Raw genomic sequence first — 132,756 nt, 5'->3', positions numbered from 1 at the left:
CATTCCAAAATATCTTGCCTTTTAGTGTATCTGTAGAATGAGTGTACAAATATTTGTTATCAACCGCTTGAAAAAGCTGCTGGTTTTTCACAGAAACTGACAAAGTGCTATGTATATACAGATGTAGCCTTAAATATTCACTTTGCCAATCATTGTCATATTAAAGATCAAATTAAGCTTACAAATAGGAAACTTTGTGTAGTGTTTTCACAATATACAAAACAAACAGAAAAGGTACAGACAGGAGTAGTTAATAGTCTCAGACAACAATTAATTGACAGGTGTCAATAAATTTTATGAACAAACATTAATAACATGTACCTGGGTAAAGTTTGTGGGAAGCATTTAGTCAGAAGGGTTTCCAAAACTCGTGTAATATGGCATTTAATAAAAAAGTAACTGTATTTATATATATTATTTCATGTCTTTCACGTCAACAGATTCATTTAAGATTTATTTTTCATATACATCACTTATTAATTGCATTATAATGTTCCTTCAAAAAAGATGTTTATTAACCAAATTTATTTGTTTTGCACATATTTTTCATTTATTAAATTGAAATATGATAATAAATTGGATGCATCCTACTGCTGGATTATTTCCCTTTACTATTTTATTTTACTGCTGAGTTATTTGTACCACATAATTAAGTTTAACAATTATTCAATATTTTTCACTGTTTGGTAAAGAGGGTATAGTAACAAACACTTATGTTTTGTTGCAAAGTAAACACTTATTCAAATGTATCTATGGTTTCGATCAAGGAAGCAGCTAAGGGGAGATAATCTGGCAGATTTTCTATAGATTTAAATGGGAAATAGGTAATCCTGCAGTCAACTGTCAGCATGGTTTTAATTGAGGAACAGTATTAAGGGGAGATAATTTGTTAGTCAATTTTGTCTGTGTGGTTTTGTGTTGACATTTTAGTGCACTTTAGTAAATTGCATGAATTGAAAATATGTTCTTGAAAATATGTCATTAATGAATCGCATTGGGTTTTATTTCCAAATGAAAGCAGTTACCTGTTGTAAGATTAAAATCTTAAATCTTGAAACATCAGTTTATGTGAATCAGATTTTCAGGGAAAGAATGAGCTGCTTGTCAATGAAATAGTGTGTCAAATTGTGAGAGAGAGGGTAATACAATCTCTCTTATATTAGATGCTCAGGTATATATAAAGACTGACACAAGCATGTATGTTGTATATATATATGGTATATGGTACATTACATATAATTATGTAAGAAAACTGAGAATGGCTGTGTATTCTGAGAGAAAAGTACAAAAAAATGTCTACAATTTGTATTGAAAACTAGCCACACATTGTAGTTAGGCGGTTATAGTCATTGATTAACAATACATATTGTCTGTAGTCATCATCACTAGCTTCAGGTATATATATATACACAAACCTCTATCTCCCAGACCTTTACTGACATTCATGTGGTAGCTTGTCTAATGAAGTTTAAAGTACCATGTACTGGGAACATATATGCATTTACTAAAATGATATTTGCATATTGATTTGGTTGGTTTTTAAGAATTTTTTCATGAATATATTTTCTGCATTGTGAGTTAGTAAACTATGTATCTGTGTGTTATTGTGATCCATAACATCCTCACCAGTATTGGTTTGGATGTCAAAGTCATCATTAAAACAATAAGTACTGCAACACCATCATTTTCTTGTTTGTTTGTTTGATGTCCTCAAAGGAAATGATATGGATAAATGATGTCCTCAAAGGAAATGATATAGATAAATGATGTCCTCAAAGAAATGATATAGATAAATGATGACCTCAAAGGAATTGATATGGATAAATGATGTCCTCAAAGGAATTGATATGAATAAATGATGTCCTCAAAGGAATTTATATGAATAAATAATGTCCTCAAAGGAATTGATATGAATAAATGATGTCCTCAAAGAAATGATATAGATAAATGATGGCCTCAAAGGAAATGATATAAATGATGTCCTCAAAGGAAATGATATGGATAAATGATGTCCTCAAAGGAATTTATATGGATAAATGATGTCGTCAAAGGAAATGATATGAATAAATGATGACCTCAAAGGAAATGATATGAATAAATGATGACCTCAAAGGAAATGATATGGATAAATGATGTCCTCAATGGAATTTATATGGATAAATGATGTCCTCAAAGGAATTTATATGGATAAATGATGTCGTCAAAGGAATTGATACGGATAGATAAATGATGTTGTCAAAGGAATTGATACGGATAAATGATGTCCTCAAAGGAATTGATATGGATAAAATTATTCATGTAAATGTCTTAAAGTGAGAAAATGTGGGATAATTTCAGAATGCTTTCCCATAGATGATATTAGAAGTGGCCCTAAAACAGAGCTTGATGTTGTATACATAAATACATTTTCATGAAATATTTTGGAATTTAGGTCACCTGTCACATGGTCTTATCCGCAGTCATGCTTTGTGCGTCTGTAAACAATTTAACATTTTCGAATTTTTCTCAAAATTCCTGATCCGATTTCAATGAAATTTTACAGAAACCATCCCTGACCTAAGATGAACCAAAATTGTGAATTATAGTCCCCACCCACTGGGACCAAAAGGGGTCAGATTGACTTTAATTTCAAAACTCTTCTTCTCAAGACTAAGATATGGTGGAATCGAATGCACTTCAAGAACGGAAACATCTTAAGGTGCTTTAACAAAATAGTGAATTTCTTGGCAATAGGATCTCATATTTTCTCCTTGGGGGAGGGGGTACTATAACTTACTAAAGTTTATACAGGAAAACTAGAGTTTTGAGCATAATTTGATTAATTTCCGTTGGAAACATTCCAAACTTGGTTAGAATTGTGAATGAAGGATGACAGCTTGATGATGTGCCAATTTTAATCCTGACTGACCCCCAGAAGCTGATGGATGGGGCCATTAGAGGTCAAATTGACTTAAATTTCAAAAATCTTCATCTGAACATCCAGATATGGTAGAATCAAACGTTCTTCATGAATGGAAGCATCTTAGGTACTTTAATTACCAAAATGAGTCTCACATTTTTTAGTCTTTACTGTAAATTTCATAGAGAAATAACATTTTTGAGCACAACTGTGGTTTTACCCCACTGGAAATAACTTTGTAAGAATTATCAGTATAGGATGACAGTTTTGATGATATGCATGTCTTGACACTGGCTTACTATATTCAGTGTCACAATTTCTGTTTCATGACACTTGATAACTATCCTTTAACCTTCATATTCAATATTACTTATCTCTTGTGATTGTCAAGGTCACAAGGCCTCTTGTTAAGAATTTTCTCCACTTCCCTATTGAGTCCCCTGCCTTTCATTCAAGGGAACAGAGATGCATGTTTAAGCCTTGTTACTCAATTGACACATCAAACTAAACTTTGACAGAATCATTCCTTCTTAAAGGATGGATTTTAAAGAATTTGCTCTCTTTCCCATATTGGGTCCTGACCTCCTTCATCACAGGACAGCAACCCGTTGTTTTTACAAAATTGAATCCAAACCACCAAAGGATGCTTTAGACCAAATTGGGACAGAATCCAGGCATTCTTAAGGATGAAAAAGGATTTTAAAGAATTTACTATCTTTCCCATTCTTGGACCTGCCCGTGAAGATTCAGTGGCCAAGATCCACAGTTTATACAAAATTGATTATCTTTAATCAAGGATGCTTCAGAAAGAAAGAATTTGTTCTTATTCCCCTTTGTTTGTACAAAATCAATTCTTCTTCACAATATGATGTTTCAGACAAAATGGGCAAAAATCCTGATTTTCCTTTTGGACCAGCACCCCAAGGGAGCATTTCCCTTTCCACAAGTATGCTTCTGACCAAATTTTTTAGCCCACCATCATCATAAGCCTACCATCTGATGGTGGTGAGCTATTCCATTTGCTCGGTGTCCGTGGTTGATGTTCTGTCTGTCTGTAAACAATTTTTGTTATCACTATTTCTTGAGAAGTACTGTATGGATCTTTCTCAGTTTGCATGTGCAGGTTCCTCTTGATCCCTAGTTTTGCCCGTTTGATTTTGGGACTGATCAGGAAAACAAAATGGCGGAAAGGCAGCCATCTTTGATTTTGACTTTGAAAGTTTGTTATCGCTATTTCTTCAGTACTACTCTATAGATCGTTCTCAAATTTCTAGTATAGGTTCCTTTAGGTGCCTTGTTGTGCCTGTTTGAGTTTGGGACTGACCACAAAGGCAGCCATCTTGAATTTTGCCTAGTACAGATTGTTATTGCTATTTCTTAAGAAGTTCTGATTGGTTATCTCTCAAATTTAATACATATCTTTCCTTTGGTTTGATTTTTGGACTGATCTGAAGAAACAAAATGGCTTCCAGGTGGCCAGTTTGGATTTGGGAGGTAAAGATTATCATCACTATTTCTGCAAAGAAATGTTCAAATGTCTTATCATTGAAAGCAAAAACAGACAAGAGAAGAGGAAAGAAGGGAAAAGATCCAACTTTCAAAGAACATATAAAGATCAAACAATGGTGGGCGCCAAGATCCCTCTGTTATCTCGTTTCAAAACGAATTTTAAAGAATTTGCTCTTTTTCCATTTATCTGCTATAACCCGTTCCACTCTATAGAGCTTAAAATTTAATGATAACACCAACAATGTAATATGTTTCTCTGAAATTTATTTTTGGTAATGCAACATCACCTGATTCATGTGTTACTGACCACAACTGAGACTGATGTACAACAGAGTCCATAAACCATGACGCAATACAGTGTAGACATCAACACATAATGGTACAAAAACCTGGGAACTTGGACCCTAGGGATAAAATATATATTGTTAATTCTATCCAACAAAGGACCTTCTGATGAACATGTTCTTGAACAGGTGAAAATTAATTTAAGGAATTTAGCAAATATAATCTAAAACAGGTGAAAAAAATAAAAGGACTTCCTCATAAATATGTTTGTGAACAGGTGAGAATATTCAATGCACCTTTTAACAAAAATGCTCTTGAACAGGTGGGAAATAATCAAAGGACCATCTAACTAACCTGGTCTTTAACAGGTGAGTTAATTGGCAAATAAAATTCCATATGGATATTTTTTAAAATGTGATTTTCATCATCCCAGCTCTAGTTTCACAAATTCATAGATTTAGAAAATTAAATGTTGCTGCTTAGATGATGAAATTTGTCAGTGACCTGAAGTTGAAGAAAGACACTAAGGTCTCTATTGTCCATGGCCACACAGCTATAAGATATAAACATCACTCTAATCATTCCAGATCTAATTCTGCTTAAAATCATTACATCAAACAATTATCACATTTTTCACTCCTTGAATACCAGTCTACTTAACTAAAAAAGTAATTCATTGCTCTCAAGAAAAAAAAGAAATAAAAATCAAGAAATAGACTAGGTGACTAGACAAATAAATATACCAGCTGAAAAAATTGATGAATGGACTAGCTGACTAAACCAGCTGACAAGACTAATGGTTGGACAAGTTTACTAGACTAATACAAGGACTAAACCAGCTGACAAGACTAATGGGTGGACAAGTTTACTGAATAATACAAGGACTAAACCAGCTGACAAGACTAATTGGTGGACAAGTTTATTAGACTAAACTGGACTAGATGACTAAACCAGCTGACAAGACTAATGGGTGGACAAGTTTACTAGACTAAACTGGACTAGCTGACTAAACCAGCTGACAAGACTAATGGCTTGACAAGTTTACTAGACTAATACAAGGACTAGCTGACTGGACTAATGAATGGACTTGGTGACTAACTAAACTGGACTAGCTGACTTTACTGAAATGCATCAGCTGACTAGAGTGAAAGGCACAAGCTGACTACAATTAAATGAACAAGCTAGCTAAAATGCACTGACTGACTAGACTCAAATAGACCAGCTGAGTGAAATGGATGAACTTACTCTACTAAAATGGACCAGCTGAATCTAGCGAAATGGACTACCTGACTCGAGTGAAGTAGACTAGCTGACTAGACTAAAATGCACTAGGGGACTAAAGTGAAATGGACTAATTGACCAGACGAAAATGCCTGAAGGGACTAGACTAAAATGCACTAACTGACTAGACTAGATGCTGAGATCAAAATAACAATTAATACACAACAAAAATATCTGATGGACAAGTCACATGACCCTGTTACCTATTTCATTTCAATCTATTTGTGCATGTGTTTTGGAAATAAAACAAAAATTTGGGGAGGGGGGCGATAATTTATTTTAATGTTTAATCAGCTAGTACATAGTAATATTGTACCTACCATACTGTCATTATGTAAATATTTCGGAACATTTTCTTCAGGTTGGTAATGTCAACAGAATAGAATTTTTTGGTTGTGCTATATAATCCTATGTACACCAAGGTCAAAAATAGTGTGATGAGATGGTAAACAAATTATAGAAATACACCAGATTTTAACAAAGTACTGTACTGCTACACTTTGTATACATATATGTAAATATTTTGTACCAAAGTTTCCATTGTAATTCATGTTTTTCTTGTGTATACATCATAACATTTTGTACAGGACATGAACTGCCAGGTACACAGTTACGTAATCATCCTCCCAGTTCTATGTCATCCTCCCAGTTCTATGTCATCATCCAAGTTCTATGTCAACATTCCAGTTCTATGTCAATATCCCAGTTCTATGTCATCCTCCCCATCATCCCAGTTCTATGTCATCATCCCAGTTCTATGTCAACATTCCAGTTCTATGTCAATATCCCAGTTCTATGTCATCCTCCCCATCATCCCAGTTCTATGTCATCATCCCAGTTCTATGTCATCCTCCCCATCATCCCAATTCTATGTCACGATCCCAGTTCTATGTCATCATCCCAGTTCTATGTCACGATCCCAGTTCTATGTCATCATCCAAGTTCTATGTCATCATCCCAGTTCTATGTCACCAACCCAGTTCTATGTCATCCTCCCCATCATCACAGTTCTTTGTCATTGTCCCAGTTTTACGTCATCACCCCAGTTCTGTGTCAACATCCCAGTTCTATGTCAACATCCCAGTTCTATGTCAGTAAAGTAATTACTTTCATTCCAAATACACGTTACCCCTTAAATCTCTACTGTAACACAACCATTTAAGTATCTATCCCAGTCCACTGATTTCAGTTCTGACAGTTGAAGTAGATAACTTGTAAACTCTCACTAAAACAAGGAACTGCAATGGACACTTTGTAGGACTCAAATTTACAACTCAATTTTAATAAACACAATGTAACAAGTGACATGGTTTTGAACCCTAAGACTGATTTTTTTATACTAAATTTTTAAAGTGATTCTCCTCTTCACTTTTAAAATTCAAAGGTTTCTAAGTATAACCTGATATTTACAATGTACTACACATACATATTGCCAATACAATACCTATTTAACATATCTATCATCACTGCACACTTTTAATTTTCAACACAATGTCACACACAGCAATAACGGATCACACAACAACAAAGCTTGTTTATTACAGCCATTCATTTGACTATGCATAGACACTTGGGTTATAAACACTGTACCATATTTATTGATCAAATTTTTAAAGCTTTTGATAAATTTAATATTTAGTTTTATATATTTTATGATTCACATTGTTAAAAATACATAGTTTTCATCTTACCCGGTTGTTACTAAATGTGTTTTTGTATCTGTACAACACCTCACTAAAAACCATGCCAAAACAGTAGAACTCTATTTACCATTGGGAAAAAAGAAGAAGGTTTTAAAAAATATGTTGTAGCATACTCTTTATTCATATATTATGATAATACATAAAACTTACGGACATATAAACAATAAAATATGAGCCAAAAACAAGGGAGATAACTGTTAGCTAACAAACAAAGAAGATTACAGCCAGCCAACAAACAAGGGAGACTACTGTTGGCCAACGAAAAGGGGAGACTACTTTTAGCCATTAAACAAGGAAGATTATTCTTAGCTAACAAACAAGAGTGAGTAGGAGATTACTGTTGGCCAACAAAGAAGGGAGATTACTATTAGCCAACAAACAAGGGAGATTACTTTTTGCCAGCAAAGAAGGGAGATTACTGTTGGCCAACAAAGAAGGGAGATTACTATTAGCCAACAAACAAGGGAGATTACTATTTGCCAACAAACAAGGGAGATTACTGTTGGCCAACAAACAAGGGAGATTACTGTTGGCCAACAAACAAGGAAGATTATTGTTAGCCAACAAACAAGGGAGATTATTGTTAGCCAATAAATTGGCAGACTTGTTATCCAACAAACAGGGGCGACTTAACTGTTAGCAATCCGACTAGGGAGACCATTGTTAGCCAATTTCACAAGGTGGACATTGGAAAACAAGTTGTAAAATATTTAGACAATTATATAACAAGAAAACGCGCGCGCGCGCGCGCGCGCGCGCGCGCGCGCGCGCGCGCGCGCGCGCGCGCGCGCGCGCGCGCGCGCGCGCGCGCGCGCGCGCGCGCGCGCGCGCGCGCGCGCGCGCGCGCGCGCGCGCGCGCGCGCGCGCGCGCGCGCGCGCGCGCGCGGCCGCGCGCGCGCGCCGCGCGCGCGCGCGCGGGCGGGCGGCGCGCGCGCGCGCGCGCGCGCGCGCGCGCGCGCGCGCGCGCGCGCGCGCGCGCGCGCGCGCGCGCGCGCGCGCGCGCGCGCGCGCGCGCGCGCGCGCGCGCGCGCGCGCGCGCGCGCGCGCGCGCGGCGGGCGGCGCGCGCGCGCGCGCGCGCGCGCGCGCGCGCGCGCGCGCGCGCGCGCGCGCGCGCGCGCCCGCGCGCGCGCGCGCGCGCGCGCGCGCGCGCGCGCGCGCGCGCGCGCGCGCGCGCGCGCGGCGGGCGGGCGCGCGCGCCGCGCGCGCGCGGGCGGGCTGGGCGCGCGCGCGCGCCGCGCCGCGCGCGCGCGCGCGCGGGCGCGCGCGCGCGCGCGCGCGCGCGCGCGCGCGCGCGCGCGCGCGCGCGCGCGCGCGCGCGCGCGCGCGCGCGCGCGCGCGCGCGCGCGCGCGCGCGCGCGCGCGCGCGCGCGCGCGCGCGCGCGCGCGCGCGCGCGCGCGCGCGCGCGCGCGCGCGCGCGCGCGCGCGCGCGCGCGCGCGCGCGCGCGCGCGCGCGCGCGCGCGCGCGCGCGCGCGCGCGCGCGCGCGCGCGCGCGCCGGCGCCGCGCGCGCGCGCGCGCGCGCGCGCGCGCGCGCGCGCGCGCGCGCGCGCGCGCGCGCGCGCGCGCGCGCGCGCGCGCGCGCGCGCGCGCGCGCGCGCGCGCGCGCGCGCGCGCGCGCGCGCGCGGGCGGGCGGGCGCGCGCGCGCGCGCGCGCGCGCGCGCGCGCGCGCGCGCGCGCGCGCGCGCGCGCGCGCGCGCGCGCGCGCGCGCGCGCGCGCGCGCGCGCGCGCGCGCGCGCGCGCGCGCGCGCGCGCGCGCGCGCGCGCGCGCGCGCGCGCGCGCGCGCGCGCGCGCGCGCATGTCAATTATTACAATCAGATGACATCAAATGCTGTAAGTTTTCAGACATACTAGTCATGTTCTGTACAATGCAATGCTGTTTTCAGTTCAAAGGTCAAGCTTATGTCAGAGGTCAAAGTTCATCCAAGTATATAATCACATGGAAATCAAATTACCTCATGTACCAGAGACCTGAAAGTATTGTCAAAGATTTAAGTACCTAATTTTGACCTAACCTGTATCTCAGGATATTTTAATAACATTACACAGGAAATCTGGAATCATTTTAATGTAAACTACCAGGTATACAACTTTCAGACATTTAATTAACATAGATGTGATACAAAATCATTGGAAATATATCTGGAAGACAGATCAGCAGGTCATGATGACATCAGTCCATCTTATAATTCCTTCCCTGTACCCATTTTTATATCTAGGCAGTACAACACCTACAGGAACAGCTCTCTAACAGAAGATGCACCTACCGGTAGTATTGCATTATAAGCAGATTTACCCCAACACTGGAATAATCCCTCAGGAATCTACAATTTATTTTTCTCTAAATGCATATTGTAATAGAAATTAAAACAAAATGACAGAGATGATCAACATTATAATAACATTCTATTGTATATCATTCTTCATGATAAATGAACTGAAAATGGTGAAACCATGAGAACAAAGTCTAAACCCGGATTTCATTTTGATAATTTTCATTTGACAAAATTTCATTTTAAAAAATTACATAAGCTGTTAGTTGTGTGAATAACATTTTCCAACATCCTTACAGTAAATGCTGTTGAAGCTAAAATGTTTGAAAGCACAGTATATTCTGTGTTAATATTTAACTATAAGTACAGCACTTTTGTGATATATATCTAAGGATACAAGTTGTAACACAAGTAAGTGTAGAATGTAAATGCTATAAGCTCTCTGTTTCTGTTCTGGATTCCTCCACATGTAACCTTGTTAAATCCTAGTAACACTATACTGCTCAGCTGGAGAGAATTTCTCGTCAGCTCAATCACTGGAACATAGTAAACCAGAAGTCACAGGTTCAAATCCTAGTGGAGACTATGAAATAGATGACGACACCTGTTACATTGGTGCCCATGTAAAGCCTCAAGGAAATTACTTAGCTTTACATTCAAAAGCATCACCGTATCTCCATGGAAACTTGAGACAAGTTACACCCGCCCCCCCCACCCCATCCCCACCGGTATGTGTTTTCTCTGCAGTGAAGGATGTAGGAAATCCTGATAGAATTAGTTACAATAAACATTTAAGCTAAAAAAAGATTTTTTATTGTAGATCTGTGCTGAGGTTCCAATCCTATCACAGACTGAAACAAATATTACGAACTCTGTTAAGATGGTAAATGCTGCTGAGAATCCTAAAGCATTCTATCAAAATATCTATGAACCAATTGTGTACCTCACTACAAAAGCCTACAACCTTATCTCAACCAGAACAATCAGATATGCCTCTATTCCTGAATTCATGACATTTTCTCCACCGTTACTTAATTAGATTTTAAAATGTTCCACATTAGTGTCTTTAAAACTTCACCATTACAAACAGCCTCAAGCTTAAATGCCAAAGTCCTGGATATGATTATACTGGATTAGGACTTTGTTTCCCGATGTCAAGGTCACCTGGCCTGCAGTGTGGATCTCTCTGGCGACAGCATGGTGTTGTATGCTTGTGTGGACCTCTCTGGAGACAGCATGGTGTTGTATGCTTGTGTGGGTCTCTCTGGCGACAGTATGGTGTTGTATGCTTGTGTGGATCTCTCTGGCAACAGCATGGTGTTGTATGCTTGTTTGGGTCTCTCTGGCGACAGCATGGTGTTGTATGCTTTTGTGGGCCTCTCTGGCGACAGCATGGTGTTGTATGCTTGTGTGGGCCTCTCTAGCGACAGCATGGTGTTGTATGCTTGTGTGGGCCTCTCTGGCGACAGCATGGTGTTGTATGCTTGTGTGGGCCTCTCTGGCAACAGCATGGTGTTGTATGCTTGTGTGTGTCTCTCTGGCGACAGCATGGTGTTGTATGCTTGTGTGTGTCTCTCTGGCGACAGCATGGTGTTGTATGCTTGTGTGGACCTCTCTGGAGACAGCATGGTGTTGTATGCTTGTGTGGGTCTCTCTGGCGACAGTATGGTGTTGTATGCTTGTGTGGATCTCTCTGGCAACAGCATGGTGTTGTATGCTTGTTTGGGTCTCTCTGGCGACAGCATGGTGTTGTATGCTTTTGTGGGCCTCTCTGGCGACAGCATGGTGTTGTATGCTTGTGTGGGCCTCTCTAGCGACAGCATGGTGTTGTATGCTTGTGTGGGCCTCTCTGGCGACAGCATGGTGTTGTATGCTTGTGTGGGCCTCTCTGGCAACAGCATGGTGTTGTATGCTTGTGTGTGTCTCTCTGGCGACAGCATGGTGTTGTATGCTTGTGTGTGTCTCTCTGGCGACAGCATGGTGTTGTATGCTTGTGTGGGTCTCTCTGGCGACAGCATGGTGTTGTATGTATGCTTGTGTGTGTCTCTCTGGCGACAGCATGGTGTTGTATGCTTGTGTGTGTCTCTCTGGCGACAGCATGGTGTTGTATGCTTGTGTGGGTCTCTCTGGCGACAGCATGGTGTTGTATGCTTGTTTGGGTCTCTCTGGCGACAGCATGGTGTTGTATGCTTGTGTGGGTCTCTCTGGATATAACATGAACCAATGACTTTTTATTCAGGAGAATGACGGGAGATGTGATGTAAATCATACAAAAGAGCTGGATTTAGATTTTCTCATTTTGATCTGTTTAGTTAACTTATCCACAATGATCTCCTTCTCAGATTGTTCTTGAATCCGTTTCTTCATCTGCGAGTCGAGCATTTCCTCCATATCAACCTGTCAACATTTCAATTTACATCAACTGTTAAATATCAAAAGCCAGAATTTTATCTTGAACAGTTCTATTTATCATTTCAAAACCAGTTATTGTAATATGACAGAACTATGAAAATATTTGAAGTGAGGAAATTACCATTATCATTGCCAGAAACATTGAAAAATCATAAATTTATCTGTCAAGTACATTCAAGGGAACTAACATTTCATTACCAATGCAAAATGATCATCCATTATGATGTTTCCTTTCTATACTACATTTTCATTTAAGAAATGTATATCTTTATTTCATAGTATCTGCCTTCAAAAGCAGTTCAGATGTTGGGTTGGGTGGGGTGGGGGGGATCACCTGCCCAACCACGTGGCTTTTCCCCAGTTACTTATTTCCTCACACAGGAAGACCCCTCACACGCTTCAATCTGGGCCAACAAGAGTGATTAATATAAGATTAAATCTTGTTTTGGAATAGTTGTAAAGTTAATAAAGTTCACATTATTAATACTACAATAATACAAGGAGACTCCAACAGCCCAACACTGAACAACAAATGACAAAGGTTGAAATATTCGCTGTATTTATCTACTTTGATAGGCAGTGCCTCATAATGTTCCTAAAACAAAGATACTAGGACATTCACTAGAGTCCTATAGTAATATTACTTATACAGCTATGCTACCATGGACCATTCCAAGAGTAATGTTATGGAGAGGCTTTGTTGGAGCCAAAAAAACTGTTGTGTTTTGATTGTTTTGGGGTAAAAGATTTCAGGAAGAAGGGAGTTGTGCAGAAATGAAGAGCTCATGTTGTCGTGCTGCGTATTTCCCTTTAGTCAGGTGAAATGATTAAATGAATCTATGATCTAGCTAGTGTGTTTAGGACAACTTTCATCACTTTCTTCCTACTATACATAGGATCTTTCTCTGTGTCTCAGCTTGGACATCCTCAGAAATAAACCCATGAGACTCTGCACTTGTTGTATGACAAGATCACAGTCTCCTGGTTTCTGATGATGCAGCTTGGGCTTCGGAGTCCTATAAATGTTTTGGACAATCAGAAATCCGAGGCAAAATATATCAGTGGCACAGGGCAATGTATGATACACAAAAATTTAAGCTTAGTAAGTAATTCATGCACACTGATAGAAGTACAGTAAGACAATACAAAGACCTTATGTAAGATGGAACATTCGTAACGGCTGAAGCAACCAATCAGATCGCTTCATTACAGACATTCATTCTCTAATGAATTTCATCAAGCAACATTTCAAAAATTAAATAAGCAATAGATAGTAAAACATACATGAAATAAATCTTCAAGTCCAGCGGAGTAGTTTCATTTTGTCAATTTGTTAAATGACATTTTAGCCTCACTTTGAAAACTGACCTGACGGGTAGGAAATTTTCAAATGTTAGCCATATTTTTCTATATTTTGGATGAATATTAGGTAGATTTACTTGTAATACATGCAAATCACAAAGCCAATAATAAATGTTTGGTTTAACATTAACCTTTGACCTAATGACTTCTGAATGTTCAGTTTCCAATATCTCCTCAGAAAATCTTTAAGATTTGACAGACATGATGATATTAACACGTCATTAGAGAAATCAACAATCTTTAGAGCACTGAGCTGTTCCATCTCTATATTTCTAGGCCTGTCTCTTGAATCTTTAAATGTTATTGCTGTACAAATAATCAGTTACATTTATAAAATCCAGATTCCTTTATTTTGTATTTGTATTTCCCCTCTGAATATCAAAGAATTGTTTACAAAATTCTTCATAATTCGTAATCTAATGAATACAAGAGGCCAAATGGCCTGCATCACTCACTTTTAATTCAATGCTTTTCATTAATATTTCACACCATCGACTTTCAAAATCTAAGTTATTTGAGGTTTTTGATAAACTTGACTCTTGTTACTTCAATACTTCTTTTCCCAAAATTTGATGACCTTCATTTCACGAACCTATCAGCCAAATTTCAGAATTCTGGACATTTTGCTTAACTGGAAAGAAGTCATTTGAAGGTTTTAACAAATTTGACCCCAGTGACCTTATTTATATGTCAATTTCATTTCTCTTTACAAATTCTGAAGGGCTCATTCCAGGTATCATCCCACGTAATATCATTAATCTAAGCCTTTTGATTATTGAGGTGTTAAATGATAGAAAAAGCTGACACAGAGTGGAGGACAGGCATGGACAAACCAGGTGTTTATTACTGTAAACATGTTAATGCTGAGAAACCTAGAATCTGCTACATGCTCATGCTTGGAGAACAAACATTGGATAAGCAGGACAAAACTGAACAAAATTCCCTGACAGCCCCTTAATAAACTGAAATCAAAGAATATAAATACTGTTACCAGGTACTCATAAAGACAAAATAGTATGACTTCTCACCCCTGCTTCCTTGCCCTGTGAAGATAAGTCATTGACAAATGATTTATTTATATATCCAAAATATCTGCATAGTCATTTATCAAAGCTAAATTTCTTTTATTTCATTAACCACTTATCTTACCTGTTGTGACAGGACCACAGATCATACCTGAAAATGGTTAAGCTGGTGTGACAGTGACACTGATCTTACCTGCCATTGGTCAAGCTGTTGTGACAGAACCAGAGTTCTTACCTGCCATTGGTCAAGCTGTTGTGACAGAACAAGAGTACTCAACTGCCATTGGTTGAATTATTGTGACAGAACTGCAAGTCTTACCTGCCATTGGTCAAGCTGTTGTGACAGAACAAGAGTTCTCACCTGCCATTGGTTGAATTATTGTGACAGAACTGCAAGTCTTACCTGCCATTGGTCAAGCTGTTGTGACAGTGCCACTTTCTGTTGAATAGTCTCCATCAGTTGACTGTTAAGACTCAGCAGGTCCAGCTTAGCTTTAGCCAATTCTATCTCCATCTTGTTTTGTCTGTAATAAGGTAATGTAAAACTGATATACACCACTTTGATCAACTGGCTCAACTCACCAAACAGACTAAACAAAGTTTTATAACCATGAACATATTACTGAAGTAGGCACCTCTGTTACTTAGCCTGACACTTAAACTACTTAACTATATCAACCTTCAGAAATATCAGTATCAATAGTACCCTAAATCTGAGACAACTTTTCAGGTCTTACTTTTCTATGGCGTCGTCCCGATCCCTTCGGGCCTGCTCAATGACCTCATCCCTGGTCATTGCACATCCTGACATGTTCTGTATCTGATCTCTCTGTGACTGTACCCGTGATATTTCATCATGCTGCATTGTCAACTATAACGTGAAGATAAGAAATTTAGTTCACTTAAAGTCAAGGTCACTACAGAAAACCACAGTCACTTTTTGTATTACATTATATATTATAATACATGATATTAACCAAAATGTTCACCTTAAAATGAGAGACTGTGTTAGTACAATACAGACTTTTTTAAGTAGAAGACATGGACTTACCTCTAGAATTGACACCTGTAGCATTACCAAGTGCAGGCAGTGGGAAAAGAAAGAAAAGTAACATCAAACATATTATACAGAAGATTACATACCGAAGATCGCAACGCTGTTATACCGAAGATCGCAACGCTGTCATACATATACTGTAAAATGGGTTTATTTCGTCACATGTAAAAAATCAGAACATCAAATTTTAGCCATGACATGTCTACATGTTTTTGCCATTGAAGAGCAGGAACTAATATTATATAACTTAACATCAATTTGTCATTTCAATATCCAATATCAACGTTAGAATAACAAAAATTTCATCCTAGGAGATGATCAGTGCCATCCCTGCCTGTTCCTATACTTGCATGATCCCTAGTCTAATTATTGCCTTAAATGAACTTTTTTGTGACATTCCACCACAGTGCTTGTCCTAGTCAGAGGAACTTAATTTCCATTTACAGTACTGTCTCAGAAATCTATTATCTGTCTCCATAATTTTTATTTTTTGCCTATCAATAATTATCAATTATCATTCAGATCTAAATCAAGAATGTGTTCTGTAACATCAAAGCAATTCACATCTTCTTTTCAATATTTCTGAAAAAATTCTTTTCGAAACTGAAATCCTCTGAGTGCTAAAATAAAAAACGAAAAAAAGGTGGAAAAAGGTGGAGTCCACAACAATAAAGAGTTTCCAGTTGCATTGGTGTCAAAGCTACATGTATAGACCTTCAGAATTTAATAAAGGACACAAACAGTTTTACCAGGCAGAACCGATACCTCGGTATAGTATATATACAGAACTACAAGGAGTACAATAGCTAGAGAGGACGATTGAGTACCTTTACCTTGTTGGTAAGCTGGCCTAGCTCCTGACTCTTAGTCTCTAGCTGCTGATCTCGCTCCTTCAACTCTGTCTTGACTCTATCAAGGTCACCTTGGGCCTCTGTGAGTTCAAACTTAAGCTCCCCGATGTGCTTCTGTAGCTCTGATAAGGAAATATCCTCCTCATCATCAGCTAAATTAGCCTGGGATGCTGCAGAGAACTGGAAAGAATACAACATTATCATTTACAGATTTCAATTGTCTTATGCCATGAAACTTTATATCAGACCAGATGTGATATCAAATTTAAAACTTGAAGGATTCTTGTACTTTATAGAAGTTTTATGATAAGATCAATTTTCTTTATATTTCCAAGGCTAGAAAATGTCTACAAGACATGAATACCCTGCTCGTAAGCATCCAGAATATGATCAGGTGTAGAATATAATGTTATGATACTATGGGGTAAATATGAACCAAATCTCTATTGAGGTTTTCAAGATATCAAATCAGACATTGAATCATCCATAAAAATGGACCTGAATACTTACCATAACTTTGCGAGGTACCATATCCTGCATTAGCTCCCGAAGGTTTTGTAAAACACCTGTTAATTTGCCCGGCTGAATTCCATCTTCTTCCAGGATAGAATTCCGATTTCGTGGGATCATCGGGCTGAAGTCGGAACACATCTGTCTAAGCTGCCGATAAGACTGGACCAGCTCCTCTTGTAGCTGTCAACAAAACCACAGATATGGAGGAATGGTACAATAATTGTTTATATGTAATACATGACAAACAGATTGAACAATACAATATTTCATACTATTATCAAAAATATAACTTTTTACATGATGGTGTTTTTTTGTTTTTCCTTTATACTAGACTTAAAAAACATTTTAACATGATCATATTCAACATATTTAAAATGGAAATATATGTTGAAGTAATAGAACATAGGGGCATTATGTATAATTCATATCAATTTATGCAGAAATTCAATAACAATTTTCACAGAAACAGACAATAAGTTAAAAACCGAAAATTTGAAAAATGAAAAAAAAAAATAGTCAGATATAACCTTGAGTATAGCCTTGAGCTGTGCATGTGTCTGTAATGATAATATATTAAAGTGTGAGAAAAAACATTTGCAAAATCCACACAAAGCATACTAAAAGAAATCACACACTGTACAGAAAAACATAAAATAACAAAAACAAATGATACACTTATATAATCCAAGCTGACAGTATCATAAATGAAGTAGAACCCAGGGCAGACCTCAGTTACACAAATGTTCCTTGGCTTTAAGAAATTTCTTCACTTAATATTGCTCATGGGAAAGCCTAACAAATGCCCCTACTTCGCTTTTCATGAAATCCCACAATGTTTTACTGATACAATATTGACATATGAATTCTTAATTCTAAGTTAGGAGGAGAGCTTATGCGGGAAATAAGTCTGAGGGAGGGGGCAAACAAATACATTCTGACTCAGAGTCAGGGGGTGAGCTTATTGCAGCACAATGAGGCAAGGGGCCTCCATTCAAATTCTCAAAGTCAAGGGACTAGGCATATTGTAGTGCTATTAGCTCAGAGCTAATTTACAAATTCTGGCTCCAGAGGAGGGTTTATTTCTGGCCAATGAAAAAGCAAGAGGAGGGTTTTTTTCTGGCCAATGAAAAAGCAAGAGGAGGGTTTTTTCTGGCCAATGGAAAAGCAAGAGGATGGTTTTTTTCTGGCCAATGGAAAAGCAAGAGGAGGGTTTATTTCTGGCCAATGAAAAAGCAAGAGGAGGGTTTATTTCTGGCCAATGAAAAAGCAAGAGGAGGGTTTATTTCTGGCCAATGAAAAAGCAAGAGGAGGGTTTATTTCTGGCCAATGAAAAAGCAAGAGGAGGGTTTATTTCTGGCCAATGAAAAAGCATTCATTCATAACTACATCAATAGATAAGAGTGAGCTTTTCACCAAATATGGGCATTGTACTAAATAAATATGATACTTTATTTAAGGGATTATCTTTAAATTGTAGTACCTCCTTCAACTTTCAATTGAATTCAGTCTATAGCCATGTCATCAGTTCAAGTAGTTTGAAAACAAAATGTACATTTTCTAAGATAACAAAACAATTAATATTACGCAGAAAATTAAAATCTACATTACCACTTTTAAACATTTTAAATTGGGAAAAACACTCGACAAACAGCAATTTGAAAACAAGACTTGACCAGATGTTTATGACAGAAATTGTCCAACCCCTGAAGAAGCATACAATTTTCTTGGACTTTTTCTAAACTGTGGGATCACAACAATATATGAAGTTTTTTCTGTATTTTCCTTCCATCTCTGTCAAAGTCAAGGTAACAAATTATTTTACAACCTAAAGTAAAACAACTATAGCAAAAGGTCAAAAGGTCAAAATAAATAAAGAGAGTAGAACAAATCATTAGAGCTATTAATATCCCAGACCTCACAATCAATATCCATTGCACATGAAGATCTCTGAAAGTGTGAGAGGAAGGCTGAGTCTGACAACATGGTGGAGCTGAGTGGTGATGAATCTGACCCATGGTAACTAACACAGACCTCTTCATCATCACACTCGAAGTCATCTTCTTCCATCATCTGCGACATTGACATCGGCCGGAGGCTACAACTGTCATCACCGTCCAACATCTAACAGAAAAAAAACATCTAAATTAAGAAAGACTGCGGGATAAAGATGCCAACAGTATTAAGCAAAATTGTAATGGAGAAAAAAGAAGATTTATCATTGTTTGGAATCTGGAAGAGAACAGAAAGAATAAAATCTATCGGTATGTGAGGTTTTATCTTACAACATATACAAGGGTTAATCTATAACACTGAGAATACTATCAATTGTGGAAAAAGGGAAATTTTGTGCCAATTTAGAGAAATGAGAAATTTCAGCCAGCCGTATAGGTCAGAATTCAAAAGAGGGAAAGAGTTGAAATATATAACATACATGAAGACTACATAAATTATCACATTGTGGAGGTTAGACTGATATTTATTTTTCGTGACATCATCATTTGAAAGCATGTGTAGTAAAAATTAAACTTATTAGCTCCAATTTAACTGTTTTTAGTATATTTTCTTGATGGGGAGTAGGTTTATATACAGTGGGGAAAAAGTAAAATTTGTCTGAATTTATTCTTGTCAAAGAACATATTACAAGCAAAATTCTGTATCTAATATCGAGAATTAATTTAATCTATACCTTCAATAACCATAAGTTGTGCAAATCAGATAGATATCTTATGAAAACACTGAACTGGAAAGTTTTGATTTGTATTACGATCTATATACCATAACAGTACCATACTGTAAATCATGTAGATTTCACAAATACTCTATTTCGCAAACATACTTGTTCAGACATATTTGCAAAAACATGATTTTGCGAACTCTGATCTAGAAATGATTTTTAATTTGCAAATGATGAGCCATTTGAGACCAGGAATCTTTAAAACTCTGATATCTGTAACTAAATCACCATAAATGCCATATTTTCGCACAAATAATCCCAAAGAATTTGAAATCATGATTGACTCTCCTCACATTTAACCCTGAAAATAAATACCCCCACACTAAATAAAAGTGATTTACAGTATTAGGTACATCTGTGTTGAGATACATCAACATTACAGGAAACACCTACCATGTTAGCTACAGGTATATGTTTGGAGGCACCTGACAGCTCCTCAAACAGAGATGTAGAATGACCATTTCCGTTAGACTGACCATTACTGTGGTGAAGTTGGCCTATTCTTGACATTTCATTAAACAAGGAGTGCGAGCCTCCCTGGTCAGCTAATTCACTGCTGAGCACCTGTCCGCGGGACAAATTCTGATTAGCCAGGTTGTGGAGCTGAGCTTCTAATTGTAAATTTGTCTCCTGAAGCTCTATCAGATCTCTCTGCTGGTGTTGTATCTGCAGTAAGAAATAGAATCAATGACTTTTCGAAAAAAATTCTTCCCAAGTCTATATGAGTAATATGATCTCATCAGGAATTTCCAATTATGTTCATACATCCCCTATCCCAGCCATATTCTGATTCATTACTGCGTTAATGCGATCTAACAGGTGCCAGGTGAACACATTTTTTCGGGGACATTTCAGTTTGAAAATGGAGAGGAAAGTATGGGACAAATATTGAAGTATTTATGCAACATTACACACCTATGTCTTATAACAAGCCCACCCATAATAAATGGTGTTCAATTTAATTACACATACCGCATGCATTTCAATGTCTTGTAATAAGACCTGAATTTGAGTAAGAAATCATGTGTAGGCACTCTAGGCTTTCTGTAATATTGTAAAAAAGTAGTGCATTATTTCTGATTTAGGTTGTACTTTCTGATTTCGTTTGTACTGATTGGGTGGCTACCTGTTGTTCCTTCTCTCTGTTCTGTTTTTCCAGAGTCATTATTTTCTCCACAGAGTCCTCATGTCGACCCTTCATGGCCTCTTTTTCTTCAGACAGTACAGCAATCCTCCTTTCCAGCTCTGCTTTCCTCTGGTTCAGTACAGTGATCTAGACAACAACAGTTTTAGTAATAACCACTGGCTTTGTGTATTGTTTACTTACATTTCTATTACACATAATTTAATATCATTAGATATGTAGGCCACACACCTGCAGAACCCTTACAGAAATATTTATACTTTTTAATTGCCAAGAATGTTTGCATGTTTGACATAAATAAATTAAATTGATCACACACCCATATCAGGGATATACCCTTCCCATGGAGAATTTAACTACCTAAACATACCAGGGATATACCTTTCCCATGGAGAATTTAACTACCTAAACATACCAGGGATATACCTTTCCCATGGAGAATTTAACTACCTAAACATACCAGGGATATACCTTTCCCATGGAGAATTTAACTGCCTAAACATACCAGGGATATACCTTTCCCATGGAGAATTTAACTACCGTAACATACCAGGGATATACCTTTCCCATGGAGAATTTAACTACCGTAACATACCAGGGATATACCTTTCCCATGGAGAATTTAACTACCTAAACATACCAGGGATATACCTTTCCCATGGAGAATTTAACTACCTAACATACCAGGGATATACCCTTCCCATGGAGAATTTAACTACCTAAACATACCAGGGATATACCCTTCCCATGGAGAATTTAACTACCGTAACATACCAGGGATATACCCTTCCCATGGAGAATTTAACTACCGTAACATACCAGGGATATACCCTTCCCATGGAGAATTTAACTACCGTAACATACCAGTGATATACCCTTCCCATGGAGAATTTAACTACCGTAACATACCAGGGATATACCCTTCCCATGGAGAATTTAACTACCTAACATACCAGGGATATACCCTTCCCATGGAGAATTTAACTACCGTAACATACCAGGGATATACCCTTCCCATGGAGAATTTAACTACTTAAACATACCAGGGATATACCCTTCCCAAGGAGAATTTAACTACCGTAACATACATATACCCTTCCCAAGGAGATATACCATAACATTATACCCTTCCCATGGAGAATTTAACTACCATAACATACCAGGGATATACCCTTCCCATGGAGAATTTAACTACCTAAACATACCAGGGATATACCTTTCCCATGGAGAATTTAACTACCTAACATACCAGGGATATACCCTTCCCATGGAGAATTTAACTACCGTAACATACCAGTGATATACCTTTCCCATGGAGAATTTAACTACCTAAACATACCAGGGATATACCTTTCCCATGGAGAATTTAACTACCTAACATACCAGGGATATACCCTTCCCATGGAGAATTTAACTACCGTAACATACCAGGGATATACCCTTCCCATGGAGAATTTAACTACTTAAACATACCAGGGATATACCCTTCCCAAGGAGAATTTAACTACCGTAACATACCAGGGATATACCCTTCCCAAGGAGAATTTAACTACCATAACATACCAGGGATATACCCTTCCCATGGAGAATTTAACTACCGTAACATACCAGGGATATACCCTTCCCAAGGAGAATTTAACTACCGTAACATACCAGGGATATACCCTTCCCATGGAGAATTTAACTACTTAAACATACCAGGGATATACCCTTCCCAAGGAGAATTTAACTACCGTAACATACCAGGGATATACCCTTCCCATGGAGAATTTAACTACCGTAACATACCAGGGATATACCCTTCCCAAGGAGAATTTAACTACCGTAACATACCAGGGATATACCCTTCCCATGGAGAATTTAACTACCGTAACATACCAGGGATATACCCTTCCCATGGAGAATTTAACTACCGTAACATACCAGGGATATACCCTTCCCATGGAGAATTTAACTACCGTAACATACCAGGGATATACCCTTCCCATGAAGAATTTAACTACCTAAACATACCAGGGATATACCCTTCCCATGGAGAATTTAACTACCGTAACATACCAGGGATATACCCTTCCCATGGAGAATTTAACTACCGTAACATACCAGGGATATACCCTTCCCATGGAGAATTTAACTACCGTAACATACCAGGGATATACCCTTCCCATGGAGAATTTAACTACCTAAACATACCAGGGATATACCCTTCCCATGGAGAATTTAACTACCTAAACATTAATATGATACATTCTGATCCCTCACATATACTCCAGAACCCATCCACTTTACACATTATTGTACAAACTAATTAGGTCATCGCTGTCCTCACCATCAGTCAAAAAAATTATATAGCAAGAGATGCGCTTCCCAATCAGTTTTATAACAATGACGTTGAGCTTCAGCCTTAAGACCTGAAAAGTTATCCTCAGAAATTGTCTGCATGAATATCACATTTGATAAAAGGACTAAAGATATCATAAAGAAACCATATGTCAATTAAATATACTAAGTAACAGTGAGTTTTGACTTTCAGACCTGAAAAACAAGCCCAACAGAGTTCTTACAATGAATAAGCAGAACACGAAGTTTGAATGAAAGCAGCCCGGCAGATTTCATGTATAGATAAACACAGAATCAACCAACAAACAAATCCACCATCAATAGTCCTGTGTTATTGCTGAACAGAAGATAAACTTAATTAAAGCTATAACTATATGTTACAAACCTCTTCCTGCAGGATTTCCAGCTGACTGAGATGAATATGCATGGATGATTTCCGCGACATGACTTGCTCGCGGAGACCCTGCACTTCTGAAGAAAGTTCATTTTCACGGAATATTGCCCGTTGAACATCTTCCTTGAGGCGTTCATTTTGGAGGGTTATATCCTTTATGATATGTGATTTCTCCTTGTCATCCGAGGTGCTCTGGAACATCTGTGACTGGAAATCATGTCGGATCTGTTCAATGTCATACTGTAGCTCCTTTATTTTGTTCTCATACTCTGCCTCTGTCTTCTCTAATTTTAAATGCAGCTCATATTTCTCTTGTTCAAGTTCCTGAAAAGACAAGAATATCAAACTTACATGTCTATATTATATTACAAATTCTAACCCTACTACATTGTATGTGTGTAAGTTCAAAAGTGATTGAGGTACGATCACTTAAGAAGACAATGTAGGCTCTGAACATTTCAGAAAAAATTCTGTGCACTTTAATCATCATTTTACATATTTGTATAACCTTATGGTTCACAAATAAGCTGATCATCTAAGGGCCTGTTACACCAAATGCCAAATTTCTTGCAAGCCAAAATTCTGAGTATCTGAGGTTGTCATTCTGAGTATCTGAGGTTGTCATAAGCAGAAATTTTTGCAGGATTTTAAGGCAAGTTTAGAACACCATTTTCAAAATCTTGATGAGTTCCAATGCTAAAAGATACAGGTTCTTAAAATTTAAGCGAGTCTCACAGGAAACTCCTCAAGTCCCAAAGGAAACTCCTGAGTCTAGGACTCAAATATCTGAGTCTCAAAAATCACTGCATTGGGTATGATAACTTGGACAAATATGGTAATCATACAGCTGTTTGTTCTAAACCAATACAATGAGCCAATTTTCTTTCGTACGTATGGTTACATGTCGGTGCCAGGATTACTTTGAGAATTCTTCTCGTAGGAATCTGGAGATCTGAGGTCTAGAGGATTATGTATTTACTTGTTAGTCTATTACTTATGTCTTACCAACAGATAGTTGATTTTATTTACAATGTTACTTTTTGTATGTTTCAGACCTCCATCATTTTGGATAATAAAGTTATCTGAAAATAGTATCGGCCTACTTATCTATGATGGAGGATTCAATCCATTGAGAGACCACTAACAACACATAACAGCAACAACTACACAAACAAGATGCCTTCAGTGAAGTGTCCAATCCCAGACTGTGACTTCGAAACAGATGACTTAGATGCTGCAATCGTTGCTGCACTTTTGACTACCCATGCGCTAGTACACACAGCAGCCTCGACTTCTGCAAGCTGTAATAAAGTGGAAAAAGTCAAACGGCCCACCATTACATCCGCTGGCACGAGTGAAGATTGGTCATACTTCCTCTCACGATGGAAAGACTACGTAGAAGCCACTAAAATAAAGGAAAAGGAACTTGTTATACAGCTTCTTGAGTGTTGCGATGAGAATCTACGGAGAGACCTCACAAGATCAGCTGGTGGCTCGCTGACGGATAAGTCTCAAGAAGATGTATTAACAGCCATCAGGATCCTAGCTGTGCGTGAAGAGAATACCATGGTAGCTCGGGTAGCACTGAACAACATGACACAAGACCATGAAGAAACTGTGCGCTCATTTGGGGCTCGACTACGCGGACAAGCAGGTGTGTGCAAGTTTTTAATACCATGCCCCAGCTGCGACAACGAAGTCAACTATACTGACGCAATCTTACGTGATGTGCTTATTCGTGGACTCAACGACTCTGAGATTCAACTTGATCTCCTTGGGGAAAGAAATCAAAACATGACACTTGAACAAACATTTCAATTCGTTGAAGCCAAAGAATCGGGTAAACGTTCTGCATCTAAACTACTTGTTTCTCAAGGAGCAGAAGCAGCTAGCAGTTCATATCGCCGCAATAAGAGTGCCGCTCGTATAGTGACTAAGAAAACTGAAAAACAAGAGACACTGTGCACCTATTGTGGAAATAAAGGTCATGGTGCCAAAGCAACGCCACAAACTCGCAAAAAAGAGTGCCCTGCATATGGTCATACATGCAACAATTGCAAGCGAATGAACCACTTTGAGTCTGTATGCAGAGGCAAACAAAATGTGACAAACACTAAGACTGAACAGGAAAGTGCTGTGTTTGATTCACTTTGCGCCGCAACCAGTCATGACAATAACTATGGTAGAAATGTTGTTCAACTTGATCATCATCTTTACAATCAGCTATCAGACACTTGGATTCGCCAGCCGTCACAGCCTCAGCCTTTTATGCATGTGACTGCTCGTGTTGACCCTAAAGACTATGACCACTTCGGCATTGACCCAAAGATCATACCGAAACCAAAGACAGCTACCATCACCGCCATGGCTGACACAGGTTGCCAAAGCTGCCTAGCCGGCATTAAGGTGCTACATCGGCTTGGCATCTCAGAGAAACATTTGATCCCAGTGACTATGAAGATGCATGCTGCTAACAACGTCAGCATAAGAATCCTTGGGGCAGTCATCCTCCGCATATCTGGCAAAGGAACGAGAGGTGAAACTTATGAAGCTCCCCAAATTGTGTACGTTACCAATAACTCTGACAAAGTGTTTCTTAGTAGAGAAGCGTGTGCATCACTTGGCATGATAACACCGAACTTTCCAACTATTGGTGAAGCACGTAACATCAACAACGAAAGTATAGAGACCATCAGCGAATCTGTGTCCTCCCCAAGTACACAAGATGATTATGCACACCACGGTTCACAATCGACATCTTCTGTGGATTCTACAACCACATTACGTATAGACAGTGACGACTGCAAGTGTCCTAAACGCGAAACACCACTGCCTGCACCATCGGTTCTGCCGTTCCCAGCAACCGAAGCGAACCGGGAGAAACTGCAACAGTACTTACTAGACTGGTACAAATCCAGCACCTTCAATACATGTCAGCACCAACCACTTCCGCACATGTCAGGCCCACCGATGCGGCTCATGGTGGACCCTGACGCCACACCTGTTGCTCATCATACACCAGTCCCAGTACCATTACACTGGCAGGATGAAGTGAAGGCAGGCTTAGATCAAGATGTTCGACTCGGCGTTATTGAGCCTGTTCCGGTCGGGGAACCAGTTACATGGTGTCATCGTATGGTCGTCTGTGCAAAGAAGAATGGCAAACCGCGACGGACAGTAGACTTTCAGGCACTAAATGTTCATGCAGTGAGGGAAACTCACCACACACAATCCCCATTTCATCAAGCTCGCTCTGTTCCACGTCACACTAAAAAGACTGTCTTCGATGCCTGGAATGGGTACCATAGTGTGCCTATCCGTGAAGAGGACAAGCACTTGACCACCTTCATCACACCATGGGGCAGATACAGATATAAGACAGCGCCTCAAGGATACATAGCCTCCGGAGATGGATATACACGCCGCTTTGACGAAATTGTATCTGACATTCCTGACAAAACAAAGTGTATAGATGATGCTCTTCTTTGGTCGGACAGTATCCAGCAAAGTTTCTTTCAATCGTGCAATTGGCTAGAAACCTGTGGAAAAAATGGTATCATTCTGAACCCTGACAAATTTGTGTTTGCAAAAGATACTGTTCAGTTTGCTGGCTTTGAAATTACTCGTGACAGTGTGCGACCATGCAGCCGTTATCTTGAAGCAATTCTGGACTTCCCTTCACCTAAGAACATAACTGATATGAGATCTTGGTTCGGCCTTGTAAATCAAGTGTCATATGCATTCAGCATGACTGACAGGATGCAAGCATTCAGACAACTGCTCAAACCTGGAACTCCATTTTGCTGGGATGACACTCTAGAGCGTCTTTTTCAAGAATCAAAAGCAGTTATTATCAGTGAAATAGAACACGGCGTCCAGATATTTGACAAGAATAAACCAACTTGTCTTGCCACAGATTGGTCAAAGAATGGCATAGGATATTGGCTTTTCCAAAAACATTGCAATTGCTCCAAAACCGTGCCATTCTGTTGCCGAGACGGATGGAAAATAACTCTTGTTGGGAGCAGGTTCACTAGCGCCACCGAATCCAGATATGCCCCCGTAGAAGGCGAAGCACTTGCGGTTGCTGATGCTTTAGAAAAAGCGAGATACTTTGTTCTCGGATGTGACAAGCTAATCATCGCTGTGGATCACAAGCCCTTAATCAAACTTTTTGGTGACAGATCACTAGAAGATATTCCTAATTCAAGACTTCGTAACCTAAAAGAGAAAACTCTACGTTACAAATTCACAATGTTACACGTGCCCGGCGCCAAACATCGAGCTGCTGATACCGTTTCTCGTCACCCAGTTGGGAAATCTGATAGCATGGTTTTAATCGATGATATTGCTTCTGTTCATATCTGCAACAAGAATGAGGCGCAACATACCATCCAAACACATAATCACAAAATCGCAGATGACACACTGGAAATCCCATTGAAAAGTAGCGAAGCTATCTTCTACTCGACAGCATTGTCATCAGTCACCTCACTTCAGTGTATAACCTGGGATAGAATAAGGACTGCCACAACAAGCGACGAGTACATGTTCCAGCTCGTACAGATGATTGAAAGTGGCATCCCAGAAACACGAAACGATCTTCCAGTTCCCCTGAGAGAATATCATCAGTTCCGTAACAACCTCTCCACTATCGATGGAGTCATCATATATAAGGACAGAATAGTGATACCACCTTCATTGAGAACAGACGTGCTGACAGCGCTACACTCAGCCCACCAAGGCACTTCATCCATGATGTCAAGAGCAGAAACATCTGTGTTTTGGCCCGGCATATGCAACGACATCACCAAGCTTAGAAACTCATGCAACCATTGCAACAGAAATGCCCCATCCCAACCCAGCGCCCCGCCAACTCCATCTGTCTACCCCTTATATCCATTTCAGTGTGTTTGTGCCGACTTTTTCCACTACAAAGGCGGCAATTACCTGGTGATTGTAGACAGATACTCAAATTGGCCAATTGTTGAAAGGGCACAAGATGGCGCATCTGGCCTTGTTGATTGCTTACGCCGCACATTCGTCACATTTGGAATACCAGATGAACTGTCTTCTGATGGCGGCCCGGAATTTACAGCTTCAACAACCAGAGATTTCCTAAAAACATGGGGTGTGCACCACAGGCTTTCTTCTGTAGCCTTTCCTCATAGCAATTGTAGAGCAGAAGTTGGCGTGAAGACTGTGAAGCGCATGATCACAAACAACACTGGTCCAAATGGTGAATTGGACACAGACTCCTTCCAGCGTGCAGTGCTGCAATACCGTAACACTCCAGACAGGGATACGAAATTATCGCCAGCAATGTGTGTTTTTGGGCGGGCCATTCGAGACTTCATCCCAATCTTACCAGGCCGCTATAAGCCACACGAGACATGGAGTGATACGCTTACCCTGAGAGAAGAGGCTTTACGTATCAGACACATGAAGACCGCCGAACGCTTAGCTGAACATACGAAGCGTCTGCTGCCACTAAAAGTTGGAGACCTCGTCAGGATTCAAAACCAAACTGGACCATATCCGAGAAAATGGGATAAAACCGGAACTGTTATAGAGGTTCACCAATATGACCAATACGTCGTACGTATCGACGGGTCGGGCAGAATCACGCTTCGCAATCGAAAGTTTCTACGCAAGTATACACCTGTGTATTCTCCCCCTGAAAAGCAATCCATAGAGCAGGACTTGAAACATTACTTCAAAAGGGACATTCCAAACTTTACACCACCGACGAGCGGAACTCCAGTGGTCCCGGCAAATCCTTTGAAGCCCAGTCTGGACATCAATCCACAAGGGATCAGTAAGCGTGCACCAGCTTCACAAGATCTGAGTAACAGTCCACCTCCTGTGCAGGATAGGACGTCTCATACAGTCCAATCTAAACCGCAAACACCCTTGGCATTGGACGGATCCCCACAAATGGTTAATTCGTCTCCCTCTCCAGCATCGCCCAGGCTACCCCCGTCACCACATCCTCCAACTACCTCACCTGCAACACCAGTCACACCCAGGAGGATCGTGACAAACAGACCAGAGCAACTATCCGTTGACCTTACCCCAAGACGTCCTAATCGACAACGACAAGAGCCAAAATGGCTTAGTGATTATGAGCATTAAATGGGGCAGAATAATCCCCGAACTGGAGGGTAGTCTGCCCAATGACAGTTCTACTTTTCTACTTTTTAATTAATGTACAAATAGTACCTTATCATTTTAATTTCATTTTCTTTGTATGTTACATTTACTGTTAATTGATACATAATTTGATCTCACAATGTAATAACAGTGTTAAGGCATATCACATTTTCAGTGACAATGAACAGTAATAGACTTATTCCATCCATATTTCCCACAAGGACAAAAACATTAAATCAGTCATTTAAAATACTTATAAATGACTCGGGGAGGGATAGAGGATTATGTATTTACTTGTTAGTCTATTACTTATGTCTTACCAACAGATAGTTGATTTTATTTACAATGTTACTTTTTGTATGTTTCAGACCTCCATCATTTTGGATAATAAAGTTATCTGAAAATAGTATCGGCCTACTTATCTACTTATATTTCAATACAATGCAAATATGTACCAGGCAAGTGTAGTTACACTCTGAAAAAAACCGAAGTCATTTAATATGTTACATTCCTGAATCATGCCCTCATCCTCCAAAATTAAAAAAAAATCCCATAAAATTACCTCTTTGAGCTGTTTTCATAGGAAAGGAGACATTATTTACATTTTGATGTTACAGCAATATCTATTCATTATAAAACATTTATATTTCAATCATGTCGTATAAGTAGATACAAGTTCAGTACCCCCTTACATATCTGAACTTGTGTAGATTGTAGTTTTCAGAAAATCATCACACTTCACATCAATTCCAGAATTACCATGCCATACCTAGGTAGTAATTCAACCTCTGCTGTTTATCATAAATTTACACAGAGTCTATCATGTTGAAACTTGTCCTGATCCAAATATCCTAACGATATCATTTTTATTTGATGGACGGCATCTTTATGTGTACAGCAATTGGCAGCTGATTTGAAAACATTAAATTCTGAATTTCAAGGCTCCCCCTCTATCTGGGAAAGAATTCGGGGTAGGGATCTGGTGTTTGAGATTTGATGTTTGAGATTTGGTGTTTCAGATTTGATGTTTCAGATTTGATGTTTGAGATTTGGAGTTTGAGATTTGGTGTTTGAGATTTGATGTTTGAGATTTGGAGTTTGAGATTTGGTGTTTGAGATTTGATGTTTGAGATTTGGTGTTTGAGATTTGGTGTTTGAGATTTGGTGTTTGAGATTTGGAGTTTGAGATTTGGAGTTTGTGATTTTGTGTTTGAGATCTGGTGTTTGAGATTTGATGTTTGAGATTTGGAGTTTGTGATTTGGTGTTTGAGATTTGGTGTTTGAGATTTGATGTTTGAGATTTGGAGTTTGTGATTTGGTGTTTGAGATTTGGTGTTTGAGATTTGGTGTTTGAGATTTGTGTTTGAGATTTGAGATTTGTTTGTGATTTGTGTGTTTGAGATCTGGTGTTTGAGATTTGATGTTTGAGATTTTGAGTTTGAGATTTGGTGTTTGAGATTTGTTGTTTGAGATTTGATGTTTGAGATTTGGAGTTTGTGATTTGGTGTTTGAGATTTGGTGTTTGAGATTTGGTGTTTGAGATTTGGAGTTTGTGATTTGATGTTTGAGATTTGGTGTTTGAGATTTGATGTTTGAGATTTGGAGTTTGTGATTTGGTGTTTGAGATTTGGTGTTTGAGATTTGGTGTTTGAGATTTGGAGTTTGTGATTTGATGTTTGAGATTTGGTGTTTGAGATTTGGTGTTTGAGATTTGGAGTTTGTGATTTGGTGTTTGAGATTTGGTGTTTGAGATTTGGTGTTTGAGATTTGGAGTTTGTGATTTGATGTTTCAGATTTGATGTTTGAGATTTGGAGTTTGAGATTTGATGTTTGAGATTTGGTGTTTCAGATTTGGAGTTTGAGATTTGGTGTTTGTGATTTTGAGTTTGTGATTTTGAGTTTGAGATTTTGGGGGAATGCCCAGTGATATAATTATTACCTGACTGCAGTCTGTAGACCACTCTATTTCTGTTGTCCCTATTAACAACTTTAATTGTACTACAGACTCCAGCTTATACATGTTCATGCTTTTTTACATATGTTTTCTATTATATTGTACCATAACATCCTGTTATGAGCTTAGAAAGCTTATATATACTCTGACATCTCAGTAAGGGGTGGGCTTATTACATGTCATATATACTCAACATCACAGTCTGGGGGTGGGCTTATTACAGGACATCTATATATATATATACTCTGACATCTCAGGCTGGGGGTGGGCTTATTACAGGACATCTATATATATATATATACTCTGACATCTCAGGCTGGGGGTGGGCTTATTACAGGACATCTATATATATATATACTCTGACATCTCAAGCTGGGGGTGGGCTTATTACAGGACATCTATATATATATATACTCTGACATCTCAGGCTGGGGGTGGGCTTATTACACGATGTATATACTTTGACTTCATAGTCAGGGGTAGGCTTGTTACAAGATATATATACTCGGCATCACAGTCTAGGGGTGGGCTTATTACAGGACATATATATATATATACTCTGACATCTCAGTCTGGGGATGGGCTTATAACAGAATAATGAAATTGTATTTGGTCTTACATTATCATTGTTATCTTGGTGGTGGGAAAGTTTATGTGAGGGCTTACTGGACAAAGGTTTATAGCCAAACATCAACAGTATTTTTACATTAACATTATTTCTGCTTGTACTCCTTTGTTGTAATCCTGTCATTCGTTTGGATATTCTCCATTCTGGAGTCCCCATCTGTGTTATTGTCAACCAAGTTCAACAAAGGACTAACGCTGCTAAAACCACATGACTCAGGCATAATGATTCATCAGTCATTATCTTTCTCATGTAATGGTGTTATAGTATTTCATTAGACACATAGTTTAAATCAATGATTTTAAAATTACCATAGAAATTATGCTAAATATTGAATTATCAAATTTCACGGCTGCTAAGTCAGTTACTCTGACTTCTGTACAAATTGATGCTGTTTTCACAACTTTTTGTATTTGGTGTAAAAACATTTGACATTAGTTTTCAAAAACCTTATAGTTTTTCTTTTCATATTTTGAATTCTAAATATTTTAAATAATAAATTTAACTTTAAAGTTATATGTAATTAAATAATTTCTGAATGAAATACATAGACACACAATACTGGGTTTTCATTCAATAAATCTTCATATGAAATTGACAATTAAGATTTATAATAAACACTTCTATACCACAATATTTTCAACATCTGTTTTAATTCTCTAATTATTTGTTCTATTTTTAATGTACATGAACTCCCCATTACAAAGTATTTGTTTGTATGTATATATAGACTAAGAACAAAATATTTCCTTTTTACCAATCACATGGTGAGTCTGGTGACATGATTTATAACAGAAAGCAAACGACACATATGTAATTATACCTCTAATTTTTTGGAGTACTCCTCAATTAATAGTTCATTTTTCCTCTCTAGCTCAGCGTTTTTCTCCAATAAGGCTTTCCCTAACTCCGCCGCAAGGGTGAGATCCCTTTCTTTCTGAGCCAGCTGTGTGTAGACATCATCTTCGGTAGGGGTGCTGGGATTGTCATCCTCCTCCCGGTCACCCATCGTCTGGGCAAGGCTGTAATAGTCGTCTATATCAAACTGACCGTGGGGTGAGGACGGGGATGACCCCCCACATTCCAAGCGACAAGCACACATACGGAGTCTGGGCGATATAACGATTCTGTTCTAGCACTACCAATCGCCATATCTTGAAATGATGTCATTTCGGTCCACAGCATATCATTAATAAATAATTCCGTCTGCCTATGGCACCGTACACAGCGTAAATGGATACTGAATCAATCAACATATGATTATGAAGAACATCATGGCATATTCCTATTTCATCAGCCTTTACTCAGGAAAAGCGGATATCACCAAAACATTGTGACGTGTTAACTGGCACAGATGAAGTTTTACTATTAAAATCGCTGCGTATTGTACACAAAGCACGCGCGCGTTACCTGTACTTGCACACCTGTGTGTGTATCATGACAGAGGGGAGGTAACTACTGAATGTCGTCTGCTACCATAACTTGTCATCTCATTATCACCGTGTCGTATCGACAATTGACCTGTCATTTAATTCCATTTGTAGAATTTGATGGAGCGACGTTAGGTAACTACTTCATTAGTAAACATAATATGTTCAGGTCTAATGATTACTGGTTAGCATACATACAGGTAAACCGAAAACGATTTCTACATTTCTAATTTCATGTTTTAACATGTATATATAAAATGGTTATAGACTTGTTTTGTGCACAACAAACTAAATACTACCACGCATTAGGATTTAAGAATATAGATCTAAACCATTTCTGTAAGGGACGATCTAAACCTTTTCTGTAAGGGACGATCTAAACCTTTTCTGTAAGGGACGAATCAATCCAGACATAGACTTGTGATTGTTGTGTCTGGTTTTAACAAAGTCACTGTCAGGGTTCACTTTGATTTCACAGACCGAGAAACTCGATCACGAACTCTTTGGAGCTACGTACCGATATACGTGACCAGTTTTATCGTTTGTTAACATGTAGACCTTCCAATCATATATTGTTATGAATATTTGACCACACATGATTTTTCCTGCTTTTTACATAACCCATACGACACAACCATGCCAGACAGAAAAGTATCAAAATCATGTTTATTTTTGTTTAATACAGATAATGTGATTGAATACATCGAGTAAAGAAGAAATGCCTCGATTATCAGTAATCGAGTGATACATATACAGCGAATTGTGTGTGGGAAAACTCACCCCGCGCAACCACCCCCAAATCATTTTCCGAGACATTCGATGAAAACCAGCTACATTTTCTCATATGGATCTTTACCTCAGCTGTTTATGCAAAATTTGGTAAATGTAGACATGAACTTACAAAACGAGAGAAAACAATCTATATTGAAATTGTGAAATTTTGCTTCGGACACTTCTCTTAAACCATGGTAATATTATAATATAGCCATATTTGGTAATAAAGTCTTAAGACAAGAATTTTCAACAAGCAATGAATTTGACACAGAAGTGAAAGAAGTCGCCACTGTATGACCTTGAGAAAGGAATTCCGGTTACATTCCATTATACCGCACATGAAGATGTATGAATACATGACCCCGAAATTTGTTCCCGAGGACTAAGGTTCGAAAGTAAATACTCATCCTCGATACTCCAGGGGTTACAATCACTTTCGTTCTCTTCACGCCCTGGAATATGTCATGGTATAATTGAAGGAACAAGCGAAGTTATTTGCTTGGATCTAGAGGGTAAAATGACCACGTGGAACCTCCAATTTTCCCATGACATGCCCCATGGGTGCAAAGAGTGAAAGTGATCGTAATCCCTGGAGTATCGAGGATGGCAAACTCTAGACCGACTGAGATCCCGATCAGGCATCACATAACCATGCACAATCGCTAAATATTTAGCCGAAATATTTACATATAGCTTAATGTATCTAAGGAGAGGCATGCTGGCCTCAACCTAGGGTAACTCTGAGACACAACATACAGGTTGGATATAGGTTTCTGGGTAGATTCCTCTCTATAGGCGGTGCCTACTCGACCAAGGTCAATGGTCTAGCGACGTACGTGAGCAATGAATTGGTTTCAGGTGGCATTCATGGCTATATGAATGCGAACGATATGACAACAAATTCAATGTTATTTATCCTTTTCAGTTTTCACCTCGTTATAAGGGAAGAGATACCTCAGTTTGTTTACTTGCAATTCTGTGAAATCGGAAACAGTACATATGGAAAGAACAAAACTAATAGACCAATGTCATAAGACGGCACGAGACTGGATGATACTCATATTGTGGCAAAAATGGTCACGAAAGGAATGTTCCTGTCTGTATAAATTGCTAAGCAACCCCAGAAAAGTAGTGATTAATGCCTTGTGATTAGTGAATGACTCACCAATGAGTTACCAGTGAATGGTGAGTGATTCAGGAACTGGACGGTTCTGAATCTACCACAGTGTCTTCGATAGCCAAACAAAAATTAAAGTCATTAAATTCCCTGGTGTCAGTGATGCCCAGACACCAACATACCACACAGATGGAACGTCATGCCTACAAGAGTAGCCTGTCAAAGTATGTGATACGTTACCCTCTACCACCGCCTATGAAAAAACTGACTCTTGCCGATGAAATCGAGGATGGTGTGTGGGACTTCGAGACAAGTAAACCAGTATGCCTCATTAGGTCTAGCCCAGAACATGCATTGGTTTCTGGTTACTGCAGAGACCTGCTCCTGTCCCCGGATTAAGCATTCTTGAGCCTCTACGCTGGTATTTCCAGTTCCGAGACAACCTACATGATCAGTATTCGCCGCCTTCTAGCCATTAGGGGTAGCTTCTGTAACTTCAAGAGGCGGTGATTCAATCTCCTGACATCACGCCTGCCATTGTCAATCAACGTTTTTTCTGCAATCACTAATACCTCTATCAACCCATAGCAACGCCTTTACCACAAAGGGTGTAATGACTTGTAGATGAATAAGAAGGCTTTTGGTGGTGCCAATAGCCTGCGAAGCCTACGAAGAGAACCGTCAGTACCTGCGAAATTCCATATGAATGGCATCAGACAATGGACCTGAGGTCACTACTGCCGCGACATGTCAATTTCTCTAAATTTGGTTAGTACATCATCGGCTTTTATCTGTAGCCTTTCCTCATAGCCACTGCGCCTTGCTGAAGTAGGGGTCAAGGCGTTGTTCAAAGCATTTAATTATTAGTCAGCACCTACCACAAAGGTGTGTAAGTCATTTCCAACATTAACCATTCAAACGAGCTAACCCCCCCCCCCCCCCCCCTTCCCCATATGGGATAGGAACACCTGACAGGAAATACAGAACTTATATCAGCGATGTTCATCTTGGCCGGCCCACCCTCTGAAACGGATGAGACGCATGTGAATGCAGAGTGTCTTCGACGAAGTTCGTCAGTTTGGTCAGAGTTTGAGTCGATTGGCCCGCACCACCGATATGCCAACACATTAACATCCCAGTACATTTGACGACCAGCCAAACACGCCCGCCAGTGTACTCGAGGAAGTCAGTCCTCCTCCATTTGGGGTCTCGAATTACACACCCTCTATACCAATAGTTAGGGCTACCAATGCGCCCCCTTTTCTTTGTCCTATCGTTACACATATTGTGAATTATGTATTATGGTGTGACTTGTTAGAACCTGTCTACTTGTGTTAATGGTTTTTATACGTATTTCAGCTTTGAGTAAAATTTGACTTGATATTGTATGTATGTATATAGAAACACCATGAGAATAACCATGCTGTAATAGATACACAGTCTACTTAATCACTGTAGACTCGCAGTCGTACATGAAACTTCAAGTCACTTCTACCGATTCTACCCCGTCATTATAACTTTATTATTCCAAACCAAAATAGATTACATCAGATACAGATTAAAGTTTGTTTATACCATACCACTCTGGATCTTCTTTTTATTTATCTGCAGAGTCTCTAAATAAATTTAAGCATACAAGCTCAGGGACATCATCGTATATAGTAATGTGAAATACCTTTGGTTTTTTTTTAACACTATCTATTTCATATTATTATTATTTATAGTTTGGTACACTTTTATATTTTATCAATCTGTTCAAGTCGCAGTATAAACATCAATTTGATGGCAAGCACGTTAATGAAGGTGTGAATATTCGTTTAATGACACAAGGTTCCGTATGTATTGTCATTAAAAAGAAGATAAATACTACACTATATGTAGATATAGCTTACAGCCAAGGTTCAGCGGACTGAATCTAAGTAAATGATATAGTATCACATGAACTACACTTATTATCAAAAGCTATGTCTTGGATAAATATAGATATATTTATCTCGATAAAAAATCAGCACTTTTATGATATATATTGTTTTAAGTACATGTTAACGTTAAACAATAATACATATGGATTTTCTACGGTTAAAAGCAACATTGCTTTTCACGAACGAACATATACATAATCATGTCTATAATAGTAAAAGTTATTGCTGTTATTAACAATTTTGATGAAATTACAGATCATTTAAAATTTGATGTTCTAAACGAGGAGGTAACTCAAACAAACGCCACATAATTTATGTTGATAACCATCACGCCCTTTATGCCTTTTGACTATTTGTTTTCATTGGGTTATCTCCCCGTGTCGCTCAGCTGAGTTTTCGGTAACTGCGCTTGCGTGTAAGTCATTTCCAGCCATCTTCACCATCTCCACTGGGTGACAAGGGATATTTCTTCTTATGGCCAACGATCAGGCAACTATTTTACTCCGAAGACAACTTGCTGGTAAGATAGTAGTCTATATTTTTCTAAAAGTTTCACTTAATCGTTTTATTCCGGTCAAGTTGGACATAGCATGCCGTCGAATACGACATTACACTGGCAAAAAGAGGAACAATAGCGTATAAAATGTGCGAGCAGACGTGACTGACAACTGTTTACTGTTTTCTTAGTGTGAGGATTTAGAGTTTATATACCTGTTAGTATTTATTTTCTTTATTTCACTAACAGTGCGATTGATGTGTAATCATTAGTTGACAGGAGTTTTTTCTTTGTAATTTATTTATTTACGTCAACTTTATTTAGTATCGGAAACTTATAACCACGAGCTAAAAGTCTATGATTCACCTCGGTCATGATCAGTGCTGAAGGAAAAAAAAGACATTTAGTGTTAATGCGCATTATCATTACACAAGACGCACACATGATGTTATTCGTATTACACCAAGACGATGGGAAACTTGGCAACCGAGGTAGTCTTTCGATTCACTTCCCAAATACTCTATTGTGAAGGACAGATTTTAACGTTAAAGTTGGGACAATATTAGAAGAATGGTACGGGGTAAATTGAGGCTTCCTATTCAGCAGTTTGCTGACATGACATCATCATTCACCAGTCATGTTTCATTTTCTCATCATTATTCTTTTTAATAAGAATTGACGTAAATCCCATGGATGGATTAAGTTTTAAAATTTAATTAAACTATTTTTTTTCAACTGTTATTGTTACTTGTAGTTAACTTTGTCCAGGGAGTATATACAGAGGGATGAGAAACAGCCTTTATCTCTTTGTAATGCTGTAGCAAAATTAACTAGCTTTGCTGGTTTTATAAACCATTTTTCTCCAAAAGTATATATATCTAATCTTTTCAAAATCAACAGTATTGGAAAGCTTACTCATCTTCAAATTGGTTGTGCTAACTGTTACGACAAATTTCTGTTAACTTTTGATATGCATAAAACGAAATACATGTTTAAGCTATTCACAACTGAAATACCACCCTATATTGTATACCGCATGTTGCCAGAAATGTGGAGAAGATTCATCTTTGAATAGATGGCATTAAAAAGCTGAGTAATTTTCTAATTGATGTCACTTTTGTGATACTTTACTTTTGTTTATTAGCCTCATTTTTATACAAAGATGGGCTTGTCCCAACACTTGCTGACAAAATGGCTCTGATCAGACTGGTTAGTGCCAAGTCCACACTAACTACATTATTACTGCACAGATAAGATTAGATAGAGGCAAGAAGAAGAGGGGACTTAACAGCTTCATGGCTCAATAAACAAACACAAAAGTTAATAACAGAGAAGTCACCACTGGGTCTAGTTACTTATCCCTCTGTATGATATGTCCCTGCTTGGACAAACTGTTTTAAATAAAAAGAATTTAAAAAAATGCTCAAAAAAACCCGAAAAGAGCTCAAGATTGAAAGTTAAAATTAAAACTAAAAAAAGTACTGATATAGATTAACTGCCTTTAGATATCATTTGCAAAAGTGTTATTTTCTCTCATTTCATTTTTTCGTCATTTAGTCACATCAAATTTATCTTTTGCCATGCAGCCATAAGTCGGTCATTGGTGAAATAAAAAACAATAAAGAGAAAAGTAGGATGATGTAGACCAGATTCTACACATGTAAAAGGACACTCTATTCTACTCATTTAAAGGGAACTTCCCACTAGCCAAGGCTAGTACAGCAATCTGTACTCTCAACTTCTACACTACTCCCTCCTTCACAAATTCTTAAAAACTATTAGCTCTCAGTTCTGACCAGCTCTTCTTGTCTGTGACATTCTTGTTATGTATTACAACCTGAATGATTGCTTTTTAAAGTCAGTATTTAAATGTGTTTTAGAAAAAAATCATTAAAGAATTAAGACAATATTACAGGCAAACCATGTGCTTGTTGAAAGGCAGGAGAACAGAGTACTTGGTTCATTTTTACTAAATAGTTAGTTACATGTATAAAAAATAGTTTAAAAGCTACTCGCACTATAAAGGAGAACATGGTGTAACGTGGGACAAGTGTCAGATTTAGATGTTCGGAAAAAAAAGAACAAACCAACTACATATACAAAATATACGATTTATTGGACACACAATGGCTTATATACAATACACAAGATGACATACTCAAACCACACATTCACTTTACTAGATAACAAAACAAATTAAGTTCATAAAGTCTATGGCCATGCATGGAAACATCCCAACACAGCACAGCTCAGTACAGCTTCCGATACTCACGAGGGCGAATCCCGCATAGTAATCACCTCAGAGAACCATAGAAAGTGTTCCTCCCAGAATACACAAAGTGTACCTTCCTGTCGACAGGTCTTACAAGTAAATTGCCTTGTACAAAGACATGTATGGACGCAACTGCACCTCTATGTGTGGAGGTCTAAAGCGTTTACACATATATCACTGGGTCGTCCAAGGCGTAAGACGGCCGTTCCGAATCATGAAGGAACGTCACTCTGACCTGCCTGAAATACGGCGACATGAAACTCCCTGTGGCTGACCAAATGACCAATGCCATAAACTGGTCCTGCTGCCGAAGTACACAGCCTCGCTAGGTCCTGTCTGGAGTTGACTCAACTCATCATGGAGAGCTTTAAAACAGACACAAACATAACATTTACATACCAACCATGCATGCATGCATGCTCACGGCTTCTATACATTAATTTTCACATTATAGACTGTATACGGCAATACAATATATTACTCACATTTAAACACAAATTAACATTCCTATTCCCTACATACTATATAACTATCTATAAACTGAAACTTTACCAGCGTGTCGGTCCAATTAGACATAAAACTTCCTTACGACTAATAACACTATATGGCATCTCAAGGCTTCCGTAGTTTTAAACAACGGTCAAAATCACTATCTTAATTTGACGTTAAAATAACACATTAATAAGTGATCATCAATTACACTATAAATACAAGGTTCATGACATGATATACCCACGTTCTATTACAGTTATACATAATTAAAATGACCAAATACAAACAACAAAATGTAACTTTACACAATCGTACACTACACCTAATCAATCGTCACGCTTGATTGGACCGCACTTCAATATAATCAAAATAAATGTAATTGAACTTGTATAAAGACAATAAGAAATAAGATTAATGAACAGAAATATAAGGAAAGTATTAGTAACTTACCATGGTCTGTATTCCATGCCTGTATATATATCCATGTATGAGATTCCTCTGCTACAGGTGTCTATCACAACATCACCATTGTACCTCGCTTACCCGTAGCCTCCCACCGCTGTCGCGCACGTCCAAATCTCGCCTTACCTTACCTATACTTACCTGTGACGGACCATGTGATATACGAAATATAAACAAACACACGTGGTATACAAAAGAATATATTGAAAATCTACAGGTGATCGTGACACATGGATTCTAACGTTTAATGATATATAAGTTGTTAAAACTTGAAAATATCCTCTTCTGAATAACTGATAGACATTTCAGTTAAAAATCATACATTGTAATAAAATAAACTTCTCTCCTGTTAGTTGATGTTATTCAATTTTCATTCAAATTTCCTCTTTAAAACCAATCAAAATGCAACTTTTCTAAGTTATGTGATCAAAAAAATATTTCAAATTTGCTTTCATTTCATGTGAGATATTTTTAAACATATCTTGAAGTTCTAATTTTTGTTTGCTAAAGCTTTCAATGATAAGATCCTGCCTTTATCTCAAAAGGTTTTGTTATCTTTATTTTTTTAACCATGGACATATACTCCTAGAATCATGTCAAGTGTCACTGAAAAATGTGTTTGTTCTAATTGAATTCATAAATGGTAATTTATATCTGTGCAATTATGCATGTTATGCCTTATATATGTCACATTTCATATTATGGTTGAAATTCTGTAGACCCTTTATGCCTTATATATGTCACATTTCATATTATGGTTGAAATTCTGTAGACCCTTTATGCCTTATATATGTCACATTTCATATTATGGTTGAAATTCTGTAGACCCTTTATGGCTTATAAAAGTTCAATTTTACTGTTGATTTGATAAAAATAAATGAGAAAACATGGACTATTTGCAAAAATGTCGAAATGTCACTTGAACATGTATTTAAATCAGTTGTGTTCCTTTTACAGAGTTAAACAAAAATCCTGTGGAGGGATTCTCAGCGGGTTTGATTGACGATGATGATATCTTCAAATGGGAGGTCATGATATACGGCCCACAGGATACTCCATAGTAAGTTCATATGTTCTCACACTCTACTGTACATAATTATATATATGGCCCACAGGATAATCCATAGTAAGTTTATATGTTCTCACACTTTACATAATTATATATATGGCCCACAGGATACTCCATAGTAAGTTAATATGTTCTCACACTTTACATAATTATATATATGGCCCACAGGATAATCCATAGTAAGTTTATATGTTCTCACACTTTACATAATTATATATATGGCCCACAGGATAATCCATAGTAAGTTTATATGTTCTCACACTTTACATAATTATATATATGGCCCATAGGATACTCCATAGTAAGTTTATATGTTCTCACACTTTACATAATTATATATATGGCCCACAGGATACTCCATAGTAAGTTTATATGTTCTCACACTTTACATAATTATATATATGGGCCACAGGATAATCCATAGTAAGTTTATATGTTCTCACACTTTACATAATTATATATATGGCCCACAGGATACTCCATAGTAAGTTCATATGTTCTCACACTCTACATAATTATATATATGGGCCACAGGATACTCCATAGTAAGTTTATATGTTCTCACACTCTACATAATTATATATATGGCCCACTTGATACTCCATAGTAAGTTTATATGTTCTTACACTCTACATAATTATATATATGGCCCACATGATACTCCATAGTAAGTTTATATGTTCTCACACTCTACATAATTATATATATGGCCCACATGATACTCCATAGTAAGTTTTATATGTTCTAGCACTCCTTTCTACATAATTACATATAATTGAATGAATTTTTTAATTTATATCCAAAGAAAAACAACAATAATGTACCCCAAATGCAATATATCTGATTAATTTGATTGTCTTTGATTAAATAGATAATTATGAATTACTTCAGCAATCAAAACCCGGGTCTCTTGCTTGATAATCCACAGCTCTGCTAGCTGAACTAAATATGCATGTTCTGCCAGGTGAATGGTAGACTGAATTAGTTAACAACAAGCCACACTGACATACACCATTAACTTGTACACAGTCTTTGTATTCTGCTGCTCTTAGTGTTGTAGTCTTATAGATCATTTAACTATATTTATATGATATACCACAATTTTCTGTTTTACAGTGAAGGGGGATACTTTAAGGCACACCTCATTTTCCCTAAAGAATATCCTCAGAAACCTCCAAAGATGATTTTCCAGTCACGGATGTGGCATCCAAATAGTAAGTTGAAGATAACAACGGGAAATCTCATTGCAATGTTGAATTATTTAGCAAAAACTTACATTATTAATTCTCCTTAGTGGATATTAAACATGAAACTTTTTTTTGTGATTTGTATGCATTTCTTAGTTTTGATTTGATGTAAGATATTGCAAATTTGGTTGATTTATTGCAGTTGGAGAAGATGGAAATGTGTGTATTTCTATTCTGCATGAGCCTGGAGATGATAAATATGGATATGAAACGGCAGCAGAAAGATGGTTACCTGTGCATACTGTAGAGACAATTTTACTTAGTGTTATCTCAATGTTAGCTGACCCAAATGATGAATCACCAGCTAATGTAGATGCTGCTGTAAGTGGAACTCTTATTTCATTTATGTACATTTTTGAATGAGAATAAAACAAATAAGAAAATGATATAAACTGAAATGTTTATACTAGTATTTTATTTTGATAATGTGATTTTATATTTCAATTGTTAAACTCAGATTCAATAATAAGTGCTTTCAGTTTACTTAATCAAACTCCAGATTAAGGCTTACACATCACTGATGAAATATCTATGTTATTTCAGGTATATGATTATATACATGTTTGCGTTTGTATATATGTTAAGACAATGCCCTAAGCATAACTCCAGGAATACAGTGTTTATATCAATATTGAAGAATATGTGAATGTGTTCACTTTCTTGCAGTTGTAGAAAGAAAGGCCTAGTCTTTCATATGATAAAAGATAGATTATAATACAAAGTATTACAGAAGGTTTAGAATTGTTTATTAAAGTGTCATTTAGGTGTGTTGTTTCTTATGTATGCATGTGAAATGACTTTGAAAAATGTGTTGTTCTTTTTTTTTTGCTTTTGTTCCATCACAAAATTTCCAACATCATCCCATAAATATAGACTATACTAAGCTATGATAATGAAGGATAGGCTATAATTTTAAGAATCGTTTTCGTCTTTGTTATGATACAATGTTTTGCTGATCCTTTCAGAAAATGTGGCGAGAAGAACCAGCAGAATTTAGAAGAAGAATAACGCAATGTGTGAGGAAAAGCCAAGACGATTTGTGATAGAGAATGTTTCCGGTAAGAACATTGAAGCATTGGTAATTTGTGAGGAAAATAATGGATAATATTTCATATACTGTTAGATTTTACATGTTCATGTAATCTTTCTATAGGTTTTGTAATTTCATGTCTTTATCAACTGAAAAGTCACACTCTAATCTTCTACTGATTGTGTTATAAGATGAAGGTGACCGTGTAGTCAATATCACACTCAAATCTTATACTGATTGTGTTATAAGATGAAGGTGACTGTGTTGTCTGGTTGTGTTATAAGATGAAGGTGACTGTGTAGTCATCGAAACATCACACTCTAATCTTCTACTGGTTGTGTTATAAGATGAAGGTGACCGTGTAGTCATTAAAACGTCACACTCTAATCTTCCACTGGTTGTATTATAACGTCACTCTAATCTTCTACTGGTTGTGTTATAAGATGTAGGTGACCGTGTAGTCATTAAAACATCACACTCTAACCTTCTACTGGTTGTGTTATAAGATGAAGGTGACTGTGTAGTCATCGAAACATCACACTCTAATCTTCTACTGGTTTTGACATAAGATGAAGGTGACCGTGTAGTCATTAAAATGTCACACTCTAATCTTCTACTGGTTGTGTTATAAGATGAAGGTGACCGTGTAGTCATTAAAACGTCACACTCTAATCTTCTACTGGTTTTGACATAAGATGAAGGTTACCGTGTAGTCATCGAAATGTCACACTCTAATCTTCTACTGGTTGTGTTATCAGATGAAGGTGACCGTGTAGTCATCGAAACATCACACTCTAATCTTCTACTGGTTATGTTATAAGATGAAGGTTACCGTGTAGTCATCGAAACGTCACACTCTAATCTTCTACTGGTTGTGTTATAAGAACTTCTAGTTCATTAGACTATTTAAAGCTAGTGGTGTTATATTACTTTGACAACAGAATTAAACATAAAACAGATAAAAAAACAGCAGGACATATAATTTAGATGTTATTGATGTTTTTTATCTTACAGATTTTTTTCTAACCATTGATATGAACATGACTTGAGCCTGAGTTGAATCATCACCACGGGAAAGTGTCACCACCTACCCAGACTTAGGAAGATATGTTTGATGTGCAACAATCATTAGGAGGAATCAACGCCTGCTGTTCATGCCTCGCGTCTCAGGATTTTTGAAGCAATTAAATTATTACAAAAATAATTGCAAGTAGATTTTTTCACTCTGGTGTCTTGCATAGCATTTAATTAGGAAAATACTAGCTTTGATTTTCTGGTGTGATTAAAAGAAATGTGAAGGAAATGTGTATTTACAAAATGTGAATGTATGATAACTAATGAGGTTCCTTTATTTTAATTGGATACTATATCATTTGAAAGCACTGGACCAGGATGGTCAAAATGGAATTTGAACATTGAAAGCCTATTTCTGTTTAGCAATTAGAGAGTAGGGCTCTACCAAGAAGTTTGAGATTTAGATGTTGATCAGAAATAGGCCTCCTCAATTTGAAGATGGTATACAAGCTGTATGAAAGAAGTGCTGGAGATCAGTGTTATGCTTGAGCTTGAGTGGAGTAAACTACGATATATATATGCAGATCTGAGCATGTGGTTACCTACAATCTACAGTATTGAATGAATGTTGCATATTTTTCATTTTTGTGTGCATGTTCCTTTTATGATGTTCACTTGAATAACCTCTACAGAGCAGCTTATCAGCGATACCACATCCTCAGTACTCCCGGAGTTATGATCACTTTTGCTCTCTACACCCCTGGAACTTGTCATGGCAAAATTGAAAGTTCCATGTGTGACACCTTGTGGACAAGATGAAAAGACGAGTTTACTCCTTTGATTTACATCAAACGGATCTTTAGGTTGCATAGCGGCATTATTGTAAAGGATTTGAAGCTCGGTGTCACTCCTCTGTAATCTTTAAAAGGACTTAATCTAATCAGTATGTGATTGATCAGGTTTTTTTCCTGGAACCAATCAAATTACTTATATTGTACCTTCAATTTAGTAATGACATGTTCCAGGGGTGCAGAGAGTGAAAGCGATTGTAACGCCCGGAGTATCGAGGATGGCAATACCAGTGTTAGAATGATTTAGAAAACACTCCTTTGTGCCACTGAAAAAAAATCAGATATTGTAGGAGGACTGGAATTATATAAGTTATTTACAACAAAATTGACATTTTTTTCATTTTCAGTTATCATTCATTTCTTGTTCCAGGCAGTGTATTCTCTATTTTGCTTTTGGTATCTGAAAAAATTGATGGTGTCCTATGTTTTGTTTGATGATTTAATGATTTCTAAATAATGAAAATAGCAATAAATAGATAAAGCATGCATGCCTTTAGAAATATAAATTCTGATATATTTCTTACAGAAAGATCTAGCTAATTGAAGTTTGGCGTCACAAGATATTGCAGACTTTCCTCCAATTCTTTTCTTTTTTGAAATATTTGATAGCCAGATTTTTTAAATCTTTCTTCAATTCTTACATGACACAATTTCTTAAAATCCAAAACATATCTTCACTTATGTCGTACTCAAGGAAAGAAGTTGAAATACTTAAGTTGAAAAACTGATTGCCAGAATAAAAGACTTCACTATCACTGCCATTTACTATTATAGTATTTGCAACATACTTCTGATAAAAAAAATCTATCAAAACAGTTGAGACACTGATTTCCATTATTTAAATTTGTTGTTGGTGAAAAGAATTTCAATTTGTGTATATATGTAGATGTCATTATCTGTGCTATTTTCTCTCCTACAAACTTGGTTGAAGGAAAAACTGCCCATAACATGTTTGAAATAGAATTTTCAGCACATAGAGTGCTACTATAGACATTTTATATATAAAATATATGTTTACTAAGTACATTTACTGTACTTGTTTATCATGTGCAAATTCACTGAGAAGTCCTTTATATAAAATGTTTTGTAGATTCATTTCTTTTGCAAAAAAGACTAATTCATATGAGATAGTATGCCTACCGTAGGTTTTCTGTTGGTCTTTAGAAAATTACAACAATAACACATTCAGCTGTGTTTGTTTATTTTTTTAATTACTCTTTGCATTTTTCTTAACTTTTGGAAGATTGAGAAATTGATATTAAGTCATCAAATATTTCTGTTAATATCACGCCAGGTAGCTTGGTGATATTATCATAATATAAGTTGATTTCTTTTCTCCTTAAATTTCCCTGTCAGTAGACGTTTTCTTTTTTTCTCTGTAAATGAATACATGTTTATAATAATGCTCGTCAAATGTAAACCCCCTTTTGTTAAACATAACAAGTCATCACATAATCTGTTATCGTAAATGTTTTAATGTGCATATATTTAATAGAACTTTGCACTGTTAGGCCTGTCCTACACTTCGTTTTCTTACTCTCATGAAGATGTGATTCCTCTTTCAGTATTTTTAGATATTGTAATTGTAAGATAGTTCACATTAAAAAGATTTAGATGGTACAACTTTACATATTCATGGTGAAATTTTATGTATCTCAACAACTTTATGCTAATATCAAAAGATATGGTTAACAATGTCTTTTTTTCCCAAAGTGTTTTATAGGTATAAAATTTCATATTTTCACTTACATCAATACAAGAGTACATATATACATAGATGTACAGACACTCTAATCTTTTAATTATTGTCTGTCTTTTTTTTTTTTTGCATTAAAATGAATTGGATAAATTATTAAACAAATAAATGATAAAAATGTAGTGTACAGCATACTGTAAACAAACATGTTTTAGTGGTATTCATATTTTGGTATTTCGTGCCATAGATACAGCGCTGAAATATTATCCTGCTCATTGCAGCTTCTGTATACAGTCAGTATAGTAATCACTTCACTTATTTGTTCAAAACTGATACTGTGCTAAAAAAAATTGATTGCACCAAAATAAGTTTGTTTACAGTACTATATATATTTATCTTGCAATATTATCATGGGGTGGGCTTATTACAGGACATTGAAATAGCGTTGGTTGGTAATGCTACAGAACAGCAATAGATATGGTTGGGCTTATTTGGAGGGTCCATTCTTGGATAAATATTGTAATCTTTTCTTAAGAAATGTTTTGTATCAAATTTCATTTTCACATACTATAAGGTAATAAATGTTTACACATGTGTATGCACACTTTATAATACAAGTAGACACAGATTTTCTCATTGCTGTCAGTAAATGTATAGTGTTGTCTCTGTCTGTTCCTATTTACAATTTAGATTATCATTTATTAGTACTATTTCTTAAAGTGTTATGTGATTATCTAATCTCACATTTTCTATTGTTGATCCAAGTTATGTGAAGTAATTACAGATCAGAGGATTGTAGAAGCTGTTACACTCATTTACTTCATTAGGTCAACATTTATAAAGACAAGAAACAAATAGCTTGCAGGAATAGAATAAAGTTTTCGATGTACACATTCTTTTCCGAAAGCTTGCTGTCATATAAATCATTGTTGGAGATAAAAAGCTACTGATGGTATTTAATGGTGGTTGGATGTCTAATTTTCACTACTATGTCTTTAGTATAGGGGTTTTGATTAACTTTTTTACCAAAGAATGCAGTTGATATAAGAATGTAGATTTTATCCTGTGATCCATCAAACAAAAATGAACAAAAGATAAAATGTTTTAACCACCATGGCCTGTATATTCTGTATTATTCAGTGTTTGATTAGGGCTTTTCACTCAACAGTTTATAATAAATTCAATTTTAAATTTTACTACATATTAGAATACAAATTATGAAGGAGATTTTGTCCAAAAAATGAAAACTGAAATGGGGGAAGTAAAAAGATAGAAACTTTTGAGGGAACAGAGATATAATGTACATAGCTTGATTGTACTGCTACTTCCTGCTTGCTTTCAGTCGTTAATTGACTGTCTTATCTCACCTAGTGGTCAAGCCTCTCCTTTGTCTGATGACTGTTCCATTTGTTGGCATTTACAAGTGATTTATACTTTACAAATTAATCTCAGGAATTTGCTTTGTACAATGCTTGATACTGAAATATGAGTGTCTTCATAGAAAAAGAAAAAAAATGGAGGTACAAAATATATACAGTAGTATTAGATTGCTTTTAAAGGGTTATTAATGGACATTGCTTAATATTCAAATATAGAAAAAGTTTGGTTTTTTTTTAGTGTGTTCTCTCCTGAACACCCCTCCCTTACCCAGCCCTCCAGTTTTTCAGATTATTTCAGTAGATACTTTGATCTGGGACAGATAAGTTTGATGTTCACCATTTTGTTTGTTTTCTAGGTCATTAGTTATATCTCCATGGTGTCTCAAGTAACAATGTGTTTAAAAATTCAAAGCACAACTCCTTGTACAGGTGGTCATAGAAAGATGTTGGCATGCAGTGTCCATGAAATTATTTATAGAAAGATGTGGGCATACTGTGTACAGAGAATTATAGAAAGATGTGGGCATACTGTGTACAGAGAATTATAGAAAGATGTGGGCATACTGTGTACAGAGAATTATAGAAAGATGTGGGCATACTGTGTACAGGTGGTCATTTACTTAGATGAAAGTGCTAATTTCTTTCAGGATACATAAAGATATATTTTAACATATTATTACTTAAGCCACTATGGAGATATAATGTTCACCTTGTGTTTTTGTTACCTGTAGTTCATTTGTAGTGCATCATTTATTTCCTGTATATTTTATCAATCAGGCATGTTGCTGTAGATCACTGATGTCTATTGTGTTAATTCATCAAACACTGATATCTATTGTGTAAATTCATAAAACACTGATATCTATTGTGTTAATTCATAAAACACAGATATCTATTGTGTTAATTGATAAAACACAGATATCTATTGTGTTAATTCATAAAACACTGATATCTATTGTGTTAATTCATAAAACACAGATATCTATTGTGTTAATTCATCAAACACTGATGTCTATTGTGTTAATTCATCAAACACTGATATCTATTGTGTTAATTCATCAAACACTGATATCTATTGTGTTAATTCATCAAAGACTGATGTCTATTGTGTTAATTCATCAAACACTGATATCTATTGTGTTAATTCATCAAAGACTGATGTCTATTGTGTTAATTCATCAAACACTGATATCTATTGTGTTAATTCATAAAACACTGATATCTATTGTGTTAATTCATCAAACACTGATATCTATTGTGTTAATTCATAAAACACAGATATCTATTGTGTTAATTCATCAAACACTGATATCTATTGTGTTAATTCATAAAACACAGATATCTATTGTGTTAATTCATAAAACACTGATATCTATTGTGTTAATTCATAAAACACTGATATCTATTGTGTTAATTCATAAGGAGAATTAATTACAATTTCAAAGATCTCGCAGATATTTGTTAGACTAAGACATGTTTATTTTGTGCTTGAAGAAAAGTAACAAAACTGGTATACATTAAAGATGTCCAGTGGTTTACAGGTTAAGTGGCAAATATTTATTTTAACATGGCTAGTTAGACACTTTTTTTCCCCATAAGATAGTCATTCTGATGGTTGCATATTGGAATCCATTTTTTATAGTTTAAATTTGCAAAAAAAACATACAGGATGTGAAATTTGAAATGCCCATGTAGACAAATGACACTTTCATTCCATATGTTTCAGACACAGGAATTTTTTGAGTGTGATGTTTAAAGCATTTTATAAACTCTCTTGTTGAATTTTGTGTGCATGTGTTTATGAAATGTATTAATCTCATTGAATTCAAATATGTATTTGAGAAGCATTGTATAGGATGTGATGTTTAAGTTATTACAACTTTTATCCAGAATGATTAATCATCGTTGATAAATCTTGATTTTGGTGTAATGATTGTTTTATTTTATTTTTCTTTAAGTTAACTGTGAAAAAAAAAAGAAAATTTTTATTTTTTGAAAGAAACATGACCTCAGATAAGAAGTACCATACACAGATTTACTAACAACAGGAAGTTGAAAACATGATGGTTTAGTATTTTATTACTTTTCATCAAGAAGTCCTTTCAATCTGGGCCTTTATGTCTGATATTGTGAATAAAAAGGACCAGTTGGAAATGGAATTAAAAGAAATTCTCCAAATTGTTTTTAATTATGCTAAATATGACATGATTTCAATTGAGAATGATCCCAACATCATTTTTAATTGTTATGTCATTTAACTTTCTTTAACTTTCTCTGAGTGAAATGTTTTACAGACAGTAAAGTTTAGTACCTTCCATTTTCTGACCAGAGCAAACGAGTAAATTAGAATTAAATATGATCGGAGGACTAAAGAATATGGCTAAATAAAACTAAGATACAACTGGTTTAATGTTTGATGTAACGAAAAAAAAAAAAAAAAAAAAATAGGTAAATTTGATACATAAAGTCATACCTATTATGATTCCATTAGCAAGAAGTCAAGGTTTATATAAGTGCAGCAGAACCTTATCCTCTAGACTATGAGTTATTTATGTGTTGTTTTTCATTTTCATTGTATCATATGACACAAACATTTCAATTTCATTTATTGGAGGAATTCAAAACAAGTCAACCATAACATGTAATCCTCAAACATCATCTTGATTGCTCCATTGTTGATATATATATATATTAAAATAAAAAAAAAAAAAAAAGAGTATTGTTTGTTTTAACACCTTAAAAACATTTAAAGGTAAAAGTCAGCTTATCGTCTGTTCAGAAGAGCTGAGAAAATGAGGGAATGGGAAAGGAGAGGGGGAAGTCAGGTGGCCAGAAGGAAGAGGTGAGAATATGCTGTGATTGACATATGTTGGTTATCAACTTCAGTTTGACGACTTTTACCATTTGTTGTCTTCATTAAGCATTTAGCTTTCTACTCGGGCTGCTACATTTACACAATTCGTGAAAATAAAATACCTTTGCCAATTTTTTGGTTCATGTTTCAAACTAGCTTAACAGCTTAAAAAGGAAATTTTATACTCTCTCTGTTCTATTATGTATTATGAGACAAAGCAGGTCGATTTCTTAGCTGATTCACATCAACTTGTTATGGCCCTTGACACTTTAAAAATTTTATGAAAATCACAAGTTATGCTGTTTTTCTGAGTGCTGGATGGGATATTGAACTGAATTTGACATGTTTTTGTTTTGTTGGTACCAGACCAGCTGTTGTCAGTCTAGGTCAATGAACGCCTGGCGTACCTGAAAAGTAACAGTACACCTCTCAAAAAGCCAATAATCAGTAATAAAAAGCTCCCTTAATTCTTACTGGTGGCCAATGAGGACAGTCATATTGTAATGAAACATTTAGGAGATTTAATGAAACACATTTCATATTTGTATGTTGTATTTAAGCAGTAGCTTGTTTCCATTGAAAAGTTTTAATTTTGCTCTGGTAGCATACCAAGCAGCATGCAATGTAAGCATCAACTCGTTGCATAGAGATATGTTGATGTAGTTAGCCATAACTTAGTCAAAATCAGTTTTGTTCCGTTGAATTTCTTACCCCAGTAAATCAACATGATGAAGACATCTTGGGGAACTTGGTGGTGTCATGGTCCCAGGCCTCTTATTTATTGATACTAGACACATTTTCCTTTTGTCTTAATATCAGAACCCTGGTCTTTTTCATTATTGAGATGTTGTCACCAGTGACCCAGATATTATGTCACAGTCATTCATTTGAACAAAGTTCATCACCCTTCATGTCATACCTGGTATCTAGGTTATTGAAAAGAAGTTGGTTGAAGATATTAAAGCATTTGACACCTGCGACCTTGAAAGTTGGATAAGGTAATTCGTCTGAAGAAAAAAAAAGTTGGCTCTCCATCTCAGCATGCCACTGACCCAATTCCAGGACTCTAGGTTTCTTGGTGATAATGAATTTATGTAATGGGAGCTGTTTAAGTATTTGTCTACGAAAATGTAACATCACTACTTCAAAACACTAATATCACTAATTCACCCGCGGATTTCATTAATTCAATAAATGAATTGGTGGTATCGCTTATTCTTAAAAATTGATGTCAATAATTTGAATTATTGGTTAACAACTAATACCTTTTTTGTTTTGGTATACAGAATTATTAATATTAAATAAATTATTGATGTCATAGGATGAATTGTTGATATCAGTAATTTGAATTCATGGTATCACTAAATCAAATACATATCAATACGAAGAATTTTAAAAATGATAGTAATTCAAGGTAGTAATATCAATCAATATTGACATCAGTAAATATTTGATATTACTAATTTGGATTGTTGATCTAATTATTGATATCACTTATTTGAATTATTTAATCACATTTTGAAGAAAAAATATGAAAACAGTCTCCCATAGTTATGATATCTTAAAAACAGTCCAAACATCTCTGGAAACAATCTCTGTACATACAATGTATGTGAATTTCTTAAGGTTTACAGCATCAGGGACGACGAAGCTGCTAGTATATTTCTTTATCCTTATATTATACTTCCAAGGTACACAGATTTATAATTAAGTAAAGTTTATCGCGATACAGAATCTAGTCTTAATAATGAACTATTCTGACGTTCTGCTAATTTTAATTTTACATATCAGGTCGAGTCAAACAACATATTTCACACTTTAAGGAACTGTAGTGGCTTAATGTACATGTAAAATATACAGAGATGAATAAACTTTACAAACAAGAATACATCTAAAGGACTAACAACGTCTCGCACACTTTAATTCACTCCAGTGCGTTTGAAAATCGTCCTACATATCGTCCAGTGCGTGACATTAGGTGTACACAAAGAGTTATTTCCCTTAGTACATTAGACCAGGTGCCCGAATACGAAACTTGGCAGCTGACTTCATTTCCTGGTTCTACGATAGAGATCGATCACTGTTTGGATGGTAAGAGGAAGCCGGCAATGTCATCAACAAGGTAAGGTGCACTTCCTATATCACTTATATACTTAACTTAATATATATGTACTTGGTACAAGGTTGTGAGCTGAGTGTATATTACCACGGTGATATAAACACATTTGTCGATGTGTAATATATTTTGGTACGAACGTATACACGGCCGTACATTTCAACAGGCCAATCATATGATCAGCTGGTTATGGTCCACGGATTATTGTACAAGGCAACGAAACACATGAAGTTATTCCCTTGTATTCTTTGATTATGTTTTATACATTCTTTGTCAACTTCTTAGCATGAACGTATGCAACATATGTTTTTATATAATGCTTTTCTGGATTCTGTCACAGGCGCCTGTGTCTGTATAGCACTTCCATATGTAGCCTATATACATTGAATGGACCTAGCATTTGGTACTGGTATAGAAATTAAGAATTGAATGTATTTCTAAAAAATAGTTATTCTACAAAGGAATTATTGTTAAAGAAATACTGATAATATACAGAAAGGTAGTATATCGATGGCCATTTTTTTTTTTTTTAAGAAATTCAATTCCAACCATTGTTGGGCATCGAACCCCTTCAAATCAAATTACAGACATGAAAAAGCCTTCAGTATATGTATGTTGACATCTGGTGCCCACTGGTTAAACCCATTGTACTATCACAGCTAATGCTATAACAACACTTCTGTGTCATGCAAGTTCTCCTGATCTGAAGTGATTGTCAAGAAGTGATACAGAATCAGTAATATATCATAATGTTATTCTATTTGTAGGATTTTTTCAGAACACCACTTCTGAAATTTTGATAGGTCCCATTACTAAGAGATAATGTGAGTCCTTAAAATTCAAGTGAGTCCCACAGGAAAATCATGAATGAGTCAAGGACTTAAATATCTGTATCTATTTACATTAACTTAATGCAGTATAATTATATCCATGATAGAAGATACATTGGTGTATAAACATGTATTTTTGACATGTTATTAAGTTCTGGTATGTTTCAACAAATATATAAAGTTATAATGACAGCAGTGTCTTTGGATGATGGACTCACTCATGGTATATTTTATAGTGTTATCACACTGAAATGTCGTATTTTGGTTTTAATATTAAACCTGGTCATGTTATATTCTCAGTAGTTAAGATATAGTCCTGATTATTATCCATCAAGCTGAGAGCTATTCAATTTTTTAACGGACATCAGTGGTGTACATAGGTCATTGTCAGGGAACACTACTGAAATATTCCTTACTTGGACAAACACTTAAAACAATAGCCAAACATGAGTTATTGTCAAAGAAGGCAGAAACAAATACAGAATTAGCTGGAGTAAAGTGTACAAAAGTTCTACACATCCACAATTTGCTGGAGTCGGGGCAAGAAAGATAAACAAATCCTTAATTTGCTGGCATAAAGGATACAAAATTTCAACAAATTCACAATTTTGCACACTAATTAACTACATTAATTGTCTCCTAAGATCAGTAATTTGTAGGTCATTGGACCCAATGGGTCTGCTATGCGCCATCCACCATGCAGAAACTTTTGACATTTCAAACTTCCTCTCAAGTTTTACCAGTTGGAATAAGCTCCAACTTACCTGAAACGATCCTGAGATGGTCTTAACCAAATCTTATTCATTTGCTTGTTTCGTTTTTTAAGGAAAAGAAAGAAATGGTTTGTTGTTCTTTTCCAGTCCGATCAAAGTTCAACATGGTAACCACAGTAGCCAATTTGTAGCATAATTGAGCAACTATTTTTCATGAAGAGAACTTACCGTTTATGAGTTTCTGATACTTACTAGGAATGTTCAAAATTTGAATTCACCCGATTTGTCAGGCCACTATCAGCGTATTCTATGGTTTTGTCCATCGATTCATCAATTGTCAGATGATGGTTAAGGGCTATGGCCTTCTTTTTCATTAAATGCTGTACTGGTAGTTTACATTTCTTACTGTCAACATTAGCGACATGTTTTACTGCTGTGTTTTCCATATTTGTTTTTGTTTTTTGTTTTCACTTTTAAAAATTTTCTTTTATATAAATACTCAGATCTTAATCAACTTAACTGTCAGTCTGTACAGCATTTTGTGTGGTAACATTTTTAAAAAAAAACAAACACACAATAATGGTGACATCTGTTTGTGTACCTTAAATTTGCTACAGACACATATACTGTCTGATCTTCTGATAGATAACAAGACAATTAAGTGTTGAACACAAAAAGCTCCAGGCTGGTCTGTGTCAAGTGGAAATTAGTCAGTGGTTCCATTATTTGTTCAGAGATCAAACTTCAGACAAGTACAAGCAGTTGTCCTTTTTAATTTTGTGTTCTTTCAAACCAAAAAGCTACCCATCAGTTGTAAACTTTAACTTAGTATTGTCTTTATCAGGTAATAAGACCATGCCTTATAATATACCCACCCATGTCTGTTTTCTTTCTGGAAATGTCACTTGGTTGTCATAAGTAGAAACCTTTCCTAGACTGAAGTAACTTGGCGATTCCTTTGACTTGGTTTGTAAAAAACATGTACTTATGTATAGTGTTATGAAATTTGTATAATTCTGTCCAAATCATTCGAGAAATGTCTTCTGATGATATTTTTGGAAGGTCGAAAAATACTTTCAATATTTGATGTACACATATAGGCAATTCGGGGCCATCCATATGTTTTATATCACATAGTGTTGGTAGATGATTTAGTTCCCTGAAGGCTGTTGAGTATAACTAGTTTTCCTTGCCTTTGTTTATAAATATAAGACTAAGCAAAGCATAGACCTATACATACAGCTTGGTTTCTTTTATATTTTTAACAATTTGTAGCCAGTGCTTGACGTAACCTACAAATCTTATTTTTTAATTTTCGTTTGTTGACAGAGAGTCTAGACACATTCTACAAATCTGATATTTTAATTTTCGTTTGTTGACAGAGAGTCTAGACACATTCTACAAATCTGATATTTTAATTTTCGTTTGTTGACAGAGAGTCTAGACACATTCTACAAATCTGATGTTTAAATTTTCGATTGTTGACAGAGAGTCTAGACACATTCTACAAATCTGATTTTTTAATTTTCGGTTGTTGACAGAGAGTCTAGACACATTCTACAAATCTGATTTTTTAATTTTCGTTTGTTCTGATTTTTTAATTTTCGTTTGTGGACAGAGAGTCTAGACACATTCTACAAATCTGATTTTTTAATTTTCGTTTGTGGACAGAGAGTCTAGACACATTCTACAAATCTGATTTTTTAATTTTCGTTTGTGGACAGAGAGTCTGGACACGTTCTACAAATCTGATTTTTTAATTTTCGGTTGTTGACAGAGAGTCTAGACACATTCTACAAATCTGATTTTTTAATTTTCGGTTGTTGACAGAGAGTCTAGACACATTCTACAAATCTGATTTTTTAATTTTTGGTTGTTGACAGAGAGTCTAGACACGTTCTACAAATCTGATTTTTTAATTTTCGGTTGTTGACAGAGAGTCTAGAAACATTCTACAAATCTGATTTTTTAAATTTTCGTTTGTGGACAGAGAGTCTAGACACGTTCTACAAATCTGATTTTTTAATTTTCGGTTGTTGACAGAGAGTCTAGACATTCTACAAATCTGATTTTTTAAATTTTCTACAAATCTGATTTTTTTTAATTTTCGTTTGTTGACAGAGAGTCTAGACACATTCTACAAATCTGATTTTTTAATTTTCGTTTGTTGACAGAGAGTCTAGACACATTCTACAAATCTGATTTTTTAATTTTCGTTTGTTTGAAGAGAGTCTGGACACGTTCTACAAATCTGATTTTTTAATTTTCGTTTGTGGACAGAGAGTCTGGACACATTCTACAAATCTGATTTTTTAATTTTTGGTTGTTGACAGAGAGTCTAGACACGTTCTACAAATCTGATTTTTTAATTTTCGGTTGTTGACAGAGAGTCTGGACACATTCTACAAATCTGATTTTTTAATTTTCGGTTGTTGACAGAGAGTCTGGACACATTCTACAAATCTGATTTTTTAATTTTCGGTTGTTGACAGAGAGTCTAGACACATTCTACAAATCTGATTTTTTAATTTTCGGTTGTTGACAGAGAGTCTAGACACATTCTACAAATCTGATGTTTAAATTTTCGGTTGTTGACAGAGAGTCTGGACACGTTCTACAAATCTGATTTTTTAATTTTCGGTTGTTGACAGAGAGTCTGGACACATTCTACAAATCTGATTTTTTAATTTTCGGTTGTTGACAGAGAGTCTGGACGGTTGTTGACAGAGAGTCTGGACACATTCTACAAATCTGATGTTTAAATTTTCTTTTGTTGGCAGAGAGTCTAGAGACCAGCTTGTGTCTCCCTCCTTTTAGCAGCTGTATACATGAACATAAATCAGAGCCAACACAGAATTTGGTGATTTGATTGAACATCTGACAAGTCACCATGTTTAGTCGCCTAGTGAAGTACACCAAGGGTGACACCTACCAGGACCTAGATGCAACCCAAGGGGAGAGAATTGACATGGACATCACTGACCCTGCGATGAGGGAGTTTGCAGGCCTAACCCCAACAGGAAGTAGCAGTGGTGAATTCTCCCATGTTGGAGAAGGAGGTATACTTGATATGCATCAACGGAGAGGCACTGGGTCCACGATAGAACCGTCAGAAGGTAGGTATACACTGTTTCCGTGGTGATCTTGGGATAATGCTAAAAGAGTGTTTAATGTAAATATTAGTTTTGTTTTTCCAGGATTCAAATCAAGACTTCATTATTCAGTTATCTCAATTAAAGGACTTTATTTGTTGTCTAATTCCATTTGTCGATGAGAACATAGCAATGGAATGCTTTAAAATTCAATGAAATCAATTTAGGTTTGTTTAGTTATTAAGTGAATAACAGATCTTACCCTTCAGATTAATTATGTGCAAAATTTGTTTTCTGTAATATCGTTCCATAGTTTACAGTTCAAAGTTTTTTTCCTTTTTCAAATATGTTTGATAAAGTTGGCCTTGTATTCTGTATGATTTTAATTTTTCTACCGACGTTCCTTGATGTGACAATATTATATTTAGGAGTTTTCATGAAAATTATTACTCGTTTAAAAGTGTAGGGTTTATCCTACGATCAGAATTTATGATTATAAACATGTTTGTAGGAAACCTGTTGTAAGGTTCAGAAACCATCTCCTGTGGTTGGTTTGTGTTGAAAGCTAAAATCTCAACCATTCTGTCAATGTGTTGCCATGATTGTGTCCTTGGGCAAGACAACACTTTAATTATCCCGATAGTATGAACTGCATGTGATGGGTCTTTGGAAGCTTTTCCAGTAAGATATAGCCACAAGCTACTACAGAGAGACTCTGCCTCCAGATAGCCCTAGCTGTTGATTGGGCATTCAATCCATCTGACTAACAAATGATACCATTTTAAACAAATTGTGACATGATAAAGTTTGTAAGATTAGCTAATACCTGGGTGTGATAAAGCAGTTGAATGTCTGTTTATCTAATACTGATGCACTGTTTGTTGGTTTATGCATATCATAAACATTCTTGAAAAATTCATGAAATTTGGAGATCCTTGGACTTGTCAATAAAAGGTTGTATACACGCTGTAATTGTATAGTTGTGGTATGGTTGGCAAAATTCTTCATGTTCATGAAATTTCAACCGCTAATTCAGGAGAATAAAATGTGTTTATTTCAAAAGAGATCAATTTAATAATTAGGATCACCTGTCACTTGTTTCAGATCTCGTTTCAAACACTGGCTACCTATGTACATTATAATACAGTTTGCTTACAAAATGAAGTCTACCCCAGATGTTGTTGATATTCATGGTTTTTTTTTTATAGAATTATAATTCTGACATTCTATATCATTCTTGTGATATTGTTTACTTCTATTTTGTCACTCCATCTGTCATATCCCATCAATGACAACAGCACAGAACATCAACTGGTGAAATGCAAGAACATGCAATGAATTGTGGGTAAAAATGTCACCTAAAGGAAAAGGTTGTCATTTAGTTACTGAATGTGTTAATTAGACCATTTTGTGGCCACACTTTAAAGGTTCATGGAAAAACTGATGAAGGAGTGCAACTTCTGAGAAAAAACTGTTATCCATTAGTATTGGTTGTCCACTTAACATATCTCTTTTACCATCAGAATTTTAAATCCTCTTTGATATCAATGCCATCTTTGAAAATTGAATATTTTATACTAGAGTGAACATTTCTATTGAATTTTATTATTGAGAGATATGGAAGATGGGTTGATTTTAGGATAAAAAGTGAAAACAGCTGTTACCTGTGTACAAAATAATTAACTTATCTTCTGGTTTACACTGTTAGCATTTGATATTTTCTATTAGAATCAAAGTTGGAATATGATCTACTGATGTCAACATATATATGGATTTATTAAAATATACATGATTAAATGGTTTCAGATTTCTTAAGTTCGATAACAGTCGATAGTACATGAATATGTAAATAACATTAGAGTTTGTGGCCTGTGTTGGTTTTTGAGTATCCATGGTGATAGTTTGTTGTTGTCACAGGTTCCTATGTGTGGCCTGTATTGGTTGTGAGTATCCATGGTGATAGTCTGTTGTTGTCACAGGTTCCTATGTGTGGCCTGTATTGGTTGTGAGTATCCATGGTGATAGTCTGTTGTTGTCACAGGTTCCTATGTGTGGCCTGTATTGGTTGTGAGTATCCATGGTGATAGTCTGTTGTTGTCACAGGTTCCTATGTGTGGCCTGGTGATAGTCTGTTGTTGTCACAGGTTCCTATGTGTGGCCTGTATTGGTTGTGAGTATCCATGGTGATAGTCTGTTGTTGTCACAGGTTCCTATGTGTGGCCTGGTGATAGTCTGTTGTTGTCACAGGTTCCTATGTGTGGCCTGTATTGGTTGTGAGTATCCATGGTGATAGTCTGTTGTTGTCACAGGTTCCTATGTGTGGCCTGGTGATAGTCTGTTGTTGTCACAGGTTCCTATGTCAGACAGGAGATCCCTGGCTTATACAGTAGGAATTTCCTCTACAGAGGGGCTATGAGTAGATTACCTATTTTGTCTTCAACTTTACAGATGAGATTAAACTAGAAATGACAAAGATTGCCTCTCCAATATTGATTGTGTTCAAGCTATGTATACTTCTGTGTATATGTACATGGTGGCTTACGATGTACTTACACAAATCGAATTTCCCCACGAATTCTTAATCTAACATCTGTTGAATACTTTTGCTGGGAGATATTGTTGTGCTATAGTGATAGGAGAATGTGAACAGTATTTATCATGAATTAAGACAAGGATAATGATCTACATAATAGTTATAGTGGATTTATAAAATGGTGATAGTTGTGACTACAGGTCACCTTACTAGCCTTGGCTAATTGGAATTTGTGTAGTATCCCTTGAGGAAGACTAAGCAAAGTTAAGATGATTACTGTAGTAATCTTTGGAGGTGGCTTAAGCCAAGCTGTTTATGTTGTATCCCTTCAGCTAGACTAACTCAGTCATGGTAGGCTGAGTTTTTAGACTAACTCAGTCATGGTATGCTAAGTTTCTAGACTAACTCAGTCATGTTAGACTAAGATTCTAGACTAACTCAGTCATGGTAGATTAAGTTTCTAGACTAATTCAGTCATGGTGGACTAAGTTTCTAGACTAACTCAGTCATGGTAGACTAAGATTCTAGACTAACTCAGTCATGGTAAACTAAGTTTCTAGACTAACTCAGTCATGGTAGACTAAGTTTCTAGACTAACTCAGTCATGGTAGACTAAGTTTCTAGACTAACTCAGTCATGGTAGGCTAAGTTTCTAGACTAACTCAGTCATGGTAGGCTAAGTTTCTAGACTAACTCAGTCATGGTAGGCTAAGTTTCTAGACTAATTCAGTCATGGTGGACTAAGTTTCTAGACTAACTCAGTCATGGTAGACTAAGTTTCTAGACTAACTCAGTCATGGTAGGCTAAGTTTCTAGACTAATTCAGTCATGGTGGACTAAGTTTCTAGACTAACTCAGTCATGGTAGGCTAAGTTTCTAGACTAACTCAGTCATGCAAGACTAAGTTTCTGGACTAACTCAGTCATGATAGACTATGTTTCTATTCTAGACTAACTCAGTCATGGTAGACTAAGTTTCTAGACTAACTCAGTCATGGTAGATTAAGTTTCTAGACTAATTCAGTCATGGTGGAGTCAGTTTCTAGACTAACTCAGTCAAGGTAGACTAAGTTTCTAGACTAACTCAGTCATGGTAGACTAAGTTTTTAGAATAACTCAGTCATGGTAGACTATGTTTAGCTCTGAGGATTTGGTATCAGTCTGTAATTTGCCAAGCTCACTGTGTTATCTTGGAATATTCATGTAATTTAATTGACCTTGAGTCATGTGTTTGTTTAATTTTCAATATTTCCACAACACTATTCATGTGAATTAGTGATTAGCCAAAATCAAATCAGAGATGAAATAATGAAGATGATCCGTTTCCATTAGAACCATTGAAATAGATTATCACATTTGTCTGATTGTTAAAGTGTTGCCATGGCAATAGTGTTGATGCTAGTGTCAGTCTCTATAGCCAGGAAGATGAGAACGACCTGCTAACATGCGATCACGTAACATAGGGTGCAAACCCAGTGGACCACTGTATGGGAGAGGACTCCAGTACTCTGTACAAAAAGGCTAGTGTGGTCCAGGAGTGAAAAAAATACTCCAAATTCCCCCAGAATTGAAAAAAAAAATTCTGGGTTCAAAAGACCTGTACCCTATTCCTGAGTCTGGAAGTTCCTAGACTGAAAAGACCTGTACCCTATTCCTGAGTCTGGAAGTTCCCAGTTCCCAGACTGAAAAGACCTGTACCCTATTCCTGAGTCTGGAAGTTCCTAGACTGAAAAGACCTGTACCCTATTCCTGAGTCTGGAAGTTCCTAGACTGAAAAGACCTGTACCCTATTCCTGAGTCTGGAAGTTCCCAGACTGAAAAGACCTGTACCCTATTCCTGAGTCTGGAAGTTCCTAGACTGAAAAGACCTGTACCCTATTCCTGAGTCTGGAAGTTCCTAGACTGAAAAGACCTGTACCCTATTCCTGAGTCTGGAAGTTCCTAGACTGAAAATACTTGTGCCTTATTCTTGAGTTTGGAAGTTCTTGGGTTCAAATAACCTGTGCTCTATTTTTGAGATTGGAAGTTTCTGGGTCCAAAAGACTTGTGCGGTCCGGATTTATCTACTTCACATTACATTATGTACTATAATTAGTGAGGTTCTCTTGATTGCTACAAAATTCAACATTTCAAACGGAGGTTTCTGTAAATATTGTTGTTTTTGAAGGGTTCAGTGCTTCACTTTATGGAATAAAATTGTAAATATTCTACCTTGTAAATAGTCTTTTTCATGGCATCCTTGAAGAAACAAATCTGTCTGGCCTTAAGAATTTTGTGTTTTGGGAAACTGCAAAAATTTGAAGTAATTACACGAAGAAAACAAAAATGTATGTTCAACCGTTTTGTAATGTTGGCACTATAAATAATATGTTCCAACTTGTTGTAATTCTGGTACAGAAACAATGGAGCTTATCTGTCTGATGTTGAACCCTAGCCCCTCTGAAATATTTGTGTGTTATATTGTTATTCTGGTACAGAAACAAGGGAGCTTAGCTACCTTATGTTGAACCCTAGCCCCTGTTAAACATTCAATTGATGGAGGTGACAGGCAGTACTGACTCTGCATTTAATTCCTTGTTAGAGCAGTGGCCGTGATCAGAGTTGGACAGCTATAAATATATCATTAATATAAACGATATTAGAATGGACGTGTTTATTCATTGGTTCTGGATTGCTGCTATTGATTAAGACATATCCCCCTGCCTTTCCTTATTTCCGAGCGTCTGTATGTTAACCAGATGGACGTTCTAGGAGTTGTGAGGACAGCTTTGTATTGATCTGTCCATTTTTCTTCTCTCATACAGACGGAGAGTCATTTTGTACCAAACAGCTGTTGTCAGGTAGAATCTACAGATGATCTTGCATCTTCATTTCTACGCTAAATAAAAAAAGATTTTGTGATGTGAAAAATAGACCAGTACATTTATCATGATATTTTAAAAATTTTTAATGAATTTGTGAAATAGATGATTCATTTTGTTTATGCCTTTACAGAATAAAGTATCCATGGAAACATTTGTTGAGAATGCTTTTATTGTCCCATAAAACTTTTCATATTTGTTTAGTTTCATGAATATCTCAATTCCACCTAAAATAATAAAGATATATTTCAAAGCTTAGAACTTAAACCCACTGTTTACAAGCGAAAATGATGACGAAAGTATCCTCGCTTTACTTAACACAGTGTTGAAACTGCTTTTACAAATTTCTTAAGAAATAATGTATAGAAATGTCAATAATTTTGAATGAAGCTTTCCCGATTTAGTTAGTATGAGTCTATTGGTTGTGTGGTAAGTTGAGACAGTAGATGAAAAAAATTAATTATTTTATTGTTAAGAATATCTCCTTGTTTATCCAGCTGTAAAAGCAGAGATAACATATGAAATCCTATTCTGTTCACGACCTATGGAGTAGCAACTCCGATTATTGTATATGTAGAGTGTTAGATGAGATCAAGGTTTTGGATCATTGGCGCTAGCGTTTGAATATTTCTGTAGCTGAATCTATGAGACCTTTTTTACCAATCCTTAGAAGCATCTGGTCAAGGTCATGTTAGATATCAAATGTCAAAGCTTTCCACTTTCCTGTTTTAAGATTTTCGAAAGTTACCAGTAATAATTTAATCACTGTTGATACTGACATTAGTGCTTCATGGATGGAAATCTCATTTAAATTTTGGATGGTTTTTGTGCAGGAAAGACACACGCTAACTCACGCAACATTTAACAGGATTGATTTGACATACATATATGTCTTAGACAAATCCTTATCCAACCACACATTTTTCCAGTTTCATTTTTGCAGGTAGAATTGATATAACTGTTTGAAGATAACTGCCATTTTCTATAAGATTGAACTTTCAGAAGTTATTATGTTATCTATATTGGATTTTATATCCAGATTTAGATGTGACCTATCGAAGTATATCTACTGTGACTTTACCGTACGTCGATGCCACCCCGGGCCAAGGTGACACACAGCACATGTTGTCTTTGTAGGGATCACAGAACTAAACGCTACAGTGTTATCCTGTTTGATACAATTTAGGTCCATTTTATTGATCAATGCTTTTTGGCACTTGATGAATCACACTGATTTAATGTAGTAAAAATAATGATAAAATACAATGAAAAGTATTTTTGGTACCGGTTGTTGTAGAAGTGTGCTGTAATTTGTAGATACATGTGGTGGGTGTGGTTCTGTGGTCCCTCTGTAGCTATAACTGAACTCTATCACTCATTAGGGAATTTCTCACCATAATAGTGGTTGATTACAAAGGCATGCAAGCTTACAAAGGCATGCATGGTTACAAAGGCATGCAGGGATATGCACTGACAATTTTCCTTGATGTCTGTCTTAAACAAAGTCATAAAATGAATGCAGTAATAGTTTGAAGCATTAAAAAAGTTCATGTTAAACTTAATTTTTAACAAAAGATAAAAAGAATAAATTAAACTTCCTTTGAAATATGTTTAATATACTGATATGGTAGAGAAAATTGGATTGATATTCAGTTAAGAGTCTTCATTGTAAAAGTTTGAAAATTTAAGAAGTATCATAACAATGTGTAACTATAGTAACTATATACCAGGTATATAAGGGGAGTTTTTGACCTACAGGTGTTGGTAGAATAGGTCCAAAAACTATCAAATTACAAGACTGTTATGAAATAAGAAATTATTGTGGATTTCAGCCATCTTTGTAGTCAACCACTTAGGTTTTATTTCCATGTGTGAATGAAGGTATTCTAACACAGCATACAGACATAAGGCCAGTCAACCATACAGTATTTATTTCATGTGTGAAAGAAGGTATTCTAAGACAGCATACAGACATAAGGCCAGTCAACCATACAGTATTTATTTCCATGTGTGAAAGAAGGTATTCTAACACAGCATACAGACATAAGGCCAGTCAACCATACAGTATTTATTTCCATGTGTGAATGAAGGTATTCTAACACAGCGTACAGACATAAGGCCAGTCAACCATACAGTATTTATTTCCATGTGTGAAAGAAGGTATTCTAACACAGCATACAGACATAAGGCCAGTCAACCATACAGTATTTATTTCCATGTGTGAAAGAAGGTATTCTAACACAGCATACAGACATAAGGCCAGTCAACCATACAGTATTTTCTTCCATGTGTGAATGAAGGTATTCTAACACAGCATACAGACATAAGGCCAGTCAACCATACAGTATTTATTTCCATGTGTGAAAGAAGGTATTCTAACACAGCGTACAGACATAAGGCCAGTCAACCATACAGTATTTATTTCCATGTGTGAAAGAAGGTATTCTAACACAGCATACAGACATAAGGCCACATATTAACTGCTTAGGTGTAGGTGAAGTGCATTCTGTTACCATGTCATATGATTGATTTTGAGTTATCTAACCTTTATATTATTTACAGGAGAATCACCTGGTTGTTTAGATCAGCATAAGCCCTTACGGAAAGTGTGGGGGAGGGCTATTGGAAAGAATATAGTATTCATAGGAATTTCTACCAAATTGAAATGAGTATTGGTGGGCTTATTACCAGACATGGGCTTATTACCAGACATTGGCTTATTAACAGGAACTTATTACTTCACACGGGCTTATTACCAAACATAGACCTATTACCACAGGCTTATTACAAAACAGGCTTATTAACATGGGCTTATTACCAAACATAGACCTATTACCACAGGCTTATTACCAAACATAGACCTATTACCACAGGCTTATTACCAAACATATACCTATTACCACAGGCTTATTACCAAACATATACCTATTACCACAGGCTTATTACCAAACATAGACCTATTACCACAGGCTTATTACCAAACATAGACCTATTACCACAGGCTTATTACCAAACATAGACCTATTACCACAGGCTTATTAGCAAACTTAGACCTATTACCACAGGCCTATTACCAGTCATAGACCTATTACCACAGGCTTATTACCAAACATAGGCTTATTAATTAACATGGGCCTATTACTAGACATGGACTTATTATCATGGGCTTATTACAAGACATGAGCATATTGCAGGATTGATATTGTGACTGTACTGATGTCTGTATTGCTGTGGCATTTTCAATTGTACAACAGTTAAATGTTGTGTAGGTATTTTATACTGATCCACTGTAAAGTCTTTCTTGTGTTTCTTAATCTTTTTTACAGAAAGATTTTATCATGTTTATTGGATGTTTTTTATCCTGGGGCATCAGGTTGAGAAATTCTCAGTGCTGCTTTGATCTATTAAGAAAAGTTTTAAACATTTTTCATTCATGCTCATGTGGTGGCAAAGATCAGCTTATATAAACTATTTATTCAACCTGTTGTTTTTAATCTGCTCCTCAGCATTTATTTATCTTTTTTATTGAAAAGTCACAGTTGATGGTTTATAAATTTCTACAGTTAAATGAATGAGTTCCTATTGGTCAAAGGAGCATGGTCAAATATGTAATGAGGTATTAGGCCTCACTGTTGCTTTATCTCTGGTGGGGCGTGAACTATCTTGGTTAAAGGCATTGGAGATGGGGATGATGAAAAAACATATTAATGGCTGGACTCGTTCCATATAGGCTGATGGATAGGAGTGAAAAATCAGACAACGATTGACACCTCTTTATTATACCTCTTCACTTGCTTGCTGGCCAGGACGATACAAGCCATGGTTGACTCCAGACCTGGAGACTTCTAATTATCTCTTGGTCAGAGTAAGGGACTAGTCGAGATACACAGCCTATCACCAGCCTTAGATCTTGGATTATTGCCAAGATGATCAATTGTCCCTGGGTTCAATGCTGCTTATTGAAAATTAAATTTTATAATCAAGAATAGATAATGAAATTAGAATGGTTAAAAATCCCATCCCAAATGTAATCATATGTAATACACAATTGCTAGACATTAAAAAAACAATGACAATCATGTTACTCTGTAGCATTATGATGTGTCCTTGTTATTTCCTGTGATTAAATGAGGATGCTTTGCTAACAATATACTAGTGATTAACATGTGCCTACTAGACCTTGTAGTTTTTGTATACCCTTGATAATGTTATTTTGTATTGTTCATGCAAAACATGGCATAAGATATCTGATTTATCTTTGACTTTCATTTTCCTGACTCTGTGCAGCAGTTACTGTTGTGTGTTATCTTATATATCTGGACTTTTGCACCACGTTTGTGTGACTAGAGTGATAACTGGCACAGAGGAATTTTGAGAGAGATGATCATGTTGATTTTGTAGTCATTCCAGCTTATGTATTTATAGATAAAACGAGGTGAAAATTATTACAAATTCAAATTGACAATCAAATTAACAAACTTTTGTCTTAATAAGGCATTGAAAAGAATCATCTGTCCAGTTAAAAAGTGAAAAAGAATATATATTTACATATAGAAAAAATGTCACTTTTACGGGAAAGTTAAGGATTGGTTTTTTTTTTTTGTTGACTAGGATTGATGTCTTTTGAAATAATTTTTGGTTCTGTATAATAATCCCTGAACATGATGTGTCTTCATCTCATTGTGTGTGGTTTCTACTGTTAAAGTACATAATTTTATATGTAGATTGTTATTTTGCTTACTAGGATTTATGTCTACTGAGATAATTTTTGTATAATAATCCCTGAACACGAGGTGTAACCATCTCATTGCGTGTGGTTTTTATAGTACACAGTAGGTTGTTTTATCATTAAACCAAAATGGGAGATTTTTTATGGAAAAAAAAATAATAAATATTCAGGGTTTTATTTAATTAGATGGATGATTATGTTATGAACTATGAAGAGATTCATAATGAAGCTGTGATAATTGATATATTTACTTCAAATATGCTTCATACTGTTATATAATATTTAATGCTTAAGCTTAGCTTTCTTCATGTATGATATAAATATATTACCTCCAGGCTTATATCAGTAATACTGTTCCACCCAGTTCCGTTCTGTCCCAAATCAATATCACACCTTGAGAAGGTATAATACATGTATCTGATAGTAACTGTCAACTTCTACACCTTGTCATAATAAGGGGGTTATAGGTCAAGGTTAAACCAAGGTCAAACATTGATACTTATTATACATGGGAGGCATTTATGTCTCCAAGACATTTTCTAGATTTCTAATTTGTCAAGATAAATTCCAAATTTGAAAGGTATCATACCACATGTTAAAAAAATGATTTTAATAATTGAATGCTGAATAGAACAGACATGATTTTGTTAAAATTACAAACCTAACAGAACACTTCTTGCCTTTTTGACAGAAACATACAGCATACAGCAGGCTATCGACAACATTGGCTTTGGGAAGTTCCAGATTAAACTCTCCATCCTTACAGGATTTGCTTGGGTATGTACACACAAATGTACCAAAATTTATTCACTCATAAACCATAACATCTCAGAAAAGTTTGAATGTCTGAGTTGAAGGCTCAAGGTCAACCATTAGTGGATTTGTATTGTTGATGATGCCTTGCATAACAAAGCTGACATGGTAGTATTTTTTTCTTATTTTGAAAAGTTAATAATTTAAAGTTTACAAATTATGTTTCACAGATGGCAGATGCTATGGAGATGATGATACTTGCCATTTTGTCTCCAGCTTTACACTGCGAATGGCAGCTAGAGAGCTGGCAACAGGCCCTCATCACCACGGTAACACACTGACCTGTTATTGACCTCTGATTTTATACAGAATAACATATATACACATTGATAAATATTTCAGAAAACACTCTAAATCAGAAATCGTATGTGATGGCCAAAAACCAACTATATTTCAGGTTAAAACATGCTGTGCTTGTTATTTAAGGAAATGTGTTATTGGTGTTGTAATATGAGGAAGAAGAAGGGGATGGGTATCAGGATGGGATAGGGATTGGGATTGGGTAGAGAGCTGAGGAAAGGGATGATGATGGGGAGAGTAAAGGGGATGGGGATTAGGATGGGGATGAGGAAGAAGGGGATGGGACGGGATGTGATGGGGGTGGGGATTGGGATGAGGAAGGAGAAGGGGATGGGATGGGGGTGGGGATTGGGATGGAGAGATGAAGCTGAGGAAAGGGATGAAGATGGGGAGAGTGAAAGGGGATGGGGATAAGGAAGGGGAACAGGATGGGGATAAGAATGGGGATGAGGAAGGAAAAGGGGATGGGGATAGGGATGGGGATGACGATGAGGATGGGGATGGATTTAGGGATGGGGATGGGGATGAGGATGATGATGGGGATGGGGATGATGATGGGGATGGGGATAAAGATGAGGATGGGGATAGGGATGGGGATGGGGATGATGATGGGGATGGGGATGGGGATGGGGATGATGATGGGGATGGGGATGGGGATGGGGATGATGATGGGGATGGGGATGGGGATGGGGATAAAGATGATGATGGGGATGGGGATGGGGATGGGGATGATGATGGGGATGGGGAGAAGGAAAGAGAAGGGGATAGGGATTGGATGAGGATAGGTATAGGGATGGGAATGGGGATGAGGAAAGGAATTTGGGAAGTGAATTGATATTGAAATGGGAATGAGGAGGTAGATGAGGTTTGAAAATTGGAATATTACATACGACATGTGAATACACTATTGTGATTTTAGAGACAGTTTGTTATATACATTATTGACAGTTATTAAAACAAAAATGATGTGTGTTTTGGTATATTATGTTACAGATTGTGTTCTGCGGGATGTTCTGTAGTTCAAGTTTCTGGGGTAGCGTGTGTGACAAGTATGGTCGTAGATCTGTGAGTATCCAACAACAAACAATATATCATATTTTTCAGATTATAAGCCTTTTTTCCTCGCCAGTTGGGAGTGTAGCTTATATACCGGTGGGGTTTATATGTAAATAAAAAATAAAACAGCAGGATGAAAAAAACAAAAACAAAAAAAACTGGAAAGGTAGCAATACCTGCCCATATACTGGTGCAGCTTATAACCTGAAAAATACAGTAGGCTCTTACATAATTAAGGAAATTTGTATCTAATTAAAGATTTTAAACCATAGTAATTGGTTGTATTTTGTCTGTATCTGAAATGTGTTTCACAAACAGACCAATATGCATCACTACATTCTGTAAAAAAAATGTGTGCACTATTAAAACCACTGTTTCGTGTAGAGAAGTTTCATTGCATCAGGTATTTAGTTGTGTTAGAGATAAACTTCAGGATAAGTCTCTGTAAAGTTTAATTATAAAGGTGTTTAGTTGTGTTAGAGATAAACTCCAGGATATGTCTCTGTAAAGTTTAATTGTAAAGGTATTTAGTTGTGTTAGAGATAAACTTCAGGATATGTCTCTGTAAAGTTTAATTGTAAAGGTATTTAGTTGTGTTAGAGATAAACTTCAGGATATGTCTCTGTAAAGTTTAATTGTAAAGGTATTTAGTTGTGTTAGAGATAAACTTCAGGATATGTCTCTGTAAAGTTTTATTGTAAAGGTATTTAGTTGTGTTAGAGATAAACTCCAGGATATGTCTCTGTAAAGTTTAATTATAAAGGTGTTTAGTTGTGTTAGAGATAAACTCAAGGATATGTCTCTGTAAAGTTTAATTATAAAGGTGTTTAGTTGTGTTAGAGATAAACTCAAGGATATGTCTCTGTAAAGTTTTAATTATAAAGGTATTTAGTTGTGTTAGAGAATAACTCCAGGATATGTCTCTGTAAAGTTTTATTGTAAAGGTATTTAGTTGTGTTAGAGATAAACTCAAGGATATGTCTCTGTAAAGTTTTAATTATAAAGGTATTTAGTTGTGTTAGAGAATAACTCCAGGATATGTCTCTGTAAAGTTTAATTATAAAGGTATTTAGTTGTGTTAGAGATAAACTCCAGGATATGTCTCTGTAAAGTTTAATTATAAAGGTATTTAGTTGTGTTAGAGATAAACTCAAGGATATGTCTCTGTAAAGTTTAATTGTAAAGGTATTTAGTTGTGTTAGAGATAAACTCAAGGATATGTCTCTGTAAAGTTTTAATTATAAAGGTATTTAGTTGTGTTAGAGATAAACTCAAGGATATGTCTCTGTAAAGTTTTATTGTAAAGGTATTTAGTTGTGTTAGAGATAAACTCAAGGATATGTCTCTGTAAAGTTTAATTGTAAAGGTATTTAGTTGTGTTAGAGAATAACTCCAGGATATGTCTCTGTAAAGTTTTATTGTAAAGGTATTTAGTTGTGTTAGAGATAAACTCCAGGATATGTCTCTGTAAAGTTTAATTGTAAAGGTATTTAGTTGTGTTAGAGATAAACTCCAGGATATGTCTCTGTAAAGTTTTATTGTAAAGGTATTTAGTTGTGTTAGAGATAAACTCAAGGATATGTCTCTGTAAAGTTTAATTATAAAGGATTTAAAAACGTATTCTTTTGATGTGTGTTCATATCATTTCAGAAAACTGTGTTATGGTTAAACACTAAACAAAATGTTAAGTAATAGATATTGACTGTAGCTTAACAGGAGGTGGGGGGAGGGGGGTTAGAATTATTCAGGTGAGTTTTAAGTGAACTGTATCCTAACGATCAAGGGAAACTGGTCATTGGTAATCATCTTGTTTATGGAATATATAAATAAAAACAATTGCCAAACAAGCTTTAAGCTTATATCAATCGCTGTTGTAGGTCAGGATGGAAGAACACCTACAGTGTTATTGTGAGGGGAAACCAAGATATTCATATGTGTTCTCCCTGTTATAGGAGCTGATTCTGTCTGATACTATACATGTATGATTTATAGGAGCTGATTCTGTGTTCTCTGTCTGATACTATACATGTATGATTTATAGGAGCTGATTCTGTGTTCTGTCTGATACTATACATGTATGATTTATAGGAGCTGATTCTGTGTTCTGTCTGATACTATACATGTATGATTTATAGGAGCTGATTCTGTGTTCTGTCTGATACTATACATGTATGATTTATAGGAGCTGATTTCTGTCTGTCTGATACTATACATGTTCTCTCTGTCTGTCTGATACTATACATGTATGATTTATAGGAGCTGATTCTGTGTTCTCTCTGTCTGATACTATACATGTATGATTTATAGGAGCTGATTCTGTGTTCTGTCTGTCTGATACTATACATGTATGATTTATAGGAGCTGATTCTGTGTTCTGTCTGATACTATACATGTATGATTTATAGGAGCTGATTCTGTTCTCTCTGTTCTCATATGATTTATAGGAGCTGATTCTGTGTTCTCTCTGTCTGATACTATACATGTATGATTTATAGGAGCTGATTCTGTGTTCTCTGTCTGATACTATACATGTATGATTTATAGGAGCTGATTCTGTGTTCTCTCTGTCTGATACTATACATGTATGATTTATAGGAGCTGATTCTGTGTTCTCTCTGTCTGATACTATACATGTATGATTTATAGGAGCTGATTCTGTGTTCTGTCTGATACTATACATGTATGATTTATAGGAGCTGATTCTGTGTTCTCTCTGTCTGATACTATACATGTATGATTTATAGGAGCTGATTCTGTGTTCTCTCTGTCTGATACTATACATGTATGATTTATAGGAGCTGATTCTGTGTTCTCTCTGATACTATACATGTATGATTTATAGGAGCTGATACTATACATGTATGATTTATAGGAGCTGATTCTGTGTTCTCTCTGTCTGATACTATACATGTATGATTTATAGGAGCTGATTCTGTGTTCTGTCTGATACTATACATGTATGATTTATAGGAGCTGATTCTGTGTTCTGTCTCTATACATGTATGATTTATAGGAGCTGATACTATACATGTATGATTTATAGGAGCTGATTCTGTGTTCTGTCTGATACTATACATGTATGATTTATAGGAGCTGATTCTGTGTTCTCTCTGTCTGATACTATACATGTATGATTTATAGTATGATTTATAGGAGCTGATTCTGTGTTCTGTCTGATACTATACATGTATGATTTATAGGAGCTGATTCTGTGTTCTCTCTGTCTGATACTATACATGTATGATTTATAGGAGCTGATTCTGTGTTCTCTCTGTCTGATACTATACATGTATGATTTATAGGAGCTGATTCTGTGTTCTGTCTGTATATACTATACATGTATGAGTTATAGGAGCTGAGTCTGTGTTCTGTCTGATACTATACATGTATGATTTATAGGAGCTATACTATACATGTATGATTTATAGGAGCTGATTCTGTGTTCTCTCTGTCTGATACTATACATGTATGATTTATAGGAGCTGATTCTGTGTTCTCTCTGTCTGATACTATACATGTATGATTTATAGGAGCTGATTCTGTGTTCTCTCTGTCTGATACTATACATGTATGATTTATAGGAGCTGATTCTGTGTTCTCTCTGTCTGATACTATACATGTATGATTTATAGGAGCTGATTCTGTGTTCTCTCTGTCTGATACTATACATGTATGATTTATAGGAGCTGATTCTGTGTTCTCTCTGTCTGATACTATACATGTATGATTTATAGGAGCTGATTCTGTGTTCTCTCTGTCTGATACTATACATGTATGATTTATAGGAGCTGATTCTGTGTTCTCTCTGTCTGATACTATACATGTATGATTTATAGGAGCTGATTCTGTGTTCTGTCTGATACTATACATGTATGATTTATAGGAGCTGATTCTGTGTTCTGTCTGATACTATACATGTATGATTTATAGGAGCTGATTCTGTGTTCTGTCTGTCTGATACTATACATGTATGATTTATAGGAGCTGATTCTGTGTTCTCTCTGTCTGATACTATACATGTATGATTTATAGGAGCTGATTCTGTGTTCTCTCTGTCTGATACTATACATGTATGATTTATAGGAGCTGATTCTGTGTTCTCTCTGTCTGATACTATACATGTATGATTTATAGGAGCTGATTCTGTGTTCTCTGTCTGATACTATACATGTATGATTTATAGGAGCTGATTCTGTGTTCTCTGTCTGATACTATACATGTATGATTTATAGGAGCTGATTCTGTGTTCTGTCTGATACTATACATGTATGATTTATAGGAGCTGATTCTGTGTTCTCTCTGTCTGATACTATGTATGTTCTCTGTGTTCTGTCTGATACTATACATGTATGATTTATAGGAGCTGATTCTGTGTTCTCTCTGTCTGATACTATACATGTATGATTTATAGGAGCTGATTCTGTGTTCCGTGTTCACCTGTTACTTCGGTATCCTTAGTGCTTTCTCACCGACCTTTATATGGATGCTGATCCTAAGAGGACTTGTAGGCTTCGGTATAGGCGGAGCTCCACAGTCGTACGTATTAAACAATATAATTTCCCTCCAGAAAACAGTTCAAAGATAAAGGTGTAGAGATGAAAATACATATTGGCAGTAAACATCATGTAGTCAGTGTAGAGATATATTATATTGACAGTGTAGAGATATATTATGTTGACAGTGTAGAGATATATCATGTTGACAGTGTAGAGATATATCATGTTGACAGTGTAGAGATATATCATGTTGACAGTGTAGAGATATATTATGTTGACAGTGTAGAGATATATTATGTTGACAGTGTAGAGATACATGTTGACAGTGTAGAGATATATCATGTTGACAGTGTAGAGATATATTATGTTGACAGTGTAGAGATATATTATGTTGACAGTGTAGAGATATATTATGTTGACAGTGTAGAGATACATTATGTTGACAGTGTAGAGATACATTATGTTAACACTGTATACTTTGTTGACAGTGTAACCCTGTATGCTGAGTTCCTGCCTTCATCATCGAGAGCAAGATGTGTAGTGTTAGTTGAGGTATGTTGATTCTCAAAATTCCTAAGAATGTCAGAGTTTATTGTTTAGAAAAAGATCCTTATAGTTATATCAAAGAGGAAAAAATCTCCTCAAATAAAATCATTGTTAATTGTGATTATTTTTGTTAAAAGTAAAGATTAACTGCAAAATGTTGGTACTTCTTAACACAACCAGTAGAAGATTAGAGTGTGATGTTTTGGTGACTACACGGTAACCTTCATCTTATAACACAACCAGTAGAAGATTAGAGTGTGACGGTGACTACACAGTCACCTTCATCTTATAACGCAACCAGTAGAAGATTAGAGTGTGACGATGACTACACAGTCACCTTCATCTTATAACGCAACCAGTAGAAGATCAGAGTGTGACGATGACTACACAGTCACCTTCATCTTATAATACAACCAGTAGAAGATTAGAGTGTGACGGTGACTACACAGTCACCTTCATCTTATAACACAACCAGTAGAAGATTAGAGTGTGACGTTTCAATGACTACACGGTCACCTACATCTTATAACACAACCAGTAGAAGATTAGAGTGTGACGATGACTACACAGTCACCTTCATCTTATAACACAACCAGTAGAAGATTAGAGTGTGACGTTTCAATGACTACACGGTCACCTTCATCTTATAACACAACCAGTAGAAGATTAGAGTGTGACGTTTCATGACTACACAGTCACCTTCATCTTATAACACAACCAGTAGAAGATTAGAGTGTGACGTTTCAATGACTACACGGTCACCTTCATCTTATAACACAACCAGTAGAAGATTAATGTTCACCTTATCAACCCAAACTAAATGTTGGAAAATGTTGAGTCATTTGATCTACCTCCATTGACTATCGTATCTCTTACACAACCAGTTGATGGTCCTATTGCCCGATTATGTGTTGATTGGGTGTTAAGAATGTAATGATAAATAATAATAGAACTCCTTACCTGCATACTGAAGTGTCCTCACTTACTAAGGTCTTACTGTCCTACAGACAACCCTTAAAATTTTACACAACAGAAAATGTAACTGAAGATTGGGAAAATTTTCTTTGGTCATTTTCATGAAAATTCTTTGGTATCAGAAACTTATGTCAAGAATTACTCTAAAGAAACTTCTGGGGGAATAAACAGACGAGTTGAGGACGTCTTATACTTTAGCTTCGATTACAAATATTTGTTTACCTTTACAGATATTCTGGGCTATTGGTGCTTGTTTTGAGGTGCTACTGGCACTCGTAGTCATGCCAACACTAGGCTGGAAATGGCTGCTGGGACTCTCTGCATTGCCATTGTTGCTGTTTTCTCTTTGCTGTTTCGTAAGTGACCGTGTTATATAGGCAGTCAAATTGTACCTATTTGGCAATAAACCCACTCATATTTATTGAAGTTTCATTAGAAGAGTTGACAAATGATATATCATTTGGCAGGATACAGGTAGGATACGTAAACCACCAGAATTGAATATTGCTTTATTTTTTATGTTTTTAACGTTTCACAGGGCAGTAGTACTGTACTATTTCGAAACTGACTTCAATCAGTAAAAAATCATTAAATTTGCTATATTTTGTTGGAATATTAAATATATAGACTTTATTTTACAACAATTGTGAAACTAGTTATTTCAACTGATATTAATCACTCTTGTTGGCCTGGATGTAAGTGTTGAGGGATCTTATTGTGGGAGGAAACCGGAGTACCCGGGGAAAACCCACATGGCTGGGCAGGTACCCCATTACCTTTTCACGTCCCTGTTGGGAATTGAACCCCGGACGGCTTGGTGAAAGGCGAGTGCATTACCACTGCGGTACCCGACCACAGTTGGAATATTACTTAGCAATATTAACAACTTTAGATAAAAGTCCATTTCATGTTGCTCATTAAGCCTTTAAAATATACAATGGAGAGCATTGATAGAGTTGTTTCTCTTGCAGTGGTTACCAGAAAGTGCTAGGTATGATATGTGTCGCGGCCAGCCTGATAAAGCCTTAGCCACACTAGAGAGGATTGCTAAGGAGAATGGCAAGCCCATGCCACTGGGCAGACTAGTGGAACCATCGATGAAAGTAGGTACTGTTGGTGAAGATGTTGTCTTTATACTGTCACATGACAAATGATAATGGCATGAATGAAATGTTTACAGCACAGCATGCGGAAACAAAAAGAAAAAAATTCTCATAATGTTCTATAAACACTAGCATCCATTTACAGTGTTTTCTGGGTTATAAGCTGCAGCTTTTTTCTTCAGTAGTTACATGTGCAGCATATATGCTGATGCATTTTATAGTTGGATTAAAAAAAATCCACAGAATGAAAAATAAAATGAAGAGTACTTTCTGGACATTGATTCCGGACCAGTATGTATTTCGGAACAGCCATTTTGTTGAGGTGTATCACATACACTATTAACCTGCATGACTTCACACCCTGATAATTTCATGTCACAAGTTCAATAATTGCTATTTTGGGTTTTTTTTTAACACCTTAAAAAATAAAGGACTTTCTGTATAGAATTCATTTGCAAACTTACATTAACATTGACAATGTTGATAACTTTCATGGTCTGTTATATCAACAAATTTTGGTAAACATAACAATCACCACATTGTAAGAAAGGGTGCGGTTTATGTTCTGGTGCGTTTTATTTGTGGATTAGATAAAAAAGAAAATTGCTAAAAGCTACCCTTGCAGGTTATACTCGGATGCGGTTTATAGCCTAGAAAACACGGTAAATTAAATTTTCTCTTTGTGTAAGGAAGAACCTTATAAAGTTTTTACATCTTACAATAAGCCTTAAAGAGCATTTGCTCGATAGGAGAGCAGAAACCCTTTACTGAGGCCCTTTTCAGAAGAAATAATTCTTTTGCTTCAGAAGATGGGATTTCTTGTGCTGGATGTTTCTAAAGTTGGCTGAATTCAACACCAATTAATCACAACGTATAAATTAATCATCTTTTGATCGTCTGTTGTAGGCTACGAACAGAGGAAGTATAAAAGACCTGTTTATACCAGAATTAAGAAAAACTACAATACTTTTATGGGTTATATGGTACGTAGCTAAAAATGACTCCTGGTCCAGAGGACTTGGTCGTTATCTGTTTCTTATTTGTCATGTCCAACTCCACAACTTTTTCTGTTAAATGCTTCAAGTCAAGAAAATCATGTAGAGTTAGATCAAATTTGATCCAGAGTTTTACTGTGTGAAGACAAATCAATGTGTGCGTACAGTGGAGTATGGTTCTGAATTTCTTTTGGGTAAAAGGGCAGGGCTCAATAGAGAGGAAAAAAATTCTGTCCATATTCTTTCATATCCATGAAATGAATTTAATCTTATGCTAGAGTCTCAATTCAAGTGAAGAGAATGGAATTCAGTAAAGATTCAAGAACTGCCCTTACCCACCCACCAACCCCCAAATTAAGTATAGGTAGAGGAACCCCCAAATTTAGTATAGGTAGAGGAACCCCCAATTTTAGTATAGGTAGAGGAATTGCCTTTATCTACCCTACACTCCCACACCCCCCACCCCCACACCAGGTTTGTTCAGGTGGAGGAACTGCCCCTAATTTATGGCAGTCTTAGGTGAAGGGAAAATGTTGTACATGTATAACCCTGATAAGTGGGGCCCAATAGGGATGATAAAGGATGTTTGTGTTCTTTAACTAACACCTTTTATTCTTGCAGGTTTGTGTCAGCTTTCTCCTACTATGGTATTGTTCTGATGACTACAGAATTATTTGAAATCTCTGATGGTTGCCATGGTAAGTGTTTGTTAGCCTTGTATCCATTACAAAGTTAGAAATGTGTTAACTCCTACAAAATTTCTATACTAAAAGCTCCTGACTGTGTGCTTTATTGATGAAAACAACTGACAGCTCCAGCTAAATATGCTCTGAAATCTATCAGACCTTTTCCTAAAAATTAATTCAATTTATGCTATAAAAAAAATCTGTGTAGTGCTTTATATATAGAGAAGTGTATATACTGTTATATACATGTACTTCCTTGTTAAGAATACATTGTGCTGAAACGTGTTAAGTGGTGTATTATTTATCACATAATTGTCTTGTTATTCAGTGATATACTTATATATCTTATTTTTTTTACATATTACACATGTTTGATATAGCTTAATGAGATGTCCCTTAAGATAATCAGTTGTCTCCCCTGATATATTGGGTTTTATTGTCTGTATCAAGAACCAGTTACACTGAGAGAAATTTGATGGTCCACTTGATCTCATTACATGTGTAGTTCACTGTATAAAAAAAAAAAAAAAAGAAAAAAGATTTTTTAAGGTTTGTCTTCAACAGGTACAGAGACTGGTAAGCCTTTCACCATGTTCCTTGGGGTGTAATGGGCTCACAGCCGTAATAGACTGGACTGTAGTGGCCTGACAGCCATAACAAACTCTATGGACTGTAGTGGTCTGACAGCTATAACAACCTCTATGGGCTGTAGTGGGGTGACAGCTAACATAACTTCTATAGACTGTAGTGGCCTGACAGCTATAATAACCTCTATGGACTGGAGTGGCCTGACAGCTATAATAACCTCTATAAACTGTAGTGGCCTGACAGCTATAACAACATTATAGACTGGAGTGGCCTGACAGCTATAATAACCTCTATGGACTGTAGTGGCCTGACAGCTATAACAACCTCTATGGACTGTAGTGGTCTGACAACTATAATAACCTCTATGGACTGTAGTGGCCTGACAGCTATAATAACCTCTATGAACTGGAGTGGTCTGACAGCTATAATAACCTCTACGGACTGTATTGGCCTGACAGCTATAACAACCTCTATGGACTGGAGTGGTCTGACAGTTATAATAACCTCTATGGACTGTAGTGGTCTGACAGCTATAATAACCTCTATGGACTGTAGTGGCCTGACAGCTATAATAACCTCTATGGACTGTAGTGGTCTGACAGCTATAATAACCACTATGGACTGGAGTGGTCTGACAGCTATAACAACCTCTATGGACTGGAGTGGCCTGACAGCTATAATAACCTCTATGGACTGTAGTGGTCTGACAGTTATAATAACCTCTATGGACTGTAGTGGCCTGACAGCTATAACAACCTCTATGGACTGTAGTGGTCTGACAGCTATAATAACCTCTATGGACTGGAGTGGCCTGACAGCTATAACAACCTCTATGGACTGTAGTGGTCTGACAGCTATAACAACCTCTATGGACTGTAGTGGTCTGACAACTAGAACAACCTCTATGGACTGGAGTGGCCTGACAGCTATAACAACCTCTATGGACTGTAGTGGTCTGACAGCTATAACAACCTCTATGGACTGTAGTGGTCTGACAGCTATAATAACCTTTATGGACTGTAGTGGTCTGACAGTTATAATAACCTCTATGGACTGTAGTGGCCTGACAGCTATAACAACCTCTATGGACTGGAGTGGTCTGACAGCTATAATAACCTCTATGGACTGTAGTGGTCTGACAGCTATAACAACCTCTATACTGTAGTGGTCTGACAACTGACAGGACTGGAGTGGTCTGATAATAACCTCTATGGACTGTAGTGGCCTGACAGCTATAACAACCTCTATGGACTGTAGTGGCCTGACAACTATAATAACCTCTATGGACTGTAGTGGCCTGACAACTATAACAACCTCTATGGACTGTAGTGGTCTGACAGCTATAATAACCTCTATGGACTGTAGTGGCCTGACAGCTATAATAACCTCTATGGACTGTAGTGGTCTGACAGCTATAATAACCTCTATGGACTGTAGTGGTCTGACAGCTATAATAACCTCTATTGACTGAAGTGTGCTGACAGCTATAATAACCTCTATGGACTGTAGTGGTCTGACAGCTATAATAACCTCTATGGACTGTAGTGGTCTGACAGCTATAATAACCTCTATGGACTGTAGTGGTCTGACAGCTATAATAACCTCTATGGACTGTAGTGGTCTGACAGCTATAATAACCTCTATGGACTGTAGTGGTCTGACAGCTATAATAACCTCTATGGACTGTAGTGGTCTGACAGCTATAATAACCTTTATGGACTGTAGTGGTCTGACAGTTATAATGGACTGTAGTGGTCTGACAGTTATAATAACCTCTATGGACTGTAGTGGTCTGACAGCTATAACAACCTCTATGGACTGTAGTGGTCTGACAACTATAACAACCTCTATGGACTGTAGTGGCCTGACAGCTATAACAACCTCTATGGACTGTAGTGGTCTGACAGTTATAATAACCTCTATGGACTGTAGTGGTCTGACAGCTATAATAACCTCTATGGACTGTAGTGGTCTGACAGCTATAATAACCTCTATGGACTGTAGTGGTCTGACAGCTATAATAACCTCTATGGACTGTAGTGGTCTGACAGCTATAATAACCTCTATGGACTGTAGTGGTCTGACAGCTATAATAACCTCTATGGACTGTAGTGGTCTGACAGCTATAATAACCTCTATGGACTGTAGTGGCCTGACAGCTATAATAACCTCTATGGACTGTAGTGGTCTGACAGCTATAATAACCTCTATGGACTGTAGTGGTCTGACAGCTATAATAACCTCTATGGACTGTAGTGGTCTGACAGCTATAATAACCTCTATGGACTGTAGTGGTCTGACAGCTATAATAACCTCTATGGACTGGAGTGGTCTGACAGCTATAATAACCTCTATGGACTGGAGTGGTCTGACAGCTATAATAACCTCTATGGACTGTAGTGGTCTGACAGCTATAATAACCTCTATGGACTGTAGTGGTCTGACAGCTATAATTACTTCTATGGACTGGAGTGGTCTGACAGCTATAATTACTTCTATGGACTGGAGTGGGTTTCGTTTTGATATTTACGCTTTTGATTTTGAATGCTGAGCCTTGTTCAGAAATTTGAAACCTTAAAAAGCTTGTTTTATTTACTGAAACTAGATATATAGTGTTGTTATTTATAGAATAAAGAACATACAATGATTTGTATATATATATATATGTAAATTTTCACTGCAACTGGCATTTGTTTATGACAAGCTTGATTCATGTATAAAAAACACAACTCGCAATGTATAGAGAATATTAGGTGGGTTTAGATGCTGTTTTGATATTAAGTTTTCTATATAGTTGATATTAACATTGATATGTATGTTAAATGTTTGAGAAATTATTTCCTATTGTAATAGCTAAATAGAACAAAGTCAAAACAATTGATGATGTTACTAACATCAGTACTGTTGATGCCTTTTTCTCCTGTGTTCATGAAAGAGATGCTCAGTTAATAAGATTGTTCATAGTTGTTCATGAAGTTTGCAGGATAAATAGAATGCATCCTGGCTTTTAGAATTTCAAGATGGTCCCTGAGCATTAGAGTGTCTTAACTGTCAAGTAATTGTTACCTTTTAACTTATATACCTGAAAATACTCACCATGATATTTAACCTGGTTAGTGACAAGATTGGACCATTGGGTTCTGAGTATCTATCTGCAATTTTATGTTCCTATGATAAAGATGTCCCATGTCCCCATGATAAAGATGTCCCATGTCCCTATGATGAAGATGTCCCATGTCCCCATGATAAAGATGTCCCATGTCCCCATGATAAAGATGTCCCATGTCCCCATGATAAAGATGTCCCATGTCCCCATGATAAAGATGTCCCATGTCCCTATGATAAAGATGTCCCATGTCCCCATGATAAAGATGTCCCATGTCCCCATGATAAAGATGACCTATGTCCCTATGATGAAGATGTCCCATGTCCCTATGATAAAGATGACCCATGTCCCTATGATAAAGATGTCCCTATGATAAAGATGTCCCATGTCCCTATGATAAAGATGACCTATGTCCTTATGATAAAGATGTCCCATGTCCCCATGATAAAGATGTCCCATGTCCCCATGATAAAGATGACCCATGTCCCTATGATAAAGATGTCCCATGTCCCTATGATAAAGATGACCCATGTCCCTATGATAAAGATGTCCCTATGATAAAGATGACCCATGTCCCTATGATAAAGATGTCCCTATGATAAAGATGTCCCTATGATAAAGATGTCCCATGTCCCTATGATAAAGATGCTGCTATGATATGGTTATCCTTATGATAAAGATTGACAGTGCTCTAGCAGCTTCATTCCCTTTTGGATTTTGATAGGACTTCACACACTAACAAACCATTATGATATCTTGGACAAGTTTGAGTTTCAAAGTTTTAGGGTCAAGGTCACTGTAACTAGCTTTAGAAAATCTCTGTCAGTGCTCTTATTGGTGATGAAAATGTATTATCAGATTTACATACTTTTATTTATTGTATTGTTACGTTAAGATCAGTTACAATCTAACTGTATGCTTTTCTGTTTATCCAAATTTACACGTAACATATATAGATATGTATAGATCATTACTGTGTAATAGCTTGTGGGAGCTCGTTGTGAACATGGATTGCTTCAGCAGTACTTGATATGCTTGTTTTATGTAAATAATATTAGTATTATGGTTCTGGTGCCTATTTCTCCTCTAGATCCATATTGTGATACGGTAAACCTCCCCAGCAGTGATCCCTTAATTGTTTTCTAGTATTTGTCAAGACTTCCGTAAACTGAATGAATACAAAAAAAAATAAAATAAATGTAAAATAAATGTCTTCCCTTTTCATTGATTACAATTTGTGATAAAAAATGACATTTTGAAATTTTAGGGTTTTACCTGTCAGGTTTTCAAGTAATACCTGCTGATGATGACAAAAATCACTGTTATATCTTCTAAAAGTTTATTTCTTTATCAAAATCTTTTCAACAAAACCTTTGAGTGCTGTCATGATCCACATTATATTGTGACTATCGTATGATGGTTTTATCTTCAGGTTCAGAGATCAAAGCCAAGGCACCATGCTTCCTTAAGTGTAATGGCCTTAATACAGGAGATTACATAGATCTGACCTGGACTACCTTCGCTGAGTTTCCAGGTAAAAGATTTTTTCTGTTTTTCTATCTCTTCCATTGTATCACTCATTAAGGTGCATGTGTCTGAATGTGCTAGTATTATTGTGTGCCAGTATTATTGTTTCAATTTCCAAAATATTGTAGTCATAAATGACACAAAAAAAAGATAATATGTATTGTTTTTGCTGTATATGATAATTTTAAATCAGTCTTCATGGCATTTTAGTGTAAATTAGTCAGATTTTAGTTTCTGTAAAATTTGTGATGTAGTAATGATTGTCAGGACTTCAGCTGGACTCTAATGGTTAATCAGTGTTTATTGTAAGGATTTTGAGGAATATTGTGAATTATATTGTAAATCTGTGTGAACTGTAACTATGGTAATTACCGGTAGATGATTAATCAGTGTTTATTGTAAGGATTTTGAGGAATATTGTGAATTATATTGTAAATCTGTGTGAACTGTAACTATGGTAATCAGATCTTACAAGATGGTGAATTGCTTGATAATGTCCAGCCGGTAACTGATCATTGTATTTTCCAGGTTTGTTTGTCACCGTAGTGGTTATAGAGAAGATTGGAAGGAAGTATACAATGGCTATGGAATTCTTTGTCTTTACTGTTTTTGTTCTGCTGTCTAACATATGTACATCAAGGTAAGGAAGCTTGGTTGCCTAGGTGATACATCGTCTTATTAAATATGGCTTTTCTATATAGTAAATTCTTAAAAATCCATCCATGTTGGAATGATTTAGTTTTGTCCAGATTTGATCTGAAGCATCCTTTGGTGAAGTGAACTTACAAACAGTGCATCTAACCCCTAGGGGAGGAGGGGCATAGCCTAATAGGGGTAATTGATATAATTTTTTAAAAGTACTTTTCCAGGTGAGAATGACAGGTGAGCAATACAGGTCCTATATGCCTCTTGTTATTTACACTGCAACTTCAAATCTAAGACAAATGATAGGTGAAATCAACCAATTGGCTGCAGATTGAGATTTATATCCTGTTTTAGTCGGAATAAACCACAAAGTACAGGAATACTGACTTTAGTCTCTTTCTTCATAACAACACAACTTTTACAAAGGAATGTCCTGAAAAAGCTTTATTTAAAACTGTATGGACATTTATTCATGTAATTGTAAATGGATGGTGCACAATGATCAACAAATGAGTTGTTACAGTCATGGATCATTTGAACCTAAAAGATTGAGATGGGAAAAATGAAAAATGAATTGTTTTCTGTTTTATAGGCCTGTCTTGACGTTCTTCCTATTTGTAGCCAGAGCTTTTATATCTGGAGCCTTCCAGGCAGCTTACGTATATACACCTGAGGTAAGGTACTTTGTGTAGTCAGTATGTAGGATTTATGGGTAAAGGATTTACATTTAAAAATATTTTGCGTCATAATTTAAAAACTGAGGTTTTCAATGAATGAATTTTATTATTATCATTACTAACTTTCCTAACATGTTAATATAACTAACCAGATATACCTGGTAAAAATGTTTCTTTTTGAGGACCACATCTATAAATAACAATGACACGGTAAGGTAGCTATTTCTTTTGTAACATCACAAAGATTACTCCATTCAAGTGCAATAGTAGATTGTACAAAAGAATGAAGATAGTGATTGTGAATAGATTTGTGAGTATAAAACAGGTATATAACTGGTGTTATACGACTTGTTCAGTATATGGTATATAGCTTGTGTTGTAGGTCTACCCTACCTCTATGAGGGCTATAGGACTGGGTTGCTGTAGTGCTGACTTATTCAGTATCAGTATATAACTTGTGTTGTAGGTCAACCCTACCTCTATGAGGGCTATTGGACTGGGTTGCTGTAGTGCTGACTTGTTCAATATATGGTATATAACTTGTGTTGTAGGTCTACCCTACCTCTATGAGGGCTATTGGACTGGGTTGCTGTAGTGCTATGGCAAGAGTTGGAGCTATCATTACACCTTTTATAGCACAAGTAAATATTTAGCATTTCAAACAAGACTGGTCAATGTGTCTAACTGTCCAACTGTTTAAACTTATGTCGGTCAAAACTTTAATCATTTTGTCTGTCTAAACTTGTATTGGACCAACTGTTCAAACTTGTATTTATCTCATTGTCCAAACTTATATCTGTCTAAATTTAATTGTATCATTCTAACTGTCCATATTTGTATCTGTCTGTCCACACTTGTATCTGTCTGACTGTCCGTATTTGTATCAGTCTGTCCACACTTGTATCTGTCCACACTTGTATCTGTCTGACCGTCCGTATAAGTATCTGTCTGTCCATACTTGTATCTGTCCAAACTTTTATGTGTCTAAACATATCTCTGCTTAACTACAGGTGTTGCTGAGATCATCATCCTACATGGCCATTTCCACCTACGGTGTGATAGCCCTGGTGGCCACTGCCGTGTCTGTTTTGTTACCCATAGAAACTAAGGGAAGGGAGATGAAGGTAAGTCCAAATAGGATGTGTTACCCTTTTGAACTAAGTAGCATCATGAGAGAAGAAAATAAATTGAACAAGATGTGAAACTCTTTGAAACCAAGAGTGTGATGAGGAATGTATGTCCAGATATGGCTGACAATTTTTCCAGGTCAGATTTATCACAATTTTTCAATTTAATTGTATTACAATGAATGAAAATTTTGCATTCTGGATGTTTTTGCAGTCATGTTAAAAGGTACTGCGAAATATTGAAATATCATCCCTACAACAACAAAGGCTATATGGTAACTTGTTTTTAAAGAAAAGAGACATGAGACAAAAGCTCTAATTGGTTATGTTACCCATGGAATCCCTGTCTTGGAAATGAATAGCGGAGTGCTATGGATTAAACAGCATTTAGACATCAATTGTAATATATGTAATGTGTATAAAATTCTAAACGAAGTCTTAAAATATAACTACAGTTTTTATGTGCTGTTATTTGATGAGGACTTATAGTGTTAATGATATCTGTCCTGTTTTGTTTACAGTTATCCGTGTAACTTTAAGGGATTTTGATAGTAAAGATCGTTCACAAAATGTACAACAGTACCTGGGAAAAGTTTGTGTTTGGGGTTCTAAGGTCAAGGTCACAGTTATTATTAAGAATTGATGGTCAAACATTGATAGAGTGATGGAGTTGGGGCATTAATATCTTATAGATATAGTCTAGCTTGTCATCTTATGGGCGTTAATTGTACTATCAAATATATCATTGTCTGTAGTATAACATAGACCTATATCTAAAGTGTTTCTCTGTGACATAAATAAAAACCTTGTATTTCTTACAGGACACAAGTCATGAGGTTCAGACCACTTCTACCAGATGAGAGGGGTTGTCTCCCCTTCAATATTAATCATCATGACCTTCTACAAGTTGACGCAGCATAGATGTCGATACATGTCCAGCTTCCGGCCTTAGTGTGTTTAGTGTAGAAGGTGGAAGTGGTGTCAGGTGTTCGTTGATGTTATTGATTGGTGACTCGGCAGATATATAATACACATATTGTATTGTCATGTTATGTATATTATGTATGTAACCAGCCAAAGAAGCCTTGCTGGAATTAAGAATTATTAGTTTTATTTCATCAATCGCTTTGAAATTGAAATAAACGTAAAATTCTGTCAGTTAAATGATAATGATTACTTGCAAATGTTCTAGAAAATAATATTTTCTTAGAGTGACTTGAATCTAACAAAGATATTTGAATTTCAGAATGTTCTTTTGTATGCCATTCAATATAAATTAGAACCTTATCATCTTAGGTAGCTGGCGTGTCAGTGTTATGACCTAAAGCTTAACACAGCTTCTCTTGGTGTTGTTAGACATGTCCATTATACATGTGTATAGCTATATATAATGGGCCTTTTCAAGATGATAAAAGATTGCATTTGTGATATTAGGAATCACACATATATTTATTTTTATTCTGTGATGAATAGATATTTGTGTATAATGCTTACGATAATTGAAATAGAATACTGGTATTTATTGTCCTTTCATAATTATCTGTATGTATTGAACAGTTGCTGGAAGTAATTGAAAAGTTTCAAATGATAGGACAAAGGAAATATTTACAATCATCATGGTAGTTTTAGGATTTTGTTTTTAATACTACATACGGTATCAACTGTTTCAATTTTCATAGAAATGTATACTTTTGATCATAATAATCATTCTTTTGCCACGTTTTATACAAAATATGATTCTTGATATAAGTATATGATTTATATATATATGTAACCTTGATAAGAACTAGCCACAATATACCACTCGGCTGGAGAGAACTTCTCTTTAGCTCGATCAGTTGAGCGTCAGACTAGTAAGTCAGGGGTCCCAGAAGGCATTGAACTAAAAAAGACAGGTAATTCAAATCTAAAACCTTTAAGTCAACATACATTACTTTGTATGATGCTCTGTGTTAATTTATTACTATTTAGACATCGTAACATAACTGACAAAGGACTAATTATCAACAAGAAATAGCTGCTCAGAACCCTCTAGTGTTATCAAAAGTAGATAAATATAGAAGAGCATTTCAAGGGAGATAATCTAGGGGAGAGATCATTACTTGTTAAAGATAACATATTATCAGTCGTAATTCAATGAAGAATTCTGAAGTAAATGTACCAACCATTGTCATGTGATAGATTACTTTTCCCAACAAAGGAAAAACAAAAATGTTAAGGAGGTGATGGTGGATTTTGTACATTATGTCTACCAAACAGTAGAACAGACATCTTCACCAGAAAATGAGTTTTTTCAGTAATTGTTTTATTTATAATAAGTGTCTGAACATTTAGTATACCCATTAAAATTATAGATTAGTAGGATGAAATAATTGCTGTGTATAGACTTTGGAGAAATGATGATAAGTTTTTGCATTTAACATTGTTTTCTTGCAATGAAATGTTTTTGTTTGTCCTTGGTACTGAGGGCTGACCAATCCATACAATGACAATGTAATCCTATGTATCAGAAAAACCATATCACTGGAATATACCAACAACTGTATGGCTTAATGTTTAAACTTGGTACCCATGGACTAAGAAGTGCGACTGAATAAGTACGGATGGTTCCCATAGACTAAGAAGTGTGACTGAATGTGTACAGATGTCACCCATAGACTAGGAAGTGTGACTAAATGTGTACGGATGGTTCCCAGAGACTAAGATGTGTGACGGAATGTGGACAGGAAGTTCCCTTAGACTGAAAAGTGTGACTGAATGTGTACAGATGGTTTTCATAGACTGAGAAGTGTGACTGAATGTGTACGGATGGTTCCCTTAGACTAAGAAGTGTGACTGAATGTGTACGGATGATTCCCATAGACTAAGAAGAGTGACTGAATGTGTACAGGTGGTACCCATAGACTAAGAAGTGTGACTGAATGTGTGCAGATGTCACCCATAGACTAAGAAGTGTGACTGAATGTGGACAGGTGGTACTGATAGACTAAGAAGTGTGACTGAATGTGTACAGATGTCACCCATAGACTAAGAAGTGTGACTGAATGTGGACAGGTGGTACCCATAGACTAAGAAGTGTGACTGAATGTATTCAGTTAGTTCCCATAGATTAGGAAATATCACTAGATGTGTACAGATGTTCCCATTCACAAATTACATATACTTTACTATAGCATCCATTATGGATGCACTAGATTACCAAAAAGTGAAAAAGCACTAAAATGTTATTGCACTAAATCATGTTTTTTTTTAATATTCTATTTGTTCAATAATATTCGACAAGTTTGGCAGAAGTTAACACAACTTTAAAACATATTCAATGTTATTTGTATACTATGTATTATGTTGGAAAAGGAATCAGTTTTGTACCATTGACTTGTCTGATTTAAGCTTAGTATTAAACTGACACTGGGGGAACATTGTTGTTTTGGATATAAAGGATGACAAACAACAGTAAATCAAACAGATATCATCCTCACTACAATTCTGTTTAGATATCTTGTCTTAGGGGAAAGTGGTCTGAAATTTACTCTCGATTGCATACAGAGCAGTAATCATTACCATCAGAACATTGGTAATCATGTTCCTGAGGTACCATTCTCGTAACGCAGGCAGAGGGAAGTCTTTCTATTTAAATTAGCTGTACCAAGCAATATTTTCTAATGTCCTTTTCCCATTTCCAGTTGAGGTATTGGAATATAGCCAAATATCACCGACCCTAGTTTAAACCAATATTAACTGTTAATATCAGAAGTAGTGCATTGTGTACATATTTTGGTTATTTTACATCTGAAGATGGTTGTAATTCAAGTGTTAAAGCATCTATTTCATGGGGACTGATAAAGTGTCAGGAATGAAATTTTCTGTTTATCTTTTTTAATCTTATTTCTCTCAAAAGTTCCTACAAGATATAAAACGAGGGCATTAGTTTATATGGTTTTAAATAGCTGTACAGAGAATCCTACAAGAGTGTTGTCAAGTTTTACCTTGTGATATTGGTAAATATAATATAGTGTACAATGTGTAAGGTTTATCCTAGAATACATATTACCATGCTCATTACGTGCTGTGATTTTTCAGGTGAAATTATAATCTCCATGTATTGTATCTGTAGGCTGTACTTGTGTATTATTGGTGAGGGTTCCTAGGGAGTAATGCTTCACATCAAAACTTCATCATAAATCTAAGTCTTATATTATTACTGTCGTGTGTATATCATGCACGCAGTTTCTGTAGACAAAACTGACTTTATTTAATACCTTATAATTGTACTTTTTCTTGTCCATTTCTTATAAGATGTACATTAGTATATTTCAAAACCAGATATTATGACCAGTGATCTGCTAACTATTTACTTTTTTATGTTTTATTAACTTTTACATCAATATGCCTTGGATCTACATTTGTTATCTCATGTATACTTGTGTGACCAAGAATTATTATCATAATTATCATTTTCATATTGTGATCATGATCAGTAGTTTCCTCATGTTGACAAGAATCTCATCAGGGTCAGAGAATAGTTTGTTTCCTCGTGTTGACAGGAATCTCTTCATTGTCAGAGAGGAGTTTGTTTCCTTGTGTTGATACAAACCTCATCAGGGTCAGACAGGAGTTTGCTTCCTCCTGTTGATTGGAACCTCATCTGGGTCATAGAGGAGTTTGTTTCCTTTTTATTGGTACTTCTGTAAAACTGAAATAGTGATTGATTGATTGTATACATTCATATACATCCTATAGGCTACTAGATGTTTTCCTTTATAAATATAATTATTACCAGGCATGGGCTTATTGCCGAATATATGCTTAACTATTGTGATGGAATTGTAAGGATAAACATCAAATTAATTCCAAAAACATAAATAATGTTATATGACAGGACCCTGGCTGGTTAAGTTACTGTGTATTTGTCATTTTAACCTCTTTCATGATTCAGAATCTGTGTTGGCAAAGTTTTAAGATGAATTTTATTTTAAACGGCAGTTAAATCTGTCTAAACTGAATAGTATTCATCGTGTTAATTATCAACAAGCAGATTTTGTGTAAGAAAATATAGAAAATTGTAACAGTTACTTGTCATTTGTAAATTATTCTGATGTGAATAAGATTTTAAGTTTGTAGCTATGATAGGGTCTAAATGTTAATATATAATGTGATGTAATCAAGTTCATGGATATAGTTTTGTATTAGGTTGATGAGGAATAGATGTCCATGATGTAGGTTTGTAGTCAGTTTATTCCAGCTGATGGTTGATACATTTCCTTAGATATGGGACGGGGAAATTGTTGTTGATGTGCGGCGATATATTAACGATATCTAGTTATTGTGATTACTGTTGTTAATATTTGTTGTTACCGGTTTACAATTTACCATGACAAAAATGGCTGTTTGCAATAAGAGTAATAATGGTTTTTATTTCCTATAAATGATCAAAGTAAATTTGCACAATATGTATATTTGCTAATTGTATTTATCTTTCAATAAGCCCATGGGCCAACATACAAGTTCTGCCTCAAAGTGAGAGGTGGACTTATTGAGAACAATAGCATTTGTAATAGACAGTAGATGTAGGTGGGCTTATTACCAGGCATGGGCTTATTGTAGATAAATATGAAGTATTATTTATTAACTATATTTCAAAATATGATTTTGGTATGGAATCTCAATTTCTGTATGTGATGGAAAGTTTGATAGGCTGTACACGTCTAAAATAAAGCGAGATATTTAAAACTTTACCTGATAATATAACCTTATACAGCAGACACATTCATCATGTATTGCTTTTCATATTACATGGTGTGAAAAAACATCCAAAAACTAATGAAATGTGTTTTTTTAAAACTATCATAAATTTGATTCTGCTGAATTATCTTTATTTAAAATTTTCTATCTGTATTCTATTAAGTTGAAGTATTTATCCTTGTGTGGTAATGATGGCATGCACACCTGACTCAATTCTCAGTGTACAATGACATTTCAGTTTGTGAAATACTTGATCTCATATTAGTTTTTATAAATCAAATAGGCATATTTGTCTCCTGCAACAAGAGATAAAAAAGAGCAAAAAATTAATAAAAATATGATGTAAATAAATAGATAAATGCTGTTTGAATCTTTATGATATTGTTTTAAATTTCATTTGATTAAATGTTACTTATACAAAAATTATACATTAATAAAATTAGCAGGTTTCCATTTTACACCAGGAACATTTTTTGGGTTAACCTACCAACATACCTGCAGTAAAATCATTTTTTATTTTTGTTTGTTCCTTCACAAATTCAGATGTATTTATTTCGTATTTTTATCTTGGACAAATTAGTGGAAAAGGATTATTTATAAAGATTATTTACAAAGAAGAGATTACTGATGATCATATTATGCCTATCAAATGATAATTTCTCATGAATAATGCACCAATTGGATTTTGTTTACATGTCCCATGTAAGAATTGACATCAGACATCTATTTGTGATATTGATTGATATCAGATTTTTTCATTCACACATGATGTTCTATGAATTATATAAATTCTATTTCTACCTTTGGTTGTAAACATTCCATGTGTATATAGTATCCTGAACTTGTTGAGCAGGTTTTTATTTTACTGATATTTTTTTGTTCAGTCTTTTGACTTTGTTCTTGTTGAATATTTTTTTCTTAAATTTTGTAACTTATTGCATTTTTTCTCGATGTTGCTTTTCTATGTTTGTTACAAGTCTAGGTTGCCAAGGTGAATTGGTCACATGACTTGGTGACCTTGGGTTTGTTTGACATCTGTTGAATTTTTCTCTCTTTTTTTTTTAAAATAAAGAACAATAATGTAACAAGTTGAAAACCATTCCTGTATGTCAAAATGTTTTAAATACCTGTCACAAAACTACAACAATGCCATGCTGAAAATTAGATAAAATCTGTGTTGATGTTTGGAAATTGTGTAGGTTTTGTTTTAGTGTATATATGTCTATATACTGTGTCGTTAGTAATATCTGTGGGATATTTTATTTCACTATACAATCAAACCTGTCAGAAAGACCACCTTTTACAGAAAGACCTGAGTATAAAGGCCACTTTTCTGGTTCCTTTTGTAATACAGTTCAATACAATATACCTCTATTACAGAACACCTGTGTATAGAGGCCACTTTTCTCTGCTCCTTTGAATCGCCTTTATAGACAGGTTTGACGATATTTGTGAACATTAAAGGTCTGAACCATCCAAATTTCTATGGTGAATTTAAATCCTAATTGTATGTATGTTATATGCTTGTAAGCATGTGTATGTATACTATTGTACAGGTACACAAAAATTATCCATGGGTTAGTATAGACTGTGACAACAGTAAAATGGTAAATCTATAAAATGAAGCAAGTTTACAGTATGTCGCCCAATAACACCTATAACAGGAAAACTTCTACAGAAATGTTCTAGATATTAGTGGGCTTTTAATTACCAGCAGTGGACTTAGTGTTATAGTAACCTGGTAAGTGTGCAATCTTCATTGTCAGCTGATATTATGACATTGATAATACACAATTCAAATTAACACCCCCCCCCCCTCCCCCCCCCCCACTCCAACTACCTGTGATGTAGTTTTTTTGTCCTAGTGTACACAATTCAAATCATACCAACCCCCCAACCCCTCCCCCACATTTACCTCTGATATAGTTTTTGTCCTAGTGTACACAATTTAAATCATACCAACCCCCCCCCCCACCTTTACCTCTGATGTAGTTTTTGTCCTAGTGTACACAATTTAAATCATACCAACCCCCCCCCCACCTTTACCTCTGATATAGTTTTTGTCCTAGTGTACACAATTCAAATCATACCAACCCCCCCCCCCACCTTTACCTCTGATGTAGTTTTTGTCCTAGTGTATATTTCTCATGGAAATGAAACTCTTTACTTCGGGGAGGGAAGGGGTCATCCCACCTTAAAATGTTTGTTACTTAGCAAGTTTTTTCAAAGAAGTTATATATTACAAACATCAGCTGACAATTAAAAAGTTCATATGAACTACTAGCAATATGCTGAACCATATTATTACTATTTATGGGGCCCAAAAGGGGTAAATTTCTGTTTCACAAGCAAGACTTACATGGAAGTTGGATCTCTAAAGGTCAAGAGGTTATCGATTATTGAATAGTTAAAGGAAGGATTGATATGATTTATCAATTTGTCTACACTGATGAGGTCAAAAGGGGATCATTTTACTTTGTTAAAATTGCGAGTAAGTGTTATGTTATAGTTTTAGAACATTTTTTCCAGCGTTATCGCACCAACATTCAAATCAACTTACTCTTGTCCACAATAAATTGAAACCTGAATGTCAAATAATAGTTCTTAATCCAAAAAGTATAAATGGACTTTCTTAAAATAAAAATGAATTAATGAATTGTGGACAATCGATTTTAGATTTGGATGAACACGTGTCTCATTAATTAACAAACTAATGTACCACGAACTAGTGAAAATATCATCCTTGGGAAAATAACCTGCTGTACATTACCTCAGTATTGCATGAATAAAACTGCAGATTGTCATGAAATGATTATGCTACTACATGTTAAGTCATCATACATTATTTTTCTTCCCAAACTGAAATGAAATCAGTTTCTCTTCCCCCCCCCCCCCCCCCCCCCCCAACCAAAACAAACACAAAACAATAATGGGTTACTATATACTATTTCATACTGGTGTATTTAGCTTAAAATTTTATGTTGTAAACATATCTACGATTATATCATTATTGTTTAGCGAGTAAATCTGTGTTACCCTGTTTGTTTACCTGTATGAGTCCTGTTAAAATATTTGTTTTGAGTTTGTGTTAATTGGAATTGTATAACCATCTGGATATATCTCCTGGCTCCAGAACACTGGAGATACAGATATGAGAAAGTTCCACAATTAAATTGTGCAAAAGCTTTTTCCATTTTGTGTGATTCTTTTATCAACAAATAGAATATTTCACCCCATCAGGGGTGAGATGAGGGATGTCTCGATCCAAAACTGAGCTGGCAAACCTAAGGCTTGCAAAACATTTATTACTCAATTATCTTTTTCGGAGGGTTGAGATTACCAGGAAATAGAAAGTGATCCCTTTGAGGGTTGAGATTACCCAATGAAAGAGCCTCGGGTTAGACAATCAGTAATCTCCTCCTCATGTAGATTTCTCTGTCCTACCCTCCAGCTAGGGAATTATAAATCCATGCTTTTTACGGTTGCAAGATTTCATTGTCTCACCCCAGGTTTCAGATGAAAATTCCTCTGTAAGATTTAAGACGTCCTGTCAATGATGCGTAGCATTAATTTAGACAACAAAAATACATACCTAAGAAAGTCATCGGGGTAAGAGAAGAAGAATCATACACACTGTTTTTTGTGAGATTGGACATCCCAACCCTCTGGAAAAAGTTGGAAAACATGTGGCTTTTCTTTTCCTGTTTAAATCTCTCATCCCAACTCCAAGGGGTTGGAAGATAATTTCAAGCTCAAATTTACATGAAGTGCCATATACTTTTGCTATGGCGATTGATCTTTTGTCTGTCCTCCAATCTTGTTAGTGCTATATTTTGAGAAGCACTGGATGGATCTTTCTCAAATTTCATGTGAAGGTTTTCCTTGGTCCCCAAATGTGCCTGACTGATTTTAGGATAAGAAAAATGTCCACCAGGCAGCACCTTGGATGCTGACCATGAAAGTTATTATCACTATTTCTGCAGAAGTACTGAATCTTTCTCAGATTTCATAAGTTTGATTTTGAGACTAATCAAGAAAACAAAATGGCTGACAGGCGACCATCTTGGAGTTGAAAATTAAAATTATTTTTGCTATTTCTTTGATGGATTTTCAATAATAGTTTAGTGAAAAACCAGAGGAAAAGGAAAAAGATCCAACTTTTAAAGAACAAATAAAGCTTAAACATTAGTGAGCAAAAAAGATCTCTCTGGGATCTTATTTTTACATTGATAGGTTGCTATTCTGTTTACTTTGGTTTGCTATTCTGTTTACTTTGGTTTGCTAATCTGTCAAGCAATCTTAACTTGATTTGCTTTTCTGCTGCGACTTGTTGGCTTGCTTTTCTGTTTTAACTTGATGGTATGCTTTTCTGTTTAAATTGTTTCGTTTGCTGTTCCATTTTATTTTGTTGGCTAGCTTTCTGTTTTAACTTGTTGGTTTCTTGTTCCATTTGACTTGTTAGCTTGTCAGTATGGTAAACTTGGTTTGCTATTCTGTTAAACTAAGTTTTCTATTCTGTTTTACTTGGTTTGCTATTGTTTAACTTGGTTTTCTATTCTGTTTAACTTGGTTTTCTATTCTGTTTAACTTGGTTTTCTATTGTTTAACTTGGTTTTCTATTCTGTTTAACTTAGTTTTCTATTCTTTTTAACTTGGTTTTCTATTCTGTTTAACTTTTTTTCCATTCTGTGTAATTTGGTTTTCTATTCTGTTAAACTTGGATTTCTATTCTGTTTTACTTGGTTTGCTGTTCTGTTTAACTTGGTTTTCTATTCAGTTTAACTTGGTTTTCTATTGTTTAACTTGGTTTTCTATTCTGTTTAACTTAGTTTTCTATTCTTTTTAACTTGGTTTTCTATTCTGTTTAATTTGGTTTTCTATTCTGTTTAACTTGGTTTGCTATTCTGTTTAACTTGGATTTCTATTCTGTTTAACTTGGTTTTCTATTCTGTTTAACTTTTTTTCTATTCTGTGTAACTTTGTTTTCTATTCTGTTTAACTTTTTTTCTATTCTGTGTAACTTTGTTTGCTATTCTGTTTAACTTGGTTTTCTATTCTGTTTAACTTGGTTTGCTATTCTGTTTAACTTGGTTTGCTATTGTTTAACTTGGTTTTCTATTCTGTTTAACTTGGTTTTCTATTCTGTTTAACTTGGTTTTCTATTGTTTAACTTGGTTTTCTATTGTTTAACTTGGTTTTCTATTCTTTTTAACTTGGTTTTCTATTGTTTAACTTGGTTTTCTATTCTGTTTAACGTGGTTTTCTGTTCTGTTTAACTTTTTTTCTATTTTGTTTAACTTTTTTTCTATTCTGTGTAACTTTGTTTGCTATTCTGTTTAACTTGGTTTTCTATTCTGTTTAACTTGGTTTTCTATTCTGTTTAACTTTTTTTCTATTCTGTGTAACTTTTTTTCTATTCTGTGTAACTTTGTTTGCTATTCTGTTTAACTTGGTTTTCTATTCTGTTTAACTTGGTTTCTATTCTGTGTAACTTGGTTTGCCATTCTGTTTAACTTAGTTTTCTATTCTGTGTAACTTGGTTTTCTATTCGGTTTCACTTGGATTTCTATTGTTTAACTTGGTTTGCTATTCTGTTTAACTTGGTTTGCCATTCTGTTTAACTTAGTTTTCTATTCTGTGTAACTTGGTTTCTATTCTGTTTAACTTGGTTTGCTATTCTTTTTAACTTGGTTTTCTATTCTGTTCAACTTGGTTTTCTATTCTGTTGAACATTTTAGCCCACCATCATCAGATGGTGGTGTATTCAAATCGCCCTGCGTCCGTGGTCCGTCCGTCTGTCCGTAAACAATTCTTGTTACCGCTACTTCTGGAAAAGTGCTGGATGGATCTTTCTCACATTTCATATGCAGGATTCCCTTGGTCCCTAGTTGTGCATTGTACCTTTTTTGGATTGATTCGAATTCAAGATGGCCGACAGGTGGCCATCTTGGATTTTGGAAGTAAAAGTTTGTTACCGCTATTTCTGAGAAAGTACTGGATGGATCTTTCTCAAATTTCATATGCAGTTTCCTCTTGGTCCCTAGTTGTGCATTGTACCTTTTTTGGATTGATTCGAATTCAAGATGGCAGACAGGTGGCCATCTTGGATTTTGAATGTAAAAGTTTGTTACTGCTATTTCTTTGAAAGTACTGGATGGATCTTTCTCAAATTTCATATGCAGGTTCCCTTTGGTTCCAAGTTGTGCATTATACCTTTTTGGACTGATCCGAAATCAAGATGGCTGCATTTTGAGAGTAAAATCTTGTTACTGCTATATCTGAGGAAGTACTGGATGGATCCTTCTGATATTTCATAGATATTGGTTTCCCTTGGTCCCTAATTGTGCATTGTACCTTTTTTGGACTGATTTGAAATCAAGGTGGCCCACAGGCAGCCATCTTGGATGTCGACAGTAATACAGCACAAGCATATTGTCCATTATCCACCTGTAACTGACTGCTATCTAATAATACTTTGGGATTTTTTTCAAATGATATTTGCTAATAGGTGCTTAATAAAAATATCTTGTGCCATCATTGAGTACATTCAGTGAAGACCAGTTCATGAACATTTACAACACCTGTAACAAACAAAAAAAATAAACAAATCTTCAAGAACTGAAAATAGATCCTTAAATGGTGGGCGCCAGGATCCCTCTGGGATCTCGTTTTCTATTCTGTGTAACTTGGTTTGCTATTCTGTTTAACTTAGTTTTCTATTCTGTGTAACTTGGTTTGCTATTCTGTTTAACTTGGATTTCTTTTCTGTGTAATTTGGTTTTCTATTCTGTTTAACTTGGTTTTCTATTGTTTAACTTGGATTTCTATTCTGTTTAACTTGGTTTGCTATTCCGTTTTACTTGGTTTTCTATTCTGTTTAACTTGGTTTTCTATTGTTTAACTTGGTTTTCTATTCTGTTTAACTTAGTTTTCTATTCTGTTTAACTTGGTTTTCTATTCTATTTAACTTGGATTTCTATATTCTGTTTAACTTGGATAACTTGGATTTCTATTCTGTTTAACTTGGTTTTCTATTGTTTAACTTGGTTTTCTATTCTGTTTAACTTAGTTTTCTATTCTGTTTAACTTGGTTTTCTATTCTATTTAACTTGGATTTCTATTCTGTTTAACTTGGATTTCTATTCTGTTTAACTTGGATTTCTATTATGTTTAACTTAGTTTTCTATTCTGTTTAACTTGGTTTTCTATTGTTTAACTTGGTTTTCTATTCTGTTTAACTTGGTTTGTTTTTGGTTTTCTTTTGTTTAACTTGGTTTTCTGTTTAACTTAGTTTTCTATTCTGTGTAATTTGGTTTGTTTTCTTTTTGTTCTGTTCTATACTATTCAATGAAACAAAAGTAAGATATGGGAAGATACAATATTCGTTCAGGAGAAAAAAAGAAAATTAGAATTCAATTTTTGAAAATTTCATCTTTAATATCAGAAATCAATAATAATATTCTTCAAAAAGCCCACACACAACAGTTTCAATGACACACATTTACTTTTTTCACTTTCTCACCATTTACACAAATAACCTCAATGTCTACAGTCCTAAATTATTTGAACAAATCAGCTGCAACATTATCTATATCTATGTCATCTGCCTGCTTCGCTTTCGGGTCAACAGTGTCTTCTCCAAACACTTCCTCTGCTGTGAAGTCTGGCTTTCTTGATGCCTGATAGAAGAGAAACAACACATTACTGTATTTGGTGTGCAGTAATTATATCTCTTCACATTAAAAAAAACTTAGAGGCCTTTTATCTTTATACACTTTGACAAAATGGTCATAACTGATTATCAAGCATTATAACACTCAAATGACACTTTCCCGAAATCAAATGTATGGAAAAAATAACAAAATCTAACCATTTAATCGCTTTAATTCTAGGTAAAAAATAGAACCTTTACTTGATACAAGATTTTTCACTCAACCATTCAATAAAAGTAGCAAGCATATATACACCATTGTTTAAATAATATCAAGAGTATCAGTGAAACTGATGAATGCTCCCCAAAAAAGACTTCATTGGACACAAAATTTTAACAAAGGACAATAACTCTAAAATTAAGGGGCTGCAGGCCCTGAATTTGTTATATTGCATATACTTTAAGTATGTAAGCATGACGAATGTATACATCACATTTCATTATACCAGTTTAAATGCCAGCCAAGTTATATTCCAGACACCAAATTTTAGCAAAGGGCAATAACTCTGTACCTAAGGATTTTGGGGCCCAAATATTAGTGCACTTCACATTGTCTTTGTATGTAAACACCAAGTTTCATTATCCTAGCTTAAAAGAAACAAAGTTATGCTCTGGACAAGACTTTTAAACAGAGGGCAATAACTCTGTAATTAAGGAGTTTTAGGCCTGGAATTTTGTATACCACACATCATCTAGTATGGTCAATGAATACACCAATTTTAAATAACCTATTGTAAAAACGAGTAAAATAGGCTCTGTACAGGAAATGTTAACAAAAAGCAATAACTCTGTAATAGACGGGTCGAGAGCCCTAAATTTGGTACACTACACATTGTTTAAGTATGACCAATGTATACTCCAAGTTTCATTATCCTTGACTAACTGTGGACAAAGTTATGCTCTGGATATGAAAGAATGGACAAGCAAAGCTCGACTACATGCTCCCTGAAAAATTTTGGGGAGCAAAAAAATCATTGATGCTGTGCAACAGATGATAAGGAAAATGAACCTTACCGTATCATCATTCCTGAATAATTTTGCCACATTTTCTCGCTCCTCCCATGTAGTTAACTTAACTCCTTCATTTCTTAATGCATTCACTGTGTCAGCAAACAGGTTTGGATTAGATTGGTCCATCTTTCTTAACTCAAAATATTTATCAATAAACCTGCAGAAACACAAAAAAGTAATTATAACATAATACACGTTACTAGTACATGTATAACAAAACAAGAGGTCCATAGGGTCACTTGACATGCAAGGTCATTGGCTCACCTGCCCTAAGGTTGTGGTATTCATCTGGCAACATTTTACTTTAAATGACCTAACTAACCTAGAGGCCCCAGTACTGATACTTGCCCTGTAGCATGTAGCATACTCAGATGATGGGCTATCTAGTTTGTTTAACTGAATGATCTTGACCCACATTTAAGGTAACCAGAGTAAAACGTAATATAATTTTCAAACAAACTTCTTCAAAATAATCAAAAGACCCACGCTATTGATATTGAGCTTGTAACATGCTGGAATTACAAGTACATAGGATGAAAGATCACTAAATTTGTTCAAAAGAATCATCTTGATCCACTGTAAAAGATCACATGGGTCAAATGTCTTAAAATCTTCAAACAACTTCTACTCAATTACCAAAAGACCAAGGGTGCTGATATTAGGCCTGTAGCATGATGGGATGAAGGGCTACAAAGTTTGTTCAAATTAATGACCTAGACCCATATTTAAAGTCACAGGGGTCAACTGTGTTAAGAACTTCAAATTTCTTTTCAATAACCAATAAGCCTTGTGTCATGGGTGGTAGAATTATTGAGAAATTGGTTTTGAAGATTGCAGAAATTGACTGTACCAACAAAGTCTTTGTTTAAACCTTCAGAACAGTTGAGGTTTCTGTTTTTAACTAATCACTGCTTCATCTATTGAACTTCTTGGCTTAAAATAGAATTATATGCCTTTTGATTAATCAGATGAATCTATATGTGTATGTGATTCATGAGGGCTTAAATCAAGAAAATGTTGTATCCTACATTGTCACACAATGGTGAACCCTACATTGTCACACAATGGTGAACCCCACATTGTCACACAATGGTGAACTATATATTGTCACACAATGGTGAACCCCACATTGTCACACAATGGTGAACCCCACATTGCCAAACAATGTTGAACCATATATTGTCATACAATGTTGAACTATATATTGTCATACAATGGTGAATCATATATTGTCATACCATGTTGAACCATATATTATCAAATGATGGTGAATCATATATTATCATACAATGGTGAACCCTATACTGTTACACAATGTTGAACCTTACATTGTTACACAATGGTGAACTACATATGTTTAATGGTAAGAAATACCTACTTATTAGATATAGTTGGTACCGCTGAATTTTTCAAGTCTACTTGGTCAGTATCGTAGATTTCTTTGTAATATCTCCTACAAGATAAAATACTGTTTTATTAGGAAATTAAGCAAATTTGTGAAAAATAAACATGCAATATTAGAAATTTTCATCAATTAAGTTGATGATGTTAAGGTTTTCAAACTTTGGACTTGTTCTTCAAAAATCAATGTGATCTTTACAAGCACACAGACACTAAACTACTGAAAATCAGTTATTGTTAAACCTTAGAAAATGTAAATGTATAAATGGCAATTAAACAAAATCAAATTCAGTTAAGTGAACCACGCTTCATATTGAATAACCATTAAAAAACCATCTATCACTTTCCCCATATCCATATATCTTCTCATCTGTTCTCTAATCACTCACACCTATACTGACTTCTCACAAGGTGCTCTATTTATATAGTAATCTTATTACCCTATTGCTGTAGCATAATGATGTTCAAGTTCATTAGGCTACAGAGATTCTCCGTGGACTACAAAGATTCTTTAAGAATAACACTTTGATAAAAATAATGATCTTCCAATAATTCTCCTACTATCTGGTATGGTTAATACTAACGCTCTGACCAAGTCCTCTGGATACAAGATTCTGTTTATGGTTTTGGTGGGAACAGGTCTATTATACAATGGCTCCACAGCTGGTGGAAAGGCTGCATACACATCATACCACAACGGCTTTTCTGACTCGGGTAAGCCTCCAGAACGCATTAACCTTTCACATCTGTCCAAAAAGAATGATGAAGTGAAAAAACAATTACACCAAATTAACTTTACATGTATCTGGTAAAATGGTTTGGGGTCATGCAAAGATTCTTGTAACTCAGGGTATGCGCATTTGCACAATATGTAAACGTGTTTTACAAGAAGACATTTTCATTAATATCCCCTGTATTCTTCTCAAGGAACCAAACCATAGTATTCTGCTTCTCTGTAACATTTGCTCTAGCAGTGTGAGCTATTTGAAAATTTCTTCTGATCATCGTAAAATGTTGAATTTCCGTCTTAAGAATAGCTCTACAGAGCTGAAGTTAAATTGTTTCAAAACACGACGTTAAATAAAGGTTCTTGTATATTGTGGTAAGCCATGCATATCACTGCATACCAACAAGTTCACTTGCCTCTGAAATATAGTTCTTATTTTTTCTGTCCTGCTAGCTGCCATGTTTCCTACTTAAGTTCGTTTAGTCCTATAATTTCTGAAAGTCACAATAACAGCGGCATGTTTTCAATGTTGGCCATCTTTATGGTAGTCACACAAACGTTTGAAGCTAGAGAGGAGTTTAGAGAAACACTTCAAGTACCTTGATTTGGACGCAGTGATCTCGCTGAATGAATTACGAGACTTGAGAACGAGAACTACAATTACATCCGGTCGATCCTAGCAGGTGGGTGAGAAAAAACTTCAACTTAAAAAGTATTTCAAGACGATTGTTTGTAATACGACCATTGTTATACAAACGACGATTTATTCTACTACGTAAATGATATTTCAAGTGTATTTCTTTTCTATTACGTCCATGTTCCAAAGTAAGCGGTTGTAGGTCGGTTAAGTTGTGTGATGCACTGATCATCCCTTCAGTTACGTACATTTCACAGAGTATCTACAAACTGCATAACTGTCAACTGAGTCACTCTCTTTCTCCCTCTCCCTGGTGGTTTTTAATTAGTGCGAACTTCTGACGCTCATTAGCAGCATTTATAATTACAAACTGGTCCCAGCTCTCCTTATCAAAATTGTAGATTCAATGGAATAGACGTCCTCTTGTTAGCTATTATTCGATATTAACCTTCGGTCTTTCCATCATTGTTTACTTCAACCTCAAACATCGGAATGTGTTTTCCTTTGATATAAATGTCATATCTTCATCAGTCGTTCATATTTATTAATACATGTGAATGTAAGAATAATACAAAATGAAAAAATTACAAGAAAGTATTTATAGACTAATTCAATTAGCTTAAAGCAAATTAAAATATGAAATACAGTTTTGGTTCCCAGCATCATAAGAATATTTTGGTATACCAGTTATCAGAAAATATCAGAGGGGTATGTAAAATAAAAATGATTTTTAATACTGTAAAAATCAAATTATAAATCAGCATTATCACTTGAATTATTGTTGATTTGAGGTGGAAACGAGATCTGATGGAATTTAATGGAAAAAACACACTATTTCAGAATGAATTACTTCTTTTTATCAGCACAAAGTAAATAATTACTTCAATAAAATGTCTTGTAAGCCACTTGAGTGAGTTGTACACTCATCAAATTGTATCAGCTTGTGTATACACACAATGACAATGAGTTGTTTTATGTGTTCGCTAGACATATTGTGTACACATAATCTTATAGATGGCTTCACATAACATGAACTTGAGTTCATATCCAGTATTTGAATCTCTGATTGACATCAATATCTGATAGTTAATCAATAGCTTAGAGGTAAGTGCTGTTGTTACACTTTAACAGATTTATCATCAACATTCTTACAAATATAGATGTAGTAAATTAGATCTTCCCTCCACCATAATGCTAACATTACATTTGAACCATGGAAACTTTATGAAATATTTATTTCCAATTTGTTTTTTTTATTTGATACAGGAAATATGAAATAATGATACTTCAGCTTCTAATAAGGATTGATCATGGATTCCACGTACGAGAATGACTGAATAGTACAACTATGGTGTGTATGTGATCTGAGACTTGAAATTAAACAGGAACACTCAAAAATATATTGTAACAATGGCAACAGCAGACACAACCCAACCCCAGAAACACAGCAGTAGACGTAGGAGTCGCAACCAGGCATCATCACGTATGGAGAATGACTTTGTTCCCAATAACAGTGCCAGTTCTGAGAGCCATGGTGATTCATCTTCCCATGGTCATCACCATCACCACAGACTGCCTCGACAGTCATCGCGTCCGACCAAGCAACTGGATTTTTATCAGGCCATGTCAGACTTTAAGACAATGTTTCCTATGATGGAAAATGATGTGATAGAGGCAGTATTGAGGGCCAATGATGGAGCAGTGGATGCAACGATTGACCAGCTGCTGACAATGAGTATTGATAATGATGGGAGTGAGTCTCCTGTTACTGTACCTTCTGACCTCATATCTCCTGTAAGTTGTACACAAAGTGTATGTAGTTAATGATACCATGTAGATGTTTATTTCCTTATTCTACCATGACATGTAATTGGTTTAGGATGTAGATGACAGGATGTTAATCTTTTCTGATAAATATTCATCATTCTTTGCCATTCACAAGCTTTCTAACGGAAAAAGGAAATTTATTATGATTAAGTATATAATATTGATTTTAATATATATATATATATGTAAGTTTAAAGGACATGGTATATTATATGTTACAGCGTATTGTATCATTTTTATCAAAATCTTTTTTGACTACATGTTTTCAAAATGAAATTGAGATAAGTTTTCAAAGGGAGGTTTACATATAAAATCTATTCCTATAAAATAGATGTCTTTGAGGTTTGAATTCATATCACAATCATATAGATAATAATATGTTAAAATGCACAAGTTGATGCTTGAATAAGGTTAGAGCTGATCCTAAGTTGTGTGATTGATGAGTCCTGATTTACTCTATCTTATCATCTTGTTTCACAGTTGTCTGATGATTGCCCTGAATACAATGAGGAGAGGACAGAAGATTCACCACCCTCCTACACTGAGGCTGTTCATTCACAAGCCTCCAGTAGTATCTGGACCACGCCTATTTCTAGTCAGGCTCAAGACCACTCCACTTCACCTACAATAAACAAGAATAAGTCACCCTCAGGGTCACTTAAAAAGGAACAGAGTGGCAGCAAACGATCACCATCTTCTTCTTTAGGGTCAAGGTTTAGAGGACGTGATCTTTTAGATGGGGACGTGGATGAATTGTCTCTGTCTAATACAGAACCAAAGCGCCCTCTACCTAATTTGGACATAACTCAAAATCGAACTCCGAAGAGAAATTTTCGTAATTGGAACCCACCAATGTTGGGGACACTTCCAGAAGACTTCTTAAGATTGACTGTAACCCCTCAACCCCCTTCTTCTCTTACCCTCTCTACTCAGTCAATGTTACCTAGCCCTGTGCATCAGTCACTTGATGATATGGCATCATCACATGATGTTACACCTAAATCACAAAGTACACGACACAAACATTCAAAGTCAAGTCGCAGTCACGGAGAACGTAAGAGAATGTCTCGTAGTCTGAGTGAGAAGACAAGTGAAAAGTCATGGCTGACATCACAAAACAACAAGGACACTTCACCTTTAATGCATCAAAGTTCATTTAGTGCTAGGGGCAGTACTCCAGGATCAAAATCATTGGTAAGACAAAAGTTTGTTTGTCAGTAGCATTTCTGTCTTGTAAATATATAGAGAATACATGGTCATTGTCTTTAAAATATAAGGTGAAGGTAAACAAAGACAAAAGTGATGAGCTTACATTTTAAGACGCTGATAATGAGGTCTGTTTATCCAGCATTGTTGAAACATTGAAACTTCAACAGATTTCTTGTTCAATATTTGTTTACCTAACACCAATGTTAAGCTGAATTTTGCCTGATGACATTCACCAAAATAATTTCTCTTCATAGAAATGTAATTCCAAACTTCAGCAGTTTTGTGGAGTTTTCTCAATAAGCTTGTTCATTGAAATGTATAGAATCAATGGCTTATACAGTTATTTAAATGTTATACTTAAGACTATTCAAGACATAATTCAGTCAGATGAAAGCACATGCTAAAATACAGCTGTTTTCTGTCATTGCCAAATACAGCCAAAAATGTATGTGAGAGGTGTCATCTGTCAGTTGCAGGTTAAAGACACTTATTTGATATCCTACCAAATATAGTGACAGCACTATCTTGTAGCCTGGTCAAATCAGGTCAGCCTCTCAAGGTTATAGTATAGTTGTTATATTATTTCACTACAACTAATCCACCTTTATTTCCAGAAATATTTGATTTAGAAATTAAATGTTTCTTTTATATATATATATAGATTTATATCTCTCATGTTTGTCTAACAGATGATTTCATCACTCGAGTTCAGCCAGGACATGTTAGATGAAAAGATGAAAGAGAATGAGAGACGAAGAAAGAGAGCAGTGATGAACGCAGACCCAGAGATGTCACAATATCTGGAAGATGAAAGACTTGCCATTATGTTACAGAACAGCGAGTTCCTGCAAGAGCTCCGTAGTAATGAGGACTTTATGAAAACTCTGGAGAGGGGTGAGTATCTTACAAATGATAAAAAGATAATGTTGATATCATTTTGTAGCTCACCAAGGGATTGAAAGTGGAGTGGGAATTTACATAGTCCTCAAAGTGTCAGTATCCCAACTCAGGTTTAAGATTTTTGTGTAAATTTTTATGTCATTGTCACTGCATCCGTGCTTTTTTTCTATTTTTCTTACTATCTGCTAATATCTGTTCAAAACTGGAAAATATTTCGACTTATCCAAATTTTGACTCAAAGAAAGTGTCCAAATAATCGTGACAATATATTTTTTGGTGTTGATTGCAGTTGAACGAAGTATGGACTACGATAGCTCAATACACTGTAGTAATTTGTTATTTGATAATAACTTAACAAATCACACACAGATTTAGACTATCAATTAAAGCACTTCATTGTTCAAGCATAAAATCTAACAAAGTACCCAATCACAGTCTTTTAGTAAACAAGCTCAAAAGTTAGTTTTTCTCGGAATTATGGGGATAAGATTTCGTCATAAATTTTGTTCATGTTTGTCGGTTTCATTTTTATCGTTCTTGAACCAATTAAAGGTTTTCATGTCTTATGTAACTAGTTAATTGTTTAACGTACAGGAAAGTCAGTGCTACAGGATGGTGACTTTGATTAGGAAACAAACTTTTAATTGGATAATTAAACTGGTAATTAATTGCCAAAGATCAAGTGTTATGTGTACAATGCACCGATACTTAGCCGTAATTTGCCATGTGTTACACAGGTGACTTTCTTCTTTTTGTTTGTATTGACCAATTTCATCAGAAGACATGCTGATGTTTTGACCAAATTAATTTTGAGACAAGTGACATTTCCCTGCTTTACAGAAGAAGAGCCTGAAAAATGACTTAGACTCAAAAGAAGTTTTGACTCAATAGAATTTGAGTCATCTGAACTAAAATTACAAAGATATAGAAGGAAAAAAATCAGAAATTATTTCCACTCAAACATAATTTTGACTTGAGTGATTTTGATACAATGAGTTTCAGCTGTAGTATCAATTATATCATTCTAATTTTCAGTTGTTTTATGTTATTACAGGATATGATTATGCACCTGTTGAATATTTTCATATTAAACATGATATAATTAAATATTACACTGATATAGTTAACTGAAGGGTTGCTGTTACATAATATTTGAAAGAGATGCTAATGTGATATATGAAGACATATATTGAGATTAAACTTATATGTTACAGACCGAATGAACTTGTCAGCCTTTGAACCAATCCCAGAACCTCCTCAACAGCTTCCTCCTTTAGAACATGGTAAGATCCAATCATATCTAATTAAATGGGATAGAAAAAATAACTCTACAGAGCTCTGATTATACATGTACTGTGATCAGTGGTATATCTAAGATATCACAGTGAAAGTTCTCCTAAATTAAGGTTCTGATGATACATGTACTGTGTTCAGTGGTATATCTTAGATATCACAGTGAAAGTACTCCTAAATTAAGGTTCTGATGATAGATGTACTGTGTTCAGTGGTATATTTTAGATATCACAGTGAAAGTTCTCCTAAATTAAGGTTCTGATGATACATGTACTGTGTTCAGTGGTATATCTAAGATATCACAGTGAAAGTTCTCCTAAATTAAGGTTCTGATGATACATGTACTGTGGTCAGTGATATATCTTAGATATCACAGTGAAAGTTGAGGTTGACTTACAAAGTGAACAATTTTTGTGAAACTGTGAAATTTGGCCCAAGTATTCACTTGATGTTGTAATATTTCTTCCTGTATTAAAGTTTCATTTTCCTTACTGATAACTGGAATGTATTGAAACTTAATAATAGCAGTATACTGCACTTGTCATATCCTGTTTATCTTGTTATTATAGAAGGCTATGGAGAGGACAGCACAGACCATATGGATGCCTTTCCCTTCAGTCAACCTGTACCCAAAGAAAAAGATGATGATGCAGAACTGAGGCGCCAACTCAACAATATGGGTGGAGGTGAGATTGTACAAAGTTTTATAAAACTCTGACCTTTATTTAACATCTTTAAAGTTTGTGAAAAGGAATAACCTTTACATTTATTCAAGGTCTAAAGTCCAAGAAGCAGGATATTTGGAGGAAAGGTGTTTCCAAATCACAAATTTCTAAAAAAAAAGAAAGGACACTCACATATAATTCAGGTCTTAAATGTTAAAGTTTAAAGTTAAGCATCATTTTAGTATACTTGATAAACACCAATTCCATTTTTGGTGAACACTGAACACCAGGTGAGCAGTGCTTTTTATTGCAGTCACTTTCATCCAGCGTCATACATCTGTAAACAGTTTAACATTTTCAACTTCTTCTCAAACACTCCTGATCCGATTTCAATGAAATTTTGCAGAAACCTCTCCTGGCCTAAGATAAATAAAAATTATGAATTCTGCAGTCTCCACCCCACAGGGGCCTGTATGAAAAGAAGCATGGAAGGTGCTTTGATTACCAAAATGGGTCTCGCATTTCTCACCGAGGAGGAAGTTTTTTTTTAAACTTTACTGTAACTTTCATAGAAAAATTGCATTTTTGAGCATAACGTTGGTCATTTCTAACTGGGAATAACTTTACAAGAATTGTTAGTATAGGATGACAGTTTTGATGGAATGCATGTATTGACACTGACATACTATATTCAGTGTCACAATTTCTTTTTCATGACACTTGATAACTATCCTTTAACCTTTATATTCAAAATTGCTTATCTCAGGTGACCGTCAAGTCTGCTAGGCCTCTTTTTTTTCTTTTTTTTTATCATTGAATTTGTCTAGCTTTTTTATAACTAACTTTTATTTAATTTGCAGCATCAAGAAAGCAGTTTGTTGCATTAGCCAAGAAGTTTTTTTCAAGAAAAAAGAAAAAGATGACGCTAAAGCAAATGTATCCTTAATTTCAGATCTTGTTCCTCCCATTTTATCTAGAGGCAAATAATGGTACTTCAGTCCAGACTCCTGTTTTATCTAGAGGCAAATAATGGTACTTCAGTCCAGACTCCTGTTTTATCTAGAGGCAAATAATGGTACTTCAGTCCAGACTCCTGTTTTATCTAGAGGCAAATAATGGTACTTCAGTCCAGACTCTGTTTTATCTAGAGGCAAATAATGGTACTTGAGTTCAGATTTATCCTGTAGCTTTGGTATAAATTTCCAATTTTATCTCTTGCATGACAGCTTTTTGTAGACCTTCACACAAAATTGAAGGAAGAGAATACCGTGGAAACATTTCCAACCTTTAGGTTAGGAATTAAAGATTGCTGTAACAATAATATTCGCTTAATGATTGTCTAGTGACACAAGGTAAGGTATTCACCTTTCGCCTAGGTGACTGGGCTCAATTTCTGCATCGGTCATGAAAAGTTACTGGGCCTCTGCTCTACCACATGTTTTCCTTGGGTACTCCGGTGTCCTCCCACAGCAAGTTCCCTTGTATACTTCACTCTATATTTCAAGTTTTATATATGAATATTTACATCAATTTATCAAATGTTGACACTGATTTGCAGATGAATTTCAGAGGATTTGAAGGTATTTTCTAGTTCTTCAAAAGTCAGAAATTCAGACATTAAAAGTGTATAACAAATTGTTTTCCATGGGTGCTACGGTTTTAACTCCAAATTTCAAAGTTACAAACATAAATATGAATTCTTTTTGTCAAATTCTTTATAGAAAGTTCCTATAGCTTCAGTAAATAAATATAAACTTGTAAATGTCAAATATTTGTGATTATATCTCTGCATCATCTAGAGTGTGTTTCACGATTGTTGTAGAATTAATAAAGTTGTATAATATATATATCTACATCAATTTGCCAAACAATGCCACTGATTTGCAAATGAGTCTTACAGGATTTGTAGGTATTTTCTAGTTCTTCAAAAGTCAAATTATCAGAAGCGTATAACAAATTGTGAAAATAACAGAGTATCAAACCATACCATCATTGTCTTTGGCATTGATGGTATGAATTATAAAATGTTTAAGATGAACAATTCAAAGTCACATTTACTGCAATATCCCTTAACTCCAACAAAGTCAGAAGGAGAAGCTGGCACCTTCTATGGTTAACCTTTTGGACAGTGATGAGGAGGACTTCAATGCACACGACCACATGGATCACCCCTACAACCAGCGAGCAGAAATAGAGCCTTTGGTGAGTAAAAGTCCAGTAACGTATGAAAAACTAGATCATTCTTTCTTTGGTCTACTTTTTGATTGGGTACATTTTTTATCAAACCGATTACAAGTTCTCATGTGATCCTGAATATGTCTGAATGGCTTTTATTTGGATGAATAAAAATCAAAGATGGCTATCTTCCCAGTATGTTAAGAAATGTTCATCTGTAACATGTTATATGAAAAATACTCTGATCTCATTAGTTTTAATCAAATGTCATCCAAAAAAATATTACTGCCATAACCTAGTGTTAATTGTCGCAATGCTTTGACCAACATGAAATCAGAGACAGTTATATCTCTGCAGGATCATTTACTACTTGAAACAAGGCAAATTATAACAGCCAATTAGGCCTCTTACTTTAAATCCAACTTACACATGTAGTGAATATCTTCTAAACTTACAGCCTAGCAGTATTACAGCAGTGCCAAGCCACAAGACTGTCCAGCGTCCACCATATCACCCAGAAACTATAACCTCCTACCATGATAACCACGCTACAGATATGGTTTAGATGTCACCATGACAACCAAGCTACAGATATGGTTTAGATGTCACCATGACAACCATGCTACAGATATGGTTTAGATGTCACCATGACAACCACGGTACAGATATGGTTTAGATGTCACCATGACAACCAAGCTACAGATATGGTTCAGAAGTCACCATGACAACCATTCTACAGATATGGTTTAGATGTCACTTACCATGACAACCACCTTACAGATATGGTTTAGAAGTCACCATGACAACCATGCTACAGATATGGTTTAGAAGGTTTGTGACAAGGACTAGGGCAACCACAACAGATACTCATACCTAATATGTTCTATGTATATATTTAGGAAGAGATTGGCAGATTATTTAAAGATGTTTTCGTATGTGTAACCAAAGAGAATACTGTATCATACCCTTTCCCATCCTAAATTTTCACTGTTGATTGTTCAGTATTCTGGACCAAACCATATAGAGGGAGGGAACATTTCATTATTTTATTTTCAATTTTGTTTTCTAAATTGTCCAAAGGTTGAAAGGGTACAACAGTTTTCTAGGGGGAATAAGATTTTGTTATGGGTTATAGTACATGTAAATCAACTTCTTAGAATCTTGAAAAAGAAAACCTTCATTTTAAATATGTATGAACATCTTGATTTAGAGCAGTATCTACATGATCATGGTTGTTATACTCAATTTTCTGTTTTTGATATTTTCACAATTTTGGAAGTAAATGGCAACACCTCAATATTTCACTGTATTTCATATAGAAGCATGAGGTGATGTGCAATTACGAAAAACCACTGATCTTGTCACATTTTTCATTGAAATTGGCAATAAATATAACTATGTTTTATATACTCAAATCGCTCTAATAACTGTTATACCATATAAGGCAAATTGGATTCTGGATGTAAAATTTCATTGTGATAGTTGTTTTAAAGTGTTCAGATGATCAGGGTGTGTTCAGTGAGGTCAGTTATGGAGTACTGATGCTGATGCTGATGCTGGTACTGATGCTGGTAGTAGATTTGCTGAGGTACCTCTATACATGAAGTGGGCTTTCATTGAGATATAACATGACATTTGTGTATATGTAGTTACCACAGGACAAAGTTTGGTAAGTGTATACTCATGTGTAATAGTGACTTTTAGAGATGTACACTACACCAAAGAGGAACATTTTAGGTTTGCAATACATTATATATAATATGCTTGTATATATCTGTATATAGGCTGTAAGTTATAAAGGCTTAGCCCTCCAAAACTAAATGTTGGAGACTTGAGCATGACACAGTGCCAGTTTTCATTGTCCAGACTTTTTTTTTTCATCTTTATTTACTTATTCTTAAATACACAAATATCTGTAAACGATGTAATGTTTGAGAGAGTGCGTTCATTTTATTTACTATTATGTAATAAGCAAACACATTTAAGCAAGTTGTTGTTTGTAAAATATTGTTCATTAAATATTGTTCATTTAATTTTTCCTTACTGCCAATATATATATATTAAATCAACAAGATTGTTTACATTAATTTAAAGAAGTAGTGATTCCAAAAGTGTACCAACAGTGTTATTAATTTCATTTTGCATGGAAAGGATTTTAAAACAATTTGAATTAGACAATCAATACTGTTGTGACTCCAAACTTAACATCGGGGTCCATTAACTTGACATCTTCTAAGTGCATGTTCAGGTAATAATGCATTATAATCAGTTTCAGATTTTTATTTATTTATTTTTTTTTTATTGATGAAAACAAATCTATTTAAAATGTTAACATTTCAGTTAAAAAAATTTAAATCTGTTTTATGTGAATATCATATTATTTGTTGAAGTCTTAGATTTGGCTGTATAAAAGAATGTTACTTTACATGCATTTAACTTGAAACTTAAATCTTGAGTAAATTTGTTTTTACTGAAATTTACAGTGAAATCTTTGGTCAGGATTTTAAATTGATATCTTGAGACTTTTTTACCAGTTACATACATTTAAATGCCCAGAAGAAAAAACATTTTGCAAATTTGAAAAAACTTATCTTTAGCTATAAGCTTGATTAGTTAAACATAAGACTTGTAATTCCAAAGTCCTGTATTTGAATCTTAGCAGAGACGTTGATACAGAATAAAGACTTTGGTTATTACACAGATGTGCTCCATGTGAAATTGTCTCAAATACTTGAAAGGGTGGGATCATTTTTTTCAATTTTTGTGTGTGAAAGTCTCTCACACAAGATATCAAAAACTAGACAATATTTTTGCTTTTGTTACAAATAGTCATCGTTCGATTTTTTAATGAAAAAATTAGATTGGCCAGTGTTTAAGTACAGCTTCAATTTTGATATATATGTAGAACTATATTTATACATGTGAAGTCTTAGGTGTTCCCAACAACTAGAGTTTTATTTTATTTACAGCTTTAAACTTATAAAAAAATTATAATTTGTTATCCCTATTTTCTCTGCCATATTAAATGCTGCTTTTTGTTATAAAAATCAAAATTTCTATAGCAATGTAAGGAATTGATCATGCCTCATTTGTTTTAAATTTAAATATGGACTTCATTTTTTTGAGAATTGGAAATATCTTCAGCAACTTGATATAAAGATATGCTTAATAAACTTTGAAATTTTGACAATTCATAATAAAAAAATCATGATTAAAAAGCTTTAGAGGTTTCTTACCAAAGTACATCATCAACATTTATGCCGAATATTAGCAGCATATTTTTTTTCTTGTGTTTTCTGAATATGGTTTCAATATCTGGTATCCTTTATATTCATAACTTATTTCTTGCTCAAACTTAGGTTATTTGCTCAATCTTGGAGTGAAGTTAGAAGGTACATTTTGAAATGATATAGTGTGTAACATATGATGAAATGTTTTGGCAGTGTTTATTTGGCAGTTGACATCAAAATTAATCAGAAGAGTCCCAAGTAAATTCATGGATGCTCACATTGCAAAAGAAATAATTTAAACAATCTGTTTTAATACTAAAATCTGGAACACAGTGTGTATGATCTCCTTGATTACAAATCGTACTTGGTGTAAGACCAGAAGGACTTGGCAGTAATTTATCACTTAAATGATAATATACCTTACTGAATGTGTAAAACTTAAAAAACCTAAAAAATTCAGTGGCAGCCATATTTGGCAGAAAGTGGGAACAATTTATCAAACTGACTTGGTCTAATTGAAAATGAAACAATAACCTGTTTGTTAGAAGGTTGTACCAGGAAAACTGTTTTGTAGTCGATTAATGTCTTGTGTTCAGCATTGCTTTATTATTTAAAAACTGAGTATGTTACAAGAAAGATTATTTGAGCACATAACTTGAGTTTGGTGACAGATTAATGAAAACAATCCTTAGTAAGTTTCTATCACGTGTTGGCTAAGAATCTCAACTGTCGGATGGCTTACATTGAATTGTTCATGATAAACATAACACTTACTGTCAAGTTACTCGAGCACATTTCATCTTCAGTATTGAAAGTTAAACTTCAAAATTACAGACATAGATATGAATTCTTTTTGTGTCAAGTTCTTTATATAAAGTTCCCATAGCTTTAGTAAATAAATGTAAACTTGTAAATGTCAAATATTTGTGATTATATCTCTGCATCATCTAGAGTTGTCTCCACTTACTTAATTGCTTAAGCTTCTTCATTCATTTAAATGAAAGGTTAATTTTCATATTCATTTCAGTTGTACATTGAAATTCATTATGATATAACTATGCCCAGAATTAGCATTATAAACATTCAAGTGCCGGTCAATATCATTTGTATTGTAGATTATTCTTCAGAAAATATATATTTAAAAAAAATCATCAAGTTTATAACCCAACATATGTCTGACCAATGAACCGTCTTGTTCATAAATACCAGTATTCACATCAATAGTTTTCCTGTGTTTTATCAACCTTTGTAAAAATGAAGTAATTTAAACTGTACTCGTGTAGTTTGTGTAAACACATCTGTCATTGACACTAAACATTAGTGAAAAGTTCAACTGTACATCTTTCCTGTTTAAAGGATTTTCTCTGACAAACTTTTAATTATTAAAACAGATTTGATGTGAATGAATTTTCACTGTTCTACCTTGGAATTTGTCTAATCAGTTGCCTTGTAGGAACCAATGATTTGTATCAGACAAAATACAGTGATTTTCTTCTGTGCTTACCTATCAGAATTAAGATCGTGGCTAGATAAATATCACAATACTAAGAAGTGTGATTAGACTTGGCTGCTTTCACTCAATAAGCATCATCACTGTCCAGGTTTTCAGGTAAAACTCTGAACTTTTTTAATAAGGTACATTAATGTCTTTCAAAAATGTACCCAATTATCTTGTTTGGTTGGTGTACCAGGTACATTAATGTAGTACCCAATTATCTTGTTTGATTGGTGTACCAAGTACATTCATGTAGTACCCAATTATCTTGTTTGATTGGTGTACCAGGTACATAAATGTTGTACCCAATTATCTTGTTTGATTGGTGTACCAGGTACATAAATGTAGTACCCAATTATCTTGTTTGGTTGGTGTACCAGGTACATTAATGTTGTACCCAATTATCTTGTTTGATTGGTGTACCAGGTACATAAATGTAGTACCCAATTATCTTGTTTGGTTGGTGTACCAGGTACATTAATGTTGTACCCAATTATCTTGTTTGATTGGTGTACCAGGTACATAAATGTAGTACCCAATTATCTTGTTTGGTTGGTGTACCAGGTACATTAATGTTGTACCCAATTATCTTGTTTGATTGGTGTACCAGGTACATTAATGTTGTACCCAATTATCTTGTTTGATTGGTGTACCAGGTATATTGATGTTGTACCCAATTATCTTGTTTGATTGGTGTACCAGGTATATTCATGTAGTACCCAATTATCTTGTTTGATTGGTGTACCAGGTACATTCATGTAGTACCCAATTATCTTGTTTGGTTGGTGTACCATGATTCAAGTCTAATTTGCAGTGTAGTACAGTCAAGAGAAACATGCATGCAATACGATATTAGGTGCCTTAATTAAGAAATCTTATTAGCAGGAACAGTTTTTGTCTTTTTTTTTTTCCCTTGTTTTTTTTTATGGTTTGTTGAGCATTAGATTTAAAGTAATTATCCTTTCATTCCTTTTTCCACAATCATTTATTTAACACTTTAAAATCTTTATCCTTGATGCTTTACCCCTGGAACATGTCATGGCAAAATTGAAGGTGGCATGTGTGACACCTTGAGGACAAAACAAAAAGGCTAGTTTGATCCTTTGGTATACATCAAACGAATTTCAAGGTCACATAACTGTATATTGTAATATCTTTGAAGTTTGGTGTTGTCCTTTGTTATCTTCAAAAGAAGCATATCAGCCTGTGATCTGTTTGTTTTTTCTCATGGAACCAAGAACCAATGAAATGACTGTGCTTTTGTATTCAGTTTTGCCATGATATGTTCCAGCAGAACAGAAAGCAAAAGTGATTGTAACCTCTGATGTATCAAGGATGTAAAAACTCTAGCTTTCATGTAAACCTCAGTCAAATTCTTTACAATCTTGCTCGACAGCTTTACATTTATTAACTTATTATATAAACTTTTAAATATAGCACAGATTATGTACTGAATATTCTTCCTTAACAGGGCACCTGTTCTTCCAGACAGAAAATGAAAAGTCTTTATTTTTGCATTCAGCACAGTTTTTCAATGGTTGAATATATTATACACAACTCTTTACAGTTATGTACCTTTGTAATATAGCTATAAAGCCGGTCCTCATCTTGCCTGTATATAATAAAATAAGATTTTAAATATATCTGCACTTTTTATAGAACAAAACATTATATTCTTAGAAAAAAAAGAATGATACTGTGACATTTGATTTGGAAGGTGTGTCCCAATACATGTAACACTTTAGCAGTTTTTCTTTCAGAGTTTTTATAAGTAAACTTGAGGGAAATTCTGTGGTAACTTTTTGTCAACATAAAGTGATGGACCAAACCTTTTTTTAACTTCATTTCCAATTTATTTTATTCTATCCACTAAACTTAGCAAAACAAGAAGTCTTTATTTTAGTTTATTGAACTCAGTAAGAGTTATTCTCTAGTTTTGTTACGTTTAGTACAGAACATTGTTTTGTAAATGGTTGATAGCATGTTGAAGTGCTAAAAATCATCGTAGAGTACTTACTTCAGTAGTCACGGTACTTGTTTTGGAAAACATTGCTTGTCAATTTCAATTTTTATTATAATTTGCTAAATATTGCTTTTTTTCAATATTGTATGTTGAACATTTGTACATAATATTGTGTATATTTTTGTTTACAGGTTATAATGTTATTTTAGGATAAGAACGTATGTTATGTCTGTGTTACTGACTAGTAACTTATCTACCTGTACATATGGTATCCCTGACGTACCAGTGAGTGAGTATAAAGGGGTATATATACACACAAGTTTTGGTACAGATTTGTACAGATTGAAGTTTACTTTTATCATGAGCCGTGAAGTCTTGCTTAAACCTAGGTTTTATTTTGTGTCATGATATGTGACCGAAACAAATTGTTCTGGTGTCCATCACCATCAGTGAAATTTTTTATGTTATTAATGAAGATAGCAATTTACAACAGAATTTTTAAAAAGGGTGGAGACAGAACAATTAGCTGGACAATGCTCAAAATAGAATTGTTCTAGTTAGAGAGGTTTGTTCCCTTGAATAACATCAAGCTATTCAATATCATCTGTTTAAAGTCTTTGTTTTGTGGTGGTGATGTGACAAGTACTAACAGAAAAACTCCTAAAAGGTAGACAAAAAGGTAGACAATTCTGTGAAGGTTGAGGAAATTATTTGATATTCAAGATATATTCTATTTTCTTTATTTATCTGATAGAGGAGCTTGTGAGGCAGCGGATGTGTGTGTAAAAATGTTTTGATGTTACAAAAATATATGTATTTAAATACTCAAGAAACGGTTTTCATGTTATACATGTAGAACTTAACACTGACACAACTTTTAGTGAATATTGATGTGTTAAGATGTTGCTTTTATCAATGTTTATCTTCCATCTGTTTTTCCTAAGTGTTGGTTCATCTTAAGGGTAAGTTATATTCTGGGTACAATTTTGATAGTCTTTACAGGGAGATGTGTAACTTTGCAAAACTGATGAAAATTTTGAACATCTGGCAGTCACGGCTAGCAAGGAACCCTTGTTGTACATAGGTTACTAGTTCCATACTTAGGACTTGTTAAATTGCTGGTCAATTAAGGACATTTTTCTTTGAGAAATATTATATATAATAGTTGTGTTAATTAAATTCCTATAATCTAGCCTCTTATTAAAGAACATTAAATATGGTTGTTGAACCCATGTCATTGATGTTGAGATTAAATGGACTGACAAGAAGTAGTAGTAATGAAACAAACACACCAGTGTAACTATATATGACAAGATGTGAATAACTTGAAGTATCCTTGTATTCCTGGAGTTACGATCACTTTCACTCTGTACAACCCTGGAATATTTCCTGGCAAAATTAATGGCGCAAGCTAAGTAATATTATAATTTTATTGGTCTAGAGAGGGATTAACGAAATAAAACTGACCAATCACAGACTGATACTCTCATTTGAAGATAAAAAAGGCCCAATACCCAACTTCAAAGCCAGTACAACATACTATTATCCAACCTTGAGATTTATTTGTCTCAAGTATCAAACTAGTCGACTCGTCAGTTCACAAGATGTTGCACACGAATTCTGCTATTGCCATGAAATTTTCCAGGGGTACAGTGAGTGATAGTGAGCGTAATCCCAGGAGTATGGAGGATGATGTTAAGGAAACAAAATGATGTATTGAATGAGAGAAATGCTGTAGTTATAATACACAAAGTAAACATTTTGTTAATTTGAATAACCTGTGTTCACAGAATTTGTTGAGTATTAGAATGTTTTAATAATAAGTAGATATGATTTATTTTGTCCTTGTTATGTAGGGTTGTGTATCTATTCATTACAAATTGATTTTTTTTATTTGGTAGTGGAAACAAAAAGGCAACTGTTTAGAATTTCTGGAAATTGATAAAATATTAATGTAGCTACTTGGTTTTGAATAGTCTTGATGCTTGTACAACAAGAGACGTTAGTATTCAGGGATGTTGTGTTTTTTAGTTGTTGAATTATGTGTGAAAATCATTTTGTCTTTGTGTCCCAGGTTGATGAATGTGTTTAAGAATGTCTTTTTAGATGTAATGCCCTGCAGACTTACATGCCACATTGATTTATCTGTTTGCTATTGCACTGGTATTTCTCTGGGATCAGGATTACTCTAACCACCCCAGTAATGGATTTGTATATAACAATGTTATGTCCGTTCTTTGATGACCTAACCTCAAATGAAAATGTTAAACTACAACAAACTTTTTTTTAAGAGGGAATGTGATTTTAGACATTTTAAAACAAAAACGAAAAGCATGTCCCATATTTTTATTGAAATACAGGACTGATGATAAAAAAAGGGCCTACTTTGGATTTCAGATGCTAATGTTTGTTAATACTAATTATAAAAGAAAAGTTATGAAGTATATGGAAGAATTGTTTTAATATTACCTTTTTTAGTAGCTTCTGGTCTTTTTAAGCTTTTTGTTTCTGGACTCTCTCATCCAGTAACTTGATTAGTGCCAGACTTTACCTGTTGAACATGTTTTAAAGGACACAATTTTGAATTTTGCTTAAAAAAGACTTAAATATGGTGATCAAATTAAAGAGACACTTTCCATACCTAGATATTGGCACATCTCTTCATGCTAGAGCTGGATGGTTTAGCCCTTTTTTATTGTTAATTGTCAAAGTATACATGGTTTGAAAGTCTCGCGTTTAGAGTGAATGTTTGGAATTGTTGGTTGTTATTTAGTTTTAGTGAATTGTTTGATTATTTACAGTTTCAGTGTTATATGCAGACTCAGATGTTGTAATAGCTTTTCGTCTGAAGAGATTGAAAACTCAGTATCTAATATGTAAATTGCAATATCTTGTCATCGATTTCAGTTCGTAGAATGCTTTCTATTATCGAAGTAATGACTGAATATGTATATCTCTTTAATTTCTAGTTTTTGGCCTCATTAACTTAAAGTCTTATTTAGTCCAACCTTATCACTGGATGTTGTGTGAATCGTCTATGCTTTATAGTTTCATTTTGAACGTATATTCAAAACTTTTATTTCACCAAAGATCTAGTTCTTTATTCAAGACTGAAACAATATCCCGTCTGTTAAGATTACAGTAAACTGTCTATGTAATCGTATACAGCCTTACTGGGAGGAATTTGTCTTGCCAAAGTTTTACACCACCCAATTGTTGCCCCATTTACAGACTGATGTAAAAAGTTAAAAAGTTTATGTCCTGAATAGAACGTGGGATACAGATATCCCATATAGCTAAAACTCGTACATGCACATAGTGATCCTCAGTTTGAAAACTTCCTCGAAGTTCTCACTGAAGTATGTATTGAACAGACACAAGTTCAAAAGTTAAATCAGATACAGGTAACCTCTGTGATGTCATGAGAGGTAATTAACACAGATACAGGTAACCTCTGTGATGTTGTGAGAGGTAATTAACACAGATACAGGTAACCTCTGTGATGTTATGAGAGGTAATTAACACAGATACAGGTAACCTCTGTGATGTTATGAGAGGTAATTAACACAGATACAGGTAACCTCTGTGATGTTGTGAGAGGTAATTAACACAGATACAGGTAACCTCTGTGATGTTGTGAGAGGTAATTAACACAGATACAGGTAACCTCTGTGATGTTGTGAGAGGTAATTAACACAGATACAGGTAACCTCTGTGAGATACAGGTAACCTCTGTGATGTCGTGAGAGGTAATTAACACAGATACAGGTAACCTCTGTGATGTCGTGAGAGGTAATTAACACAGATACAGGTAACCTCTGTGATGTCGTGAGAGGTAATTAACACAGATACAGGTAACCTCTAACCTCTGTGATGTCTCACAGATAATGTGATGTTAGAGGTAATTAACACAGAGGTAACCTCTGTGATGTCATGAACAGATACAGGTAACCTCTGTGATGTTATGAGAGGTAATTAACACAGATACAGGTAACCTCTGTGATGTTGTGATACACAGATACAGGTAACCTCTGTGATGTTAGAGGTAATTAACACAGAGAGGATGTCATGAATTTAACACAGATACAGGTAACTATTAGAGGTAATTAACACAGATACAGGTAACCTCCTCTAATGTGATGTTATGAGAGGTAATTAACACAGATACAGGTAACCTCTGTGATGTTGTGAGAGGTAATTAACACGGATACAGGTAACCTCCTCTAATGTGATGTTATGAGAGGTAATTAACACAGATACAGGTAAACTCTGTGATGTTATGAGAGGTAATTTATTAACTCAGATACAGGTTACCTCTGTGATGTTATGAGAGGTAATTTATTAACTCAGATACAGGTAACCTCCTCTAAGGTGATGTTATGAGAGGTAATTAAATTTATTCCACAGAAAAATACACATCAATAGAAACATAATTGGCATCTGGCAATGATTTACAAAAAAATAGAACCTAATCTCCTGTAAAGTTTTTACATAGTAATCTGTAATTGGGGCAACAATTGATTCATTGTTGAGAATCTCGGTGCAGCTGCCACTGTATTACAATGTAAGGATAAACTCTCCGAGGTAAAGATGTTTCAGAAGGCAGCCATATCTCACTGGTTTAGACCATAAAATTGATGTCTGTTGTGTGGTGTTATTTCCACACACCTGATATAAGATATTTAATGTATAGTAAAACTTTATAACAAGTTATTGCAGAACATATTTTGGGTTGATAACATACATTGAATAGAATTCTTTTATCACAACCAGTTACAAAAATTAATTAACATATATTGAATAGAATTCTTTTATCACAAGCAGTTACAAAAATTAGCCGGTTGTGATATAGGAACTTCTATTCTGATTATTAGCTGGTGCAACATTTGTAAGAATGATTTAAAACATAATGTGATGATATTTGTGTAAAAATGTCTCCAAACAATTGAAGCAATACAAAGGCCAGTTTGTCTGATTGGAACCTTATGTAGGCATAATAAAGTGGGAATGGTTGTTCAGATGTACTGTATTACATGTACCTAGTTTGATCTGATCCTCCTCAGACGAATGCAATCCATAAGTGCAGTTGAACACATCTAATGTCATATTTAAGTTAAATGGTACATTTACAGTTAAATCAATATTTAAATATTTCATGCAGACTTTGCAACATTTCTGCAAAATTAAGTAAATACTGTTTTTTTAATTGTCCATGTTCATGTTTGTTATTTTTGAACACAGGATAAAAACAATTTAAAAGATTTTTTTTTTTAAATATTTTTTGAAGATGTCATATTATTTATTATTCTTAGTTGTAGTTCCAAGTAGAAGAGACTACTACTTTGGTATTATTAAGCACTCATCAATATATCCGTGTATGCTGATTAAGTACTTCCAGTTATACATGCTTGTATACATTGGTACTGTTACATACATATAGATAAATAGACAATACATAGTCTTGTATGATAATTAGGTTGTTTTGACCAAGTCGATCAAATAAACAATCCTCCTTGTTAATTGTTTGCCTTTTTTTTATTGACAACAATAAAAAAAAACCCTCCTTTTGGATGGTTTTGGCACAGTGGCGACATGTTTGCCTTTCACCTAAGACATCCAGGGTTTGATTCCCCGAACTGAATTGAAAAGGCATGGGGTCACCTGCTCAACTGTCTGGGTTTATGTTGGGAACTAGTTTCCTCCCACAGGTAGACCTCGTGCTTCCATCCAGGCCAACGTGAGTGATCAATACAAGCTGACAGCTTGTTTTGCTATTGTTGTAAAATAAAGTGTATATTTAATTCTCCCTAAGTTAATTCTTTTATTCATTGGGTCAGAGAAAGCAATAGGTTTTTACCTTAATGTAATGTAAAACGTCCCATCAGAAACCTGCATATTGGTAGTCCAGAGTGACGTTTAACCACAAAAATACAACATGGATGGCTTTATATTTCCCAGATGTGACATTTTTCCTGCAGGTGGCTATTTAACATGATTCAGGTAAATGCTGTAGTGCAGTGAAGGATCATGTTATTAATCAGATTTTAAGAGTTGTATGGGTCTCAACAACTTCCTGTTATAAACGTTTCATTACTGGATAGGTGACATTGCCTTACATTTAATATTATAGAGGTTACTTGTGTTAAGTTCATTCTTCTACTGATAGAACTTGTGTCCAAATGATCTATAGAAATCATTAAGAGTCCTGTCAGATGATGAGAAATGGCTACAGGTGTCACGTGGGTAAAATGATCAAAAAACAAAACAATGAAAGACAAAGCCCTTTTAGTTTCTTTATTTAGGTGACAATCTGTTATTTCATTCTATTAATTACTCACTAGGTACAACAACGTCGTGACAAAGCACTTTTTGTGCTGGAATGACAAATGGAATGCAACTAGACTACTACAGCTAGCATCACCATGGTTACGAAGGAAATTTGCATGTAGAATTATCTTGACTGGTCTAGGTACATTTAATAGGACATGTATGTATATTGTGTACCTAATTTTATACAGACTTTATACAGAAAATATGCTCCATGGTGACTTGTGTGTCGATAGAAACTCAGCATGATTTCTTCAGGAAAAACATTGTGGACTGATTTGGATTGAAATGTACCTGAAAGTTTAATCCATGGTTACATAGGTATGGACTATTGTACATATGTATGGTCAGTTTGGAAACAAGTGATGATAAGTCAAATTGCCATGTTGATTTTGTTTGTCAAAACAATACAGAATATTGCCTTGGTAAAATCATATGTACATATATATTGAAAATAAAAAATCAACCAGGCAAAAAGAAAAGGTCATCCATAATGTTTTCAAGTCTTGTTGTAAATAAATAATTTAAAAAGCATTCATAAGATAAAATTACACTGAACTGTCATGTTATGGCATTCATGGTCTTTATAAATGATTTAGCTTGGTAGGCAAACATCATATTACATGCACACTTACACATGCAGACTTGTCAATTATAACACATGATTATTCAGTGCTTATATTTACATTCTCTATATATGTTGCCGTCTTCTCATGATTGTAAGTCACTTTAAACAAAATAAATTATTCAATACTGAAAGTGCAAGCCATCAGTTGGAATAGCCATTTTGACATCAAACTGCCATCGTTTCTATAATCACAATGAGCACGGGATGGCATTTATAGTCTCTTAAATCACAGATCACAGATGTAAATATTTCATAACAACACATCAATCCATGGTTCAATATAAAATCACATGCAGTAAACTGATTCAGTGACAAAATGAATAAGAATTTGTGTTGATTTAAGTCTTCATTCTGCACACACATTTTTAATGACATTGATTTCACTAACCACAGACATTTTCTGCGGGGGTTGGGGTTAAGGGAAGCCATGTATTACTACACTGTTCCAGTCTCTGAATTCAACAAGAGATGTACACTGAGGTCTGCAAAGCAGAGTTACAAATATACTCATTATGGTAAGACTTCAGAAAAAAAAAAAAGAAATCCCTGGCAATGTCTGGAATCTAATCTGTCAATATTTTAGGACCGTTTATACTGACTACATCTAACATATTACTGAGCCACCATGTGAATCATTATAATACCCACTTTCATTTGCATACAGTAAATAATGATATGGTACATTCTCCTGTCCAGTAAAACCTATCACTATATCCGTTTTATCTCACACGGTTGAAATATCAATATAACATCACATAATTTGCCCTCCTGGGAAGTTTTTGTTCAGAGTCAGCTACAAATATGTAGCATTTAAAATCTGTGTCTGTTTATAACTTTGACTTGGATCCAACCACAGGTTTGTTGTCCACAAAGTCTCGCCACCAATCAGGACGCTCCAAAGCATTTGGTCCTTGGATCATTGCTCCATATAGGTTCTTATAGATCTGGAATATAAAAATGGAAAATTGTTTTTTTTTTTAAAAGTCTAAATCTGGGCAATTTTAGATGTCCTTGATCTATGACCCCAAACTTGGACATGTGACCTTTGGTCAAAAGGAAAAAACAGAACTCTGAGCCATCCACATGCCTAAGAGATTTCAGTCCTTACACCTTTCACATAATTCACTATGTTATCACAAAGTCACAGATCCTAAATTCAGAATGAGAGTGGGAGCAAAATAATTGCTCTGTTACAGAAACTACAAATTTCAAGATGTATCCATTTATTCCTCAATATAAATATCAGTGATAACTTACCTGTCCATCTGACCGACCAATGGGAGAATTCAATACAAAATCAGTTGGGGCAATCGCATCAACCAATGAGATGGCTTCACTCTTGAGAGCATTGCAAAGTCTGAGGATGGCTTCCTGTATCAGCTTTGGAGGGTTACTTCCTTTGATGTATCCTCCTATCAACAGAAGTTTTATCTGTTAGTACCAGTCAACACATATAAATACGTATAAACTGAAGATAGGATAGAGTTATCTTCAATACCAGTATGGGATCTACAGAAAGAGAAGGGCAGCTCTTGGAGTCAGGCCCACGTCATTCAAAGGTTAGTAAGAGTTAATCAGCAGTCAGTGAAAAATTCTTGCCACTGAAAATACAAGAGCGTTCAACACCAAATCAATGCTTAAAATATAACAATATAACTTGTCTTAAAAAATTTACAGTTGTGAAATAATAAAGAATGTTTCCAAACTCATTAAATTCAAGACTGAAAATTTTCACTAACCGCTAGTTTTCCCTGACCAGTCATTGATACAATTGTGCCCAGGTGTCCAATTAGTGTATCGTATTCAGTCTACTGTGCTAGTAACAGTTTTGGCCTGCCTTTGCCATTACATGTATTTTAACATGAATAAAAATGGAGGTCAAGGGATAATCATAATAGAATATAACATCTTCTACAAAAGTAATTACAGGTAAATAGTGACCTGGTATTTAGTACAATATACACTTATTGGATGTTGGTTCTTAAAGACTTTCCTCAAGTTGTAGATTGCTTTTGGCATACTGACATGATTCAATATACAAGTTATCTACCTTGATACAGTGTTGACAAGTGTTTCTCCAGCCTCCACAGACCAAACAGGGCACACATTTTATTGAGGACTGGTTTGAGCTCCGGAGGTGTGTCACCATTCCTGCCTTCTGTCTCCAATTGATGAAACCTTTCCAGGACTGTGTGCTATTAAGAAGAAATCAGAAACTGATACACAAAGTCTAATGTAAGAAATAAAACCAATGGAAGGTAAGAAAATAAGCACAGTTGCCTGCGCATAATTAATGATACAGTATTCCTGAAAGAGAGGAAACTGTCTTCCAGTGTTTTAGTAATAAAGGTATTACACTAAAAAATACCAGGCCTAACTGCAATCTCTTTCTGCTGTTTATATAATTATGATTGCTGATGCACAAATTCATCACTGTGTTAATTTGCCAAAATGTGATTATGCCCTCAAATTAAAACGTGTACAGTAATGTTATCTAATTATATCAACAGTGAGAACTCCTATAAATCTTTTTTTTATACAGTGTAGGTACATATAATTCCACTATACAACACTCAGATAGTATTGTGTGTCGAATGTTTAGACATTTCCTGACAGTGTCATGATATAATGCTAAAATATAAAAGTCATATGCCCTCATTAAATCAAGTGAACTTCAAATCCCACAACTTTTCAGGTCTCTAATAATCAGGATACTGGCAATCTTACCTCTATGTAAGCGAGAGCTAGTGTGCGACAATAGTAGGCCTGACTGTCGTTCCTTGCAGAAAAGTTATCTTTACCAGACTGTCCCTGCTCCTTCAGGCGCTCAGCACTATCCACCAGCAAACGGCCCACCAGCCATTTATATGCTCGCAAGGATACTATAACAAAGATCCACACATATATGTTAAGCCTTTTTATTTACATTCTATGGTATTGTATTGTATGAGCTCAGTGTTAATCCGACTTGTATTCACTATGCATAGATGTACTATAGATTACACGACAAAAATGATAAAACTTTGACACCATGATGACCTACATTACATCAACCTCTTGTATGTTACACGAATGATTAACATGATTATGATTCCAGTAGATAAACATACCAGGAAATTCTTCATAATTTCATAAAATATTTGAAATGCAAATACAATGATGGCATGATTGCAAGATTTTGAGAGAGAAAGAACATGTGAATAATTTTCATGGGGACACATTAACACAAGAAAGTGTAAGATATGATCCTGCAACCTGACAGAGTTAGAAAGTGTAAATAGTTTTCGTGAAATTTGTTGTTTTGTTGATAAATAAAACAACCATACTATACCCTAGGTGTTAGCTGTAAAGTCAAAGATAACTACTTTAACCACTTACATATGTATTCAAGAAGGAACCTACCTTCAGGGTTGAAGCAGTCTTCTACTGATCGTGCCTCAAATCTAGTCTGCAGCAGGCCATCTAGATCATTTAGGAAATTGACACTGTTGAGCGGCGTGTTAATTGTTTCACCTGTAATAGGAAACATTTACATATGCATTAGTGAGAGGAGTACCTTTTCTATGGATCAACAAGACCAACAGGTAGTTACATGTCTAGTGAGACGAGTACCTTTCCTCATCGTTCAACAAGACCTACAGGTAGTTACATGTCTAGTGAGACGAGTACCTTTCCTCATGGTTCAACAAGACCTACAGGTAGTTACATGTCTAGTGAGACGAGTACCTTTCCTCATGGTTCAACAAGACCTACAGGTAGTTACATGTCTAGTGAGACGAGTACCTTTCCTCATGGTTCAACAAGACCTACAGGTAGTTACATGTCTAGTGAGACGAGTACCTTTCCTCATGGTTCAACAAGACCTACAGGTAGTTACATGTCTAGTGAGACGAGTACCTTTCCTCATGGTTCAACAAGACCTACAGATAGTTACATGTCTAGTGAGACGAGTACCTTTCCTCATAGTTCAACAAGACCTACAGGTAGTTACATGTCTAGTGAGACTAGTACCTTTACTGATGTTTGACTCGAGTAGACCTAAAAGGTAGTTACATGTCTAGTGAGACGAGTACCTTTCCTCATGGTTCAACAAGACCTACATGTAGTTACATGTCTAGTGAGACAAGTACCTTTCCTGATGTTTGACTCCAGTAGACCTAACAGGTAGTTACTGGTCTGCTGTAAGATGACATTGTTGTCTCCCTCATATGTACAATTGGGGTCATGGTCATCACGAATCTCTCCAAGACGATTGACTATAAAAAAAAATGTACACAAAATGACTGGACATTCTTTATACACCAAACACAACAGATGTATTCACAAAACATGTTCAAGTTGGAGATATCAGAAGGAAAACAGAGGTACTATGCTTCAATCATATTTCAAACAGTATCACAATTAAACAAGCACCTGGGTACATGAAATTAAAATTAGTATAGATATATTTAGTATCAGTGTTACTAAGAAGTGTTGGTATACCTTATGTTGATGTATTTCATAAAAGTGAGAATGTAATATCCTCATATTTATTACGGTATGAGACCTTGATGTCCTACCTTTGAAAAAGCCATGTCCTCCACATGCCTCACGAGATTCCTGAATGGCATCTCGTGCGACCCAAGCAGCAAAAGGTTTACTGGCACACGAGAGAGCATGGATCTCTCTCCCTAGCTCTGCCTGCCAATCAGAATTGTCACCTAGCAACAGGCCAACACGAATCCCCACAAAGTCCATGAAAAAGGAGTCGGAAAAGTGTTCAAGTGCGTAGGTGGCAGCAAGGTAAGGGATAAGACGCCATTGCTGTAATATTATCATCATCATTTTAGCTGTCTGCATTGAAAGGTAATCAAGTTATCCATTACGTTAATACGAATGGTCAAACAAACATGTGTTCTATGTCAAGATTAACATAAAGATATCACATTGAATTATTAGTCAACATTTGTAGGACTCTCTGACCAACGCTATTCTGGGTTTCATCACCTGTAACTGATACTCCAGCACTGGTATCTCCTCGCCTCCTGGTGGGCCAAACTGTCTTCTGACTGCAGAGTATCGCAAAGCAATTGGCAGACATAGTTTGAGGTTACAGGTACACATTCCTGTGATCCCGACACGTCCCCCTGACAAAGCACCAAGTGATGCTCCAAATCTCTTACTGGGATCCTTCATAAAACAAGTAATCAGGTTTTAGCAGGGTGAGTAACTAAGGTTCACATATACAGCACATTCTAATTTCAGTTCTACTTTGTATTCTTAGAAATTTCTTCTCAGTCTCCATCAGTGGTTCATTTTAAATACAATGCAGTATCTATTCCATCTTTTACACTAGTCTAAAAACTTAAAATCAAAAGATGTCTAAAGTCTTCAGAGATAACTAAGACAATTCTGTTTATTCTTTCTCAATATAGATCAATGTAACAGAACCCTGATTACCTTATAAAGAGCAGAATAATGTAGTATATATGGCATGATATAACAATGCAATTACCTTATATGGAGAGACATAATTGAGAATAATGATTTTATATAAGGTGATATAACTGAGTGTAATTACCTTATATGGTGTGACATACATGAAAGTGTAATTACCTTATATGGAGTGACATACATGGAAGTGTAATTACCTTATATGGAGTGACATACATGTAAGTGTAATTACCTTATATGGAGTGACAT

The 132,756-nt window shown here is 35.5% G+C and overlaps 7 protein-coding genes across 7 annotated transcripts in view; 3 read left to right on the top strand and 4 right to left on the bottom strand.

Annotated features, from left to right (window-relative positions):
• Positions 1-11,111: 11,111 nt before the first annotated feature.
• LOC132565036 (microtubule-actin cross-linking factor 1, isoforms 6/7-like) lies at positions 11,112-11,969 on the bottom strand. The gene has a single exon (XM_060229641.1). The coding sequence runs from the start codon at positions 11,967-11,969 to the stop codon at positions 11,112-11,114; it is 858 nt and encodes a 285-aa protein (XP_060085624.1).
• Positions 11,970-12,216: 247 nt separating this feature from the next.
• LOC132565026 (BICD family-like cargo adapter 1) lies at positions 12,217-33,617 on the bottom strand. The gene is made up of 13 exons (XM_060229630.1): positions 33,339-33,617; positions 23,775-24,107; positions 21,032-21,178; positions 20,299-20,571; positions 19,086-19,292; positions 17,699-17,728; positions 17,169-17,351; positions 16,635-16,838; positions 15,802-15,816; positions 15,488-15,621; positions 15,154-15,274; positions 14,754-14,768; positions 12,217-12,348 (listed from the first exon to the last, which is right to left on the bottom strand). The coding sequence occupies exons 1-13, from the start codon at positions 33,615-33,617 to the stop codon at positions 12,217-12,219; spliced, it is 2,073 nt and encodes a 690-aa protein (XP_060085613.1).
• A 4,567-nt stretch (positions 33,618-38,184) lies between these two features.
• LOC132565029 (probable ubiquitin-conjugating enzyme E2 7) lies at positions 38,185-52,470 on the top strand. Its single transcript, XM_060229635.1, has 6 exons — positions 38,185-38,278; positions 42,438-42,540; positions 43,666-43,763; positions 43,939-44,117; positions 44,762-44,854; positions 45,841-52,470. The coding sequence occupies exons 1-5, from the start codon at positions 38,233-38,235 to the stop codon at positions 44,837-44,839; spliced, it is 504 nt and encodes a 167-aa protein (XP_060085618.1). The 5' UTR covers positions 38,185-38,232; the 3' UTR covers positions 44,840-44,854; positions 45,841-52,470.
• A 6,699-nt stretch (positions 52,471-59,169) lies between these two features.
• LOC132565019 (synaptic vesicle 2-related protein-like) lies at positions 59,170-88,993 on the top strand. The gene is made up of 16 exons (XM_060229624.1): positions 59,170-59,395; positions 70,185-70,270; positions 70,477-70,575; positions 71,600-71,671; positions 76,074-76,198; positions 76,647-76,710; positions 77,910-78,035; positions 78,651-78,782; positions 79,689-79,765; positions 80,399-80,475; positions 85,590-85,691; positions 86,213-86,324; positions 86,922-87,003; positions 87,558-87,647; positions 88,017-88,130; positions 88,955-88,993. Exons 1-16 carry the CDS (start codon positions 59,170-59,172, stop codon positions 88,991-88,993), a joined length of 1,623 nt encoding a protein of 540 aa, XP_060085607.1.
• Positions 88,994-101,291: 12,298 nt separating this feature from the next.
• LOC132565030 (small ribosomal subunit protein mS23-like) lies at positions 101,292-105,254 on the bottom strand. Its single transcript, XM_060229636.1, has 5 exons — positions 105,142-105,254; positions 104,583-104,744; positions 103,976-104,050; positions 102,601-102,754; positions 101,292-101,554 (listed from the first exon to the last, which is right to left on the bottom strand). The coding sequence occupies exons 1-5, from the start codon at positions 105,183-105,185 to the stop codon at positions 101,435-101,437; spliced, it is 555 nt and encodes a 184-aa protein (XP_060085619.1). The 5' UTR covers positions 105,186-105,254; the 3' UTR covers positions 101,292-101,434.
• Positions 105,255-106,772: 1,518 nt separating this feature from the next.
• On the top strand, positions 106,773-113,996 carry LOC132565057 (uncharacterized). The gene is made up of 8 exons (XM_060229662.1): positions 106,773-107,156; positions 107,670-108,383; positions 109,088-109,292; positions 110,513-110,581; positions 111,161-111,277; positions 112,117-112,192; positions 113,341-113,458; positions 113,889-113,996. The coding sequence occupies exons 1-8, from the start codon at positions 106,773-106,775 to the stop codon at positions 113,994-113,996; spliced, it is 1,791 nt and encodes a 596-aa protein (XP_060085645.1).
• Positions 113,997-126,398: 12,402 nt separating this feature from the next.
• LOC132565011 (peroxisomal acyl-coenzyme A oxidase 3-like) overlaps positions 126,399-132,756 on the bottom strand; it is a 10,533-nt gene continuing 4,175 nt past the window's right edge. The window contains exons 5-13 of the mRNA XM_060229616.1: positions 132,740-132,756; positions 132,061-132,243; positions 131,634-131,877; positions 131,205-131,330; positions 130,477-130,587; positions 129,802-129,956; positions 129,125-129,269; positions 128,332-128,486; positions 126,399-128,018 (exon numbers count right to left, since the gene is read on the bottom strand). The exon at positions 132,740-132,756 is cut by the window's right edge and continues 80 nt beyond it. Coding sequence (XP_060085599.1) covers positions 127,902-128,018; positions 128,332-128,486; positions 129,125-129,269; positions 129,802-129,956; positions 130,477-130,587; positions 131,205-131,330; positions 131,634-131,877; positions 132,061-132,243; positions 132,740-132,756 — 1,253 coding nt within the window. The 3' untranslated portion in view covers positions 126,399-127,901. The remainder of the gene's footprint in view (positions 128,019-128,331; positions 128,487-129,124; positions 129,270-129,801; positions 129,957-130,476; positions 130,588-131,204; positions 131,331-131,633; positions 131,878-132,060; positions 132,244-132,739) is intronic.

The sequence above is a fragment of the Ylistrum balloti genome, unplaced genomic scaffold (assembly GCF_031769215.1).
Source record: "Ylistrum balloti isolate Yb309-2 unplaced genomic scaffold, AGI_CSIRO_Ybal_v1 Utg369688, whole genome shotgun sequence".
Lineage (NCBI taxonomy): Eukaryota > Metazoa > Mollusca > Bivalvia > Pectinida > Pectinidae > Ylistrum > Ylistrum balloti.
This window is presented reverse-complemented; position numbering and strand designations above follow the sequence as displayed.

What these genes read in the sequence shown, in the direction of transcription:
- LOC132565036 (XM_060229641.1), bottom strand. Translation starts at nt 11,969, where the DNA reads ATGCTGTCGCCAGAGAGACCCACACAAGCATACAACACCATGCTGTCG.
- LOC132565019 (XM_060229624.1), top strand. Translation starts at nt 59,170, where the DNA reads ATGTTTAGTCGCCTAGTGAAGTACACCAAGGGTGACACCTACCAGGAC. An exon ending in ACAAGTATGGTCGTAGATCT is followed by an intron (nt 71,672 to 76,073) that starts GTGAGTATCCAA and finishes TATGATTTATAG; the next exon opens with GAGCTGATTCTGTGTTCCGT. An exon ending in AATCTCTGATGGTTGCCATG is followed by an intron (nt 80,476 to 85,589) that starts GTAAGTGTTTGT and finishes TTTTATCTTCAG; the next exon opens with GTTCAGAGATCAAAGCCAAG.
- LOC132565030 (XM_060229636.1), bottom strand. Translation starts at nt 105,185, where the DNA reads ATGGCAGCTAGCAGGACAGAAAAAATAAGAACTATATTTCAGAG. An exon ending in ATAAGAACTATATTTCAGAG is followed by an intron (nt 104,745 to 105,141) that starts GCAAGTGAACTT and finishes CTTTTTGGACAG; the next exon opens with ATGTGAAAGGTTAATGCGTT. An exon ending in TATTCAGGAATGATGATACG is followed by an intron (nt 101,555 to 102,600) that starts GTAAGGTTCATT and finishes CTCTTCTATCAG; the next exon opens with GCATCAAGAAAGCCAGACTT.
- LOC132565026 (XM_060229630.1), bottom strand. Translation starts at nt 33,617, where the DNA reads ATGTGTGCTTGTCGCTTGGAATGTGGGGGGTCATCCCCGTCCTCACCC. An exon ending in TGGAAATCCTGCAGGAAGAG is followed by an intron (nt 21,179 to 23,774) that starts GTTTGTAACATA and finishes GTTGTTGTCTAG; the next exon opens with ATCACTGTACTGAACCAGAG. An exon ending in ACAGAGAGAAGGAACAACAG is followed by an intron (nt 20,572 to 21,031) that starts GTAGCCACCCAA and finishes TTCTTACTGCAG; the next exon opens with ATACAACACCAGCAGAGAGA.
- LOC132565029 (XM_060229635.1), top strand. Translation starts at nt 38,233, where the DNA reads ATGGCCAACGATCAGGCAACTATTTTACTCCGAAGACAACTTGCTG. An exon ending in ACTCCGAAGACAACTTGCTG is followed by an intron (nt 38,279 to 42,437) that starts GTAAGATAGTAG and finishes TTCCTTTTACAG; the next exon opens with AGTTAAACAAAAATCCTGTG. An exon ending in CAGCTAATGTAGATGCTGCT is followed by an intron (nt 44,118 to 44,761) that starts GTAAGTGGAACT and finishes TGATCCTTTCAG; the next exon opens with AAAATGTGGCGAGAAGAACC.
- LOC132565057 (XM_060229662.1), top strand. Translation starts at nt 106,773, where the DNA reads ATGGCAACAGCAGACACAACCCAACCCCAGAAACACAGCAGTAGACGT. An exon ending in GCTTCCTCCTTTAGAACATG is followed by an intron (nt 110,582 to 111,160) that starts GTAAGATCCAAT and finishes TTGTTATTATAG; the next exon opens with AAGGCTATGGAGAGGACAGC. An exon ending in GAGCAGAAATAGAGCCTTTG is followed by an intron (nt 113,459 to 113,888) that starts GTGAGTAAAAGT and finishes CTAAACTTACAG; the next exon opens with CCTAGCAGTATTACAGCAGT.